General features: G+C 44.7%; 2 protein-coding genes, 1 long non-coding RNA gene and 1 pseudogene across 6 annotated transcripts in view; 1 reads left to right on the top strand and 3 right to left on the bottom strand.

The window, feature by feature from the left end:
• Window positions 1–18,471: 18,471 nt before the first annotated feature.
• On the bottom strand, window positions 18,472–19,069 carry LOC117706104 (small ribosomal subunit protein eS7 pseudogene; annotated as a pseudogene).
• Window positions 19,070–34,319: 15,250 nt separating this feature from the next.
• LOC143441605 (uncharacterized) lies at window positions 34,320–47,674 on the bottom strand. The gene is made up of 3 exons (XR_013109168.1): window positions 47,385–47,674; window positions 40,039–40,120; window positions 34,320–34,443 (listed from the first exon to the last, which is right to left on the bottom strand). It is a non-coding gene; the product is annotated as an uncharacterized LOC143441605 (long non-coding RNA).
• A 23,643-nt stretch (window positions 47,675–71,317) lies between these two features.
• Window positions 71,318–118,581, top strand: C3H10orf71 (chromosome 3 C10orf71 homolog). Of its 4 annotated transcripts, none has more exons than XM_076931441.1 (6): window positions 71,318–71,578; window positions 93,833–93,947; window positions 95,392–95,626; window positions 109,698–109,792; window positions 110,242–110,364; window positions 113,503–118,581. In XM_076931441.1, exon 6 carries the CDS (start codon window positions 113,674–113,676, stop codon window positions 117,931–117,933), a length of 4,260 nt encoding a protein of 1,419 aa, XP_076787556.1. In that variant the 5' UTR covers window positions 71,318–71,578; window positions 93,833–93,947; window positions 95,392–95,626; window positions 109,698–109,792; window positions 110,242–110,364; window positions 113,503–113,673; the 3' UTR covers window positions 117,934–118,581. The 4 variants fall into 4 exon arrangements, with proteins under 4 accessions (XP_076787556.1, XP_034354341.1, XP_076787557.1 ...); XM_076931442.1 differs by lacking the exon at window positions 71,318–71,578 and adding an exon at window positions 93,629–93,711; XM_034498450.3 differs by lacking the exon at window positions 95,392–95,626.
• Window positions 118,582–141,238: 22,657 nt separating this feature from the next.
• Drgx (dorsal root ganglia homeobox) overlaps window positions 141,239–144,179 on the bottom strand; it is a 30,000-nt gene continuing 27,059 nt past the window's right edge. The window contains exon 6 of the mRNA XM_034499065.2: window positions 141,239–142,145. Within this exon, the coding sequence (XP_034354956.1) occupies window positions 141,880–142,145 (266 nt within the window). The 3' untranslated portion in view covers window positions 141,239–141,879. The remainder of the gene's footprint in view (window positions 142,146–144,179) is intronic.

Raw genomic sequence — 144,179 nt, 5'->3', positions numbered from 1 at the left:
TGCCCCTAACCTGCAGGAAGCAGTCTAATGATAGATAGCATCACCCCTTTTCTCTCTGCCTTTTCTCTCTTTCACAGTGTTAGGGAGCTGAAGGGGTAGAAGGAGAGGGGTGGAAGAAAGAAGAACCCACAAAGCAGCTGAAAGCCCAGCTACAATAGCATAAAATACTTTCTAAAGAATACTCACTGAGTTATTTTCAGAAGCCAGCCTAACATCAGCAAAACCAAAGGAAAGAGTAGGAAAGGAAAAATGCCCGAGTGTTCTCTGAGCTCAGGACCAGGAGGGAAGGATAAGACCGCTTGGTCACTGAGCCACACAGTACAGTCTCACTAAAATGGCCGATACTATTATTTATGCCCAACATAACTTAGCATCCCGATTATAACAAATTTATTTCATTAAAAAATAAGTAAAATTTTGGAAAACAGAAAAAAACTGAACTTTAATTTGATATTGCTTGTTAAATAGAACAGTGACCACATATTAAAAATAATAATTTGGTTGACTACAAGGTCAATGTTGGAAAACCTAGTTGAATTTCTGTTCACCAGTAAAAAGAATGTATACTTTTTAAAATTTAAAGCATAAAGCCACTATTCCACAATGTATATATATTTCAAAACGCCATTTAATATCTGATAAATATATATTGCCAAATAAATAAAAACTAAAATGATATCATTATCACCAATAAATACACATATATGCATATATAAACACACACATATATGTGTGTGTGTATGTAGATAGATAAATAGATAGATAGATAGAACAGATTTATCAGATAGTCTTTATATGTATTGTGATCCAACAATGGTTACCCTAGATTCATGTCAAGAAAATTTTAGTGTGCAGCATTAAAGAAGACCTAAATAAATTAAAAGTATGTCCCTGTCAGAAGGAGAGAGACTTCAAAAAAAAAAAATTACAAAGACACTGACTGTGAAATCCAAACACTCACTGGATTGGGAGCTGGAGACACAAAACCCAGAAGGACAGTGAGGTGCTATTTTACAAAGTCTTTGATCACCAACCATAAAAACCTTAGGTAATGCTCACGTCAAGTGAGAGGGTAAGATGATATGCTACATGCCTTTGCAAACAATTTTTTAATTCTTTGGATAAAGCTGAATATCAGTATATTCTGTGGCACAGCCACCTTTCATGATATAGTTCAAGAAACTCTTACCTGGGTATGCAGAGCTATGGGAAAGGACACTGACAAAGTGACTTGTAAGGAAATGAAGACCTCACCTCAAAAGACTGACAAAGACCTAAAGCTGCAGAAGCATAGGGTAGAATGGCATGCATCTGTAACAGAAAACGGTGTTGGGAAACAAACTGAAAAGTTGAGAAGAGGATCTTTTTTTGTGAAGCACAGACATGAGTGAGACAGATGCTGCAGAGTACAGAAACACTTCTTTGATTCATCGAACTGTGTACATTTGGGCTGGGGGAGGGGTCGTTAACATAGGGACTGGCAGACTCAGAACTGGAAAGAGGAGCCTCTCTCACTGTGAGGAGTCTCTCTCTCAGAGAGAGGAGACAGAGGAGGGAAACAAGAACCCACCTACTGTAGAGACCTTTCACAGGCCACTATTTCCTGACCAGCCCTAGTCCGTGACCATGGATGGGGTGCTTGGTGCAACTTAGCACCCCACTTCATCTCCAAAAGTTTGACAAAAGTCTAGCTTTGGTTAAGAAGTTACTTGATGTAGCATATACATGGCAAGTTTGTGTTTATTAAAGACCACATGATTAAAATTAAATAATTAAAATAAAATTAGAACAAATATCGTCAAGATTGTGTGACAGAAATGTAAATGGTTTCGTCCATTCCAGCAAGAAATACTGGCTGTGTTGAAAGTGTCCAAAAGAGGTTGGGGCAGGACCTTAGGGATGGAACATGTGCTTACTAAGACTCAGGGGACCTTGGGTTGCTTCCTCAGAATCACAGAAAAGGAAGTTTCCACAAAATTTGATTCATAAATCCCCCCCTTGAAGAAAAACAGCTTAAAAAAGAAACTGAGCTGCTAGTTAGGAAGGTGTGTTGTGTAACTGTGCCCTAGAGATTGAAACAATCCATCCTACAGGAAAAACTCTTAAACAGGAAGATAAACATTTCAAAGCAGCTTTAGGAAGTCTCTGAAACTGACCAGACTCACTAGGTCCCTCCCTGCCAGAGTAAACAATACAAGCTGAGAGTCTTTCTAAGACTAATGAAGCTGAGCTACAAGAAAGACTCTAAGGCCAGACCCACTAGCTGCCTGGAAGAAGCAGAAACCAGCTGAGCTGCCTGGAAGAAGTTTAGACCAGAGTCACTTGGAAAGGACATTGCCCAACCTACTGAGCTGCCTGCAGGCTGTGAAGTGTGCTCCAGGTTTCACAACATTTTTAGCTGTCATCCTTGCTGGGGTGGACCTTGGTGATGCACCTGTCTGAGCCACTTTTGCTCCAATAAGTAACCCATCACTCTGTAAGTAACCCCATTAAAATACATCAGTTCACCCAGTTGGACTTTAGTGGTATCCGCACTTTGGTCTGTCATGGGATCCCTATCTGGGATCTGTCACACTGCAGTCACCAATAAGATGGTTCCCTTCTTCCCTCCAAGCTGGGAGAGACCTGCTTCCCAGGGAAGAAGGAAAGTGAAAATTGCAAGTGGAAGCAGCCAGTGGCTGTGCCCTGTACCCTTTGCATCAGAAGAGTCCGTGACCTTGAACTGTGCTTAGCAGTAGTAATAAGGTGAAATAAAGATGTGGGTGCACTTGGAAGCAGCCTCAAGGGAATCTTACACATAAATGTGCCCCCAATTTACTGTAAGTACATATATATGTGTTGTGGTTTTATTATTACTTCCTGATTATAAAAATTATATTTATGCCTTTACATATTCATGGCTTAATTTCTTTCCCTATCCCTCATGGCTATGCACACTTCTGTTGCTGACCCAAGAATAATATTGGGATTCTAAATTTTCTCAAATATGGCCAGGTCATGATTAAAAAGTATACAGTCCATTGAGGTATTAATGCAAGATTCATTATTAAAGTCATCAATCCTGAAATAATGAAAGCTCCAAAATCCAAAAGCTACTTTCACCCTCATTTTTTTTGCCAGTGACCAGTGAGAGCTAATGAGCTGGTCACCCACTAATGCTGCTTTGGGGAAGCTGTAGACCCAAACACATTCAGTGGTAGGAAGGGCTCCAGCCAAGAAGACAAGGGATGGACTCGAGGGCAAGACCTTTTATGAGCTGAACACAAAAGGGGTGACTAGAGAAAAAGAGAAAGAGAGAGACATCTATAGACACACACATATATACATATATGTGTGTATATAATATATGTACATAGATATTCATAAATATGTATATATAAGCATATAAAATTTTATGTGTACAAATATGTATATAAATATTATAGATACATAGATAAATAGATTCTATATGTATGACATATATATACATATATATATAGAGAGAGAGAGAGAAAGAGAAGAGGAAAAGAGGAAGGAAGGAAGGAAGGAAGGAAGGAAGGAAGGAAGGAAGAAAGGATGGGAGAAAGAGACTGTTTCAACCTAAACACTATTTTTCCATTTGTAAAAAGAGAAGAGAATTGTACTTGTAGAGGTAATATGAGGCAATTAATCACCAACAAACCTCCTAAGCAGTGATTAAGCACACTGTAAATCAAGGCATAAGCCATCCATGCTGTCTGCTATGTTTCTTGCAATGTTGACTTAAAGACATGAACTCGATGTTCATATATAAAATGGATGTTTCCAATCCACAGCAGGAGACATAGTAGGTGACTTCAATAAATGCAGGTGTAGCACAGCTCCTGGAGAGAATACAGTCCTTTGGTGAGCAGCACGGGGCTTCTAGCAGAGAAGAGGGAAGATCTGTGGATCCTACAATCTAAAGGTGCCCATCTCAGTGGTTTGGATGTGGTTTGTCCCCACAAACATCATGTTGAAATTTGGCTGCCAGTGCAGTGGTATTAGGAGGAATTGCCTTTCGGAGGGATTATTGTCTTTCTCATAAGAGTGGGTTAGACCTCACACAATAGCTTGGTCCTGTGAGAGTAGACCATTCGAGAGCAGAGCAGCACCACTGTCCCCTCACACAGGATTCCGCCATGAGCCCTCCACCACTCTCAGAGGCAGGATGAAGCCCTCACTGACGCGACCAACCATGGAACTTGACCTCACTATCTTCAAAACCATGAATTGTAACCTATTTTACTTCTAAATTACAAGTATATTTATAAGTTACAAGTATATACTCGTAAATTACAAAAATAAGTGCCCCCTCTCTATCAGGCACAAGTAGAGCTAGGAACCACAGCAAGTGTCTTTGCACTGTAAGTTCGCACAGGAAAATTGCAAGACATTGGAAAAGCAGAGTGCCAGTTGCAAAAACTGAGAAGCCAGATGATGAAAGGGGAACTGGAGGTCATAGAGCAGAAAAAAACTGTGGTCTCTCATGAATACACACACACAAACAGTTGATGAGACGAGACAGGAGACTGGAAACGGTATATGGGAACCAGCATTTAGGAAAACAACTAGAAACAGAGCCCCACCCACTCCACAGCAGAGACTCCACATATGGTATTGCAAACTCACTCACTAGCTCATGGCTGAGGAGGTCAGAAGATCTGGGGGGAGGGAGTTAACTCTGTTGTTTAGTTACATTAACATAGCATTAAACATCTTCATAAAGATATGTGTTTGTTCCCGTAGCACTCTCAGCCTTTACTGGAGAAGACTTTCTTTCCAGTGAGCTGTGGTGAATGCAGACCCCAGCTACACGGGGTGCTGAGACGAAGTTACCCCTGAGGCCTGCCCTAAACAAGACATTTATGCCATCTCCTTGAGGTTCAGAGAAGACGGCAGAAGAGAGGACCAGACGAGTCTATGAGCAGAGAAATAGGAAGGACAGCAAAAAACAAAACAAAACAAAACAAAACAACCCAAAAAACAAAAAACAAAAAAAACTTCTGGACAAATATACAACCATTGCAGCCACGAATGCTCAACCACTATAGGTGACTGACTGTATTTGGGCTGCACAAGAGTGGGCTTATACATAGCCACGCAAGGATAGAGGAAGGACTCAGGGGACCCTGCCTGAACTATTTCCTGCAGAAAGAGTCAGGGAAAGGGGGAATTACTGTTTTCACTGTGACCCTGCTGGTAGCCCCATCAGACTCCAGGGGACATTTCTAATCCAGTAGTCACACAGTAGCCCTAGTTTAACTAAATGGGTCACACAACAAAGTCAAGAGTCAGAAATCTGGAAATGAGGCAAAGGAGAGCTGGAGGCACTAGAAGGAGGGGAGGGAAGAGGGGAGGGAGGAGAGGGAGGGTGGAGAGGGAGGGGAGGAACAAAGCCATCAGAATGTGTTACATCTATGTATGAAATTGTCAAAGAACTAACTTAACCAAAAAATCGGGACTAAAAAGTGGAGCCTCTGGAAATGTAAACAAGGAGTGTTTCTGAGGAGAAAAGGAAGAGTGAACACGGCAGGAAAATTAATTAGCTTCAGAGAAACGAGTCTCTTGTTCTTCCAGGACTTATCAGCTAGAAGGAAGGGCTGTAGAAAGGAGAAATAAGTGTCAGAAAACGTGGGGTAGTGTCAGCGCTGACACATCTGGGCATTAGAGGAAGTTATGAGAAGAAAGAAGTGTTTGGAGAAATGGGATAGAACATTTCTCAACAATAAGGATACAAGACTGCAAACAAGATAGCTGAAGGACATGATGAGAGGACCAAGTTAATCCCACCACAGAAAAGGCTGATAAAAAACTTCGGTTGTATTCTGTATCTTACTGAAGCTATAACACAGTGGCTGGAGCAACTACTGAAGCCAGGGATTCACACCCAGGCAGTCACAGAAGCCAGGGCTTCACACCCAGGCAAATGCCCCTTGAGATAAAAATAAGCAGTTTCAGTAGTATGAAGCATCTAAAACCAATCAGAAAAAAAAAAAAGAAAAAAGAAAAAAAAAAAAAGCATTCCCACTAAAATGAAGTTCATGAAACCAAAGAAAGATAATGGAATTCAATGCTATTATTTTTAAACACAACTTTGAAAGGGAATCAATTACCAAAAGAATGAAGAAAATAAATATACATTTCTTTGTAAAAGTCCTTTGGAGGGATAAAGAGAATGGATATAGCAGGATTAATAACAAGGTATTTATATGTGACCCATACTATAAAGATAAAGAATTCTGGATTAGTTTAACAGACTTCAAACATGAAAAGAAACTAATTTTCAGTTCTATGGGGGATGCTTCCTACGAGCATCTGGTTGGATTTAACAGAACTCTTGGAAAAAGTTATGTCTCTGCACCTTTCTTAAAATATGTATTTCTTATTTTTAAAAATTCAATTTTACTTATTTAAATTCCTCCATTCTTATTATTTAAAAGATTATTACAAACACATGTGTTTTTCAGAATTAATATTCTCTGCGATACTAACACAAAATGGAAGAGAAGGCTAGGATGGTACCAGATGGGAGTTAGCACATGCCAAAGTGATTTCATTATTCTGAGAAAGACGTGGGTACTGATAGGCTCAAGAACTTAATGAAGACAAAGTCATAGGGGTAGGCTAGGGATAAACACCAGAATCACAAGGCAGAACTGCCTACCTAAGTCTACCAAAGAACTCCCACTCTCCCCCATAGAAGAGACAAAGACAAACAAAAATAGTAAAAGGAAAATGAACTGTAAAGAAATAACTACGAAGTAAGTACAATAAGTATATTTTAAAATAATATGTATTGTAAAAAAAGAAATAGATAAACTGTATTTCACTGAAATTATGAATATATGTGCATCAAAAGACATTTGTAAGAGAATACATAAAAATAGGGCTGGGGGTTGGAGAGGTTGTTCAGCTATCAAGAGCACTTGTTATTCTAGAGTGCTGGAATCCAGATTCTAACAACCATACTAGGCAGCTCAGAACTGCCTGTAACTCCAGCTCCAAGGGATCAGATGCCCCTGTCTGGCTTCAACGAGCCCCTGCACACAAGCACAGGAAGCCGTTGCGCCCTTGTTGATACCTCCTGCCTCTGCTCCTTTGCACTATTCAGTGGTCCTCCTTCTCTCTGGGAAGCCCTGATCTCTCTGGAACAGAGCATATCCCTCCTTACGGTGACTTTCTTCCTGCCCCAGGTCTCCAAGGGGCTGCTTCTAACCTGCCATTTACCCAAAGTCTTGTTACTGTTTATTTTAAACCCTGGCGTACTAGACAACTGAATTCTAACCAAAAATTTTTAAATGGTTTAAAAGTAGAAAAATGATTCGTAAGGACAATTCACTGTATTAGTTGATCATGGGAGAAAAATATACAGTGATTAAATAAAAGAACTATATGTCCTTAAAAGCAAAATAAAAAAAAAATTTTTTTCTTGAGGCTGAAAAGAAGATTCAGACTGTTATTATCTCCACATCAATTGATTTTCTGAATAGAAAACTCAACAAAATTAATATATAAAATCAAATATGGGGGATCTGGGCTGTGTAATTGAACACAAACACTGTATAAACACTGGTTTCACTTCATTGCAGTAAAAATCAAAACTATATTCAGGGTTTAATGTCCTTCATGGAAATAGCTCAGTGACACTCCCTGGTAGCTTAGCTGTCGGACTTAGTACTCTCCTGCTGTGCCAAGGGTTCGATTCCTGATTCTTTTTTCTAAGCTGAACATGGTGGTCCACACATGTAATCCCAGCACTCTGGAGGTGGGCATAGGAGGATCTGGGGTTCAAGGCTAGCTTTGGCCACATAAAGAGTTCCAGGACAGAGTGGGCTAAAAGGGATCCTATCATGGCTTGCTTATCAAAAGAAAAAAGAGAGAGAGAGGTCATTTATAGAGACACATACATCCCCGTGAAGGACCTAAATAAATGCAGTGGCCGGCTTATCTATAAACTGAATAGTTGACAGAGACAACCGTTTTCTGAAACTGCACAGAAGGGCTCAAACCACTGACAAGAGCAACTCATAAGGCCTTTGTGCCCTGGTTTCAGACTTTATGTAGAAGACAGAACTCATAAAGACCCAGGATAATGTTTTAAAGGAGGACTAAGGGGTGGGTAGGGATGAGCACTGCTGGTGAACGTGCCCTACCTGTGAGAAACATGGAGAATCTTCCTCTACCACAGTAACTGCTATACAAGGAACAATCACAGGTGCTTTCTCCGGGGTCTGTTTTTGATGAGTCTCTGACATTGGAGAAATGATAAATTTAAAGCCTAGGGCCACAGTGTCTTTCATTGGGTCCACGTGGCTTTTATACTCTTCTACATCTTCCTCAAAAGGCTCCGACATCAATTTCACAGAGAATGATAAACTAACTGGACTTTGTCCTTTTGAAGGACTTTATGGTCATCATTTCTTCTAGGGACTTTCCCTTTGGCATCTTGACCTGAAAGTGTGGCCAAACAAATTCTGAATGACAGCTCCTCACAGCTACTCATCCCTTTACCTCCCAGTCAGCCTTCTGGGACTGAGAGATGCCTATGCAAGAAAACCTACCCAATTTAAGACTCCGTCTAGATGGAATACCTAGCCTTCCTTGCTTTAGTAGGTCTCTGATATCGTCAAACAGATGGTTTGTGTCTGGTTCCTTTAATCATTCTTATCGAGTACAAAAGTACAAATGACATGGTGTGTGTTCCTAGAAAACCAAGTCAAATTTGTTGCAGTAGATGTCAAAATTCGCAACTGTGGCAGCATCTTCCAAGCTCCCTGTGTATGGAGAGAAAGATCATAACCAGAGACATTTATGAAGTTACTAAACAGCTGCAGAAACACTCCAAAAGTTTCATTGTTTATATGAGTCTGGATTAATCCAGTCATCAAATGCTTTCAAACTAGACATTTTAGCCACCAGCCCTCAGCAATCTTCTGATGATAATCTCTTCTGTAAAGTCTAGAAAAAATAAGCTAAGATTCTTGAAGTCCAACAATATGTGGGATGCACACTTAGCTCCTGAGTTTTGCCTAGACTTCTTGTAATCGTGGTGGGCACTGTTTCGGTATCAGGGGACCCCACCCTTGGAACACACTCAGCGACTCCATGCAAGCATCAGGAGACCTCAGCCCATATGTTTTCTTCCCTTGGAACTCCCTCCTCACCAATCCATTGCAGCCCAGGATATATACATTTAATTAATTCAGTTTTACCTCCAACCTGTAAAGAATGGGAGAAGCTTCAGATTTATATGGCGGATAAATAACAGTGGTTTCCCTGGAGACTCCATCCCGGTGAAAGAGGGTAACTGTAATTTTCAGCCGTGAGTAATTGTACATAATATCATCCTAAATGATTTTTCTTCTGTAATTTCATTAGAGTTTAGAAATTTAATTAGATTTTGAATCACTCTGAAATAAAGTAGCAAAATACCGAGAGACAGAGAGCAGTGGTTATTCTGTCCTTGGAGGCCACATTCTTGGTCTCAAATTGGCATGTCTTCATTAGGAGGAAGTTTGCAGAACTTCTTGATATATTATTGTCTTTCCGAATGGACTCTGAATAGGTCTTCAGAGAGCATTACAAGAGTACACAATTATTATGCACACTCTTCTTGAGGTTTAAGATCATCTGCCTTGCATATACTTAATAAAAATATGTCTCTGAAGTTGTTTAAGAAACTGTGGAGATAGGAAAGCGGCCCCTTGAATGCCCCAATGCTGTTCCCGGATTATTAGCAACTACCTGTACGTTATGATGCAGTGCGGAGCTGTTTGCTTAACTTTAATGATTATGTAAGGTTTATGGTTATTTTTATTGCTACAACATATGAACTGTCATGGTGGCTGTAATTAGAGGGAAGCTAAAGTGTTACTGTTACAGTCTTCTGGGAATGAGAAAATCTACTTCCTCCTTATCAACTTTGCCTCTGTGCAAGAGATGGGGGTGAGGGGGAGAGAATCCAGCTGGATGAATAGTCAATGCAAAACAGGTTATGACAGAGAAAAACCAAAACCTGTTAAAACTTTAGCCCAACAGCTCCCACTTAATAAAGCTGCAAGAAAACAGTCTTCTGTCCCCTGTGTGGTGGACTTTCTGACGGGCGCTGGCTGTTGCCTAAGACCATGTCAATCACAGAGCAATGGCTAGGTGATCTACAGGGACTCTACCTTCAGAGTGTTCTGTTGTTGCCTCAAGGCAGACATCCTCTGCATCCTTTGCTGGAGGCAAAAGACTGACTGAGACAGCTGTCCCTGAGCTGCAGACGAAATATAAAAAGAAAGAAAAAGACAGTTCTGAAAGAGATGGGGCAGGGCAGACAATGCAACCTCATTGCCAGCACTGAGAGGCTTGCAAGGCAAGGTAGGAACTGGGGGACACAATCTTGGACCCAGAAGAGCTGAACATCCTGTATAAGGCTTGCTCAGAAAACTTGTAACAACTTCTTTTCCACACACTTTGCCAAGTCATCTATCTTATTCAGAGGGGTCTGTGGATGTACAGAGGGACAGGGATGTACTTATACCACCTTCCTCCTCTTCCTCCTCCTCCTCCTCCTCCTCCTCTTCTTCCTCCTCCTCCTCCTCCTCCTCCTCCTCCTGTCCCTTCTCCTCCTCTTCTTCCTCTTCCTCTCCTCCTCCTTCTCCTCCTGTCCCTTCTCCTCCTCCTCTTCTTCCTCTTCCTCTCCTCCTCCTTCTCCTCCTGTCCCTTCTCCTCCTCCTCTTCTTCCTCTTCCTCTCCTCCTTCTCCTCCTGTCCCTTCTCCTCCTCCTCTTCTTCCTCTTCCTCTCCTCCTCCTCCTCCTCCTCCTGTCCCTTCTCCTCCTCCTCTTCTTCTCCTCCTCCTCCTTCTCCTCCTGTCCCTTCTCCTCCTCCTCTTCTTCCTCCTACTCTCCTCCTCCTCCTCTTCCTCCTCCTCCTCTTCCTCCTTCTCTCTCTGTCTCTCTTTTTCTCCCTAGTCTTCCTATATCTCTCCAGCTCACTCTGTAACCCACTCTAGCCTCAAACTCATGGTTATCCTCTGGTATCAATCCCCCCAGTGCTACTATTATAGGTGTGTACCCTCATAACCAACCCAATGTTCACTTTTGTTTCCACTGCACCCACAGCAATGCCTGGTATAAATAGGAGCACCAAAGGAGTTTGAATGAATAAGAGACACAGACAGACAGACAGACAGACAGACACGGGGAGACAGTCAGTTAGACAGAGAAAGGAGAGAAACAAAGACAGACACAGACATGCAGAGACAGGGAGATGGAGAGAGAGAGGCAGAGACACAGAGAAAGAGGAAGAGAGAGAGAGAAAGAGAGAGAGAGAGAGAGAGAGAGAGAGAGAGAGAGAGAGAGAACAACATTGGAAAATAGGATCTGTTTTAAGGCTTAATGCTGGTCAATAGACACTGTATTAGTTACCTTCTCGTTTCTATTTTTTTTTTTAAGTACCTAACAACAGCAATGTGAGGACACTTATTTTGACCCATGATTTGATTGCATAGCCATCATGATGAGAAGGCACAGTGGCAGGAGCATGAGGTACTGATCACATTGAATCCATCAGGGAGCAGAGAGGTGAGTGCTGATGCTCAGATCACTTTCTTTTAACTCAGTCTGGGACCTCAGCTCATATCCTCAATAGGGCTTCTCTCTTAGTTAACTAAGCCTTTTAGGAACTAATCTCAGAGAGCTACCCAAAGGGATGCGTCCATGGTACATCTAAATCCCATCAAGCTGACCACCTCAGTCGTTGTAGAGTGTACCACCGTAAGCAGACAGCTCTTTAGCCAGCCAGGCAGCCATTATTAACAAGTAGGTATGCTCTTTGGCATGCAAAATTTATGTCTGGAGGGATCTTTTCTAGCAAAATACCCCAATGTGCAAATACCTTTATAGTGGTGAAAAAATTAAGCTGGGCACAGTGGTGCATGCTTGCAAGACTGTAAGGTTGGTATGGGTTGCTTCAAGGTTCTTGGCTTCTTACTCAGGAATTGAAATGAAGTCTCACATTGATTTGCAAAACTTCCAAGTAAACTTTATGTAAAGCAAGACAAAAGAAAATATCAGAAGACACTGCAAAGGAGCAATGAGTCACGTGAGTGGAAATGTTGAAGGCCCTAGTTATTGTTTGGAGCTTTCTTTTAAGGGGTTTAGGAGAAGGAGGTTATTATTATGACATGGTGCTCTGGTTTGATTGACAGATTAGGTCATAAAATAATTTTTCTACTGTGCATGTCCCTTCCCATAATACATCTGATTTTAATTATATGCATGCCCAATTATGCATAGGCCTAACAAAGCAATAGAGGATTTTCCCAAAACACTTACTTGAGGACACATATTTTCCTTACTGTGAATGCCCAGAACAGTTTAGGCTGGATCCGCCTTTCTAATTTTTGTACCTGGGTACACTGAGAATATATTTGAAAGAAACTTTCTAAGTTTTATTTTTAGGAGTAGAAAAGCTTATCTCGATGTCCAGAGGGAGTTGTAAGTATAACCCAATACAAGTTGCAAGTCCAAGATACATTGAGAAAGAGATGTGTGTGCATAGTATCTGCAGGCAAAGGAACTAAACATCCATGTGTACTGTTGGAGGCAAGGGTATGCATAAACCAATTCAAGTTCCAGACTGCCAAACTATTCCTGATGTCTGCTTGCCTCAATCCAAGAAATAAGAAGACTGGGGCAAAAGGATTGAGAGAATTTAAGATGAGCCTGGAACACATAAGTAACTCAAGGCGAGCCTGAGTCTCAAAAACTAGAAAGATGAACAAATAGAAATAACCCAATTGTTCAAAGACTTGTAAACACACAGCATATACTACAACTAATCAAATAATTTTTACAAAACTATAACATGGAGAAAGACATTTTGTAGGTAAAATAATGTGTAACACTTGTTAACACAGCATTTCAAATATACATTTTTAAGAGACTCCTATGAAATAAAGCTATACCAATCACAGGATTCTGCTGTAAGCCCATGGAGACACTGACAACTCTTTCTTCCCCCAAACTGTCTATACTTTTCAAACTCTTACTATGAAACATTGGTCTTACTGGTCAAAGAGCTCTTGGCACAATCTTTCTCAGTGCACCCCAGTGGTGCTATTCATAGGTCCTGTTGTCCTGGGGAACAGCTGGTCTTAGTCCCTTTGTAATTTCTGCCTACAAGAAACACATCCCTTGAAAATGGAGGTGACTCTAAGGCATGGGGTGGAGCTAAGCTCTCTATAGTCGTCCCTGACTTTTGAGGAGGTAGCCTATTTTGCTAAATACAAGTTGCCAGGCTCCATTTGTGTCAAACCTCTGCCTTAGGTCCTCTCTGGTACCATTGTCTACCACCAATCTCCAGCCTCCTGGTACTGAATCCTTCCATCACCAGTCTGCTCTGAGTGTTGCCTGCTCTGAGAAGTTGGGAGCAGCTTTTATCTCTCCTGGCCTCATGACTCTGGGTGCAGAGTTATTTATCCCCCAGTATCCCCAAAGGTCCTCTGGCCAATTACTTGAGATCAACGCTGCAGGGCCCTCTTTGGTCATCTTTGCAAGAAGCTGAGAGACGAGCACCTGAGCCTAGGGAAGCTGTTGGCAGAATGAGCTCTTAAACTGATCATAAGCTCTAATTAAAGTTGGGGGTGGGGTTCTACAGAACACAGAGCCTGGAATCAAAAATAAATAGGCAGGAGAAAGTGAGCTGCACTGGCCTGAAGGGGCAGCCTCATGAAAAAATGAGAGCTAGGCCTAGCCGTAAACTTCTGGCTGACACTCTGGGGATCTGGGCTGTACTTGAGGCCTGAAGCAAGATCCTAAGTTTTGGAGTCCTAAAATGTGTCCTGAGAGTCCTGACTCCTTTCCTAGCCAGCTTTCCTATCTGCTCAGCTCCCTTCGAAGCAGGATAGGACAGGGGTATGACAGTACTGTCATCAGCTGTGTCTGTACACAAATGAGGCACATGGCTAGAAGCCAAGCTTCTTGGGCCCCCACATTGTTGATTGGCTTAAACCTTGTCATGAGAACTTCCTGGGCCTCACTTTCTGCAGGACAATGATAAGATTTGTTTGTCACCAACTAAGCAGACAAGCCTGCAAGGTGATTGGACCACTGAGTGCCACATATTACCATGTGACCTAGTGCAGTGCTTACAAATGTAACGGATACCCCACAGTGACGTTCCCTGGACTTAGACCTTACTGACTTCCCTGGCAGCTCAGAAGCAGCATACCTCTGTGCTTCTCTCATGGTTCCTCCTGGTCACAGTGCAGTTATCTTTGGTTTGACTCACTCCTGAGTCACCTCCTTCCAAGATGAGGCCTGTGGTTCATCTCCCATTTCTCTTTGCTTCATGGGGCAGAGATGGGGGTTCATGAACCTCTGCACCATGAAGCTGGCTGCAGCCTCAGCACTAGTGGGCTCCTCACCAGACACTGACAAATCCATACTAGCAACAAAAAGTGCTGGGTCCCAGTTCCTCCACACACACAGCTGCCCCACCTGAATCCTGTGGCTGCAGTTGTAGTGTCACATGGGGCTTACAGCTGACTCCACATGGCCATCCTAACCTCAGATGACAGAAGAGTATAGCTGCTTCCTAGTTCTTCCTCCACTTTGTCATCTAGGAAGAAGATGTTCTTTGCATCACCATGAGGCTGGCACACATCATTCTACCAAGTATGTAAGTGTTGAGCCATGTAAGGCATGGAATCCAAGAATACACAAACCCTGTCCCTAAGGTAAGCATAGAAAGGCCAAGACCTTTTCTATTAGGAGATACTGGAGCTTTCCTTGGGATCCCATACTTTCATGGGCTTTGTTATTGCCCCAAACATCATGTATAACATAATGAACATGTCAATCAAAGGTCCCAGAGACTGAAGCTCCTTCTTCAGATAAGGAATCTGGCTTCAAAATGTCTTAGTTAGATTGCTATTGCTATGATGAAACACCATGACCAAAAGCAATTTGGGGAGGAAATAATTTATTTGGTTTATGTTTCCATATCCATAGTCCATCACTGAAGGAAGTCAGAATAGGAACTCAACCAGGGCAGGAACCCTGCAAGAAATAATACAGAGGCCCTGGAGGGGTGCTGCTTACTAGCTTCCTCTTCATGCCATGCTCAGCCTGCTTTTAGAGCCCAGGACCATCAGTTTAGGGAAGATGCCACCCGCAGAGGGCTGGGCCCTCACAGATCAATCAGTAACAAAGAAAATGCTCTACGGGATTGTCTACAGCCCAATCTTACAGAGGCATTTTTGTCAGTTAGTGTTCCCTCTGCTCAGACGACTCTAGCCTGTGTCAAGTTGACATAAAATTGGCTGGTACACAAGGTGATAAGCAGGTCACCCAGGATCAACACACCTAAAACTGAGATTCTCTCATCCGTTTTCTTCTCATTAGAAATTATCATACAAGGGAGGTTTGAAGTTATTTAGAACCAGATCCAGGGAATGTAAAAACCTGCTAGTGCCATTTGGCCACTTTGGCTAGAGTTTGGTATAGAGTTTGGTAGAGTTTGGTAAATGCTGTTTAGGACATGGGAAATGTCCTTTGAAATTCACCCCACCACTTACCCCCCACTCCCATGACTAAGCTGACATAGCTAATAGTGTGTGGCTTTTCTGCCAGCTCTGCAGGCACGCCCATTCTCCTCTGCACAGAAACATCTGAGTTTCCCTAGTGTTGAATTATTTGCTCCACCCACTATACAAAACCTAGGTAACAGGTGTTTTCTCAGTGTTCTGATTGAAAACCTCGTTCACTTGTCTTTTGTGAAGCTCATTTATCTCAAGAAGTCTGATGGAAAGTCCCTGATGAGGCAGAGGGACCATATAATACATATGGAGACTCACAAAGGCATTGTGTGGCCATCATCAGTCAGAGTTACTGTCCTCATTGCTGTGACCTAATACCTGACAAACTTAAGGGAGGATGAGTTGATTGTGGCTTACAATTTGAGAATGAATTCTGACCACCATGATGAAGAAAGCATGGTGACAGGAATATGAGGTGTCTGGTCATAGCCCATTAGCAGTCAAGAGTCAGAGAACAGACAGGAAGTGGAGCCAGGCTATTAAATCTCCCAATTCCTCCCGACTTTCTCCAATGTGACTCTGTCTCCTTTATGTAAGAAGTGAACTTGGCCTTTGTTTGGGATGGCTGTCATACAGGACAAAGGCTTCATACATCACCAGTATGAAGACGGTAGTCACTGGCTTAGTTTAGCCCAGTCATCAGCAAGTGTGTTGCTTACTGGCCTTTGAGCCAAGTTTGTAGAAACTGACTTCTATTTCCAGGACAATTTGTTTTTGTTTTTGGTTGATTGATTGGTTTTGTTTGTTTGTTTGTTTTGGGAGGGTGTTTTTTGGATTTTTTGTTTTGGTTTGGTTTTTTGGTTTGGGGTTGTTTTTTTTGTTGTTGTTGTTATTGTTTGTTGTTGTTGTTATTATTTTTTTAAGACTGTGGCCAAGCAAGTAGTTGTCTGGGCAAAAAAACTAAAACCCTTAGTCCTCAATCAGAAGATTGGATGTTGAACATGACCTCATCACCTCTCATGAAAATCAATCTCTCCTGATACAAAGAAATTGATAACAGCTTCGGGATGATGCTAATGGAAGCTACCCAAGATGGCTTCCTTTGATCACAATTCCTTTCATAATATGGAAAAATTACACAAAGGGACAAAAGAAATTATCCAAAAAATAATTAAGCTTGGGCCAGTTCACTACCACTTTTGCCCAAAAGCTCATACGATTTAGACTAAAGATCAGAGAGCCCCGACCTTCCCAATTGCTTGAGGTTATAGGGATCAAACAGCTTTGGAGTCCAAATAGAAAGCTATTTAGCTTTTCAATACCCGTTCATAAAAGGACTAAGCACAGATCCACCATATTGATTTATGTGGGCTGTTAGAAATCTCTTTAGCCTCTTGTTTTGTTTGTGAAGAGCTACTACTCTCTGTGGCCCAGAAGCTGCCTATGTCTGCATCGGCAGTTAGGAACCAGTCTTCTGTGCTTGTTTCTGCAATTGCTACTTAGAACAAGGTCTCCAGGGTAGGAAAACATTTGAGGATCCAACCCATTCCCCTGAGGATAGAAATAATAGCTGTTCTGACTCTCAAAGCTTGAAAACAATTCTGACAGGCTCTCCATCAGTCAGGTCTGATGAACTGACTCCCAAACACTTAATGTTCATGAACAACCTCCCAGGGAAAGACATACACATCAACCAAACAGGAGATCTCAGTTGCTGGAGAGAATACCACCACCTAAAGCAGACAAGCTGTCCAGAGGTAGAAAGGACCCATCTATGACATATCACCTCTCACTGGTTCTGAACAAGTACAACTGTTATAAGTGTGGATCAGAGTCTGTACCTGCTGAAATTTAAAGATTTCTGTGTCCTGGAACAAAGAATTGGACCAGGAATACATTGATATTATAGAAATAGACACATTTCATTAGGGAAGAGAAAGGCACTCCTGAGAATAGAAGTAGGTTAGATGGTCAGGATAGGTCAAACACCCCTGGTCACAAGCATCCTTGTTCTTATAGGTCATTACAGAACTTCTGGTTTTCCTGAAGCAGAGATTTTGGGCATTTCTCACACATGCTGTTTTGTCATGTGTAGCCATCAGTTGGGAAAGTTTCCAGGCTTTCTCTGCCAACCAAACCAGCTTCCTTCATACCGTTTTTGTTACTTCCAGGCCTTGATGACTTCCATCTTAAAGGCTTTTCCTTTCTCCATGCTCTAATCTTCTGCCCCATCACAGCTCTTAGCCTATGTCTTATCAACCCTATGGCTCAGTGGGTTCCTCTGCTTTTGTTCAAAGAAAACCACATTTTTTTGTCCTCTTAAAGTGAATCATTTGTGTGTGTGTCAGGGTTGGAGGAACAAAATTTGCTTAGAGCAATACAAAAATTTAGGTGAGTGGTTACAGTAAAAGGCAAATCAATTAGCTAGGTGGTGGGTGGCTCACACCTATAATTCCAGCAGTTGGGAGGCAGAGGCAGAGGCAGAGGCAGAGGCAGAGGCAGAGGCAGAGGCAGAGGCAGAGGCAGAGGCAGAGGCAGAGGCAGAGGCAGAGGCAGAGGCAGAGGCAGAGGCAGAGGCAGAGGCAGAGGCAGAGGCAGAGGCAGAGGCAGAGGCAGAGGCAGAGGCAGAGGCAGAGGCAGAGGCAGAGGCAGAGGCAGAGGCAGAGGCAGAGGCAGAGGCAGAGGCAGAGGCAGACCAATTTAAAAACCTTTCCTACAATTTCCTTGTGATCAGCTTAGTGCCCTAAATTTCATTTCCACAAAAATCATACTCAGAAACCAGTGTTCATTGCACAAAAAGTGGTTTTCTGGTTTGCCCTTCATCTATCTGATCTACCTCTCAGGAGTCACTGGTGTCGAGCAGCTGAACTCTCCCCTTTCCATTGACAATCCTGACCTCACTTTTTTTGTTTACTATGAATGACACTTTAGTCAGTCATTTTCTTTACAGCTGAAACTCTGGGGATTCAACATTAACATCCTTGCCAGTGAGCTTCTTGTACACACCAGAAAAAGTTTCGACCTTGTGCTCCATGTTGTTCTGTTGTGCTTTGTCTGAGTGAACTTTTATGAGCCAGCTGCCATCCACTTTCACAGAGATCCTCTTACCTACAATTTCACTTGGGAAGACCAAGTGCTCAAGGATGGCATCGTGTGCTGTACTCAGGGTGTGGCTTCTGGGGTGCTTTTACTTATTTTTCATATAGTTTTTCTGGGTTGGCTTGGGCAGAATCCTCTGAGCAATGAAGACTACATGCTTCCCACTGAACTTCTCCAATTCACGAACTAGCCGGACTTGGGTTTTCTGGAAAGATTTAAGCTGAGGAACTGGTACAAAAATTATGGTAGCTTTCCGACCACCACCAACTTCAATTTCCTTCGCTGTAGTGATGTTGAGTTCCCGCAGCTGCGCCTTGAGAGCAGAGTTGCGCCTTGAGAGCAGAGTTCATCTCCAGCTCGAGCAGGGCCTGAGAGATGCCAGACTCGAACTCATCCAGCTTCTCGCCATTGGGCTTCACAATCACGGCGCTCGAGCTGAACATGGCTTCGTCCTTATGGAGTGCCGGCTTAAAAAGAGCCTGACTTCACTTTCTATTTGTTTTCTGACCTTAAATATCACAAGCTCAATTGGAGGGATGAGTGGGCTTGATTTTTTTTTCAAATAAATAAGTACTGTCTTGGTGGAACTTGGATCTTAAATCTTTCACCAGTGTGCATGTACCTAATTCCCGGACACAAAACCTAACAATACAAGAACTGAAACTGAATGTATTCAGCTTTTATGTTGGTCTAATACTAGCTGAAGCTGAGGGGTAAAGGCATTTAAATTTAGATGTTATCTGCTAGAATCTTGGCCCCACCAACATCTCAGGATGCATAGTCAGTCAGAAGAAAAGTAGAAAGATACAAAATGAAGTGGGGTGAAGGTGTGCACAGTTCATTCAATGTGCCAGGCTTTGCCTTGCCACATCATGGCAGATACTGTAAGTATCTCACTCCCTGTCCACTTGGACATCTCCAATTTTAACCACTATACAGAGACAGTTTTATGCATACAACCCAATGCATCCCAAGGAGTAAGTCTTGGGTGGCTTGGTTTCTTTGTTTCTGATATTTCCCTAAAGATATAGCATCAAGGTGAGTTTATATATAGTCTGAGGAGTTGGCTTTTTGGCAACTCGGACAAAGAGGGCTAGAATACAGTGAACCATCCAGCTCCTGAGGGAAATTCTATATAGCTCTTCTCAGAGGTTTCTGAGTTCCACCTCTCTATGGAGATCATTTCTTTAATAAACACGTGAGGGGCTTTTCCACCCTCTGCCCTACTTCTGTGTGGTTTCAGATCCCCAAAACCTTTTTTGCACCCAAGGGTGTCTTCTAATGAACTCCTGGGACATCAGAATCCAGATTTTCCTAGAAGGCAGCATAAGGAGTAAGCCATTATCCTTGAACTTGAGGGTCACTGACTGACCCTCATATGAGTCATATGAGAGTCATATGACTCATCTGAAGCTCTGCCCTGGTGCGTCAGGTGAACACAGATTTCAGGGCATGGCTGCACAGTACTAGCCCAGGTTAACACAAGGGGCCACTAAGATTGGAAAGGGGAAATATACAGCTTTAAAACCTGTGCTTTTCACAGTGTCCCAATGCTTACTTGGAGACGTTATAAAGGAAGTCTGTGAAAGAGTTAACCTGAGAACACTGTGTGCTTCTGAGTGTTTCGGGAAGGGCAGTTGGGATGGAACATTATTTCCATGTTGTATTTCCAAGCATGCTGCTAACAATTTGGCCACTTTAGCTCTTCATGGTTCCTAAAATAGCTCTTGATGCCTCCTCTATTAATTGCTGGTTGAGAAAATGAGAGCTGCAGTGTCTGGCAAATGCATAAATGAAGCCAAATGGCTGTTGAGACTCGATTAGTGACCAGCCATTGTAGAGCTTGTATCTCTGGTCCTGTGAACTTGCTTGAGCTAAATAGAACCCGCTTTTCTTTAAAGTGGGTCACCAACATACTGTGAGTTTGGTGGTCAGGCTCAGGGAGGGTCTGGGTCTGCATGTATGTTATGATTATATGCACGGATCTCTCTGTTAGCACTAGGCCACAGAACCTAAGGGGCTGAATCTGAGCCATCAATGCCAGGTTATTGACTCTTGCATCACCTGTCATTAGCATGTCATTGACACACCCTCAATGACCTAAGCACCATCCATTAGGTCCTACCTCTTAAAGGTACCAAAGCATCTCCCAATATCATCACCCTAGGGACCAAGCCTTTAACAAATGGACCTTAGAAAGACAAATATTCAAACCATAGCTCTATCTTCAGTGACACAGAAGAAAAGGATGGTGGTTATGGGCTATGGACCTAGGTGATCTGATCTAAATGCTTCATCTTTTTTTCAGCTAGCTTTAAATAAGGCTACCAATCAATGGTGGGTAGTTCCATGTCTGATGTCATTCTAACCAGCCTGAAAATGGTGAGTTTTTTTGAATAAAGATGAAGAGCATTTTTCCACCAAAAGGTTTTATTCACTTGGGCAGCTAGACAAGAATACCACAGACCATGTGGTGTAAACAACAGATACTGGGGATTTTATAGCTCTGGAGGTGGATGTGGAGCTACAGGAGATTGGAGGCCATCAGGGTCCTAAAGGCACATGTGATGCTGTTGTTGAGGACTGGAGAGTTCTTATCCAAAGTCTGTATGCCTAGGTCACCACTGGCCATTTTGATCTGTGCTGTGTGTTGACTTCTCAGCCTCTAGATTGGAGCAAGGACAGACCAAAAAGGATAATTTGATTAGGATGACTACCAAGAAAATGGCAGTCATACACATCTATGAATGCGTGTGGAAGAATCAAAGGTAAGTTAGAAACATTTCAAAGAAGCTAGAGAAAAAAAAAAAACCTATACCTTCAAGAGCACATCTGTTTAACTAAATGTGAACTTATTGTTAGAAATGATGGGAGGCAAAGGGTAATGGAATTACATCTTCAGGGTTCCAAGGGACAGCCAACTGCAGACCTAGGATTCCATGTCTAAAGAAAAAAATCCCACTAATTTGAAAGTCATAGAAAAATGAAGACATTGTCAAGCAAACAAAATCAAAGAGTATCACGAGGAAGAATGATTACCAAAGGGAATACCAGGTTTTCTGTTGATAAAGGAGCACAATTCCAAAAAGAAGTAGAGATACAGAAAGAATGATAAGCACCAGGAAGGGAAAGTGTGCACCAGGATAAATAATTTCTCAGTGTGTACAGCAGTGATAGTGATGCTACATGGATTTAAATAGGTATAGAATCAAAATGCATGATAATAAGAGTGCATAAGACAAAAGGGGTTGGTGCAACCAACAAAAAACATACTTATGTTGTACAGAAAGTGATTAAAAGATTAATCCACATTAGGCACTAATAAGTCAGTGATGAATGTTCTAATCTCTAGAGGATCCATCACAATTAGTATGATAATATGTGAGAATTTACTTGTAATAAAGAAAAAGATGGAGACACTTTTGAAAAACAAAATGCAAGAAAAGAGTAAGAAAGGACTAGCAAGTGGATAATTATAAACCTAAATAGATCTGTAACTTCGTACATAGTAAATATTTCTGCAAAAATCCAGATAATAAGACTAAAGGGTAAAAAAAAAAATCTGCCTATAGAAGATGTCTTCTGGGTGGCACAATACTGTTAAAGGTAACAGGGAGGATGGAAAGGCATGGGAGAACTCTAAATGAATTGTACCAAGTGAAAGAAACCAGTGTCAATTGGCTGCATACAGTCTGAATCCAAAGACAAGACATCCTGAAAAGGTCAAAACCATGAAGACAATAAGAAAAAGACCTATAGTTGCCAGGGTCTTGTGAGGTCTGAGAATAAACAGGGAGAGCCCAAAGGACTCTCGGGGCAGAGACACTGTTGTGTTATATATGCATCATTACAAATTTGTCAAAACCCACAGAGCAGCAATGACTGACTCCTATTGAAAACTATAGGCTAACATGGTGATAATGTTCAGTTTCTACCTAACCCATGAATATGGTCCCTATTCGTCCCATGGGTGTGATAACATCCTGAAACATGGATACATGCCTTACCGAACACATGCTATGATCTTTATCTAATGCATGATGTAACCACTCTCCTGATATTCTACACCTTATTCTGGCTCAAGTGCAGCAAATGTGGTACAAGCCTCTCCACAGCATATCCTTGGGCCAGTGCAAGGGGAGGTACATCTTCCACCTGGCTCTTTCCACCTCAAACTCTTCCTTGCCTCAAACTGGAGTCTTTGCAGGGTCTCAGGGAAGAAACCAGAAATGTAAGAAACTAGATTATATCTGTCTCTTTTGTTTGAACAGTAGCTCTCAGATCCAGAGACTGGCATCAAGGTTCTTTGGTTCCACTTATCAAGCCTTACATGTGCATGTGGCACATGTGGCTGAACAAAGTGTGACCCATGTGCTGCTGATGGGTCTATAAAACAGGGTGAACAGGGATACCAACTTGGGATTTCAATTTAGGTGGATCTGTGGTAGTATTCACATGATGAATTTTTGTTTTGTTTTGTTTTTTTTTTTGAGACAGGGTTTCTCTGTGTAGTCCTGGCTGATCCTGAAACTCACTTTGTAGACCAGGCTGGACATGATGAATTTTTAAGAAAGCAACAAAGAGTGAAGGGCAGGAGAGAAGTGGAGAAGGCAGAGAGGGAGCAGGAGATAGGAACCCAAGTAGAATTCTCTTTGAGAGACTCTGCTAATAAGAGGTGGAACAGTGGGACAATGAGACAGTAACCAGAAAGGAAGAAATTCAACAAAGTTTTTTGTTTGTTGTAACAAACAAAAGTAAACAAACAAGTAAATCTGAATATTTTCATACTGGATGTCAATTTTAAAATCTTCATTGGTAATGTTCTTTCAATTCTATTTTGTGGAACAGTTTGAAAATATTGGTATTAAATCTTCCCTAAAAGTTAGAGACTAGACTGGTAAGACAGCTCCATGACTTGCACACATGTAAGCACACACACACACACACACACACACACACACCATAAATATACAATAATAATAATTTTTAAGTTGGTAGAATTCAGTAGTCAGTCTGTCTGACTAGACAGACTAGGTTTTCTTTGTGGAGATTTTTTTAAAGTGGGAGATTTTAATACTTTATTATTTTTGCCTTTTAAAATCAGATATTTTATTTATTTACATTTCAGATGTCATCCACTTTCCCCATTTCCCCTCCCTAAAACCCCCTACCCTATTCCCCCTCCTCCTTTTTGCTTTTATACCATTTTAGTTACATGCATATATTAAGGTCAGTTCTAGGTTGAGGGTCTAGCAATACAATAGATGTAAATAGTCAAGGAACAAGCAAGACAATAAACAGAAAAAGTCAAAGAACAAGCAAGACACTTAAACACAATTCTGTGAACACTCCTGTGATCATTGTTTCTAAGGGCTTATCAGGATGTCCAAAATATCTGAGCCAACTTCCCTGTCCTAGACCAAAGTCATTTTCAAGTCTGAAGCCTACTTCCTTGTTTTAGCCTAAAATTCAGATTTCTGCCTGAAATTACTTCTTTGTTCTAGTCAAATGTCAGATTCCTGCCTGACGCCTACTTCCTTGTCCTTAGCCAATGTCATATTGCCACCAAGCATCCCACTTCCTTGTCCTTGGCCCATTTCAGATTCTTGCCAAGCAGCCCCAAAGGTTCTCCGCCTCTCCCTTTTTTATTTCATTAACAAGACTGAGCCTGTCTTAGGTCATTCTGACAAGAATGCCTTCCTTACCTGTCATGGAATATGCATTATCAAAAGCAATTCATTTCTATCTTAGGTTGGTAAGGCTCTGTGCAGAATCTTACCCATCCTTGGCTTGCCAGCCTGTTAATTTAATATTGTCAAGGGTCCATTTTCAGGTTCAAGCCATGTACTTTGGCTGTCAACATGTTGATGTTGTTAAAGACAAGTTTTAAAACCATGAGTAGGAATAAAATTACTCCCAGGACAAAAAAGGCTAGCATTATCAAGCTATATATGCCATTTTTGAAGTTTGATCAAAACAGAAATACTAACCTCAGGTCATGGGTAATTTTATCAGTGGTATCTACCGCATCAACACTCAGCAGAGCAGCATTCTTGAAAGTCATAAGCTCACTACATAAAGTTAAAACATCCAGAGAGATGTTAGAATTATGTCAAATACACTGCAAGTATCATTAAATTTTTTCCTAATTATAATGACTACCACTGTAAATTTTAGAACTAACAAGAATCCAATAGTATTTGGCATGACACTTGAGATGGCTCCTTACTCTTAAATTCTGAACCTCCTTCCAGTAATTTGAATAGGATAAAGAGCATCAATCCATTCTTACAAATGCCTATCTAAGTCCTCTTGCATATTCAACATATTAGTAACATTTTTTTGCTAAATAATTAACAAAAGTAGCTGTCTTAACTTCTTGTGTCAAAGCAATTGCAGAAGCAGTAGTGCTAGCAATTAATGTAATTAAAGCTGTTATACCAGCAATAATTAAGCCCACTACCCTCTTGCTTCTGCTTAAAGCCTGACTCATTTCTTGTAGTACTTGTAAGCTATTTTTAGAATACCGAGGTTCTATTATATTTAGGACACTAAAACAAAAGCTGGTTGATAGACTTCTGTAACTGACATGCCGGATTTCAAAACACAAACACACTTAGAAGGTGTACAATCAATGCAACTTATATTAAATACTGTAGAAGAAACAAAAGTAATTTAACTTGACAATTAAAAGAGCCTTAACACATGTGCTAATACCTGTTTGAAATCCAGATCCTGCCCCAACTTTATCTCTTGCTTACATAACATCATAGAGAACTGCAGATAACTTCCATATATGTCTCTGAAAATGTCCAGAACCAGACTTCCAAATGAAGACTGTTATTTCCAATACTGGATTGATTTCCATACCAGTCCATGATTGAGTCTGAATGACTGGTCACATTTAAGAACAATACAAGAGTTATTATAACTTCTCTTTTTGATTCTCTGTTCCACACGGTCTAAGAACTTGAGGCAAGGCAGCTTGTCCCATCGGGGGTATAGGTAAGCAATAGTGGGTCCGGAACATATGTCCAATACAGCTTCCCAGTCACCATTGTCAGGGCACTCAGCAAGCTCACAGGTCAGCATCATTTTTTGTCCTGGCATCAGCATGTCTCACCCATTGCTTTGGCAGCCACCATGCTCCTTCAGCGTCCTACACTCCTGGGCGTGCTAGAGCTCCTGGGAGTCCAGCCTCCTCTGTGTTTGAGTGATTGGGTGCAGAGCTGATGCATTAGGACTGCTCCAGGCAGCAGGCACAGACCTGAAGGGTCTGTGGAGATACTTTTAATTCTGTGGAGATACTTTTAATTACTACTTCAATATCATTGCCTGTTCTTTGGTCTAGATTTAATTGTGTTGGTGGGTAGTACAAATTTAGAAGTTTATCCATTTTTTTTTCTAGGTTTTCCAGTTTAGGAAAATATAATTTTTCAAAGTATTACTACTCCCTAATAACCGCCTTGCTAGTTTTATTCATTTGGTCTTTCTCTCATTATTTTTTGCATTTTGGATAGTGGTTTGTCAGTCTTGCTAATATTTTCAAAGAAACACTTTTTTGATTGATTCTATACAGTAAAAAATCCATTTTTTCTCCCAGTCACTTGGTTTCCGACATAACGACTCTGAGACTAATTATCTATTAATAATTGTTTAGGCCATAAGCTTTGGCTTGTTCTCTAACTTGCTTTTAATTTATTTTACTTTTTATTCTAACCTGGGTTCAGTGGCTAGTTTCCTTTTCTATTCTTTTTACATCCTTCTTCCCAGAGTTCCTGGGGTAAATCTCCCCTTTATTCTATCCTGAGTTCAGTTACCTGCTAGTTTATGTCTGTCTCTTCAGCATTCCAGTTGGAATTTCTCATGCCTCTGACTCTTTCCCAGAATTCTCTCTATCCCTTGTGGAAGTCCTGCCTCCTATTTCCTGCCTCAGCTTATTGGCCATAATCTTTTTAGTTGATAGATGATGCTTATAAGAGATTCTCTGTATACTATACTTGTTCCTGTAGTCTAGTTCATTAATTTATGTCCTGGTTTTCCTTGTTTTTATCATCTGCTGGTTTTGAGTTTGGCTTCTTCTTATTTTTCTAGAGTCTTAAGTTGTGTAAGATCTCCCTGATCTGTTTAAAATATAAGCACCAAGAGCTGCAAATTTGCCTCTTAGGAATGTCTGATCTATGATCCAGTTATGCTCATATTGATCATCGTTGTCATTTGTATTTTGTTAGTAAGCTACTGTGTGTTGCTCTGTCTCCAGGTGTTTGTGTCGTTTCTGAGCTTTCTCTTACTGTTAATTTCTACTTTTTTTCTGTTACTAGTCTAATAAGGAATAACCTCCTCTTTTTATTTGGTAAGGTTTGCTTGTAGCCCATGATGTGATCAATTTTAGATAAAGTTCTATGTGCTGCTGGAAAAGAAAAATGTGTATTCTCTATCTGATAAATGGAATGTTCCATAGATATTTGTTACTTATAGTTTATCTTTAGTATATTTGTCCTATGAAGCCAGTATTACCCTAATACCAAAACTGGTCAAAACTCTAACAGAACAGAAAATGACAGATAAATTCCCCTAATGAACATAGATTTTTTTTTCATCAAAATTCTTACAAACTGAATTCAAGATCACATTTTAAAAAATTATATCTGGGACTGGAGAAGTGCCTCAGCTGTTAAGAACACTGGCTGCTATTCCAGAGGTTCTGAGTTCAATTCCTGATTACTACATGATGGCTCACAAGCAACTATAATGAGGTCTGATCCCCTCTTCTGGCATGCAGGTATACATGCAGACAAAACATTTGTATACTTAAAATACATGAATAAATAAATATTAAAAAAAATCATATGTCATACCTGAATGGACTTCTTCCCAGGAATACAAGGTTGGTTCAACATACACAAATCAATAAATTTAATATGCCATTTAAATAAACTTAAGGACAGAAATCATATGATCTTCTTAATGTTTGCTGAAAAAAATTGACAAAGCTCAACATGATAAGCTCTCACAGATTAGAAAAATCCATAGCCAGCATCTTTAGAGCTCTGAGGGTCAGGGGGAGAGATGGAGTCTTCCCTTGATAGGTCAGTAAACTGGAGCTGGGCCACTGGTCAGATTAATAGTGGGCTGGCTTGAGTCCAAGCCCTCCCCACTGTGTGAGACTGAGCTGGGGTTACACTAATCTTGCCTGTGTTGATATGGTTTTAGTATAAAAACTGACAAAATAAGCCTTAGACACTCAGTATCTAGAGGATAATTTGCAGAGTGTTTAAGGTAAGACATACCATGTTAAAACACTCGTTTTCAAATAACAAGAGTTAAAATACACTCATCTATGTATTGTTGGTCCTCTTTCTTCTGGGACCTTCACACCTGTGGAATCATTCAAGCAAGCACTAAAAACAGCTGTACCACCCCCCTTATCTTTTTAATTATACATCATGTAAATCCCTCAACTGCTTCCACTCCAATGGGTTTCACTAAATTTGAGTGGAAACTATTTGGGGAAAATGCAATTGAACTGAGCACACTCAAACTGTTTCTCTTGTTATTATTCCCTCAATAATGCATCACAGCAACTATCAACTGCACAGGGTAGTATAAGGAAATCTTCTACAGATGGTTTGAAGTATATGGAAGGACGTAGTTTTTGTGTGGTATTGTGCTGTTTTATTGAAGGGACTTGAGCAGTCTCATGTTTTAGTATCCTTGGGAGATTCTGGAACCAGTCCTCTGTGGACAGCGAGAATAGCTGAAAGAAAGAGAAAACTACACCTGAGGAAGAGAGCAAGGTCTGTTGTCACGGTGATGAAAATATGCAACGTAGACAGGAGAGTGAGGCTTGACCTGTGGCGAGACTATGAGAAAACCAAGGGCAGGTTGCATGTGGGGCACAAAGAACTAAGCACTAACCCAGGAAAGTAAACAACGGTGAAGCCATTTATTTTAAACAGATACACAAGAAGAGAGTAGAGGAACATTTTATGTTAAATGTGGGCCTGTGCTCTGTGTACCAGTGAATCATGTAGGCTGAGTTCAAAGGAAGCTCTAAGCCCCTAACCAGAGTGTGGGTATTACTTCATCAGAATAAAAAAATGCCCAGTGAGTTTATGCAATGCAATGGACCATACCCACACCATGGGAGAAAGAACCCGATGTCTTTTTATCCTTCACAGTCTGGATCGTCCCTTACCTACTAGGCAGAGGTAAGGATATGAAGCTGGTCCTACATGTCATGCACAGAGCCACCCTTAAACTCAGATGCTCAGTGCTGCCCAGTGTATCTCAGTATGGCAAGTGGGATTGTCTCTACTCCAGAGATCAGCCTACATGCTGGACCACCAGGTCAGTGTTGAAAGCTGGATCCATCCAATGCTTCTCAGAGGCCCTGATTTAAAAAAAAAAAAAAAAAAAAAAAAAAAAGTGGAACCTAGTTCTGTAGCCTTGCCTAGGAATGGACTTGAGAAGGCCAGTCTGGAGCTGTGACCAAGACCTTGACGTGGTTTTAAGGTTTTGGTTCCTAGGAACTTGACTTTCCCCCCCCCAAAAAAGACTGGAGCTGTCAGTCTCAAGGTCACTGTTTGCTTGGTCTGTAACACCTTGAGATAACCTGTGTTGTCCTTGTGCAACATTGCTTCATTAGCTTCCTGCTGACTTCATCCCATTTTTCCCCTGGAAATAGTATTTAAGATGTTATACTTCTTAGTAGGCCCAGGACCTTGTGCTTCAGGAGAACCCATCTACTAAACATAGGATAAAACAAGACTATGCATCCATCTGCTCCCAGGGGAGACAGCCATTTGTAAAGGAAAAGGGCTTCCCTTAGGACTACTCCACATGAACATCAGGAGAGACCGCCTGTATCTGTATCCAGAGGATTGCTGGATCCCTTCTTCCCAGCTAAGACGCCCCACCCTCACCTCCACTGGGTCTTCCTATCTTTCTCACAAGAAGCATCTTTCTGTGTGGCAACGCAGTCACTTTGCAGTAGGTTTGGAGCACTAGGTAGCGTGAAATCAACCTGCTGGGCTGCTGGGGAGGAAGAGCAGCTTCCGCTCCATGAGCAAAGCCATTTGGTTTAAAATTCTCATAAAAGTAGCAATGTTCATTTCCTATATTAGGTTGTATTTCCTAATTACTGTCCCCAAGGAGAACCTAGGGAGACAGAGAGGAAAAGAAGCTCACCCTGCAGCCTTTGCTTGTACATTTAAATAAAGTGTAATTTAAAAGCACACCCTTTGCGTTTCCCGAAGTACTTACCTACCCGTTGCTCGTGAACGCAAAGTGGAATGGCTTGAAAAAAATTATTAGTTCAGCTTGAAAGTAATTGCCACTTATTTTGTTTATAAGACAGACTCTGCTGGTGACATCAGATTAGACTTAACTGCATCCTGTTTTGATGGTAACTAATATTTGCCCTAATACTAAGCATAAATAAGTAGGAATTTCTCCTGAGACACCACAGATAATACATCTTTAATGGGACCTAATAGTCAGAGGCAAGCCAATTGCCCTGCTGTGGGATTATAATTATGTGCGCTCTTTCCCCCCTTTTAAATTTCACGAAGAGAAAGGAGTACTCGATGCCATTAAGCTTTCTCCAGAAATATGGGGTAAAAATAAAACCGGCCGTGTGCAAACTCCACTGTCATCCGTCCCGGAAGGTGGAGGCAGACATTTGAATGTGCCCTCAAATGCATTGCCGGTTCCAAGGCTTCCCGGTACCAGACTGGTGCTACTGTCCCTGGAAGGAAGTGGCAGCTGGAAGCCTGTCCTCCCACTGAGGCTAGCAGTCCCAGCACCCTTTCAGGATGCCTTCTGTAATCTCTTTGGTGCCTCTGTCCTTGCCCCACTGGTGTGTAGGAAAGGTTTCTCCACTCTTATCAGAAATTGCACGTTTTAAATTTTATTTTATATTATATTTTATTTTATTGGTAGATGAGGGTGAAGGGTGCTGGTGGCGAGAACCCAGAAGTCCCACCTCAAAGACAGTCAAACCACTTGATAAGGAGCCCTAGCTGAGCGCATGGTCAGGTTTCTCACCCAGAGGCTGTCCTTCAGCCCGGCCCTACCAGCAACTAAGAGCTGGGGCCCGGAGACCAGAAACATTATGATCCCTAGGGAAATAGACACACACATAAAGCAGTGGCTCTAAACCTTCTTAACGCTGCGACCCTTTAATATAGCTCCTCATGTTGTGGTGACCCCCAATCAGAAAATTATTTTGCGGCTACTTCATAACCAACTGTCATTTTGCTACTGTTATGAATTGTAATGTAAATATCTGATAGGCAGGATAGTCTGACATGTGGCCCTGTCCCACAGGTTGAGAACCACTGTCATGAAGGCGGTCAAGAACTGGCAGATATCGCTCTAAGACAGCGGAAGCAAATGCTGTGATGTAAAGAAGTGCTGGACTCTCTACCCCAGAGGACTTCACTCACCTCAAGCCCGAGAAGCAGTGTACCTAGGGGACAGCATCTGCCAGCCTTACAAGTTGGAGCTGGGCCAGGAGGGCCATAGAAAGGCAACTACACCCTGAAACATCTTGCTTTTGGGCCTGTTCCACAGATGCAGTGTCTGGGAACAGTTTGCAATCCTGAGATAAGCCACAGAGCTGCCCAAACAGGAGCCTAGGGCCAACAGGGGGAGAGCAGAGAACGATGCTTGTGCCTGTTCCTTTCTTTCCATGGCTAGAGTCATTGGGTCAGCTTGAAAATGGCTCTGGAGGGGACTATTTTTTACAGCCAAGAGCAAGCTTCCATTTTGCCTTACTAAAGATTCCTGAAAATGACCTCTTGTCATCCCTACATTCCACTCTGCCTGAGGAGTGCAGGTAACCTGACTTCCCTCATGATTTCTGTCCATGGGAACCTACAAACTGGGCCTTATAGATAGGACCTGGCTAGCCATTTCCTGGTTCTCTTTTCTCCAGTCTCCATCAAACTAGGTTCTGGTTGATACATCAACTCAGTTTGTACCTGACATCAGGGAGTTTGGTAAACAGTAACTATAACTGAATTATCAATACTATGTATGAAAGGTGTGTGGACACTTGGAGAAGCATACATGACAGTGGCATTCATTCAGAAGGGAGACAGATTCCTAAGGTGGAGGCAGGCTCCAAGCATGGCATAGGGTGAAGGAGAAAGCATTCCAGATGAACAGTTTGTCGGGAACAAAGACCAGGGCTTCTAGTGGGGTCTTGGTGGTAAGGCAGAAGCCAGTGTACATGAGGTTCTGGGTTCCGTCTCCAGCATTGCAAAAAGCAAGCAAATAAAATCAGCAAAGGTGATAAGAACAAGATGGATTCAGAGAGGGAGGTAAGGGGAGGAAGAGAAAGGTGGAGAGATGGGTGGAGGACAAAGGAGGGTCAGGGAAGACACAAACGCTCTGCTCTCTGAAGTCTGGCCTAGACCTAGGAAGTGACCACAAAACACCTTTGCCCTGACAAGACCAGAGGTGGCTTGGTGTTTAGAAAGGCTGACTACAGTTGGTGTGGGTTGGAGAGGTGGAGAAAGGTGGCTGCTGAGTCCAGAGGCTGCTGCAGGGCTGGGGGTTTGCTGCCGAATAAAGAGCAGTTAAAACTGGTTCAGTCAGAAGACATGCTTACAGGATCACAGCCTGAGGCCACCAAAGCTGGTGAGGAGCCTGGTTAGCCACCTTCCTAGGGCTGTCCCTACCCAATGAGACCAGTGAGAACTTCCGGCCCCTAATAGGCTGCTACATACATCTTTCCCCACAGATGTCTTAATATTTTGCTGTAAGCAAAGCATAACCCCTATTTTTTTCAGTGTTTAGAATTTCAAAATACTGAAAATTACAAGGAATGGCGCTCACAGTTTAGACCCCGGAACCAACCTCTGTTGGCACATTTTCCCCGTCTGCTTTTATGCTTATCTATACTTTATATAATTTGTGCAAGCAATATCTTAAGTCAGTGATAAAAAGTTTCAGCTAAAATTAAGTTCCTTTAGCCTTACCCCAACTCACCGGTCATCTCTCTTATGAGGTCTGTCCTGCCATTACCTCGTATTTATATAGTTATGTAAGAACCAAGGGCTTCACATCCACTCAACCAAGCACAGATGGGAACTATCTGAACACATACAGATTTATTTTCTTGTTGCTATTCCCTGAACAGTACAGTAGAGCAATTATTTCCATAGTTGAGAATGTCCTGGGCATTACAGATCCTGCAGACAGTGCACTATTTTAGACAAGAAACTTAAACCATAAGGGAGGGATCTTGGAACCTGTCCCCCACCAATACTGCAGGATAATTGTATAGATAGGTACATACATATTCATGAGAAACCAAAGTATCAGTTAGGGCATTTACATATTTATAACTGGCCTGCAAATGAGTTTTCTGTATCCACATGTTTTTTTTCCACTTAACGTTAAACTGTTTATATTTATGCATTGACTCTGGCAGCCTCAGGTTCTTGCCTTTTGAAGGCTCTACAGTGTGCTTGTGTTCCCAAGGAGTAGGTTTCATCCTTCCCCACCCAGGCTGCCTGTAGGGTATTACAGTTTACTATCGCAGGAGTTGCTGCTATGCATGTCCTGGGCATCTCTTGCCTAATATGCCCAGTCAGTTCTGCTTTCAGGGCTATGAAAGCCACTACCCTGAGAGAGATAACTGTCCCACAGAAGCTGATACCTAAAGAGAAATTGTTGAGTGACGGGATACATGCGTCTTAAATCCCTCCTCTCCTGTGAAGAGATTAAACTGTCCACACACATTCCCAAAATAACACCCTTAGAGTTTAGAAACTTTAACTGTGCTCTCTAGAGGAGTTAGTCAAAGGGCTATCTGGGAAACTAGATTAAAAATCTGCTACAAGGATGAAGTCATTTGGCTGCTACTTACTGCTGGTGTGGGCATGAGAGTTCACTCTTATGCATTTATGCTTTTAATTGCAAGTACACTGTAATATGTTATCAAGTGTGGGAAGAGATAAAACTCCATCCACACAGACTGGAAAATCATAGTTTTGTTGTTTCAAGGCAAATGAGTCTTTAAAAAAAAAAACCTTGTTTTAAATTGGCACACAAATTATCCACATTTATGGGGTACAGTGCATTTTGATATATGTACATAATGTCCAATAATCAGGTTGGAATATCTGTCACTTCAGACATACATCATTTAAGTTGCCACATTGAAAATCCTCAGTAAGAGCAATATTCAAACAGTTAATTGTTGTCAGCCACAGTCAGTCTACAAAAGATAGAGGTGAAGAGTTGACAGGAAAAAAAAAAAAACATGAAAAATTTTGATGCCTGATTCAAACAAGTCAAGTGTATAAAAAACCTTGAGAGACTGAACGTGGAGTGTTCACAATGATTCTAAGAAATTCTTATACTAGTTGACATCATGCTTATGACTAAATCCAAACTTCAACACAATTTCAAGAACGGGAAAGGAAAGAAAACCCAGTTATCTGACTGATAGGTTGACATATGACTCAACAGGTTATTACCTACTAATGTCATTGTTTATTTGAATGCTTAATCATTTCAGATTATGACATCAGTGAGACAAAGTTACACAAGACTCATTCCCCTTAAAATTAAAAGACAAAAAATACCCCAAATTAAATGACTTTCTAAGACAACAAAACGAATGTATTATGAATAACAAAGCTATATATGTTATGACTAAAGAAGAAAAATGCTGCAAATAGGAAAGGGAGAGGTAGTTGGGACTTGACTCAAGATGGCGGCCTCTCGGAGGAGCCTGAGAGACCCAAAGAGGCTTCGAGCAGAGACTTGTGGGCGGATGAGCCTGAAGAGCGTGCAAAATCTGCAGAAAAACAAGAAAAAGATAGGAAGAAGATGCTTTTAGAATGTGGTTTTATAAAATTGGAGGGGAAAAAAAGATGGTGCAAAGGAGCAGCATGCACAACTCAGAGCAGTGGGACTAGAGAAGCAGGCTACTGCTGCTGCTCTCCCTGCTCGCCCTGATAGGGGAGGCAAGCCTGTGGCCAGGAGGTGTGCAGCAGCCTGGAGATCATTCAGGTACTGCCCCCAAATGCACTGCCAAACCGCATGATCACCATGACTGTAAGCAACATGGTATCTGAGATGAAGAACAGTTCATTTTTTGACTGCTCAAAAGAAACTCCGTGGTCTGTGCTGCTGCTGGAGGCCATATTAGTACCTGTGGTTCGTGCCGCTGCCACAGGCCTGCAGCCACAGACCATGCTGACGTTCATGATGTCCATGCTAACTACAGAAACCAAGTTGATGCCCACAGTCTGTGCTGCCACTGGAGTTTTATGATGTTGAGGTTCACGATCTACAATGCATCCAGAAGCCATGTTGACGTCCCTGGTCCATGATGCCACTAGAGGCTTTGTGGATGTCCGTGGTGTATGTTGGTGCTGGCTCTTATGGTCAAGGAAGCTTCTTTCGCAGTGGTAGAGATGACTGCAGACTCTTAACTGAGAATGAGAGACATTGGGGCTTCTGTGACACCCTCCCTCTCAAAAGAAAAAAGACGGTCCAGACAGGAAGGCCTTAAAAGGGAGACCTTAAAAATTGTGATGAAGATGCTGATGTAGCCTTTCACAGTTGATGGCTCCTGGCATGGGAATGGGGGTGAGCCTCAGTTTTCTTTAAAGAGTTGGCCACTGGGAGTTTGATCATGGTCCACTGAGTATATGGGCAACCCACGTTGGACTTGGTGGGATGCAGGGTAGGAGGGTGGACCTGGAAGGAATGGGAATTAAGTGTGATGGGGACACATTGTATGAAATTCACATAATAAAAAATTATGTTGGGGGGGGGAAACAAATATGGAAGGGGAAAAAGGAAACTGCACCTTGCAATGTGAACTAGAATGAATTAGAAGCATCGTGACCAGTGTATATGGTCACATATTTCCCATATAAATGAAACGGCTAAGTAAATATATAGACACACTCATCTGTGGGCGGGTATGTACGTAAGCATCCCAGCATATGATACAGAAGCAATGACATCCTCGTAGCAATGTGTATACCTGGACCCACACCCTAATATCTACATACCATCACTACTTACAGTACTAAGCAAGCATTGCTTAGTAAATGAGTTGATTCCAAGGCTGGTATGTGGAATGTCCATGATGAGACTGGAACACTGTAGGCTAGAAAGTGCATCAGACAAGTGTGGGGTGACATGTGTAAAAGACACTGGGTTAAGTGTGATGGGCTCTTACTGATGTCGTAATCAGAAATGATTAAACATCCCAGTCAATTGCACTAGTAGATAATAACCTGTTGAGTCACCTGTCAATGAGCCCATCTGTGGAAAGAGAAAGCCCTTAAAGTAGAAAGCCAGTGAATGCAATGATCGTAATAGCCGTGATGAAGTGAAAGACAACTGACAAAAGAACGAGACATTTTGAAATTAGAAAAGATATTACTTGTCAACCATCATAATTCATCAGGCAGAATTTATCGACTGATGGTAGAAACTGGTGTGTAAGGTGGAAAGAATTTAGATACTCAGTGTAACTAGAGGAGAAATAATATTTGGCAGATTTCTGGATGACCAAGAATATTGCTATTATTGATACAAGTTCAGATTGTATATTCCCTGATTTAAAAAAAAAATCCACTAATAAAAACACACACCACTTCCACAATAATCCTATAAAATCTGCTTCACTTAAATCTGGTAATGATCAATATGAGAAGCCCCAAATTGAGGAACATTCTCCTATGCTGTCCAAAATTGTCAACAGTTTCACAGAAGACATGGGGAGACTGAGAAATTGTTACTAACTAGCTGAATCAGTCTAATAATTGAATGTAACACGTGGTTTTGAATTTTTTTTCTAAAATAAGTGCAAACAGGGTCACAAGGTAATTGTCCGGCCACTTTAGCAGTTGGAAGGGAAAGTTGTCAAAAATTAAAAAACGAAGGCTGAGGAGAGAGCTCAGTTGGTAAAGTTGCTGCGTAAGCATAAGGACCTGAGTTCTCATCCCGGTCACCCACATAAAAAGCAGGGCACAGTGATATGCCTGGGCAGATGCAAGACATTCTCGGGAGCTTGCTGACTTGTTTATCCAGCCAATCAGTGAGCTCCATGTCCACTGAGATGCCATCTCTCAAAGATTAGGCTGTTAAGCAATTGAGGGACACAACTGATGTCAACCTCTGGCCTCCACCTTCATGCACATACATGAACTCCGGCTCACACACGCACCCATACAACATACACACACAGATAAGACATGGAACCTCTATGTTACCCAGCTTTATCACTTTTGGGTGATTCCTGAAGGATCCAAGTACAATATGGCAAGGCCTGCACACTTGTGTTTTTGTTCAGCTACTTAGAATACTCAAGATAAGGAACGGAATCATCCTAGATGTCCATCATCAACAGATGTACATATATATTGTGATGGCTAACCTTGATATAAACTGATGTCTCATAGAATCTCTTAGGAAACAAGCCTCTAGGTGAGAGCTTTTCCACAGGGGATGCACTGAAGAGAAAGCTCCATCATGAATATGGGGTGGCAAGATCCAGAAAGTGGGGGTGCTGTACTGGACAGAGAGGAGAAAGCAAGCGAGCACCTGCATCCATCTCTCTCTGCTTCTTGGCTACAGATGCAATGTGACTAACTCCCTCACTCTCCCACTGCCACAGCTAGAGCAGCCCTTCCTCACGCTCCTCTGCCTGACAGACTACACTTTCACACTGAGCCAAAATAGACACTTCCTTCTTTACACTGCCTTTGTCAGTCACTGTGCTACAAGCAACATGAAAATTATTTAATATGTGCTTGGTGCTTGTTCATATGCAAATATATGTGTGTGTGGTGTATATGTATATATACATATATAATGAATTTTTATTTAGCTATGAAAAAGAATACATTTTTAGGACTTTTTTTTTTTCAAGAAAGTAGAAAGCACTAGAGATCATTCTGTCAAATGAAATAAGCTAAGCTTACAAAGACAGATGTCAAATTTTGTTTTAATATGTGGAATGTAAGAGCAGGGAAGTACATATGTAAACTATTAGAGATATGGAAACGTGGGGATAAATAATAATAGAGGAAAATAGAGGGGATGGGTCTAACTAAAGTATGTTGTATCAATGTGTTCACATGTATAAAAATGTCAAAATGAGGCCCAGCAAGATGGCTCAGCAGATAAAGACTCTTGCTGCCAAGCCTGACAAACTGAGCTGGATTCCTGGAATATTATCCACACAATAGAAAGAAATAACTGACTCCTGAAGGTTGTCCTTTGACCTCCACATGCATACAACAGCACATGCATGACTATATACACACACGCACGCACACACACACATGCGCACACGATGTAAAGAAGAAGAAATGTCATTAATGAGACCCCTTTGTACAACATTTTTGTTTGCTTTAATTCTTTAGATTTATTAATTATATGTATATGAGTGTTTGCCTGCATATATATATATGTATATACATATATATATATATATATATATATATATATATATATATATGCACCACATATGTGCCTGGTACTCAGGGAGACCAGAAGAGGACTAGATCCCTTGGAATTGGCATTAAGGATGACCATAAGCAGCCATGTGGATTCTGGGAACCAAACCTGGGTCTTCTGAGAGAATAGCAAATATCTTACTACTTATCCCTCTTCCAAGACCCCCAGTTGTTTATACTTTGAGACAGGATCTCAATGGAAACCCTGGCTGGCCTAGAACTCAATCTGTAGCTCAGACGAGCATCCAAATTTGCAGCAATTCTCCTGTCTCAACTTCTCAAGTGCTGAGACTACAGGTATGCACCACTATGCCAGGTTTTATGTGTTATCAAACCCGGGGTTTTCTGTAGTCTAGGCAACCAAACTACACTCTCAGTGACCTTTTTTTTTTTTTTTTTTAATACAAAAAAGTCATCAAGTCTGATTAAAGACTATATATTAAATAATCGTGTCTAAACTAGCTATATAATTTGTAGGGCCTGGGGTAAAAATGTGAGGACCTTCTTCCAAAAATATTAAGAGTTTCAAAGTTTTAACAACAGAACATTAAGTCAGACATGGATTCCTTCTGAGAGCCAAGACATGTATGACTGTGCAGGTCACATGACCATGATTGTTATGGTGTTGACTTCCTGGTTGTAACCCATGGACAGAAGCTACACAAGAGAATGGTTTCATTCCATGGAGATATTTGATGTAGTATTTGGGGATTTAGAGAGAACATATCTGAAACTTATTTTCAAATGCTGTAGATAAAAGTGATCCGTATGAGGTGAATGAGGATGAACACAGCAATGGTGACTGTGTCAACTTCTGGGATCCTAGAACAGGAAGAAAAGGGAGTTCTTCTTGTTATTCTACAGCTTTCTATATATCTGGAATCACAGAAAATGGTTTTTGGATTTGGGGTTTTTTTTTAATATTTATTTATTTTGTATATATGAGTACACTGTTGCTGTCTTCAGACACCAGAAGAGGGCATCAGATCCCATTACATATGGTTATGAGCCACCTGTGGTTGCTGGAAATTGAACCCAAGACCTCTGGAAGAACATTCAGAGCCCTTAACCACTAAACCATCTCTCCAGCTCCAGAAAGACTTGTTTGTTTGTTTGTTTGTTTGTTTGTTTGTTTTTTAAAGATACAAGAAAAATTATTCATTTGGCTGATTGTGACTATGGCATGTTGGCTATGGGTGTTAAGGGTCAGTAGATCTTTTACATGCATGTGAAGCAAATGCTACAAAGGTTGCTGGTTCTGCACACTCATCAGTAGTTTGGAAGTAGAGGGTCACTTATCTTGTCTGTTTTTGTGTGAGTCTGTAATGTTCCATAATACAAATGTTTTAAGACATTCTTAGTTCCACCTGGCTGTCATTTAGTAGGTTCCTTTTCAGTCCTTGGAGTTATGTGCATATTTTATGTTGCATACACAATTTAAATCTGTGGTTCCGATTTTGATGTTGCCAGTCTTCATAATTGGCTCTTCAAAGCCAGATTAGTTCATCAGCCAGTGTCCCAAATCATCCTTTCGCTGTTGCAACTGTAGCTCTCTCATGTGGCTTGTACACACAGTGTTTTCCCCTCTGTACAATCTCCGCTTAGGAAAGATTACCAGGTATAAAATCTTCTGATCATAGACATGATCTTCTTTATGAAGCATTTTGCCAAATTGCTTTCCAGAAAGTAGTACCAATTCACACCGTATGGGACCAGGAGTTAGCACTGATTTTTCAACTGGAGCTTGGGTTTGCTTTGTGCATCCTCCTTTTTTCTCTTTTGTGCACTGTTCTATCTCTCCACCTCTGCTGCGGGACTGATGCACTTCCAAATCTGCACCAGCTCTTTGAGTAATAAAGATATTACACTGGGCACTCTGCTTGCCTCCCACATTTATCCTGAAAACTCACCTCCAGTGTAAGGACAATGCAGGGAAAATCCAGAATGTCCTTCTATATGCCACCTCTCACAGGCCAAAAGCAGCTTCTTAACCTGGTGAGGTAATCATTTGTTTAGAAACCATTGCATTTATCTAGAACATAAAATATTATAAAACAATCTCTTGAGATAATTTTCCAGAGACAAAAAAAAAAAAAAAAAAAAAAAAAAAAAAAAAAAAAAAAAAAAGACTAGAAACTCAGGCTAATTCTTTTTTTGTTGTTGTTGTTTTTATTTCTTTGTTTTGGGTTTTTTTTTTTTTTTTTTTTTTTTTTTTTTTTTTTTTTTTTTTTTTTTTGTTTGGTTGGTTTTTTTGTTGTTGCTGCTGTTTTTGTTTTTCAAGACAGGGTTTCTCTGTATAGCCCTAGCTGTCCTGAAACTCACTCTGTAGACCAAGCTGGCCTCAAACTCAGAAATCTGCCTGCCTCTGCCTCCCAAGTGCAGGGATTAAAGGCGTGCGCCACCACTGCCTGGCACGGGCTATGTCTTTATCACTGAAATCATCAGCTTTTTAAATGGCTAGACCTATCTTCCCACTGCTTTGTTTCAGTTAAGTCAGAAAGCTTCATTCATGACTAGAAAAAAAAATGTCATTATGGTAGCCTAATGAGGTTAATCCATAGAGGAAAATGACCTGTCTTCTATTTCTATGGGGGGAAAATTTGGCTGTGCTTCCCTGGGGTGGATGGATGTCTAAATCATCCAAACTGCAACAGACACACAGAGTGCAGACATAGTCTCTGGCAGGCATCCACGTGAGTCTCAATAAGTGGTGAGCATTGACTAAATATGGTATGTATGTCTAAGCCAAAGAACTTGATGGCTGTCCCCACCCCGGCACATAGGTCTCCACTCCAGAACCCCTCCTCATCCTCACTTTTTATCTTCATAATGCTTAGTAGATTAGCATGTATCCATGTGTGGCAAGTGAGTCCTGGTGGAAGAAGCAGAGCTTCTGTCTGTTGAAGCATTTGATGGCAAATGGCAGCCTTCTCAAGACCAGTAATTCCTATACTCTCTGCTCTATCCCAAACAGCAGTAAGACTTTCTGGAGACTACTCACCTTCTGCCACATGGAATGCAATGTTGCTTTTGCTTAGTCAGATGGATGCCATGTTAGGAGTTGCTTGAGTGCCAGTGAGGAGGCTAGGCACCACTCAGTGCTAGGAACTCTTTCACTGGCTTGGCTGCTCAAGGCACAGGGTCTCTTTGCCATGAGGAGCACAAAGCCAGTGTTCATACTCGTGAGAAAGAGTTCATTCATACTGGAAGTGTTTTTGTAAAGCACATGGAAGCAGCTCCTACATGATACTACCCAGTATGTGAAACCCTTGTCCCTCTGAGACAATCTACTTTTCTCACAATCCACATGGAATTCAACCATCCAGGGTCAGCAGGTATAGTCACCTGTTTTCCTGGGTACAGCCACATGTGTATGAGTATACATGTACATATTCTCTCAGGCTGCTGTTGAGCTACAACTTAGAGATGAATGGGAAGAATGCATAGCCTGATATTGTATTGCATACATGTATTGCCTGACCCCTTGAGATGATGTGTCCACCTTGGCTCCAAATGTCCTCCGATAGAAGTTCTACTTCTGAACTTTCATCTAGGCAACTCTACTTTCACATCTCTGTTACCGGGGAAAGACGTTTGCTGTTTTCTGACTTCTGACTTTAAACCAACACACTCAAAGACAGTCCTGTATCCAAACTTGTGGAGGAACTTCCATTGATAGGAAGACTGTGCATTCATCAAGCAAAGATCTGCACCAGCAAACCTATCCTTCTTTGAAGGTAGCACAGAGGGGGCAAATAATATAAAGAGACACTTTAGTTGGCTGTCACATGTAGTATTATATATCATCTGTTGAAGGAAGGGTTTTGACACCTTGGAGGACCTTTAAGGCCTGGTGAAAAGAGATTTAACCTCTGGACTCCCTCCCCTCAGCCTTCTTGATACCAGCAGAGTGGCTCTAGCTGCCCTCACTTGGAAATAGATATGAAGAGGCAAAGCTGGACTGCAAGAGAGGCAAAAAGCCCAGAACTTGAAGAAGTACTAACCTGAGATGTGAGTATCTCTGTAGCTCCTGCAAGCTCTGAGGAGTCGAACTATGTGAAGAAAGGTTCTACATATTCTAGATATGTGATATCTATAAGTAAATAGTGAAAGGAATCTAGACAATCACTAGCCATCTTGGACATGCAAGTCTACAGTAAGACACTGGTTCAAGCTCACTGGGATGGCTGAAAGTCAGATAAGGACAAATGCTGGTGTGAGTGTGGAGAATGGGGGAACCCTGGTACACTGCCCGTGAGAGTGTTAAGTAGTACAGCCACCTTGGAGGACAAACTAGAAGTTTCTCAAATAAGTACCCATGTAGTGGTGATGTGAATCAGCAATTCCACTCCAAACTATCTACCAAGGATAGATTTTGTTCACCCAAAAAAAGCTTTGCACACAAACATTCATAGAAACATTGTTCACTATAACCCATAGTAGAAAGAACTCAAATATCTAACAACTAATGAATGAACAAACAAGATCTGGTATGTCCATACAAAGGATTATTATTCAGCCATGAAATATTAAAACTTGTTGCTATGAGAGATGCTGGGGCCAATCTTGCAAACAAGCTCCTGGGTGACATTTCTTCTCACGTCTCCTGTTCTGGAGAGTCTCGTGGGCTAGAAACTATCTTTGAGGCTCCTTTGTAGATAAAGTTTCGTGTGTGACTTAGTATTCACCAAACTGACTCAATTCTTCAAGATTTATAAAATGAAGAGAACACAAAGTCCCTAGCTACACAGCAGCACATACTGTCCAGAAAGCCTATGGACTCTTCTAGGCAGCTGATGTGGCTTCTGAGTGCCTTGGGGACCTAGGTGTGGAGCAGTGGGTGGCCACAGCAATGGTATTTGGCTAAAAAGCTATGTGTTGCTTGAGCAAGTTTCCTGGCTGTGTAGCAGCCGAGGTTCATTCCCTGGCTTCCCTGGAGATCTTGGAAGCAAACAATATGATTTTAAAATCTGCTTTCTGATTAGACTAACTAGTATGGATCCTGTTGCCTGCTCATAAAAAGTCTATCCAAGCAGGTGGGGAGCCCAGGGCGTGAAGAGTTCCTGGAGATGAAAATACCTCAAAAATATTATCCTCTTAAAGCATGCTCTCTGAATCCAAGCCAAGTAAATTCATAGGCATCTTGCTGAGACTGTGAGAAAGAAATACCAAAAGTTTCCGGAGGAGACAGGATGGTAAATGAAATTAATTATATGCTTCCTGCTATCACAAATTTATATTGTATAAGAGGTCAATGATTTTTGTCTCTGTTTTACTATATTGAAGATTTACTGTATGGAAGATTTTTTTTAATGTATAAATAAGCAAGTGCCTTATAGGTTCATTTATAGTCTCAATCTTCACCCCAATTTTTCTTAAAAGCTTCTCAACAAGGGGGTTTCAAGAGAATAAGCATGAGAAGTGGGAACAGATTCCAAGCTATGTGTTACTAAGATAGCATGCCCAGCAGTTTAACTGCACATAGTACAATGGTTGCACAGTTGTCTGGAACCACAGTGAAAGGAAATCTGGAGATGAAAGAGTTCTTCCAGCCATGGCATTTGCAACTCTAGAAATATACATTATAAGTTTTTCATTGAAATGTTCCACCATCCAGGATGTCTCTCTTATATAGCTCCTAGATTCCCATGCACAGCCTATCATCCAAGCTCTTTTAAGAGCTGAGGACAGGGATCTAGGGACTGGGGTACCTTACTTAGCCCTAGGGTGATCTCATACAATATGAATGATTTCTTCAGAAATTAGGCAAATGAGAAAATGCCCTAGCCATCCACCACCACTCCACAAGCAAATTCCACACGAAAAATTAAAAAAGAAAGAAAGAAAGAAAGAAAGAAAGAAAGAAAGAAAGAAAGACCGGATCCATGGGGAGAAGCCCACAGTTCTGTCTACCTCACAGTCTCCAGAGGCAAAGCAGGTTACCAGCATTGATTCATGGCCATGGAAGCCTTCCCAGGAACTCCCTTTTACTGTACTGGGTTTTTATGCGAATAGCCAAGAAGAAAGAATGGAGCAGATGGCTAGTTCATTGTTACATAGGGCTGAGTGAGTAGCTGTCCATCTGGGGACTTCCCTGAGCATCCTTGCTGGTACTATATGCTACATACAACATACATACAGCCCCAATGAAAGGCACTTCGGGTTTTCTGGACTCAAGGCAAGAATATGCCAGCATAGCTAGAGCTCATTCTCAGCTGCTATGGTCATTGATGACTTACAGGGCAGCAGGCCTTCTTCCCAGCTCTCCTCTGCCTCTTATCTGATCAGCAGCTTCACATTTTAGGTTTCTGCCCAGGACAACCCAAATTTGTATGTCTTTTGTTCACTACCAAATCAGTTGCTCCTAAAGTTGTGTCTGTTGAATGGTAGTTACCAGGGAACACCTGTTAACTAAGAAAACCAAGAAACTGAAAGTGTGAAAAATACAACAGAGCAGAGTGGATTCTCACCAGTGTGGTTTGTTAACACATTTATTGGTTGCTTTGTGTCATTGGGAGCAAAATAACTAGACAAAACAACTTATGGGAACAAATATTTACTTATTCTGGCTCACAATTTTGTCACCTGATGGCTGGGTGAGACATGGCAGAATTTACAGGATGGAGAATGTGGAAGGCACCCACATCACCTACATCATAGCCAATCAGACACCAGCCAACCAGGCACCAGCCTGTAATATGCAAAGGGCCAGATCTCAGGCCCTATTGTACTAACTAGGTTCCATCAGTAAACTCCAAAGCTTCCCAAAATGGTGTCACCAATGCATAAAACTTGAGATTGTGGGGAATATTTCAAATTCAAGCTGTGACACCACTTAAGGGAAATTGCGGCGGGTTTAGGCCTTTTATTCTGCATTTCATCTTGCTGACCACAGGCATGCTTATGCCATCTTTGAAGCTAAAGTGGTTCAGGCCATTGCAGTAATCAGAGCTCAGGGTGTTGAGCCAAAGTGGTTCCTTTTGATTTCTTTCAAAGCCTTCATGGCAGCCTTGCTTACCCCTTCTTCTCAATTGATTGTGGAGGACCATGGCTTCAGGACATTAAGAAATATGCTTAGTGTCTCAGTTCCTGAAAACTGCACAGCTAGTTTGGACTCTAAAAGTAGTGCTGAGCCATTCATGTCCCAGCAGCGAATAACTCTAGAGTGCTCCCTGGAATGTCACCCAGGCTCTGGTGGTAGCAGTCCCTCATTGGGTGCTTTCCTGGAAGCCTGCATAGGTTTTGACAACAGGCCTGTAAGAAATGAACTGTGCAGCTAGTTTACAGACCCAGACAGAGCCAGTAACTCAGGCCTATAGGTCTGGCCCTGGCCCTGAACTACCAACACTGGGTCACTTTGGGATAGACCACTGGCCTCCCCTGGTCCCAGCAATTTCATTTCCAGAAGAGAGAGGATGGCAGCTGAAGTCTGCTGACAGCTCCAGAGTGCTGGGAGAATTAACTAATAAGTGATTGGGAAGCACTCAGCAATGTAAAGTGCTATATAAATGCTTAATAGTAACAACCACCCTGTCAGGAGTCCAGGGCTGCTTCTGAGCTCTGTGGTCCCTGTGTAATGATACTGAACCCTATAAAGTGCTTTACAAATAGTGAATAATTCATTCTCAGGGTACCCCAGGGAAGTGAGAAAGTACTTCTCTTACTTCAGAGGAGTTCAGATCCAATATTTCTTGGGGATATTCAGCTAGGAGGCCTTACTAAGCCAAGTTTGGATCCCTGTGGCCTCTGGGTTAGGCCAGACCGGGCCCAGCTGCTTCAAGCTAGGAGGGCCAAACTCAACCCTGCAAGCGAGCTGATGCTCCCTGGGGCTCTGGCCAGGCCCTTGAAGCTAATGGTTGTGGCTTGGAAGAATGAAAAGCATGAGAGATGAATGAGTATAGTCTGGAAACAGAACAGGCGCACTGGCCTCCTGATGGCCAGATATATAGTCTCTAGGCAAGATGGGAACACCTAGGGCCTTGCAGTAGATAGCAGTCAAGGTGAAGACTCAGAAGAATAAGGTGGCCAGAGGGAGAATACAAAGACTTTAGCCACCTCATTCAAGGTCAGGGGTCGGGGGCTTCCTCCGTATTAGACACAGGCCCACCATGTCCCTGGCCTAATGTACAGACTAACCTTGGTTATAGTGACAGACCTAGGAGCAATAGGAAAGGTTCATCCTCCCAGTGCCAGGGAAGAAACTCAGGCTACAAAGAGACTGCCAAACAGTAGCCAGATCCCATGGTCTGAGATCAACGGTGGCTTGGACAGAAAAGCTGAATAAAGGCATCCTAGATCCTGATCTGAGGGCCTGAGGAACTTGAGGCTCCAGGTCTCTTTGGTCAGAAAGGCCAAGAACCCGGCTTGGATTCTTTTTTCCTGAAACTTGGAGTCAAGAAACCCATCCACCACCATCCGCAGAGGTAGAAAACCACTTGTAGCTGCAGGGTCAATGTGACTGAAATCTTCCTACCATCTATGTTGCTGAAGATGCAACAAGGGATCTTAGGCAAGAAGACATTAAGAGTCTCTGAGGCAGTGCCCTGAGCTAACTGAAATATTAATAACTGTTTCCTTGCCAGCCCCCTGCAGCAGCACATGGACTTGGAGAACTTCTCAGCCTCCCCCTCAACAATAACACAAGGACAACCACCGCTGTCACATGGTCACCCCTGCAGAAGGCAGATGCACTGACACGCTGTGAGTAGCCCTGGTTCTAGGGCAACACTCATATCTCTCTTCCCAGGTCCAGCATCTGTCATATCTACTGGCCAACAATCCTAAGACCTCAGGCCCACCCATGGCCTGTTAACCATCTTCTAACAGGTGGTATTTGTATTGTTGTCCTTCCATATGGGGCAGGACTGGAAAGCAGCTAGGGGGATGGGGCACAGGCTCAGCCTCACATGCAGGACCTCACTTTTTCTCACAGATATGAGGAAGCAAGTGGAGGAGTGAGCTTCTAGCCCCAGAGCTGCTCAGCTGGCCAGACACTATTCAAACCAAGGCTGCTTCTGCTCTGCCTTGCATCTGCCAGGGCTGACAAGCAAAAAAAGAACAGGCCAGCCAGAAGTGAGCTCAACAGAAGGTGAACTGCCTCACCTAGAGTGGAAGGCAAGATGAAAACTGAGCTCTGTAGGCCCTTCCTCTTTTCCATCAGGAGCAAGAAATGGCAGAATTATCATTTGTTTTGTTTTGTTTTGTTTTGTATTTATACATCAAACGAAATTCAAAGTCAGGTAAGGTTGCACAATACCTGTAATCCCAGCCTTCCTGAGTTCAGGGCCAGTCTGGAATACGTAGCAAGTTCTTGTCTCAAAAGCATAAACAAGACAAAAAAGTTAGAAAAGTGTTTAGCCTGTCCAAGAATGTTGACGGCATTGACTGTATATTCAGCGAGTGCTATGTATGTGTCCAGGCTGGAGTGGATCCCAGGCTGGCTTCCAGAAGAGCATGGTGATCAAACAAACAGACCCTGCAGCAGACAGAGAAAGAATAACATGGAAAAACTAGATCAGAAGAGAGCACTCCAGCCAGGGACGTGGGTAGGCTAACTGCAGATCTTCACCTTTCCCTCCATGCCTCCCAGTCTGATCCCCAAGTCTCACCTCCCATCTCTATAGCAGACCACCTGCTGCAGCCTCCCCTTCCTCTCCACCCTTGCCTCCAGCAGATCACACAGATCTTCTGCAACCTTCCTCCCCACTCATCCTTTTATCCCAGCCCCCAGCTGCAGCAGGCTTTCTCTGGGAACCTGCTAGGCAAGCCTGCCAAAGAAGCAAGTAGGACAGCAAAGCAGGTAGGTGAGCTTCAGATCTTCACTCTCTCCCCTCCCCTCCACATCTAATCCCCTAGTCTCATCCCTAGCTCTGTAACAGACTACCTGTTGTGTGGCCTTTCCTTACTCTCTGGCCCCATCCCCAGGGAACTAAACAGATTCTGGTGGACTACTCTATTTTCTCCCTCCTGTGGACCCTCTCAGCCCCAACACCACCCCTAGCTTATCCCCATTCCTAGGCATTAGCTCCCAACACCTAAGAACACATTTTATCAGAATTTCCAGTGCCCATACTGTCAGAATCCCAGAAGAATTTCCTTCAGACACAACTCTCTCCTTAGAACCATTGAGGGCAACAGAAACCAAGGCACATAATACCCACCCAACAAAGACAAGACCAGATTACAACCTTCTCAAACCCAAATGTTTAGATACCATTATAAAAACACAATCAATAATAGACAGGACAACAGATCACCACTAGAGGCCAGCAACCCTACCAGAAGTAGGCACTAAGTATTGCAACATAGATGAAGCACAAGACAAAGATCTTAAAACAGCCTTAATGAATATGAAAGAGGTCCTTAAAGAGGAAGTGAATACATATCTTAAAGAAATTTATAAAAACTCAAACAATGGAAAGAAATTAATAAAACAGTTCAAGACTTGAAAATGAAAATAAAATCAATAAGAAAAAATCTAAACAAAGAAATATGGGAAAGAAAAATTTAGGAACTCAAACAGGAACCTCAGAGGCAAGCCTCACCAACAGAATACAAGAGATGGAAGAGAGAGGCTCAGGCACTGATGACATAATAGAAAAAAATGGATAGTTTGGTCAAAAAAAAATGTTAAATCTAAAAAATCCTGACACAAAGCATCCAGAAAATCTGAGGCGCCATGAAAAGACCAAATCTGAAAATAAAAGGAATAGTGGAAAGAGAAAAATCTCAGTTTAAAGGCTCAGAAAATTTTTCAACAACATCATAGAAGAAAATTTTCTTAACATAAAGAAGGTGGTACCTATCAAGCTACTTGCAGCACACAGAACACCAACTAGACTGGACAAGAAAAGAAATTCCCATAGGCACATAATAATCAAAACACTAAATGTACATAACAAAGAATATTTAAAGCTGCAAAGGAAAAGGTCAAGTAATATAGAAAGGAGACCTATTAGAACAATACCTGACTTCTCAATGAAGACTCTAAAAGCCAGAAGGGCCTGGACAGATATGCTTGACTCTGAGAAACCATAGATGCCAGCCCAGATTACTATACCCAGCAAAACTTTCAATCACCATAGATGGAGAAAACAAGACATTCCATGATAAAAATAATTTAAGCAATATCTATCTACAAATTCAGCACCACAAAAGGTGATAGAAGGAAAACTCCAAGCTATGGATTTTAACCATACCCAAGAAAACATACCCAAGAAATGAATAATCCAGAGCAGCAAATCAAAAAAGGACGCATACTACCACCACCTCCTCCTCCACCACCACCATAACTACCACCACCACCACCACAACAACAACAACAACAAAATAGCAGGCATTAACAAACACTGCTCATTGAGATCTCTCAACATCAATGATCTCAATTCCCCAATAAAAAGACACAGACTATGAGACTGTCATAGACTGTGAGACTTGCCACATCCAAGAAATACACCTTAACATCAAGGCTAGACATCACTTCAGGGAAAAGGGATGAAAAAAGATATTCCAAGAAAATGGACCTAAGAAACAAGCTGGTGCAGACATTTTAATATCTGGTAAAAATAAACTTTAAATCAAAGCTAATCATAAGAGATGAGAAAGGACACTACTTACTCATTGAAGGAAAAACCTACCAAGAAGACATTGCAATTCTTCACATCTCTGCACCAAGGACAAGGGTACCCAAATTCATAAAAGAAACATTACTATATCTTAAATCACAAATTGGCCCTCACACACTGATACAGGGAGACTTCGATAGCCAACTTCTGCCAACAGATGGGTTATCTGGGCAAAAGCTAAACAGAAAAATACTGAGGTAGCTGATGTTATAAGCCAAATGGCATAACAGATAATTACAAAAGACTTTATCCAAATGTAAACCAATATACCTTCTTCCCAGCATTTCCTGGAGCATTCTCCCAAATTGACCATATGCTCAAAGCAAGTCTCAACAGATACAGAGACACAAAGCAAATCTCAAAAGAAACAAGAACACTCAAACATTGCCTCCTATCTGACCATGACGAATTAATGCCAGATATCAACAACAACACAAAGCTTACAAACTCATAGAAAACGAACAACTCACTATTGAAAATGGATCAAGAAAGAGATTAAAGATTTTCTAGAATTCGATGAAAGAGAACACAAAACATATGCAAAGTTGGGGACACCATGAAAGCAGCTGGAACAGGCAAGTTCACAGCACTAAATCCCTGCATTAAAACTTCTGAGACATCTCATCCTAGTAACTTAACTGAACACCTGAAAGCTCTAGGACAAAAAATAAATTATACCCAAAAGGATAGACCCTAAGAAGCAATCAAACTCAGGCTGAAATCAATAAAACAGAAACAAACAAACAATACTAAGAATCAATGAAGGAGTGGGTTCTTTGAGAAAAGCAGTAAGATTGACAAGCCCTTGGCCAAATTAACTAAAAGGTGATGATGGAAGATCCAAACTAACAAAAGTAAAGATGAAAAGGAGACATAACAACAGACACCTAGGAAACATAGAGAATCATACTTTAAAACCTATACTCCACCAAACTGGAGAATCTAAAAGAAATGGATAATTTTCTCAATACATATCACTTACCAAAGTTAAAGCAAGATCAGATAATCAATTTAAACAGAATTATAACCCCTAGTGAAATAGAAGAAATAATTAAAAGTCTCCCCCTCTCAAAAAAGCCCAAGGCCAGATATTAAGGCAGAATTATATTCAGTGTAGCATTCTACCAAACTTTCAAAGAAGAGTCAATATTACTATTCCTCAAGTTATTCCTAGAAACAGAAGGAACATTGTCCAATTCATTTTATGAGACCACAGTTACCCTGCAACCCAAACCACATACAGACCCAACAAAGAAAGAGAAATACAGACCAATTTCCCTTATGAACACTGATGAAAAAATTCTCAATAAAATGCTTGTAAACCAAGCCCAAGGACACATGACAAAGATGACCCACCATGATCAAGTTGGTTACATCCCATAGATTCAGAGGTGGTCCAACACACATAAGTTAATAAATGTAATTCACCATATAAACAAACTTTAAGACAAAAACCACACGAGTATCTCGTTAGATGCAGAAAACACCTTTAACAAAATACAACACCCCTCACAATAAAAGTCCTGGAGAGATCAGGGATACGAGGGACTTACTCCAACATAATAAAGGCAGTCTATAGCAAGCTCATAGCCAACATCAACAGTAATAGAGATAAATTCAAAACAATTCCACTAAAATCAGAAACAAGACAAAGTTGTCCATTCTCCCTATATCTACCTAATATACTACTTGAATCCTGGTTAGAGCAATAAAACAACTGAAGGTGATCATGGGGGTACAAACTGGAAAGGAAGAAATCAAAGTATCTTTATTTGCAGTTGTTATGATAGTTTGCATTAAGTGAACCTAAAATTTCCACTGGGAAACTCCTATAGCTGATAAATACTTTGAACAAAGTAACTGGATTGAAAATAAATTCACAAAAGAAATCAGTAGCCCTCCTACATACAAATGACCAATGGACAGAGAAAGAAAAAAGGTAGAAAAACATCTTGACAATAACCTCAAATAATATAAAATATCTTGGTGAAATTCTAGCCAAGCAAGTGAAAGACCTGTGTGATTAAAAAAAAATAAAAATAAAAAAAATAAACTTAAGACATGTTGAAGAAAAAATTTGAAGAAGGTATCAGAAGTTGGAAAGATCCTCCATTTTCCAAGCTCATCGATTGGTAGGATTTATATAGTAAAAAATGGCCCTCTACCAAAAGCTATTTGTGGATTCAATTCACTTATTTTCTGTTCTGTGATAAAAATACCTTGACAAAAGCAACTAGGGATGAAAGGTTTGTTTTGGCTTCAGTTCCCAAGAACACCCCATCATGGGGGAAGACAGGCAGACAGGGAAGATGTGTTCATCGGAGCAGGAGGCTGGATGGTAACATTGCATCCATATTGAGGAAGCAGAGAATCAACAGGAAGCAAGGCCAGCTATACACCCTCAAGGGCCACCCCTATTGATGCCCTTCTTCTGGCAAGACTCCACCTATTGAAGGTTTTACAACCTTTCCAAGCAGCACCATCAGCTGGGGTCAAGTGTTGAACCACTTACCAATGGGGGCCTTTTATAGACAAATCACAATACCACTATAATCCTTTAATCCTTTTTCTAATTTTCCTCGTGAGCATGAGAAAGACAGAGATACACAGAGGCGGGGGGGGGGGGCATGCAGGACATGCATGGGACATTGTGTGTGTCTGTGTGTGTGTGTGTCTGTGTGTGTGTGTAGGTGGAAGTCAGAGAACAACTTTTGGGAGTGGGTTCTCTTAAGGCAGAGTCTCCCTTGTTATTTCTGCCACACTGCATACTCTAGGTTAGCTCACCTGTAAGCTTCCAGACAGTTCTTCTGGCTCCCATCTGCCTCGAGTTCCAGGGATTGAAATCAGGTCATCTGGCTTTTCCAGCAAGCACTTTTATCTCTGAGCCATCTACACAGGCTTTCAGCAATCCTTTGATATAAGTGCTTTAATTATATACTTTAAAAATGAAAGCTAGGGAGGCAGAGAGATGGCTGAGAGGCTAAAAGCTCTAGCAACTACCTGAGTTCAACTCTCAGGACACACCTAGATGGCTCACAAACACCTGTAACTGCAGCTCCAGGGGATTGGCACTCTAGCCTCCAGGAGCAGCCTGCACTCACATGCGCATACCCATACCCATGCACACAAGCGTTTTAAAGAAAAATCAAAGACCAATGTTAATCAAAAGCATGACTAACAAACAAAAAGCATACAAGGAGTTACGTAAACACTGTCAGAATAAAAGCAGACATCGATGCAACAAGCAAAACAAAAGAGCAGAAAAGAACCTTCAAGCAGGGAGAGGGTGACCAGTCTGCTTCCAGAAATTTCTAGAGTCTGGGGAAGAAAAGAGAGCTGCACACTTGAATCAGCTCCATGCAATAAGACCTAAGAGCCACTGCAGTTGTAAAACTTCACATGAAAACTAACTATGGCAAGCAAATCCATGCATATAAAACTAGCAATTAATTAATCTAATTATTAAAATCATTTTTAGAAAACTAGGAACCCCAGGTGGCAATGATATTCATGTCAAACCTTTTTTAAAATGTATTTATTTCTTTTTTTATTTAATATATGTGTGTACACTGTAGCTGTCCTCAGACACACCAGAAGAGGGCAGCAGATCCCATTACAGATAGTTGTGAGCCACCATGTGGTTGCTGGGAATTGAACTCAGGACCTCTGGAAGAACAGTCAGTGCTCTTAACCGCTGAGCCATCTCTCTAGCCCTTTGTGTCAAACTTTTTAGGATTTTTTTTTTTCAGAATAACTTTTCAAGAATGCCATCCTGAGATGGCTGTGCCTACATGCTCTTTGCGTTTCCCGGGCATGGTTAGTCCTCCTATCAAGTAAACTCTACTTGAGGATGGAGAAGGCGCTGTGCTTTTTTTTTTTTTTTTTTTTTTTTTTTTTTTTTTTTTTTTTTTTTTTTTTTTAGTTAACATAAACTTGGAATTAAAACCTGACCAATAGCACACATGGGATCACCTCAATGTTGTATATAAATTTAAAAAAAAAATAGCATAAACTTCCTTCTCCTAACCCTGTGCAGAAACACAGAAGGACTCTGTGCTTGGCTTAACCTCTGATGTGACCACCTTGAACTCCTTAATAATGTTTGAACAGGGCTCCCATCTTTGAATTTTGTATAGGGCCCTAAAACATTTGTAGCCAGTTCTGTTAGGTGCTAGAAAATCAGTATCATAATAAAATATAATAATCTCCACCTTAAAATGACTATGTAAGAAAAGAGATTAAATACAACAGTACATCAATGACTTGGAGTAGATGTGGGTATTTACAGATTCTAAAAAGGCATGTGGGTATTTACAGATTCTAAACACAAAGTTGGCTTTCTTGCATGAGGACTGGGGTTTGTTGCCTGCACACACATGAAAAGCTGGCTGTGATGGCACATGCATGGAATCCCAGCTACAAGGAGACAGAGATAACCAGGTTCCTAGAGCTTGCTGGTCAGCCAGTACAGCCTGATCAGTGAGCTCCCAATCCCAGCTAAAAACCCTGCCTCATATAACAAGGTGTGGCCAAGCGTGGTAGCTTTAATCCCAACATTCAATAGAAGCAGAGGCAGAATTTGAGACCACCCTATCTACAGAGTGAGTTTAGTACAGCTACCACTGTGTAGAGAAACTATATCTCAAAGAACAAAAACAACACAAAAGGTGGGTAACTTCTGAAGTTGAACTGAATCTGCTCTCTCTCTCTCTCTCTCTCTCTCTCTCTCTCTCTCTCTCTCTCTCTCTCTTTCCTATCTCTCTCATGGAACATTCTAGGTTGGTCATAAAAGAACCTTACTACAAAATTATTCATTAGTAGCTGGCTTTGTTACCTTGTAAATGACACATAAAAAGAACATACAAAATCTTCATTAGTAGAGAGCTTTGTTACATTGTAAATGAAACATAGAAAAAAAGTGGGAGGCGAGGGCAGCATGAACACTGAAGAGTGCACCTACGGTCCTAGCTATAGGAAGAGCATGAGAGTCTAAATGCTGAAATAAGCAACTTAAGCAACATAGCAAATTCAGCCTCTAAAATAATGAAATATGGGCAGGGAAAAATAGTTCACTTGGTAAAGATCCTGCCAAGCAAGCATGAGGACATAAGCTGAGGTCCCCTGAACCTACATACAAAGCTGGGTATCTGTAGCCCAAAGCTGGAGGGGGAAAAAGAAGCAGATACTTACAGCTGGTTGGCCAGTCAGTCTATCTAGAGCCGGGAACATCAGGTTAAGTGATAGACTGTCTCCAAAAATAAAAGAGGAATGCAAATGAGGGCAGACACTGGATGCTGACCTTCAGCCTCCGTGAGCAGGCATGCACATGTCTACACAGCCACACTAACAAATACGTATGTTACACACACATAAGAGAGAGGAAGGAAGGAAGGAAGGAAGGAAGGAAGGAAGGAAGGAAGGAAGGAAGGAAGGAAGGAAGGAAAGAAGGAAAGAATAAAGTCAGAAAAAGGTAAAAAGGAAAGAAAATGAAAAGAAGTCTTTGAGAGAACACAAGAGTGTGGTCCAGGCTGGCACAGTAAGGCCCAGGGAACAGAAACAGGATGCTTCTGGGCGACAAGCTAAACATTATATCATTACAGTCAACAGAATTATAAACTACCAAGACTCAACAAGACTGGCCAATAAACTATAAATCAATAAGATTGCTGAGTACAAGAAGAATAAACACAAATCAAGAATGTCATAAATACAATTATTTAAAAGACGCGTCTATTAGATTTTCGTAGCTGTGACAAAATTCATAAGGCAAGCTCTTGAAAGGGAGGACAGGTCTGTTTTAGGTCGGTGTCAGAGGTTTCCTGACTCCATTCATTCTGCACCATTGGTGACTAGCACCATGGGAGTGAATGACAGAGACTTAAGCCACATGGTGGATCAGAGCCATAAAAACAGCATAGTGTCAAAATGACCACCTTGAAATAGACTAATCAATTTCTGCTTTTTGTTTGTTTGATTTTTTGCTTCTTTGTGTGTTTTGGTTTTGTTTTATTATTGATAATGTTGTTTTGCTTTCAAGCCTTGCCGGAGCTGACCCTGAATCCTCTCTCCCAATCTTCCTGCCTCGCCCTCCCACTTGTTGAAATAGTGACATGTGCATGATAACTAGTTTCAGACGAAATATTTAAAGCAGGAAAAATCAGCACTGCGCATGTGTGTCAGCAACACAAATAACTGACAAAAGTCAGCAGAATCTATAAAATAATATTTTAATATATGAAGAAGAGACATTGCAAGTATATTGCTAAGTTGCCATAGAGTCTCGTTAATAGGCACTAATATATGAAAAGAGTAAGCCAGTGCCCACTGCTCTCCAATTACATAGTGAATAGAGTCCCTACCAAATACCAGTGGAATCATTTAATGAAACAAGTATTTATAAAATAATTCTAAACTTAAAAAAAAATAAACAAGTGAGAAAGGTTGGAAGCGGTTTTCAAAAAGCAGGGGGAGTCGCCTTGCCAAATTCTAAAGTGTGCTGCAAAGTTCCAACCATTAAGTGTTTCATTGGCAGGAGAATGTGCAAACAGATCAATAGAACCAGCTAAGCGTGCACAGAAGGGATGTCAAAGACGTGTAAGACTCAGAGGGTGGTAGAGGGAACATCACACCCAAGGGAGAAGGAGCGGGTGAATCAACAAGTAGTATTTTTATTTATGAAGGAAACCTCAGGGGTGGGAAAAATAAACACATGTCAATAATTACTGCAACTGAGGTGAGGCCATGCTTGCAAAATCAACAACAGAGACAGCACACAAGAAAACGCTGACATACTAAGCCATGGAACCTATATAGATTGTGTACATATCGTATCAAAGACTCCTCACTTCAAATAGAGGTGAGAATGTTGGTCCTAAGAAATGAATCGTTGGTATGGCAGGTGTTTTGTACCCAAACAGCCTTGGGTTCTATTTCTAACACCCAAACAAAGAAAACAAATGAAAATGAAAGTCCAGCTAGGACATGTTGGAAAGAGATTATTTTTAACAAGTACACAAAAAAGTAAATTGTCATATTATTTAAATAACTGTCCCAAGTCAGATAAGAACTAACCAAAAATCTAGACACTAGTAAAAGCACAGTCTAGACCTGAAGGCAGACGCCCAGTGCACGGTGAGTAGATTGCAAAGTTGGGTTGTTCCATCTGTGCTGCAGTGGCAATGGGATGGAGTTTCCTTCTTATTTTTAAGGTTGAATATGACAATTTAGTAACACAGGCTCTTGTGAAGTGTAGTGGCACATGCACTTAGCACCCAGATGGATCTCTTTGTGTTTAGGGCCGTAGAGCTTTCTAGGCCAGCCAGGAATACACAGTGAGACTCTTTCCAAAACAAAACAAACAAAAGATTTCTAATAAGTACACAAATTTTGGAGCCCCAAAACATGTTTCTGAAATTAATAATTCTATTTCTTCATATTTAAGCTTTAAAAATGTGAGCACAGCCCAAAAAGATGAGAATCTGGCCATAGCCAGCCCAGTATTGTCATGTTCCAAATAAATACCTCTACTGTTTACCAGCTTGATAAAGTCCTTTGGACAAAGGCTTGGGGTTTTTTTGTTATTTTGTATTTCAATGGGACCTTGGACGACACCCGACCCCAACTCCTAACTCTAGTAACACACTACAACCAGGCAAACTGTTTCAGGCCTGGAGGAGTTTAGGCATTTCACAAAAATGGTGGATTCACTTGCTGACAAAATTAACTTCTGACATTTTTAGTACTGTTCTGCAAGAGGTTTACTGGTTATACAAACATCTGGTAGATATTGCTGCTTGGGCCATTTCACCTGGCCATGAACCAGGAAGCAGCTACTCAGGACTACCCTGCCATAGAAGAGAGGCTCACCCCACACCACAGCCTCACAACCTCATGATCAGGCCCTTTAGCCAAACTATATAATGAAGTGTTGATCGACCCACAGGACCTAGAAGATCCACAGAGAACCAGGACAATGCCTTTCACGCACTGACTTTCTATAGGATTGAGTCTTTAAGTCTAAAGACATGATTACCACCGTTTAAAGCTCTAACTGTATTTTATTTATAATCCTTTACTAAAGTAGAATATATATATCTGGCTCAGCATGACAGGAAGAATGGTGAAGGCAAAAAAAATAATTTTAAACTTTAAAAATAGATTGGCTATTGCCAGGTTCCCAACAGACCATTTTCCTTGAGAAGGCTAAAACAGGTGGGGCTTTTCTTCTCAGGCTAAATCAGGAAGAACAAGATCTTTCTGAATTATAGTCAAGGACCTTGTGTTTTCAGGAAAAACTGGTGTGTGGAGGGATCTGACAGTTTCCTTGACATGTCAGCTCAGTTACATGGTACTTGGCATGAGGGACTCCATGTTGATCTGACCCAGCTCAGTTCACAGCAATGCTCACATAACTTGTTCAGCGCTAGTGTAAAGTAGCACTGAATCACCCATTCTCATCACATGCACCTTCCTGTTCTTGGTAAAGCTCTGAGCAGATACTTCTGCAGAAGGGGAAAGGATGCTGACAGTATTTCGTGACGCCTCGCTTCCTCAGTCTGAGGCAACTTTGATCCAAGGAGCCTGCCATGCTCACAGAGTAGGCAGTCCTGCTGGGGCTACTAGAGATCACTGTCCTAGCAGAACCTCAGCATGCCATGCTGGTCACCAATTTTCACAACAGTCCTTCAGGGGGAGTGCTGCTGTCTCCTCAACCCAACAGATGAAGAAATGGAGCTTATGTCTTTCAGGACCTGAAACCAGGACTCGACCAACCTGCCCCACGTGTGCTATATCTTCTTGCTTCTTCTAGGAGTCTCATCCCCAACCACAGCTTTCTCATGATGACAAACACCAGCTCTCAGCCACCCCAGGATCCAGCTGACCACATCAGGCCACACTTGGAAAGCCACAAAGCTCCTAGGTACCCACTTCCTCCTGGAGCATCCTCCTGGATGACCCCAACCATCACAATGTAAGGCCTCTGTAAGTAATGGCTCCTTGACCAAGAACTCAGCTGCTGCCAGGAATATTGTGGGCAAGGCTGGGTGTGGCTTATTCTATACCGGAAACAGTGGCTGTCTCCACCCACCATCATTCTCCCTTTCTCCCTTATCACAGAGCCTTGGCTTATTCAACTAAGAGAAAAGGCAGTGTTAAATGTCAGGGACCCTCTCCTTGCACTTAAATGGTAACCACATAACTGAGTCTGACAGACTGAACTCAAGTGAACTGTGTGTGGGAATGCCTGAAAGCCTGTACCCATCCAGAAGAGCATCCATGGTTCCTCCATCTACCTCCTCTCTTCTGACAAACTTGAAACTCAAGCTTGATGGCTGGAGCTCTGTCACCCAACTTGAACCATAGTGTGACCTTGAAGAAAGTTACTTGAGGGTGCAAAGAATAAATGGGCTTCTCTATGATGCCACCATCAGATTTTCTATTGCTGAGCTGCCTGACCCAGAGGTGTTTAATTCAGTAAAATGTTTGTTTTCTTCCTTCTGTTGTAGAGGATGCTAACCCTAAACGATCTGACCTTCCTGATGGTCACTCAGGAAGTGCTGGTAAGTTGTATAACTTCCTACTCCCCTGTGACTTTGGGGGACTTTGGTAAGTAGGGTGAATCTTTTTCAGGCACTGTAAACCATCCCCCAAATGCCCTGAGCATATGGCCTTTCCTCGGGCAGTAAGAATGAAGCCTGGTGTTTGAGAACACTAAGTGATCTAAGTGATGCTTATGAACCTGTTCTTCACCTCTCTCCACCTCTTCCCATGGGAATAAAAAGGTAAGTGTGTGCACCTATGTGTGTATGTGATATGTCTGTGTGTTTGCATTTGTGTGTGTGCCTGTGTGTATATCTGTGTATGTATGCCTGTGTTGGGTGTGTATCTGTGTCTGTGTGTATCTGTCTGGGCATGTGTGTCTGTGTATATCTGTCTGGGCATGTGTCTGTGTGTGTCTGTGTGAATCTGTCTGTATCTCTGTCTCTCTCTGTCTCTCTCTGTCTCTCTCTGTCTCTCTCTCTCTCTCTCTCTCTCTCTCTCTCTCTGTCTGTGTGTGTGTGTGTGTGTGTGTGTGTGTGTGCATGTGTGTGTCTGTGTGTGTCTGTGTTGGGTGTGTATCTGTGCCTGTGTCCATGTGTATGTGTATATGTATGTGTATCTGTCTGTGTGTGTGTGTGTGTCTGTATATGTCTCTGACTGTGTCTGTGTTTGTGTCTGTGTGTGTATCTTTGTGTGTGTGTGTCTGTGTGTGTCTCTGGTTGTATCTGTGTGTGTCCATGAGTCCATGTATCTATGTGTCTGTGTTCGTGTGTTTCTGTGTCTGTGTGTCTGTGTCTCTATGTGTGCCTGATACATACAATGCCAGTGCTCTCCTACTGAACTCCATTTCCAGCCTCTGAACTGAGTCTTGAAGTAAAATAGAAAAGATCTTTATGTAGTCCTTCTGCTACTGCTTTCCATTACAGAAGAATTAGCCACTGTTAATTATGATAGTGATAATTATACAATACATAAAATATACTGTGTAGATCAAATATGCAATTAAATAATTACCATTTTATAAGCTTTTATGGGATAATGAGCAAGGTTAACTGCAGAGGGAGATGGAAGCTTCTGTTTCATTTGTTCTCCTTTTTATTCAGGTCAGGACCCCAGCCTATGGGCCAGTGTTACCCACAGTCATGTTGTGTCTCCCACCTCAGCTAAACCTCAGTTAACCATCTGTGTTATTTAGTTTTTTTGTAGGGAACCTCAACTGAGAAAATGTCTCTATCAGATTGGACTGTAGGCGAGTAGTGGAACATTGTCTTGATTGACATTGGTGTGGGAGGGCACAGTTCACAATGGATGGGTGGTTCTGGATTGTATGCAAAAGCAGGCTGAGCAAGCCATGAGAAGCAAACACTCCAGTTCTTGCCTCCATGTTCCTACCTTAAGTTCCTCCCCTGATTTCCCTTCATTGTGAGCTGTGACCAGGACATAAAAGCCAACCTTTTTCTCCCCAAGTTTTTTATCATAGTCTTTAGAAAGTAAACTAAGACACTATAACATTCAGCTTTCCATTACTATAACAAACACCTAAGATGGATCAATTTATAAAGAGGAAAGAAATCACCATGATAGGGCAGATTCATTGTTTCCAGGCCTCCAATAAGGATGTGGGATTCATACTTCATGATGGGTTTGTATGCTGTTGTAAAACTGTTCACCTTGTGGGTAAGAGAGAAGGAAGGAGAAAGGGAGGAGAGGAGAGAGAGAAAGAGAGAGAGAGAGAGAGAGAGAGAGAGAGAGAGAGAGAGAGAGAGAGAGAATATGAAGACTAAGGTAAAACACACTCCAAAGACTAGAAATTCTCCCACTGGATTCCATATCTTTTGAGTTCTTACTCACATACCCGAAACAGTGCCAAACTAGAGACCCAGCTTGTAACACCCAGGGAGTATTCCATCCTTAAACTGAACATGGACTCCACTGAGGGAGTCTCCAGAGCCTCAGCTTCTGAAATCCTAGAGTGCTGTTCTGGTAGAAATGAAACCATTTCTTCTAGAACATGGGATGTGACTTGAATGTCTGAGATGATTGCTTCAGGACAAGAGGATTCCTTTTTTTTTCCTGCCTGGAGCTCTTTTCTTCCATCATTCAGACAGGCTTCTAAGAGCAAAAAACCTTAAGCTGTATGTTCAGTCTTCCATAGGCCATGGCTCACATATGGCATACCACTAAAACAGGGTTTACCTATAGTTGGAGGTGACAGCTGCCCTTTCTTTTCCTCTGCTAACTCTCAGGAGAGATATGTACATAGCAAACCAATGGAGCACATGCCTTTAATCCCAGCACTGGGAGACAGGGTGGATCTCTATGAATTCAAGGCCAGCCTGATCTACACAGTGAGTTCTAGGCCAGCCAAGGCTACATAGTGATAACCTGTCAAAGAAGAAGGAGGAGGGGGAAAGGAGGAGAAGGAGGAAAGAGGGAGTAAGAGGAAGAAGAACAAAAAAAGAATAAGAAGAAATATTTGTCTAGTTATCTTTCCTCCATCACAGGGAGACATCAAAGGCCTCAGGGCAATTGTTCTGAGACACTAGATTTGGGTGTCTGAAGACTCACAGCCAAAGTCTGAAGTGAACAGCAGGCCATCCTTCACCTGTGATATCCTGAAACTCAGGGCCAAGCATAGTCAACCTGATGGGAAGTCTAGTATTTCCTCTTGAGACTGGTGACAATTTCCTACCAACTACATGAGTTGGTGATAGAGGAAGGGCTTGAAAGAAACCAACTCGCTGATGTGTGGGGGTATGGATGGACCAGATGTGGTTTGTGGCCGGGACTGCATGGCTGTCATCCAGATGTGCTTCTTCATATCCTACAGAAAGAGAGGAGGGTGAGGGTAAGGGCAGAGTTACCTTCCACTTCTAACTATGCTATTTATTTCACATTCCAAACCTCAATAAATGTCCCCTTGTCAAATGAGAACATGCTGTCACCATTAGCAAGCATCTATCACCATTAACAAATAGATTATAAGCCAACACTAAAGAGTCAACTGCCAACGCCATGACAATGTGTGACAACCTGGCCCTGATACTACACAGCATTACCTACCCAAGGACCTCTGGGCTGGGTTTGCCCCAGACAGTAGAACACAGACCAAAGCCATACCTGGCAATGTCTTTGCTAGGCCAACACATAGGAACTTGAAGAACCCTAAGGTGTCAGATACAGATTTGTACCAGCTCATCCCTCGAGGCCAGTATCTAGTGGTCCTCATGGTCTCAACTCCATTTTCTGGGTGTTTGTACTAGGGTGGTCTTTGTCATTGCCCTGGAGTTGTTTGCCCTCCGAGCCTATGAGAACTATAAGAAGAAAGACTGTAGGTAGAGGCCTTGCCTAGGGCATGTACACAGGTTCAGAGATATGAGGGCCTCTCGGGAATCCCTGGGGGGGGGAGGTCTCATGAGGTCAGCCCTCTCCACAGCCTTTCACATCATATCTGAGGCCAGAACAAGTACTTCCAAATCCTTTGGCTGTAGTTCTGGGGTTATTCCATGTGCTTAGACACATTTAGTCATTGTCAGTTCATCCCTACAACCATGAAAGCATTGCTAATTTCCCATAGTCATTTATCATGTATGCAAGAGCAGCTAGGGCCCTGGCCTGCTTGACTCTTTCAATCCTGACCAGAATTAAAGAATGACTTCTCACAAAAACAAATGAACAAAAAATCCAAGCACTTTGTTAGAGTCAAGGAAGACTATGATGAGCAAAATGTCAAGAGATAGATAGTACGGTGTCTCACCAAAAGTTCCCTGTGAAGGAGAACTGATAACCAGGTATTTGGGATGCTACTGGTGAGCTGCCCTTTTGAAGGCATCTCCCATCCACAACTGATGAAAGCCCAAGGATGAAGAACTGGCCACTCCCACCCAGCCCAAGACATTCTGCAGTCCTCTCTACCACAACTCTCAGGGGTGTTGGCTGAGTCTCCCCCAATTAAGATCGGAGCTCATTTCTCCCTCTGTCCTCATCCTGCCACAGGGTAGAAGTGTGGTTCCAAGGACCTTCCTTACTTGTCTTCTACATCCATGTCAGCATCTGAAGTCAGGGAGAGATAATACAACACTTTTTAAATTTTTTTCCATAGAAGTAGAGGATTCTTGAAGTATATTTTTTTAACTGACTGGGAATTGTATATATGCATGTAATATATTTTGATCAATTCTACTCCCTATTTCCTCTCCAACTCCTCCCCTATACCAACTACCACCATTCCATCCCAACTTTGTGTGTTCTCAAGACCACTGAGAAATCAAACAAGACTAAGCACATGGCAGTATGTCAGTGACAAGAACACAGTCAAAGTGATGGGTCACCTCCACTGCAAGTGGTATGGAGTGAATCACATTGCTTGGAAAGGAGCCTGCTGGCCCCCTTCCTTCCCCAGCCACAAAGTGTATTCTCAGCAGCCTGCAAGGGGTGCCCACCCCAGGTGAAAGTCTAGGCCTCTTTGGGGAGAAAGAGTAAGAGACCTTCAGTCCTCAAAGGATCTCCCAGCTCCTGTCTACCAGTGTCTGCCACTGGTGCAAATGTGGGGAGCCTCAGGATCCCCAGGCCCAGCTGACAATGTTCCAAGTTACACTGAGCTCTCATAGACTTTGCAGAAGAACCCTTCGCTCCAAACCACTAATGAACTCCTTCCAGCTCCAGCTTTAATTAGTTTTCATTGCAATATTAATGATCCCAACAAACCATTTCAACTTTGCTAGTGCACAGCTGGAATTCCTTTATTTGGCATTTGGTCTCTTTATAAGAGAATCCCAGGCGCCTCCTCCTCTCCACTTGCCCCATCGAGGGGGAATAAGATCACACTCTTACTTTGCTTATCCCTTGGCCAGCCCAGGGACAGTAGCTTTAATAATTCTGAAGCTGGGAGCAGTAAACACATCACAAACTGCCATACAAATAACATATAATATAACTCCAGGATTTTAATTACAGTGACTAATATATGTACCAACTCTGAAATCTCTACGGTGCCATTAGGCCACATGCATGGACATTATTGGGAGGCTTAAAATGTGCACAAGGTGTGCCATTAGTTGATCCAAGACCTTCCAGGTCTAGAGTTCTCACCTGAGACTCGAAATTCATTTCTTGGGCAGTTTGAATCACCCAGTCAAAGGCACTGTTTTCTTTCATTAGTGGTGATGAAAAATGATTAAACTTTGTCTCCAGCTCAGGTCAGCTTGTGTTGAACATGTCTGGGCTGCATGGCAGAGCAGTGAGGAGTTCTTGGTGAGTTCCTCTGGCTCCTTATTTTTCTCTGGGGGAGAAAAGCAGAAGCAAACTGATATGGAACTGTGGACCTCCTAAAACTTGCCAGCTTGACCTTACTGGAAAGTAACCTGGACTTCTATGGGAATTTACCCAGTGTTCAGTGTGGCATCCTTCCACACTTATGGCAGAGAGCTGAATTCGTCCTTGAATTAGTCCATTTACTGTTGCTGAAACACAATGCCTGAGGCTGAGTATTTTGTAAAGCAAAGGAGTTTATTCAGCTCACATTTTAGAAACTGAAAGTCCAAGATAGAGTGTCTCCATGTTTGGACTATGGTGAGAGCCACTCTGCGTATTGTAGCATGGCAGAAAATAGGAAGAGAAGCAACAGTATCCAGAAGGGGCAAAGAATGCAGGTGACCTCACTAGTAACAATGAACTCTAATGAGAGCTGACTCATTCCTTCAAACTAGAACCAATCTTTCCGAGGCTGGAGCCCTGTGACCTAGTGACCTCCCACCAGACCCACTTCTTAAGGTACTCCACCACTTCTCAACACTACCATCCTGGGGACCAAGTGTCCAGCACAGATGCTGTATTCAAACCATAACAACTGTTGGTATCTAGAGCCAGCTTGGCAAACAGGCTCCAAACTCAGGAATGTCTCACATAGGTGACATTTGTTGCCTTGACAACCCTGCATACCTTCCAAGAGCCCACTTCTCACACTTGCCTTTGAACAGCCTACATCACAGCCTAGATAAAAAGCAAACTTTCCCTACCTTTGATCCCTTTTTCCCTTGTCTTTCTCTCCCCTCTTTCTCCCCATTCTTTTCTAATAAAACCTCTGCCACGTGGAACTGCTTTGGCCTGGTGTGATCCACAAGCAGCCATTCAACACAACGACCCCCACTGGGCCTTTCCAGTGAAAGGCCAGCAGCCTCAACTCACAGTCTAAAGAGCTTAGACATGGTTTGGCATGGCTGCCATCACACACAGCAGCCATACTGTGGGGTCAGCAGTAAGAAGCTTACAGTGATGGTACAGAAGTGTAATCAATGTAAGTAGGTCCCAAACAGTGCCTGAAAAGGGATCAGAGCAAGGAAGGCAAATTGGCCACACATAGGAGGGCATAGAAAAGGAGTGCTCACAGAAGCTCGCACTGGGGAGTAGAGTAGACCTCTCCAGAGTCCATGCCAGCAATGACAGAGCTTGTCCCACTCTCCCAGCAGTAGAAAAGGTTGTTGCCCACAGCTTGGGACACAGCCTCCATCAGGACCATTGACATGGCCTCTATAGTAAGAAGCTTCCATGACAAGTCATCTGGACAGGCGCTACAATGGAGACAAGTCTCCAGCCCAGTGTGTCTACATCCCCATCCTCAGAGGAGCACGCACTCACTGTGGCCAGGTTATTCCTTATACATATATATATACACCCTTCTCTGCAGCCTCTCGAGACCCACTAGAAGGGGCATCCTGGCTCCTGAAACCATCATAAGAACTGTTTTTCCTCACTTCCCAGGTCTTGGAAATGGGCCTATAGCTCCTGGCAAGCTCCCTATAACAGATCATAAAATGGAAGAGGATTAAGGGACCTATGTACAAAATGTTATAAAATATTTGTAAATAAAATACCATATAATGTACAAGACCTACTTTATTAAATTATTATTTGATGATAAAATTATTAAACTATTATTTATCTATTTTATGTGTGTGGCTTTTTTGCTCATATATATATGTCTATGCATACATATATGTGGTGCATGCCTGGTGCCTGTGGAGGCCAGAAGAGGGTGTTTGATTCTCCGGAACTAGAGTTACAAATAATTGTGAGTCTCCATGTGGATGGTGGGAATTAAACCTAGGTCATCTGGAAGAGCAGTCATTGCTCTTAACCACTGACCTCCAAGGAAAGAGGAACACATGTGACATCTTGGAAAAATAAGCCAAAGTTAATTAGAATTACATAATGAACCAAAGCCATAAGCATCCTGAGAATGGAACTAAATCACCCCGATCTAAAGCTAGGCAGACAATGTTTGACTTGATACCCATAGTACCACCCGTAAGTAGAAAAAAAAAGATACCATAAGCAATTATCAAAAGTAAAAGCTGCCCATACAGAGCCTTGTAAAGAATAAAGGGGCCTACAGAAAGCATCCATATGTGTAAGAAAGAACTTAAAACTAATTAAAGAGAGTTCTATACTCATGGCAGAAGCAAGTAACTGTGTCAAAGATAAACAGAGGTGAATACAGTTATTTTGTCAAGAAGAGTGCACCCCTACAACTGCAAATAAGGTCATGTGAAGATATATGATTTCAAAATCACAGGGGATCTGCAAAGGAAGACACTGCACACTATGTATAAGACCAAGACAATGTGGTCTGTAGAAAGCGATGAAGAGAATAGGGTACCTCACGTGCTGCCAGAGGTCACAGGAAGTGGTATGGTTGCTTTAAAGCTTCTTCAAAAACTGTCCTCCATGGATATTTGTATAGAAACATCTTCATACAGAACCCTGTACAAAACAGCATGATGCAAGGCTTGGGAAGGGTGGAGGTAAGTGGAAACTGACCAGCCCAAAGGAGAGTGACAGTGGAGAGGCACTGCAGAGCTCTGTTGAGGAGGGTACAAGCTTGACACCTGCCACATCCATTTCTTGGACTCATCTAGGTCCATGCCCCCAAACACCTTTTTAAGTGCTGCTGACAGTTTGTGTGTACGTTTCTGTTGCTCACTCCACTGCTGCCTCAGTCTCTGACAGTTACGTTCCACTTGCTTCAGGGGCTGTGAGTCCTCCTGTTGGCCCCCTCCTATGTGCCTCTCGCTCCCATCTGAGACATTTTCTGGTTCCAGGGCACCTGGACACACCTGTGGGGACCTAATGAACACCCATACAGCAAAGTGCCAAAGTACATGGGTGTTTCTATCTAGGGTCACTCTTGACTTAGGGAAGGTTAGGATTCAAATGATGAAGGAGCCTCATATAAGCACATCTGGGGTGGGGGGGGGGGATTTTATGCTAGTTCAAGAAGCTATTAGGAGAGTTGTGCCAGATAGCATATTATTCCTACATATTTGCTACAGAAGAACCCCAACTGCAACCTTGAACTGACTTTCACTGTTTCTCAGCCCACTTCTCATTGTAAACGCTACCTCCCTGGACTTTGTCCCAAGTGCACCACCTGTCTTGGGCCTTTATCTTAGGCTTTGATGGAGGTACCCAAAATGAGATGACTCAAAAGACTTAACAAGTACTAAAAAGGTTGTCCTGTTCCCTGCTGCCTTGTGGTGGAATTGGTCTCCTTGAAGCTACTGGTACAAATGTGAGGAGATAATGATGAAGCAGGTATGGTGGGAAGATGAGGTCTGAGCTCTGAGCCTGGCCAAGGTAAATACAAAATCTAAGTGAGAGATCAGAGACATAAAATCTGGACGGCAAGTGATCTCCCAGGATCCAAGTCAAGGCTAGACCTCACATGCATGGCAGGTAAAATAACAGAATAAGGGAACTTGCTCAAACACTGCTCGGGAAGGCAGGGTATGACTAGGTTTTTATCAAAGGTCTCTAGACAAGCTGGCCCACCCTGGAGCTCCACTTGTCTTAAGTGACTGGCATTAGACAGGCTGGCACCTAGCATCCAGGAGTCTCATGTAGCCCGTAGGAGAAGTAAGATCTTGAGAAAGCAGTGACATTTTTGCTTTGAGAGTAAGACAAGTCTCTGCCACGATAGCCGATTTTGTAAGTGAGGCTTTGAGCTAGCCTGAAGGCTTTATGCTACTGGTAGTCACTCCAGAGCCAGAGGGATCCCTCACAAGAACAGGGGATTTAGAAGGCCATGGCCTTCCTGATTCAACAGGTTGGAAATTTGTATTTGTTTCTTTCATTAGAAAAAAACTTTTCATTAGAAACTTCTAGAAACATCATATATCCAGTTGAGCAAGGTAAAAGAACGTGTGGAAAACATAAGTGCTAGCAAACATTAAAAAACAAACGGAAAAAAAAAAAAGCACTAGCCCAGGAGCATGAAGCAGAACAAGAACCACTACCACATTTTATGAGCAACAGAGAGTCTGAATAAAGCCCAATAGCCACTAGTCCATCCAGCCTTCCATCTACCTTTTCACCTGTCTAGTCCTTCATCTACCCACTCCCAGGTCTGACCACCACTTGCCTCCATCCATCCACCCACCTATCCATCTGTTCATTTACACATCCTTTCATTCACTAGGCCCTTGCAGAGTTCCCCATCCACCCATTCCTCATCCATCTATCTACCATCCATCCATTCCTCCATTCATCCATCCGCCCACCCATCCATTCACCCACCCGCCCCTCCATCCATCTATCAGTCAATCCATCCATTCTTTCTATGATTCATTTACCCATTCCTTAATTCCATAGTCATCTTCAGTGCTCCCCATCCATCCAGCCTATCCACCCATCCATTTATCTATCTGTCCATCCATCCTTTTATTTCTTCATTCAGCAGGCCTCTGCAAAGTTCCAGGAACCCACATGGTACTAGACCTTGCTAGATATCTATGACTGACACATCCTCATCCTCACAAAACTCTTGGCCTCTGAGGCAATAGGCTGTCATACCCAGGATCCCTAGACAATAAAGTGATCCCATTGCCCTCTCAGGGCACCCCATATTTGCCTTATGGAACAGTATTGCAACTGTTTATTCTGGAACCTACAAAACTCCATGACAGGTTAACATACATTGTATCATGTCAGAACTCCCTGCATGGATGAATGCGCAGCCACCTGGATAAGCAGGAAGTACAAAGCACGGGGGAAGAAGACCCAGAGAGGTGAGTCAGTTTACCTAAGGTCACACAGGAAGCTCAACCTACATACTTATGTACTCAGTCATGATCTTTGTTGTCTAGTAGGAGAGCAGGCTGGAGCTCTGTTTACTGAGAAGTAAAGATCTCAGAACCTACAGTAGTATCAGGCCATCCAGACCCTCAGCAATGTGATTCTGGGAAGCCAGTCAAGTCTTACAAATGAGTACAAGGTACAACAGAAGAGGCCATATTCACAGTCTGGCATCAGAGCAGAGGAAGACAGGGGATGGAAGGTGGTGAGAAGGGAAGAAGAGGGAAGGGAAGGGAAGGGTCAAAGGAAGGAGGGCCTGAAGCCTGTGGTCTGGGGTGCATGGCTTTAAAGAGAACCAGGGAGGCCCAGGCTCCTGGAGCAGGACTAAATCAGAGGGCCCAAAAGGAGTGTAGAATCACAGTCAGGCTGGGGAGGTGACAGACTCGGGGCTCCGAGCTGCTACAGGGCCTGGGTGTGGCCACAGGTGAGGAAAAGCCAACACATAAGACTTAAAGAGGGAGGGAAAGATGAGGAAGTGAGCCAGTACCAGCCAGTGTGATGAGTAAAGGATGCTGTCCCCACCTGAAGCCAGAGCAGCCACTGCATAAGTGCCTCTTGCATGTCACACCACTCTAGGGGATCCAGCCAGGAACCCCCAAACACTACTGTCGGGTATGTCTGCATCTCCTCATTTAACTGGGAAGGAAACTGAGCCTTTCCAAGTGTCCACAGACAACAGTGATGGGGGAGAGATTGCAAGCTCCAGGCATCATAGGAGAACATCAGGGTCACCTGCACTCAGCAAAGAACAGGGCACAGTGACAGCTGATCAACTCTGTAAGCATCGTGGTGGCAGAGTGCCAAGCTACAAATCATATCACATCATCAAGAGAGCCAGAGTAACCAGCAGGCGTCTCCACGTGGCCTGCTGACTCCAGCTGTCTTAGCTCAACCGGATCTATTGACCATTCACTAATCCAGCCGATAGCTGGGCAGCTGACCCAGGAGCTCCACTACTGCCCAGCCCAAGATGACACCCAGCCTTCTCCCTAGCCCCGGGATTAGATGGTGTTAGTCACCATTAAAGAGCTGTCTTCAGAATCAGCACTACCTAGGCAGCCTGAGTTACCCCAGACACCAGGACAGAGGAGACAACAGGACAGAGGCACCATGCATTCTCACTCTGGATGGATCTATGTCTTGTGCTGGTTTCCTCAAACTTCCTGGTTTGACTCACCTGTCAGTGACCACCACAATAAATTTCATTTCTGACCCGCTGCAGTGAATTGAATGGTGACCCCACCCCCTTCAAAAACATATCCACAGCCTAGGGCCCAGACTCAGGGACTGTAACCTTATTTGGAAAAAGAGTCCCTGCAGGTGCGATTACTTTACTGAGACTGGCCCTCACCCCAGTGGCACGTGTGCTTTCATAAGCAGGAGTGTGGGGGCATTTGAGGGAAACAGAAAAGAAGAGGCACCCTCATAAGGGAGCCAGAGATTGAGAGGACAGCGGGACCACCAGCATTTGGAAAGGTAAGGAGGAGTTCTTACATGGAGTCATGTGACCTTGCTTGATTTCCAGCTGCCAGTCTCCATAATGTAAGGAAATATAGCCTTTGAGGTGGCTGCGTGTGGTCATTTATGGTAGGCACTGTGTGGTTATCACACGTGGCTGGCAGCATCTGACCAAGTGAGCTGCTATTTGTAGGAGGACCTACAGGAGTTGGCTGGGCCCTGCTCTGTCTGTTCTTGGCGGGGAAGGGAATCCTGAGGTTACATCTGCCAGGGTGTGGAGCCCGGGGCAGGGGCAGATGAGAAATGGGCCTATTTATAAACAAATGGAGCCAGAGGGCGGGCACAGGGTCAAGAGAGGGCTTCACCAAGGTCAGAGGCCTGGTCCCAGGAGACAGGGACTATGCAGAGAAGAGACAACACCAGAGGAAGGCAGGGGCGGAGTCAGGTACTCTGTGCCTCTCAGAGTGCTGGGCCATGGTCCCTTTCTGAGCAAGAATGTACAGCCAGCTTCCAAGTCATATCTGGTGTTGGGCAAAAGGCAAGCTCCACGGGGCTGGGCGTGAGCAGATTCTTTCCTGCTGTCTCATTGCTTCTCCGGGTAAGGAAGCAAGAGTGCCCTGGAGGGTGCCCTCTGTGCCCAGTCTGTGGATCCTTGTGCCTGACCTGCTTCTGCCATTTTGAGGGGATCACCATCACGGTAAGTGAACCATTGTGTCCTTAAGGTAGAGGCATTTAATGAGAGCAGTGATGTTCAATCTTGGGTCACTGCACAAAGGACCCAGTGCCAGGCAGCTTTGCCTAGCACTGGGTAGATGTGGGTGGGGAGACGCTCTGCTCTAAGGCCCCAGGGTTCCTAAGAGCCAGCTGCAACTTTTCTCCACAGCACCAGCAGCCTCTGGTCAGCTAAGTCTGGATTGGCTTTCAACCAGAACCTTCTATCCTAGAAGCTCTTTTCCCTATAGCAGCCCAGGCAGGAAGAATTGTGGTACAGACTTACCTGCTCAGATGCAGGGATGAGAGGGTTAATCAAGGAATCTCCAGCTCTAACTCGATCCACTTCTTGGCTGTGTTTCCCACAGCAAGTCACTTAATCTCTCTGTGTCTAGTTTCCTTGTCTGCACAGTGGGGCTAACGGGCCTGCTTCCCTGAGCTTGTGGGGGGCATTAGAGGGGACTGCAAGGGTAAGCAACGTTCCAATGTCATTAGAGGATATCTGTGGACAATGTATTTTCTGTTTAATCTTTCTTGCCGAGAAAGTGTGCTAGGGCTGGTGAGGTCCACCCCACTGAGCCCTCAGCAATGCCTGGTGTGACTCAGTAGGTGGAGGAGGTTGGGAGGGGCACTCATCCCCCTCATGACTCTGGACCCACCATAGCTGGTCATAGTCAAGAGACCTGAATTCTGGACATGAAACAAAATTGCACCTTCATCTACCAGTAGCCACCGTGTCCCCTGTAGAAGCTCCTGCTGAAGTAGACACTGAGTGTGAGTGTGGCAGGGGTCACTGATAGAAAGGACTGTCACAGGGAGATACAGGGTGCTGCTTCTAGCCTCTGGCCTAGTCGTGGACAGGACCAAGAGCTGTCATGTCATCACACACCCATTCAACACTGAGCCAGCAACAGGTCCCTTCCCAGAGTACACACAAACAGGCACAGCCACATGGACAGACTCACATACACTCACAGACATCCACACAGGGACTCGGACACACTAACACACAGGGCACACCTCCCCGGCAATCAGAGATGAAAGCAGAAGGGAGAGTCTCTGTTGTCCAGATGTTCAAGCCTAGAGGTTCTTAACCACTGAACTGACTGAAGTGTTCTCTCTCTCTCTCTCTCTCTCTCTCTCTCTCTCTCTCTCTCTCTCTCTCTCCTCTTTCTCCATGTATCTATATGCTCCACACCACAACCCCACCAGGCTGCCCAACCTATGGGAGGGGTTCAGCGTGATCACCTACATACAGTGTGTGGGACTGAGTAGGGTGACCGTTGTATATTGAGAGGGGCAGAGTGGAGTAGCCTATGCATATTGGGAGGGGCTGAGTGGGATAGCCTGTGCACATTAGAAGCTGAGAAAGGAAGCCTGTGTGGGTGGTTCCATCTTCAACTGTTGTACCCAGCACCTGAGTGTGTGTCTGGGGCCCATGCAAGGTAGGGAAGACAGAGGAAAGGATCTGCTGCTCAAGTTAACCTGCAAATGTTGCCTGAGTTCTACTCACCCTGGAGATAAGGCATCCCATGAAAGCTCACAAAATCTTGCCACTAAGGAGGCCTTGGAATAGGAATGGCACTGGACCAAAAGGACAACTACCCAGTCTACCCTGTCTGAGCCCTGTCCATACATCCCACTCTTTGGACCAACAGTGAAAGGACCCCACAGAAAGCCAATTCTTAGGACTTACTCCATTCCAGCCTATCACCAACTCTGACCATGTCTGCAAGCCTCTCTTCCTCACAGCCGATGCTATTCAAGGTGACTGCCCCTGCCTGCCTGCCACCATCACACTTGCCCATCAGGCAACATGCTGTCATCAGACATTGAAAAAAGGGTCCTGCAGTGCTGCTGCCACGGAGACAAAGCTTGGAGTCCAGTCTCACTGTTACCCGCCTGGCCTCTGTATTTCTGACTCTGACACCGACATTGCAGGATCGGAACCTGGACCTTGATGAAAACACACACGGCCATGAACCACAGTGAGCTGGGAATAACTGGGAACTGTCAGGGGGAACCCTCAGCTCTACAGTCAGAACTGTGGCTGCAGCAGTCAGCCAGGCTTTCCCACATCTGCCTCCAGGAAAAGCAACAGCTATCCTGAGCTCTTCAGACCTGCAGAGCAGTGGGAGAAGCATGGTCACTCGGAATACACAGAGCTGTACCTCTCAGAAGCTCTGGTCACAGTGGGAGTCCATGTACTGTAAGAACCAGGAAGGTGACATTCCATGGACCATGGTGGGTAAGGAGGCAGGTAGCCCTTTCTAGGAGCTCAGGAACCTTCTCTAGCAAAGAGAAGCCTGAAGCAGGCAGGGCAAGACTAAGGGAGGTGGTGGCCTGGGCACAAGTAAAACATCCCCAAGGGTTGATGGTGGTCAGAGATGGCAGGAATCAGAGAGGCTGGAAGTATCAGCATCCCATTATAATTGAGCCTTGTGGTAGAGTGTTAGGACTTCAGGACCAGCCTCCAATGGTGACCAGGCTTGAAAGAAAAGGCAAGAAGCCAGTGTCCTCCAATGGGGTATCAAAGCCAGTCATGAACCAGTGAGGTGCATTAGCATGTAAGTTTTTTGGACAAATTAGACACATAGAGGCTAGCTGGATTGTGCTTCACCACCTACATCCTTTTGAACTTGATCAAAAGGCTCAATTTTCTAGTTGATGTGAGCTAAATTATGGCTAAAGGAGAAACCCCAATTCTTCCCTGGGATCCTCGGTGGACACTTATGTGGGAAAGGAAATGTTCAGGTGTTCTTGCATCAGGACACTTGAAAAAAGTAACATAATTGCCAGGGATGTGGGGTATGGTAGGCATTAAATCCAGTGGTAATGACCTTATGAAAGACACACAAAGGAAGAAAATACCAGGAAGAAGCTGCCTGCAGCTAGAGATCCAAGTGGTATGATCTGGATGCTTCCTGCCTCAGAGCCTTTACTGAGGACACGGCCCTGCTGACAACTTGGTTTCAGATTTCTGGCCTTGTGTGGGAATTAACTGTTGTTGCTTTCAGCCCCCTAGTTTTGACGACTGTTACAGCAGCCACCAGAGACTCATACATCATCAACAATGAAGAACCAAACATTTATCACCTTCCTTATTCTATTTCCAAGTTCTTCTCAATGAGTATATTACTTTTATTGAGGGAAGGGAATAGGAAAAAGAGCTGTCCTAAAAAAAAAAAAAAAAAAAAAAAAAAAAAAAAAAAAAAGACATCTTCCTGTGGCTTTCACAAGTGTAAAAGTCAAAGCAGCCCCATTTCCTCCCATCTGGGATCGACATCCTTCAGTAAACCGCTTGGGGAGGCTGCGCTCCTGTCTCATAGGTGAAATCAGAGGGCTCCATGAGGCATCTCATCTGAGGACAGGCCTGGACATGCAGCATAGCCTGTCTGCCATGGAGCCCAGAGGAGGAGGCCATGTCCTCCAACCAGCAGACAGGCTTCCCTGCAGATGCTGCCACCACCCTCCTCTCCTGACCACGCCCAGTGACTGGCAATGTCCTTCAAGTCAGATGGTGGGTAAATGTCTCAAGTGCCCTCCAGGCAGAGATAAATATCAAAGAGCAGGATCCTGGAATCTGGTTTCCTATTTTTAAATGGAATTAAAGATAAATCATTTCTGCTGTCTGTTTTTACCTGGCTGCAGGAAATGATGCATCGCCATTTTTTAAAAGAAAATTAAGCCTTTAATTCCATGACATGTGTAATAAAATGGCACTTCAGCTCTCTGCACTGAATATATGGCCCATTGTGTCCTAATTTACTATTCTGACACTACCTAAAATGTGCTGAAGTTATTAATGTGGCAATATATTCAAGCACAAAACCCAGCCTTCATACGCTATTGAAGCACTTAATTAACGCAATGGATGGCTGTGCAGGAGCAGAACAGGGTAACAGCAAGAGGTGCTGGGTACCTTCTCGCCCTGCCATTGATGCCGAGGTCAGCTGGAGCACAAGATTCTTATTCTGGAAAGCAGTGGTGACAGCACCTGATGGACCTGGCTATCCTCTGACCCAAGGCACCATTATCTCTTTTTCTCCACTAAGATCGCCCTATGCCATCTTCGGATGCAGAATGCAACTCTCTTCTCTTGCTTGTCTATAACACTGACTAATGTGGCCAGAGCCAATATCAACTGACTTCACAACACCCCCTGCCCCTTAGCAATGAGAACATCCACTGCATGGACACCTCTAGACATATCCACGGGATTACTTGGAGTGACAGCTCTTCTGTTCTGGCAAACCATTTGAATGAGCTCACACGTACCTCTGGAATCTCCAACTCAGCCCCAAACAAAGCAAAAATCCCATCTCATCCTTTTCAAGGGTCAAGTGATTTGAATGGTTGATTTAGCTTTTTGAAGACTCACAGAGATTTGAAACCTCACATACTTTATATTCTTAGAAACAGGCATGAGCAAGGTTCCCGCTGGTGACCAGAGTCGGTGGCCCAGGAACAAGATAATAGCTACTGCTGAGACTAAGTTTCTGAAGGAGACATGATGCCTGCATTATTAGCCAAATGACCTTAAGCAAATTATGCAGCTGGCAATAGTACTTCCTCATAAGGATGCTATGATCATTCAAATTCTCCCATAGATTTAGACCCACACCTGACAGATATACACAGTCACCACGTGTTAGCCGTGAACTAGCCCCACACCTTACACATAGGCTTGCAGAATTCCCAGCACTAGAGTGACCTCCCATGTTCTGTGGTTAAGTGCGTGTCCAGCACTATAAGGCTCATGTGTTCCTGCACCTCCTTGTCTCTCACATTCAAGCATTCAGCAAGCACACTCTTGCCGAGAACAGTTCCACTCCCAGTGCCCTTCAGTCCCTTCTTCTTTCTCACCCAGCTTCTCGATAGCCTTTAGAGCTTTTAATTCAATGACTGGAGTTTCCATGTGTATGTGCGTGTGTGTGTGAGCTTGTGTTAATGCACAGTGGGTTGTATGGACCCTTGTTTGAATCCACCATCTGCTTCCTGTGAAACTGAGTAATTGCCTTGAGATCTAATCCTATCTGCCACCAAACTCTCCTCTCAAATCAGTTTCAGACCCCACATTTAAAGTTCCGTGAAATCAGGGACTCTGGCTGTCGCCTTGGCTGCCTGTGGTAGTTAGAAAACAAGCACATTTTAGAAATAATGAATGATCAGATGCCTGCAGTCTATACACACACCTTATACACTACTGAACAGCAGGAAAGCATGCTAACAACGTGTTCATTTAACTAACTTATAACAATCCCTGCACCGAGGCAGAGAACAAGTGGGAATCAGAAAGGGAAGTACTTGGTACAAGCCCAGGCTCCATCTCTAAAAGCCAGAATGACCCTAGAAAGACAACTGCACTCAGCTACCACAGGCTCTAGACTGCATACATGCAGGGGCATCCTTAATATAGAACACTATCAAGCTTTTGGATAGGGAAGTGCACAGGTCTGGGTCCCCAGCCTGCTCTCCATCAGAGTGAGCCCCCACCAAGCCTCCTTCCTGGGTCCTGCCCAGACTCAGTTATGTTTCTCTACCTTCAACTGGTGCCTTCCTTAAGAATGCCCAGAGCAATAACCAGAAAGCATAACTTGGCTGTCACGTGAAGTGGAAGGCACCTGGAATACAGACAGGAAGAAGGGACACTTTGGAGCCACCAAATTGAGTGCAGCTTTAAGTCCTGCCCCTGCTGTTTACTAGAGCCACCATGCTTTAGAGTCCTAAGCTTTCAGCACCTAGAGACCCTAGAACATTTGGCCTTAATCCAACTAGATATCTGCACAAGCGACTGATAGGGCGGTCCTTAAGCAGGTCCTTGTGCTGACTGTGTGTGTGTGTGGATTCTGGCTGCAGGAGGCTCTTCTCTTCACCAACAGCAGCATGTCCTGGCTTCCCTTTCTTTACCATGGTGGGAAGCATAAAACACCATTATTCCTCCCTGCAGATGGGGCCAAAGAGGATCAGTGGATTCCCATAGTCCTTTGCTGGTGTGTGGGAGTGAGGAGGTGGATAGACACCAGCCTAGGCCTTACTGACAAGTCTTGCAGCTCCCATTCAACCAGGCTGCTGCCTGAGACTGGTTGAGGCACAAAAGCTGTTGCTTGCCTCTTCAAGGCAGCCACAAGATTGTGGCCTGTCTCCAAGCCAGTGTTCCACTCCCTCATCTTGGACTCTCTCCCTAGTCTCACCTGCCTTTGTGGGGTCTGAAGAGAGATGACTCTTAAACACAAATCCTTACCCCATGGCTGGGCTTGGCTGTTAAGCCAAAGGCTGCCATAACATTAAGACCAAAACCTGGGGACAGTGCTGCTGACAGCCCCATGACAGCCCAGCTGGGAGGACAGCTATATTTAGCACATGCTTGACCTAAGATGCTATCTACCAGGAGCAGAAGCACAGTGAGGGAGCAGAGGGGAGTAGGGGAGAGGCCCTCATACACCCCCCCAGGGCCCCAGCCATGGAGCCTCAATTAGCTACTCGGCCAAACACAATTTTATTTGCAGCTTTGGAGAGGCCTTACGACTAGACTGTCAGGAGGCCTGATTGAAGTCACCGAGTATGGTGACCTTGTTAGGAGTGAAAGCTAAAAGCAGCTGGCTTTGTTTGCAGGATGGGGAAATTTCACAAGGAGGTTGATCAATGTGCTGGCTCTAGTTCACCAAATCAGTTTCCTTCAGCACCTGGGAGATTGCGGTGGAGGTTCCAGATGAGCTGTGTTCTTTGGAAGAAAATTAAGATCTTCCGATTCTTCAAGTGGGTGGTTCTGATCCATCCCCATTCCACAGACAAAGAGACAGAAGGCATTTTACAGAAATTCCACCAAAGGCCTCATCAAAACATGTGCTGCAGACATATTAATGTCTCCCACCTCTGGAGGTTACCCAAGAAAATCAGGGCTGAGTTAGGGGCCTGGTTTCCCAGAAGCAATCTTACCTCTGCCCTTTGAAGTGCCTGAAGTTGACCTGAGACTGCCCCTGTCAGCACCCTGCAGGAGGCTGCTGAAAGCACTGTTGGCACCTGATTAAAAAGAGGCTTGCCTTCCAGCCTGCATCTCAGGCTCTCATCCCAAAGACGAGGAGTCATGGGTTGCTCACCCTGGACACTCAACCCAGAAAGAGCCTAGTGGCTTCTCCTCACCTGAATGTGGGTTCCCCAGACTAGGCCAGCGAGGGTCACTTAGAGCTGCCCTGAGACAAACTGTGTTGCCATTGGGGCTCTGAGCCTTACTGCACTACTTCACTTTTCTCTGTGTGACTACTTGCCCAAGAAAAGCATCTTAAAGAAGGAAGGACTTTTTTTTTCTGGCTGACAGTTTCAGACAATTGAGTCCATAGCCACCTGGACAAGACAGTTGACATTCGAGTGGCCCATGGGCCTATGGGTAGAGACTTTATTTTTATCAGGCTGTGAAGATGGCTTAGTTGATAAAGTGCTTGCTGTCAAGCTTGAGGACCTGAGATCAGTTCCCCAGCACACATGCAAAAGCCGCCGTATGAAGGTGCATCTGTATCCCTGTGCTGGGGAGGCAGAGATGGATGGATCTCTAGAGCTCACCGGCAGCTAACTTAGTTGGTGAGCCCCAGGTTCAGTGTGTGTGTGTGTGTGTGTGTGTGTGTGTGTGTGTGTGTGTGTGTGTATACACATAACATACACACACACACACACACACACACACACACACATATATATATATACATACACATATATATACACACACACTGAGGAAGATAGGTGCTGACCTCTGGCCTACACTCACACATACAAATGTGCCCATGTGCACACACACACATCCAGGTGCACATATACAAAGGATTTTTATTTATCTTCTTCTAAGATCATGGTTTAGTGTAGTTTTATGCTTGTATGAAAACTGAGCAAAAGGTTTACAGCTGCCCCTATAAATATGTATCCCATACATGCACAATCTTCCTTCTTCTACATCCCAGAGTGGGAGTTTCCTCACCTTCTTTTCCCTCCCCCAACAATTTTCTATAATGAGAAAGTATATTTTACCAAAGATGAAAGGATAAACAGAAAGAGAGAGATGGGGGAGAAAGGACAGGCAATAACAGATCCTTGGCCCAGAGTAAGAAGCCAGGCAGGCTCTTGGTCCTTCAGGGATGCTTTTTAGTTTCTCCAGCTGTAGTAACATTCACCCATTTAAGTGTGTAAGTTTATTTGCCTGTCCATATACCACCATGGAGAAGAGACTATTTCAAGGTTTTCTTAATCCCATAAGAATGCTTCCTGTCTATCTGCTTTGGTAGCTAAAGTCATACATAGAAGAGCCTGCCCCACCCAGCTGTGCTGCTGAGAGAAATGTCAGGATTAGAGCCTCCCTTATGCACATCAGACAACCTAGGAAGGAATAGAATTGATGGGTTGAGGTGGTCTGTCTAGACCAATCTACAGTGCTCTCCTATGACCTGAATAAATAAGACTCCCAACACCAAACACTTCCAAAACAAAAGACATTTCAAGGGTTTCACTTTATACCTCATAACATTTATAATAAAATACACAAGTAATTCAAGGTAAGATTCTTAGTGGATTAGTCTCTCCACAAAACCAAAATTTCCTTCTCTTTTTAGTGTGATAATGCAATGTCTGTATCTCACAAACCTATCACCTCTCCCTCTCTCTCTGTCACACACACACACTCACACATATTCATACACTTTCATCCCTCGTGCATGTACTCTCAGACACACACACACACACACTCACATATTCATACACTTTCATCCCTCGTGCATGTACTCTCAGACACACACACACACACACACACGCCTGTGCACATTTCCACTCACCCCAGCACTATAGATGCATATGGGCAGTGTCCAGGAATGGGATCACTTTTCAAACCTTAAAAGTGGAACCATAAAGCCTGGATCAGAATTGATAGAAAATGGCATTGTGGGAAGGGGCGAACAGCTCTAAGTTGAGGTTTAAAATAGACCATAGAGGGCTCGGTGTGGTGGCACATGCAGTCACAACACTTGATCTGTGGGGCAGGAGGATCAAGAATTCAACATCATTTTTGGCTATGTAGGAAGCTTGAGATGAGCCACTCTGTACCTCAAAACAAAACAAATCAGAGACTGCTGTTTTAGGCAGCTTGAATGATGGTGGCTTATGCATTTGAGGCAAAAAGACTCCGTTTCTTGTTGCTAAAACTACCAACCTACCCTCAAATAGGCAATATCTGACAAACAAAACGCCTTGTTTCAGGTAGTACAGCAATCTCTAATGCAGGCTGCTTTCCCCTGAATCACCCCCATATTGTTAGGAAAACTAAGCACTTCACACACTGTCTTGGTCTGTGCCAAGGAGCAGGGCTGACATAATGATGCTGACTGTATACATGAGCCAAGACCAAGGATGGAGAAAGGGCTTCATCATACCCACAGGCTAGAAAGAGTCGAAGCTGGAAGCCAGACACAGGCTTTGCTCTTCTCTGCATGCCTGTCAGTGGGTGCTGGTCAGTGTCACCATCACAGAGGTTAGAAAGGGTGTGGAAGAGGTACCTAATAGTCCCTAAAGTCACCACTCTGTGTCAGTCTGAGGCCAATTTCTTGCTCTATTCAAAAGGTCTCCTACCTACTCTGGACTGACCCAGCATTTCGACAGCAATAGCTATTAAAATTGTTTCCTAGGGTGTGCCCTGGACTCTGTGGCTTTATTTTGCTCCAAATAAAACTATGGTCACTGGCAGTCTGTTTCCTCATGGACATCGCTCTCACTGCTGCCCTTGGCACTGGTGACATCAGATCTATATCTGACTTGTCTTCTTATGCAATCCTTCTTCCTCCGTACTATCTTTGTGAACTCGGAACCCCAGCGGGTGAAGGTCTTCCTGGAGGAGGGTGTCATTAGGTGGAGATTGTCTACGAATTCTGCATAGGGTGCATTCCTTGGCTCTCCCTAGCTCTCCACATGTCTTGCAACAAAGTCACAACCAAGGGTCAAGACTCTAATGAACATCCTCACCCAAAGCCTTTGCATACAGTGTCGCATTCATTGGAAAGGGGGTCTTGGGAGTGTTCTTTCTGGACTTCCAGTTCTGTCCCCATTTGCTCTCTAGCTTTGACATGTCACAGTGTTATGGACCTCAGTTTCCCTTCTATGTTTCATGAGCCCGGAAGTAGATAATCTATGGAAATGTTTGGTTCACTTCAGTGGTTGCAGGATGATCAGTCCCCTGCGGGGCTTACTGAAGGAGGGGATCTCTGACACACTGAGCCTAAGAACCCACATTTCCAGCCAGCACTGAGCTGCTATAAAGAGATGCTTGAGTGTGCTCTGTGTGCCCTGGGCTGAGAGGCATCAGTCCTGTGATACAGGGAAGTGGGCAGACAGCCACCAAAGGGAAGCCACCCAAACATGCCCACTTCACCCAGGTAGTGTTTCCTGACCCGAGAGGAGCACCAGACCCAGTGTTTAAAAACAAGCTGGAGCAGATGATTAGGCCTCTATCCAGACTCAGGCAACTGGACATCCCAAGGGAAATAGCTGGTAATCCTTGTGGTGATGGGCCTCCCGGAGAGAGAGCTCATCAGCCACTCGGGGGAACACTGCAGACACACGTCCCATTCTGTTGGTAATAACTGCATGTGGAAGGAAGTCGCCCATGTCCTTTTCACACAGGAGCAGGACTAAGGAGCCGCAGCGTGGTTTACCGATGAAAAGGAGCCCTGCCACCTTTTAATGAAGACCTCCTAAGGCTGGAAACAAGACTTCTTTGGGATGTTTACAGTGACATCCAGGAAACTAAGAAAGAGGCAGGCCTAGGTGGGCTTCCTCGTGGAACCTACTGCCAGCACAGGATAAACTGCCCAAAGCAAGGCTTATTCACAGTATCCCACACAAAAGAAACCAGAGCCATCCATACACCAAACTCACCTGGGAGACTTCATCGCTCCTCTACCTAGAAATACAAGGGGTGGACGTCACATCTGCAGGGCTTAAATGTTCCTCATACCATTAATATGCACAGCACTAGCTAAGAACCCAGGCGCCAGACTAAAGGAGGGGACCCGTTCCCAGGACCCTGGCTCACCTGATGCCTCCCCACAGCACAAAGCAAGACAAGCCCTATTTCCACAAGAAATCCCTATTGGTTTCATGACTATTAAGTCATGTTTGCCTGCTTCTTTAAAGCCTATTTTTGAAAAGATGCTCAACACCACTAAAGACTAGGAAGATGCAAATCAAAACCACAGTGAGATTCTACCTCACACCCATTAGGACCACTACAATCAAATGAATAAAAAAAAAAAAAAAGTGGGAAATAACAGGTGGAAAAACAGAAGCCCCAGGCAGTGCTGGTGGGAGGGATGGTGAGGTCATGCCTGTGGGAAAGAGTTTGACAGTACCTGGAAAAGTTAGACAGAATTGTCATATGATCTATCAATTTCATCCTCTCTCTCTCTCTCTCTCTCTCTCTCTCTCTCTCTCTCTCTCTCTCTCTCTGTGTGTGTGTGTGTGTGGTGTGTGTGGTGTGTGTATGTGTGTGGTGTGTGGTATGTATGCGTGGCATATGTGTGGTGTGTGTGTGGTGTGTGTGGTATGTGGTGTGTGTGTAAGCAGGCACTCAGATATTTGTAGCAACATTATTCCCAGAAGCCTAAAGGTAGCTCATCCATAGATGTGTGGACGAAGTGTGTGGTAGAGACAGCCAATGAAACACTCTTCTGCTTGTAGGAAAAAAAAAATCTGACACACGATACGAAGAGAACAAATCCTAAGAACATTCTGTATGTGAGATATGCTTACCGCAAAAAGACACTGTATAACAACACATGTATAAGAAAATAAAATGTAGGAGACAAATCCATACAGACAAGAAGAATGGAGATTCCCCAAGTGTTGAAGCCTGAAGTGAAGAAATGGGAAGTTATTATGTAACGGATACAAAGTTCAGTTTCACAGAATGAGAAAACTCTGGAAACTGGCTTCACGACCTTGAGGATGTGTGTGACACTGCCCCATGCGTGGAGTGTGCCGTCGATGGTACATTTTATGTTGTGTGTACTTTGTCAGAATTCATAAGGAGAAGTGCAGCACTAAAATGCAAACTCGATGTGGTGTGGAAAGGATTAGATCTCACAATGCAGTGGCTTTTCTGTTGTTCTCTTTTGTTTTTGTGAACCAAATGTTTATAAGCCAGGGCTGGTGATGAGAGACATGAGTCCTTTGTGTATCTGTTTCAAAGCATCTACCAAAGGTGCAGAACACCCAGGGGACATCTGACTCTCTTCCCAAACACAAAAATTACTTACCAGGGTAAGTGCTGAAAGTGAGTCACAGAGCTTCCAGGTGACCACCAGACACTGCCTGCATGACGCTTCCTTCATTGATTCCTGTATGTGTCATTCGTTTCCCTCCAGATAGTGGCCCAGCTCTCAGCTGTGGAAGGGCAGAGCAGGCAGGGGCCCAGGAGACAGAAGAAGCAAGACCAGCAAGAGAAAACTAGGGGCAGGAATGGCTGCAGTTCCCAGTGCTGGTAAAGGAGATGTCAGATGGACAAAGGTCTCTTTGAACCTGACACTGAGAGCTGTTTTCAGGAGATCTTGGCTGCAACGGATTCTCTATAGTCCTGGCTCTGACACACAGTAGGGAACAAGCAAATGGCAGTTTGCAACATACCACAGTGGGGCTATGCAGATGTTTGCCCAGCTGGCCTCCAGAGAAGTCTAGCTCCCCACCTAAGACCACTTTGGAGGATAAGGTCTTCCAGTTCTTATGGCTCTTCTAAGTCAACTATGAACCCTTTTCATTCTGCAAAAACTAAACCAGACCCAATTTCTGATAGAGTTCATTTTTCAGGCTCATTCAGGAAAAACAAAACCCATTAAAGCCTCCTGATCCCCTGTGAGAGGCACTGAACCCCCATACTAGTGAAATGGGAGCTCTTGAGGGGATAGACTTGTTTTATGTAGATCAGTGTCTGGCTTATTGGAGGTACTTAATAAATATTCGATCATAACAATCTTAATTACTGGATTACATCATGTCTGTCTTAGGGTAGGATATAAATAAATAATGCCACTATATTAATGAGCCTTTCGTGGAGGACTGCTCAGCCTGAGCTCCCACCACACAGGAGGTTTTAATAACTTTGGGCAGCTTTCATATTTCACAGGGAGATATCTGCTCACCACAGGTGAGCGTCGCTGAAGATAACAGTTAGCATCAGTACATTCAGAATACTTCCTGGTTGCCTGCTTTGCATACTCATGTTCAACTCAACTTAGAGGTGTTCATGGTCAGTATCAAGTATGGTGACCAGAGTGGTGCTACAGTGCCTGGGGGGGGTGGGGGGGATGTAAGCTCAGCAGGAAGGGCAGACCCTGTCTGAAGGCATGGCTCCATAAAACATCAGCCACTGCTCTATGCGGGAATAATACCCAGAGGTTTTCCATTGCCCAGTTAAAAGCTGAGTACCATACAGCTGTAGCAGCACAGATCTCTTCATCTGTAAATGCTCTGCATGGATTCATACTCCTCTACAGACCATCGTCTGTGACTTCATGGGCCCAGTCTGACCCTGGGCTAGAGGTTAGAGCTGAAAGCCAGTGCTGTTCCTTCTGTGGACACCAAGAGCAGACGAGGGCAGGAAAGATTTTGGCCTAGGTGATCACCCATGCCAGAGTGGAATGGCACCAACCCTTACCCACTACGCTCACTATTTAAAGCTACCGGCATGCCTGCCAGAGTCACCATACATGTGAAATCCTCACATTGTGAAAGGAACATACTTCAAAGTTATATAGAAGTCTCTGGAAGCTTCCAGAAGCAAAGCTAGTCTTCAGGAGATTGAGCCTGAAAGCCACATGGCAACTCTGGGAGCGAGAGGGTGACCTGTAAGGCCGTTTGTTCTAAGAACACAGGTTCTAACTTTGCCCAGCTTCATATGGCAGCTGATCCAGATCTGGTCTCCTGTGCTCTGGAACCAGACAGGAGAGTGGGAAGGAAGCTTCTCTAGTGGACTTCAGGGTGGGGAGGGCAGCCTTGACAACCTCCATGTTCCTAAAGGCAGCCCCACATCTCTGACAGCAAGGTGGATTCTCTGAGCAGCTGTCTGTGGACTCGCTGCCCTCCTGAAGTTCCAGGACCCCTAACGCAAAGTTCATCCTACACTGGAGGAACCCTTGACTGGCCCTTGAGAACAAGTAGAAAGCACATTGCTCGCTCATGACACCCATCATGCTACCCCTCTGTTCTAAGAGCAGGCGCTCCTCTTCCCAGTGAAGTTAGCCATTAGCCCTGTGTGGTTTCAGCTCAGGGAGCCACATGGGGTAAAGACAGCAAAGAACCTCTTGTCAGTAGTAGGGCCTGTCTTAATTACCCTGCTTCACATCTCCTGCATGATATACACAGCATTATTAAACACACACATGTATGCACACACATATGCCCAGCTTACAGAACAATATCCACTGCTTCTGGTTTCAGTGCACTTTTTATTTAATATAAGACAGCAGAATACTTGAGGCAGATTTGGAGGAGGAGGAGGAGGAGGTGGTAGTGGTGGTGGTTTTGGTTTTTGTATGTGTAACACACACACTTTGTTTTCTTTTTTTACATGCATATGTAGAGTTTTGTATTGGTGTAGTAGTCCATTTTTTCCCGGTTATGTAACAATCCACACTAATGATTTTCTCCCATTTCAGTTTTCTAATTTGGAAGGACAGCCTCAGACAGTTACACTCTCTGCTTGGACATTTAACTGTTTCTGATGCTTTGTGAGCTTGCCAATATTTGTAGACACGTTGGCTTCCCTGAAGCCAATTAGGTGTCAGATAACCCCAAGTGAGGTTACCAGACAGCCTGGAGTCTGTGTGCCGGGCCAGGCTGGCCCAGGTGCCACCCTCCCAGCCACATGGCGAGAAGAACAGACTCAACTCTGCCCCATCGTGGTCTGCCTGTGTTTCTGGTTGCCTGATTGTCTCTCCTTCCCTGAGCCCTCAGCCCCCACCTATTCACTCAGATTACCTCTTCTGTGTCCTCCCTACTTTGGGGGTTTCCTTCTCTTCCTAATTCAGGGCATTTCAAACGAATGTATAAAAATCTCAGAGCAGGCAAACAAATGACCACATTCTGATCTTCTCCTGGTCCCCAGGCCCTGTGTAACTTTGAAGTCCAAACACAACACAGTTCTACTCACAGGTGTTTCTGCAGCCCTTCCCACCCCCCACCCCCGCAGGCTTCCTGTGACTTTATGCTATCATCTCGCCTAAGGATCTGCAGCAAGTCTTTAAAACCAAATCTCCAAATACAGTCATTAGTCTTCCAACTGTTTTAGAGAAGCTTCTGGGAGTCTGAGGTAGAGTGGTCTATGTGTGGTGTGTGATTAGTGATCTTCTAGCAGCCTTTAGCCCATCATACACCTGTCTGCTTTGCTTTAATACTTTGTTATGTGAGTCTGATGCCTTTTCTTACTCCTGCTGTCATTTCTTTGGGGGAGTTAGGTATTAATTTTTATCATCAAGCCAAGTCGTGGGTTCTGTTAGAGCATTTTCATACATATAGGAAATCTGCCTCTTTATAGATCTTTCCACCAGGTCTCTTGCTTTTCTGGGTACATCTTGCTGGCTGTGGCCTTGGCACTACTTAGCTTTAGTACTTTTCTCTGCCTGTGCCCTTCTTTTATACTGGGGGTTAACTAGATTTGGGGATCTCCTCTAATGAAAACCAGATGCCTCAGTATGTGTGCATAGGCAGCCTCTGGCTGGCAGCCTCCTGAGAAGAGGTTTCACCTGTGTGTGACAGCTTATAATGCTCTATTTCCCCTCCTTTCATGTCTGCTGCCTTGTCCTATTTTCTAGAAGGGTAAACTACTTCCCGTGTTTGCCAAAGAGAACATGGAGGACTGTATGCTTAACCTTTTTTTCCCCCAGAGTCATTATGAACTGATCACTTTAAGCAGATTTGATGTGCTTCTTGCTGATGGTTTCATTGTGAACCGTACACCCACTACCATTTCCTTCCCCGGTGAGAACCTCTTTAAGCCAATGCCTCAGCACATGTCCTGGAGGGGTTTTGATGACCTGCCTATCTTTCTGATGTGACAATGTGTTCCAGGACCTGCTTAGATGTTTTCTGGTTTGTTTCTTATTTGCCTATTTTTCTCTTTTTAAATAAGACAGGGTGATTGAGGCAAAACTCTAAGCACAAATGGTGAACATCGCCATTCTGTGAGCTATACGATACTTCCCTTTCTTAAAGGCGGTAATCAAGAGTAATTGCCAATATGCCAGGGCAAGAAGGCGGGGCTTCACTCAATGTCATTTCTTATCATGTTTTTATCCCCTTTCTTTACTACAAAAAAAAAAAAAAAAAGCAACCTTACGTTCTAATGGCATCAGCACGTCTTGGTGGATTTTACATTTATGTACATGCATGTTTCTAAGAACAGCTTAGAATTTTATTTCATATATGATTTGCTAGATAGAGACAAGGTCAAATCACTGTATTTTAAAGCCATTTGGAGCATTTTCTCCAATGTGGTACCTACACATTAAGCTTACTTATTTCAGATTTGGTGTGTTTGCTCATTTGATTCTTGGGGCTAGGAACAGAATGTGGGACCTCTTCATGCTAGGGAAACACCCTGCATCTAAGCCAAATCCTGGACGATCCCATTTGTCTCCCTTCATTGAAACAAGTTGTTCCTTAAGTTTCCAGGATCTGGTGTGTGTGTGTGTGTGTGTGTGTGTGTGTGTGTGTTGGATTAGAATTCCATAAAGTATTTTCATGGCTTCAAGACAAAGGTACCCAAGAAAGGGCAGATTCAGAGAAGTTTAACTTCAGTCTTCTCCCTGCATCCTGTGCCCTTTCTTCCCCACAAACAACTCAGTTCCTAGTTCTTGTCTATTTATGACTTCCTTTTAGAACAAAAATAAAGTGCATTCATTTGCAGCCCTTCCTTGAATAGATAATAAATACACTGTGCCTACAGTTCTCTCCCGTATCCTCAGAATACAAGCTACAGGACAGAGAAGGGGTCTTTTTCCCTTTTCCCGGCTGTGTAGTACTCCACAGCAAGGAAGCATGCAGCTTCTTGATAATTTCTCAGCACGAAGTCCTAAGGGTACCAATGGCTGCAGATTTCCTGTCACCATAGCTGAAGCAGTCTTATTATGACAAAATAATATCATGATCTGACATGCCAAGCCATGATTCTATTCCATGTAAGCATGTTCCATCTTGTTAGATACTTGCAGAGTTCTGGAGGTACCAAGTTGAGGAAAAATCAGGATATGTGCCTGGGCTTGTCAGTTGTTGGCATTCTGGGAAGAAATTCCTTAAATCTCTAAAGCCAGACCTACAATGCTGGTAGCTTGGCTTCGGACACTCCTGGTGCTTCCCAGGCACTCTGCAGAGATTGCATGGGGATAGGTGGAGACCTGTGACCCAGAAATGAGCTGGTCCAGCACTGGGCAATGCAAATACAGTGCAAGTCGCACGGGTCATGTCACATCTCCTAAGAGCTTAACAAGTGGAAAGAAATGCACACAAACAAAATTTTAAGAACTCATTAAATTTGTTGTTTGATAGTTTCATACGTGACAACAGTGCATTCTGGCTATGGTTACCATAGTTATGGTGACCATCCTGGTCATGGTTAGCATGACCCCTCTCATCTCTCTCCCACCCTTACTACTTATTGTCCACTTCCTCTTCCTTATGGGTCCCTTTCCCTCATCTTTTTCTTTCTGTTTTAAACTCACTGAATTTAACCAGGGCCATCTGTGTGGCCCTGGAGTTGGAGCTACCCACTAGAGCCTGGCTCAGCCATGGGTATACAGCTGAAGACAGGGGCTGCCCCTCTGCAAAAATCTATCAGTAGCCAGTAGTTCAGCAAAGAGGAATAGAGTCCCATAAACCCTCCATCCCATTTCCATAATGGACAGTTGTCAGGACCAATTTTGTATGGGCCTGTAAGCTCAGGTTTTCACCAGCTACGTGGAAACAAAGTCTAATAATATGTTTTGTTAAACCCAAAATATCCAAAGTATCATGTTCCCCGATTTACAATGAGGTTATAATCCAACAAGCACATGGGAAGTTGAAATTCTTAGTTGAAGATTCATCAGATACAAAACAGCCACCTTAGCGGAGCACACAGTCAGGTGAGTTGCTCTCTTGGTGGACAGCTGAGAGGTACAGCTTCTAGTCTCTGCCCAGCACCACCAGAATTATAAGACCAGATACAGCCAGCCTAGAACCAATTAACATTTGAACTGTGAGGCTGACCACAAGACACATGCCATTTTATTATAGACATAAAATGGGAAATCTCAGTTAGGACCATTGTAAGTTGTGGGTCATCTATACTATCACCTCAATATGTGATCCATACAGGACATGATTGAAGTGTTTGTGTGTTATGGAGTTACTAAGTCTCACACACACACACACACACACACACACACACACACACACACACACATTTCACAGTCTTCCATTGTGAAGTCCTTACCAAGGAACCCTGGAGGTTAAGCCTCAGGGGGCTATCTCACCCTTAAGCCAAGATTTTCCTCCATCAACTGTGACATGCCCCAACTGTATCCAGACAGGACGAGCAGCAGCCCCATGGAAGTGTCCTCAGCCACCTGGGTCTGTAAGCTGTACCCAGACTGTAAGCCACTAATAGAGCACTTCTTTTAAGTTCAGCCCTCAGTGCCAGGCACTGAACCAGCATAAGCAGTCAGCATCCCTCTGTGTGCACACAGATCTCATATTCCTGAAAGAACATTATGGTTTGGATCTTAAACGTGCCACGTAGGCTCATGTTTTGAGCATTCTACCCCAGCTGTTCGGTATGTCTCAACCCTGCCCCTACTCCTGTGCTAGGGATTAAGCCTAGAGCCTCATACGTGCTAGCATGTTCAGTAAACTAAATCACCAGCCTTCCTTTAATTTATTCTTTGTTTTAATTTTGAGACAGTATCTCACTAAGTTGCCCAGGCTAGCCTTGTATTCGTAGCACAGGCAGACTTTAAACCTATGAACCTGTTACCTAAACCTTACTGGCTTATACCAGCAAACTCAGCTATGGAATGGCTGTGAAAACTATGGAACCCTTCATGGCCCAGCTAGTAGAAATAGTTCACTAAGGGCAGTGGAAGTGTATGTTTCTCTCCCCTCTTCCTCCCAATGCTCTTGGATAGCAGACAGGTTACGGTGTGGAGCAAAAGGCTTGGATCAAGGGTGTGTAGTGTGTGGCTCACTAGTGTAAGGACGTTGAATGGTAGGAGGTACAGTGTAAGTGTTCTGTGCACTGGCTAGCTTTTTCATTTTATTATCAAACCAGGAAGATGCACCAGGCTCCCAAAGACACTGACAGAAATGATTCCCAAAGAAATCTTGATGCTGACACACACACACACACACACACACACACACACACACACACACACACACACACACAAAGTCATCCATGTCCAGGTCACAAGAGTAGAAGAATCAGGTGAATTACCTCATAATCTTTGCAGTGATGTGAGCTTCAAATAACCAGAGCCCAGCTATAGAAGCCATTGTGCACTGTCTTTGTTCCTAGCTTGTAACCATGTCTAGTTAACACAGACGCAGCACAGATTGAAGTCACTGTAAGATGAAGCTAGTGATCATCACGTGCATTGAGGCCACAGCCCGGCCATTTTTGCTCCCACCATTAAGCAGACACTCTGCCCCTGCTATGAGCTGACATTGCAGGGATGGGACATGGTCATACACTGCCTGAGGACAACTTTATTTACGATCCTGTTGAACGGACAAGCAAGCCTTGTTTTTCTAGACCATTCACAGCACCGTGGCTCACATAGCACCCATGAGTCTACATTTAGAATGGTGTCTTCATTCACATTCTTTCCACGCCGCTCATGGCTCCTGGGCTGGAAGACAGTGGTCACTTCTTCTTGGCCAGACCCCAGGAACCCTGCCAGCTCTGGGCTATGCAGACCCTGTGTTCTTGATCCAAAGCCCAACTGTTGTCTTTGCGGGGGGTGCTGTGTGTCAGTGTGCCCACGGTAACCAATGCAGATGTGGGGGTCCATGGCTTGGGGAAGATGGAAGCTTTTCCTGGGGCCGGTGGATTCTGAGGTGGTCAGCTGTGGTCTGGTTAGTATGCTCAGAAGTTCTTGTTAGATAGATGCCATTTTTTCTCTCCCAGAGTTGTTGACAAAGCTGCCTGTCACTCCTGCCCCCCCCCCCACCGAAGGTTCCCCTTGTCTCTTGTCAGTCACCCACTTCTAGCAAACAGTATCAGCTCTTGCCTAGGAGCACAGGTCACCGTTTCTGTGATCCCAAACCAGACATGAGGTCATGCCTGCCACCTGTGAGGCATTAAGAGTGACACTGAAGAGGGCAGGAAAGAGAGCTGGGGAGTCAGAGGCTTCACTGAACGATTCAGCTCTTGTTGCTCACTCAAGGCAAATTCCACGGGTAATGGGATTTAGCAGTCACTGTCGTCTAATGTTGGGATCGAGTGACTCTGGCCGTGCACAGATGACAAACGACTGATTATGAGTTGATTTATATGTGAAATGGGGAAAAACAATCACTAAAATATCAAATCTATGGTTGCCTTTGGTATTGCTTAATAGAACGCTCTGTTGTTTTTTTTTTTTTTAATTTAAAAAAGTAAGTTGGCTTCAGTTTTATTTAAAGGAAACTAATAAATGATAACCTAGATGGCTTAGGATGTCACAAAACTCATGGAAAAAAAAAAAGTAAATACACTACTAATACTTGGGTATCTCAACACTATATAGTCATGTATATATCTTAATTCCTTTGACATTTAACCCCACAGAGTAACAGGTATTCTTTCCAGTTTAAACATAGGTTAAACTGAGGTTTAAGGAAGAGTGTTTGGCTGTTGTTAGCTCATGGAATTAAAGTTCCGTGAGCCTCTGTATTGTTTTCACTCCCATTTCAAGTTGGTACCTGTCACAGGTGGATGGATAATACTGAAAGGTTCACATTGAGTCTTCTTCAAACCATCTCTGTGTGCTGAGCCAGGTAAGCACAGCCGAGCTCACCTTGAGGGCCTGATGTTCACAGACTAAGGTTCAAGGCTAGGACAGAGGTGGCTGTCCTTGAGGTGCCCACAAAGTCAGGACAGGCAGTTCACAAATAGATCCAGAGTATAGTACTCTGTGGGACTCCCCTAGGGCATTGAGCTCTGTATGGAGCCATGTGTTTGGCAGGACTGGACAGCTTGAGTCACTCGGACCACAGACCAAGGGAGCATAAAAGGGGACTTTAGTCAAAAGAGAAGACACTCTTGCATTGGATCCTGACAGTATGGGAGCTTTCACGGGACCAGCTTGAGGCGATGAGGAAAAGAAGGTGATGGAGGGCCATTTAGGGGTAGGGAGAATGACCCCAGGCATCTATAGAGAGGGCAGGTGTGAACTTATCTTGGGACTTTGGGGATGGACTAGGAGTCCTTCCCAGAGAAGAAGAGGGAAGCCCTGGGCTGATAGAAAAGATTTGTCATTGGTACTGAGGTTTTGCAAACACTGGGGTCAAGTCGTCGAGTGGACACTTACCTTGCATCTTTCCTGATAATTTCACATCCTTCTGCACCTCTCTCTTTGAAAGGACCAGCCTTCCCCCAGCCTGTGGCTGGCCAGATTATCTTGCTCCAAAAGCATGGCAGAGTATAGCTCCTTACTCGAGGAATGCAGGCTATGGTTGTCCAGAGCCGATGATGAAACAGGCTATTTCTGCCCTGGGACATCAGCAGGCCTCCAGCACTGGTTCCAAGGCGTACACTATCATGTTCCTAGCGTTTCTTAAGACAAATGTGTTTCTTCTCATCTTGAGATATTTTTATTCAAATCTAGGTTCTGGGATAGCCTTAGAAATCATTCTGAGCTGAGGCTGGAATCGTGGTGAGGGTCCAGCTAATCAGCAAACAATTTCCACTCCCCAAGTTATCTATTACTCGTGGCTGATCTGGATTTAAAAATAGCCTGTAGGGCTGTTTGTTTAATCTGACTGTTACTTGACACCACGCGGGTGTTGCTGCAGAGCTGACTGTTTGCCTCTTCCCCACCAAGAGCACTGTTTGGTTTCCCGGGGCCAGTCTCTGCTTGGGTAAGCTTCTGAGACTTCCATGTCTAGCAGCTTCTGGCCACTGAGTTTTGCCCAAGTGGGTAGCCTGGAGAGACTCGGGCAGTCTGAGTGCTGAATCCTCTTTCCTCTCCTCTCTGGGCAGCCCAGCTAAGGGGGAAGAAGTTTGGGCAACTGAGCAGAGCCGTGAACCCTCCAGATCCCAGGAAGGCCTGTGGAGCCAGCAGCTGGGACGCTCGCTCGCACGGGGAGAACGGAAGGTACAGTCTGCAAGGTTGAGGGAGTCTCAAGCCGACAGCAGAAGGGTGTCGGCTCTGGGAGGGGTCTAAGTGTGAAGGTGTGCCGCATGGTGTCTGTGGGGTAAGGACATACTGAGTGCTTGGGGTTTTAGAGGCCGAGTGTGTCTTATGAGCCATGAACAGAAGATTTAGAGCCTATATCTGTAACTTTGTCTTCCTATGGACCTGTTCGGGTGCTCGGCTCCTACACGGCAGAGTGAGCACATGCTTGTCGATACGTCTGATCCTTTCATTGCCAAGTGGGATCACCAGGGTCCCAGGTTTTACAGCGGAGTTGAAGGGGGTGACTCCTTTGTCACTCTCAGCTGTAACAGAGAGAGGCACTGGCTGTAGGGACACTTTCTGCCATTCTGACTTCTGGGCTTTGAAAACACGTGGGTTTCCAACACAAAGCCCTCAGCAGTCCTTAAGAAGCCCAGGGAGCCCAGCCAGAACCCACAAGTCAGACTGGCCCAATCAAAAGCCATCCTGCTTGCTTGCTTGCTTGCTTGCTTGCTTGCTTTCTTTCTTTCTTTCTTTCTTTCTTTCTTTCTTTCTCTCTTTTTTCCCTGATGGAGAAGAATTGGTAAGTGATGAGAACACTTTTAAATATGAATATATGAAAATTTAATAGTATCAAGAAATATTATTTAACACTTTAAAATACCTCTGTAAATACAGGAATCAGATGTGCAGGTTAAACAACATCTCCATTTCCAACATTTGAAAACAGTGGTGCCCTGTGCCTGGGAGCCTGGATTTGTAAATAAAGCTTTGCTGGCACACAGCCCAGCACATTCGTTTGCATACAGCCAGGCTGCCTTTACACACCTGCCCAGACCGTGCAGCGCGAAAAACTGAAATCAACTGTGTGATCTTTTTACAGAACAAGGTTGTTGACTGCTTGTGGGGCACGTGCTCTCAGAGCCGAGTAGAGTTTTAATCCACATACATCCGAAACAGCAATACAGTTCGTGCAAGGGAGTCTAAATAAATTCAAAACAAACACACAAAAAGACATGAAAGTAAGAAGTTTGAAGCATGAAGTTGATGAAAAGGGTCACAGGATGGAAAAGGAATGAGCCAGTGTAGTGGGGGAGGAACTAAGAAAATATATATTGTCAAAGGATTAAAAAAAAAAAAAACAAATTTAGAAAGAAAGAAAAAAGATAATCCTGGGACAGGCCTATCATGGCCAGCAGCATCCGGGCTCTGAAGTTTCCTCCCCGTAGACCTGCTTGTCAGTTCTGGATCACACCGGAAGTGTTCAGTTTTGCCCTGTGGGGTTGAGAGTTACCTTAGCCTTAGAGGCACCAGTCCTGTGGGGCATCCTTGTGGCCAGCGGAGCAGAGTAGATTGTGCTTATTTTGGAGTTTATAAATAGCCATCTCCGGGTGACCTGAGTCCAACCTGTGTCTGCCTCTAGGTCTCAGGGCTGAAAGCAAGTGTGCCTGCTTTTTTGGATGGCCAGAGGCTGGTAGAGATGGGAGCAAATGCTCACATTTAAAGAGGAAGTGCCCTGATAAAATGCTGGGTCGCTGAAGCAGAAAGACCAGAGTCTACAGGACACCAGGCAGCGGGAGCTATGAGGAGGCAGCAAGAAAGGCAGCCTCGTGGCCTCTGAGGAAGAGCCCATCTCCTTGGCCAGCAGCCTTTTCTCAGTGAGTGTCTGTGCTTCCTGCCTCTCTGCTCTTGACCGGACTAGCAGGGGGAAGCCCCATGTTCTGAAATAGCTTACTCCTCTAGTCTCGGCCTGTCTCGGTAACTGAGCCCTGCTGGTGATACCAAGGTTAGGCTGCTTTGCTTGCTGCCTTTTGGGGTTTTTAGTCTGCCCAGGATTACTGCAGAGGAGTGAGGGACTTTAAGGGAATATCCCTGAGGGCTGGTGTACAGGGCTGGTGTTCTCTTACCAAATCTAGCCAGTTCATAGCCCTAGTAATCCCATGGATTTTTATTTGTTTGTTGTTCTCACTTGTTGTTCTTAAAACATAAAACAGCCTTGAACTCCGAATCCTCTGTCTTTACTTCCAAAGTTCCAAGTTCAGAGGGTACAGAAGTGTGCCACCATGCCCTGCCCATTTTGCGTTTCATTTAGTTAGCTGAGAAAACTCCAAGGGCCTCTTGGCCTCTGGTTGATTCCCAGGGGCTTGCATGACAGGAGCTGATGGGAGTGGCTAGAGGGGAAGCCAAGGGATCGATGGAGGACAGAGATCAGGACCCAATAGGGAACTTGTGGAGTACATGCCAATGCTGAGTATATCACATAATGTAAGCCACAGTGTCCATGTGACCATAGCTGTATATGGGACTAGTACAATATGGGGAATATACAGCCTCCTGCAGTCAGGGGAAGGCAGAGCATGTTCTTGGCTTGAGGACCAGCCTCAGGTGATGGATGGATCTAAGGTGAAGCAAAATATATTCTTATCGGGGCCTGAGTAAGCTGACCTTAGAGGAATCTGACAGCTAGAGTCTGAAGAGCTCAACAAGTATCAGTGCTTCTCTCAGGACTTGGGAGAGTGTTCTCACCCCGCTCTCCAAGGCCCAGCTCAGACAAGATGTGAGCCAAGGGCAGCATCCAGGAAGGACTCCCAGAAATGGTTCCCAGTGTTCACACCCAGCTTCTGGTTCTTGGCAGTGTACTGCAGTCCATTGTTGTTGTGATTACTGTTGTTTTAATCTTTGGTTTTGGAGGTTTGGGAGGGCAGTTGTTTTTTGTTTTGTTTTGTTTTGTTTTGTTTTTCTTTGAGAGGTCCCTTTTTTCTGGAACTGCCTGGCTAGGTGGAAAGACAGATATTACCTCAGCCATTTCTCATCTTAAAGCTTTTGCCCAAAGGAAGGAGAGAGTTCTGGGCTTCAGTCAGTACATCTGGAGGCAGTTTTTCCAGATCATTCCCTAGCCTCTGTGCCATGAAAGGAAGCTGCTCTCACACCTGGTACTGTGAACGTCACTTTTGAGGAGCGGGTGATGTTGTAGCAGCCCCTTAACTGGCTGTCCTAAGACTACCAGGCCATATAGAGCATTGTGTTGGGGGTGGGGGTGTCAAAACCTGGTTATTTGTAGCTCTAATAAGCTAGGCTTGGTCACTTGTCCTCAATGGGCCAACTAGTTCTGGTGATTAGAAGAGATTTAGTCAATGTGGCCACATTGGAAAGAGGAACAAAGAGGCCTGGTGATCCCCCAAGTTATATTTAGAAGTCCTGATATGAAGTTTTAAGTTTAACTATTATGTGCATGCCCAGCTATCTCTGTCAATAGAACAAGAGACTCCTAAGTTTTAAGATAAGGTTTAAAATCATTGACTGGTCATTGTCTAGCTCTGTCCTCTACGGCAGTCTAAGTTGTCATAGCTGTATGAAATCTCCCTGAGAGATCAGATTTTTCTCCAGCCCAAGTGCTGCAGAAGACAATACACAAGGCCACACCCAGTCCTCAGTTTCCACACCACAGCCTCCATTCAGTGGCTAGTGGCTAACTACATGTGCCCAGCAGACGAGGCCTTAGTATGTCTGGGTTCATTGTTGAGGTCACCCAGCATCGTAAGTCTTGGGCTCCCCTTCATAGAAGCAGACATTGAGGTTTAGAGAGGTTAAATAACTTGCCCAAGGATGCACAAGGGGTGAGGAAGACCACCAGAAGAGGTCTATCCAAGACCAAGAGAAGCCTCTGGAATTTTGCTCAGCCCCAGGTCAGTGGAGAAGCTTTCTGTCACTGCTGTCCTGATCCATCATAGTCAGGGTTAAGGGTAGACATGAACTTGAGATAGATAGATAGATAGATAGATAGATAGATAGATAGATAGATGGATATCTCCAGGCCACATTGTATCCTGTGGTGAGATACAATGTGGTGAGGCCACATTGTATCCCTTGTACTGAATCCTGACTCCACATGAATCTACTGGTACTCTTTGCTCTCCACCTGTTCTTTTCACAACCTCCCAGGGAGGTGAGGATCACTGCAGCTGATTGGGCAGAGGCTCAGAGTGGTGAGGTGGACTGTCCAGGTAACTCAACCAGTGCTCACAGGGCTGGGAGGCAGAAGCACTGCTCAGACAGAGCTGTGTAGCGCAGAGCCATGGGTCTGAGTCTTGACCTCTACTTCCTGGCCATAACCTTAAGGGAGTTCTTCAACCTCTCTGAGTTACAATTTCTCTGTCTAAAAACTTTCAGCACCAAGCCTACCTAACCTGCCAATTGGAACTCCAAACAAGATCATATATATGAAGTGTGTGGTAAAGATCAAGAGTTAGACAAGTGCAAGGGCAGATGGCCAGGAGCCCCCTTAGAGTGCTGGTACCATCCTTTTCCCAGGGGAGGCAATTGTCCTCCAAGAGGGTAGAGAAGACTCTCTGGTTCCCCCTCTGCTTTGCTGAAGAGGTATTGTTTGGGCCAACCTTTCTATCCAACCTGGCAGACTTTCAGGGGTCCCGCTCTTCCTTGTCTGGATACCTTCTGGGGGCTGGAGAAAGGATGGTTGCTGGGCAGTAAATTATTCCCAACATAACCACATCCTGTCCTAAGGAAGCATCCCCATCTGCGTCAGCATATGAGTGTGCTGGGAAATGGCACCAGGGTAACCAAGGTCTGTGGCATGGGACCCCCTCTGCACAGACTCTACAGAGTTAAAAGTGGTTCCCATGGATGCCAGGGGGCTGGGAGGACCAGCATGCCAGCATACCAGCACCAATGGAGGCTCAGACAAACAAAAGTTTGTCCAAAATCTGTTGTGTTCTGAAACTATAATCCCTCAAGGCAGTGTTTCCATCTATACAAGATGCTAGAGAGTTCCAGAGTCCTTGAGTCTCATGTTTTGGTGGGCAGATGCAGGGAAGAGGACATTCTGTGGTCAGAGGTCCTAAAATCAGCTCCTGGGAGACTCAAACGTGAAACCATAGCACGGGGCTATGAGTTTCACTACAGTGCTGAGAAGATGCTCAGCCTATGCAAGCATCCTAGAAGGTGCTGGAGACTTTCACATGCATGATACATGTGGTGGGAGCCCCTCCCCCTCAGCAGTGCCAGGTCTAAACCCCACACCACCAGGTACTAAGCATCTCTAGGTTTCACATTCCTTCTCCATAAATAAAGTTCCCAGTGCAGTCATTGTATTAAATGACAATAAATATTGATGGTATTGGTGCCATGTAATGTTGACCTTGTGTTAGGTGCACAGCAAATGAAAATGTCTCTCATCCCTCCATTTGGTCCTTTGACAGGTAAATGCCTTGGCCTTGTGCTAGGCACATTCTCTGTGGGGACTGTGAGCACACAAGCACACAACCCTGCCCATAGTCTACCATCAGGGGAAGTCTGCCTTTCCCCAGGGAAGCTTATTTGACCTTGTCAGTTATAGGGTTGGGACTTCGGGTTTCCAGTCTCCACTCAGATGAAAATAGGTATAAACGGGGGTGGTTTGTACTGTCCCTATTTTACAATGACAGATACGAGACATGTGCAGAATGATACTGTCATAGAACCAAGCTTCTGGCTCTTCCCAATAGCCCAGAACTGCCTCTGCAGCTCCTTTCTGACACTGATTTCTGCATTTTGAGTCCAGGGCAGGATGTCCATGGAGAAGGTGGAAGGGAAGTATAGATAAATGTGGAGTCTATACATGAACAGAGCCAGATGTCACCCCTAGGGGACTTTGGTCTACAGTGGTCAATTCCCGAAGCCCTGCTAAGAATGCCTCCACAAGGCACCCAGCATTAGCTCCACAACTTCAGAAAAGACTGAGGCTCTAAGACAGTGGTTCTTACCTTCCTAATACTACAGCCCTTTAATACGGTTTCTCATGTTGTGGTGACCCCCCCCCCCCCCCACCAACCAAAATCACTTTTGCTGCTACTTCATAACTGTAATTTTGCTACTACAAGTCCTAATAAGAACATCTGTGTTTTCTGGTGATTTTAGGTAGCCCCTGTGAAAGGGTCATTTATTTGAATCCCCAAAGGGGTTGGGACCCACAGATTGAGAACCTTGGTCTAAGGCGTGTAGTCATTCAGTCATAGTTATAGTGTTAAGTAGCCTTGCTAGACTGACACCAAGACCCCATGTAGAAGCCTGTACTGGTGGACCCCTCATGTCTTAGAAGCAGTGTGGCCCTCTTCTGGTGACATCCTTGGCATCAAGCATGCAGTTTGGATGAATGGCAAGGTGATCAGATCCTCTTTGGAAAGTACAGGTTGATCAAGACTCATCCCCATTCTGACAAAAGCACAAAGAAGAGAATCACAGATGGTCCAGAGGCCTCCAGTTCTGCCTCTGATGCTAGCTCCATCACTCCTGTAAAGGTAGATGGACATCTCTGACTCTGAAGGGAATGGAGGCCCCTGCCGCTTGGCATCTGCACCTTCAGAGATGTGGAGGGGGGAGCACCGTCAAAAGGAGGGTGATGCCATGAACTCCTCCTCCCTAATGCAGCAGAAATACAGAAACTCAGCTCTGGCCAAGTCTACCAGGCACTCAGAGGACTGACATCTCGTGCTGCCCTGTCTGAGGTGGGCAAGAGCACTGTGAGCGAGTGCAGCTGCTCGCTGGAGGGCAAGCTTATGCAAGTGAGACACCACTCAAAAGCACTCACAGCTGGAGCCTGCTGGGACTCAGAAGTATTCCAGATTCCCTTGCACCTTGCAATGCCTGCTGTGCACACCTGGGCCCAACTCTGCTTTGGGGACATCAGGCTGCCATCAGGAAATAAGCCAGTCAACAAATCAGCACATAGAACCCAGAGAGCAAAGCCATAAACCTGCTTGGCCTGCCATGGTCATAGGGGATCCAGAGTAGAAGCTGAAAGGAGACAGGCTGCAGGAGACCCCTCCATCCCAGACTAGCCCTCCCTTCCTTCCCCCTGACTTCTCATTTCTCTTGTGACTGGATCCTCCCTTGCTTGGGTCTGTGATGCCTGGAATCAGTAGCTTCAAGTCCTGGTTACACTAGCTACAGACTCAGCTCCAGGTCTAGGCAATGATCCTACATTTCTGGAAAACTGGTCCCTCTAGAAATTGTAGTCTGGCAACCCAGACAGAATGAACTTCATGTTCATGCAGGCTGAGCTGTATGATGGAAATGACCCTGCCCCCCCCCCCCCCCCCCCCCCCCCCCCCCGGCTATCTCCATCAACAACAGGCCTGAGGCAGTAGTAGAGATTACACAAGTATAGCCAGTGCCCAGTGTCTGGCAAGTTCTAGTCAGCTTCTGTCTTCATCCAAGATCCCGGCAGTGTGTTGGGTGTTTTCCTGCTGCAGGGCCGAGAGACCCATTTATGTGTGATTGCAGTTAGTGAATGATGCAAACTTAAGCCAAGCCAGTGCTGCCATTGGGACCTGGTGCCAACACTGTGAGGAGCCTATACTCCACTAGATCACTGGGTCAGTCTGAGAGTTCCTGGCTTTCACCACTTATCTCCTAGCTTGAGAGTTACTCAAATCAGGCCAGGCCTTGAATACTATAGTGAGTTTGCTTTCTACTGTTATGATAAACACCATAATCAGAGGTGACTTGGGGAGGGAAGTGTTTATGTCATCTTACAGTTCTCAGATCATTCTCCACCACTGGGAGATGCCAGGGCAGGAACTCACGGAACTCAGGAACCTAGAGGCAGGAACTGAAGCACTGCTCCTTGTAGCTTGCTCACAACTTTTTTATACAACTCAAGACCGCCTGCTGGGGGTGGCACTGCCACCCTCCCACATAACTCGTTATTCGAGCTAATCTGATGAACTGAAGTTCTCTCTTCCCAGATGACTCTAACTTGTATCTAGTTGACAAAACACCAACCAGCCAGGTTTAAAAATAAAATGTCAGATGCAATAACTCTTCTACAAATCAATGCTGTGTGTTTTCACACATGCTTGACAACCTCAGAGAGAGAGAGAGAGAGAGAGAGAGAGAGAGAGAGAGAGAGAGACAGACTAATGCCACTAATGCCACCCAAAATACAAAGCAACCTTTACCAAGATTCCCAGTTCCATGGGAAAAGGACTCTGGTCTCAGATCGGCCCTGTCCAGACTGTATCTCCAGCACCAGATATGGAGCATATAGTAAGTACACTAACCAGCACTAAGTGGATAAATGCCTCAAAAGGCTTGAGGTGCCACTCACAAGAGCCTTTTCTCAGCAGAGTTTACATCTCTGAGTTTTAAAGTTGAAAGGGATTACAAGGACACATCCATTTAGACTTCAGGCTGATAGTGGAAGACAATCACCATAGCACCAGAGAGAAAGCCCCTGAGGCTAAAGTTAAGGTATTATTCAGATCCAGGTCTCCAGAGCCTTAAACAAGGGACAAGCAAGGACCCTGGAAGCTTTCCCCAGTGTAAGATGGAAAGAAAATCCACTGAGTTCTATCAGTGACTCGGCCAATATAGGTTTATACAAGGGTGCCCCAGGCCTCCCACCCTGTGGACACCCTGCTTCTCTCCACCTTCTCTCCACTCCTGAAGGAGCCCACCTATTTGGCCATTTTATCATTCTCTGATATAGACTGGATGTTTGTGTCACCCAAAATGGATATGGTGAAACCCTAATTCCTTATGGGCTAGTGTTTAGAGGCAGGCCTGTGAAGGATAATTTAGTTAGGTGGTTGGAGTCCTTATGAATACCTTTAAAAGAGAAGACCAGAAAGACACCATCACCATGTATAGATAGATTAAGAGGATATCCATTCACAACCAGGAATAGAACCTCACCAGATAACATGTCTTCCATCACCTTGAGCCTGAACTTCCCAGACATAAGAGCTTCAGTGTTGGTACTTAAACCACCCATATAGTATTTCTCCTCTAAAAGCCAAGCCAACTAGGACCGTCCCCTTCAGAAGTATAAAACATAGACAAGGGCCTCTGAAGCCACAGGGCTGTCTGGATTTGCACATAGAATGCAAGAGCCTGGCCAGTGGATGAGCAGCAAGTCATGGCCTACAGTGAGGGGCTGGGCTGGGCTGGGCTGGCAGAGACTCTGTATTCACTTAGGTTGGGATGAGGCTTCCTAGCCGGGGACAAATGAGTGAACTGTCATGACTCACTCCTCTAAATGGCTCCTTGTGGTATGCATGAGCTGATTCCTCCAAATAGCACCCCAAAAGCCCAGCAAGAGGAATCAATTCCAATTTCCCAGGACCTTCTGGGTGTGATAAAGTTAACCTGTCATGTCTTCTGTCTTCCTGCTTCCCCTTACTAAGAACGGAAAATACCATTCAATTAAGGCGATTACATCCTCCCAAAGATGTTGGACTTGGAAACCACACCACAGGCAAGTGGTCAAACCAGTGGTAGAACAAACCCCAGAGGCCTCCTGTGGCAAGCAGCAAGCCTGGGGAACAGAAGACATCCGTACCATACCAGGCAGCAGAGAACGGGCTCTGGGCCAACGGAGCCAGCCCCAGCCCCAGCCCCAGCCCCAGCCCCAGCCCCAGCCCCAGCCCCAGCCCCAGCCCCAGCCCCAGCCCCAGCCCCAGCCCCAGCCCCAGCTGGACAGAAGTCAGCCCCGTGTCCCCGTGGCCCAGTAGCATGGAACCTTTTCCAAACAGAGGGACCCATGTTCCCAGCCATATCAGCTCTTGTGGCTCCCAGGAAGAAAGCTGAGATGGCCAGGAATGTGAAATGAGCAGCCTCCTTTTCTCCTACACTGTCAGTTCTTCCCCGAGTCTCACCCAGGAGCCAAAAGTAGCAAGGAATCCCCCCTCCCCCACCATACTGCCCCGGGATGCAGCCCCTAGAACCTGAGCCCCATCTTCTCAGTTTCTTGCTGTAGAAAACACAAAGGAATCCAGTAGTAACTGGAGCTGAATGGGAGCCCCAATTCTTCCTTTTCTTTACATGCTGTGTTATATTAGGCAGCATTCTGTACCTCTCTGTGCCTTCTGTCTCCACCTATAAAATGCTGACGAGGCTCTGCTCAACTCTTATCAAAACAGTTATGAGAATCAAGTGAGATACAGGGTGCCAAAAAGAGCCAAGAGCCACAAAGTGTGTTCAGGAGTGTGCTGTGCTCTGTCATCTTAGGACTGATACAATGCTGGCTTCCTCTGACTGTAATCTGCTTTGGGGTCTATGAGCTGTAAGACTCCAAGTGCCAGACTGAAATACCAAGAGGGCAATGGCATTTGAATTTCAGAATAACTTTTGGTATAAACATTTTCCACCTGAATATATGTGAAATTTAAAGGGTGTTTACTAACTGTCTGAAATTTGCATTTCACCAGTCATCTCAGACTTTAGTCTGCTCGTTCTGCCCAGCCTAGAAAAGTCAGGTCTCCTACTATGTCCCCTGGTCTGTGTGGATCTGAGAGTCATGTGGCCTGGGTGCCCAGCCCACCTCTATCTCCCACTACCTGGAAGGCACAGAATGTCCGTGTTGCCTCTCTGAGGCGCTGCTGTCTCATCCCAGAAGTGACACTGACAGTATATATGAATGATGACATGCAAGCTGGGACCCCCACCCTGGAGTCACCCATCAGGGCTCTGTACTCGTGGGTGGGACAATTGTACTCGTCATTGTGTGGAGTGAAAGAGTGGCTGGCTATAGGTGGAGCTTCTGGAACTAAAGGTAGACACACACAAGTCTCCACACCTGGCCACCTCTTGTGTTCTCCATCTGGGATATAGGGAGGTCAGGGCACTTCAGCAGAGGCTGGACTGTGTGGCACTCTCAGGCCTGGGTTAGCAGCTGGCCTGATCCCTGAGGGAGATGTGGAGAGCATGAGGTATCTGAGCTCTCAGCCTGCCCCCTATCTGTGTATCACACACACCAGGATGCTTGTCAACACAGACATGCTCCCCACCACATCCCCAGACATACTCCCCACCACAGCAGCTGACAGCTTTTGCACAAGGCAAGCAAGGCACTGGGCCCAGGGTAGAGGAAACATAGCAAATTGGCCTCACTCCAAAGATCTCCAAATGTTAGAGAGGCAGATTCATACAGAAAATATGGGATGGAACAGAAAATGTAACATAAAAGAAATGGATTCTACAAGGAGTACACCAGATGGGGACATGGCAAGAGGTTGTTCAGGGACAAAGAGAGACATTCTCTGTAGAGGGACAACTGCTCAGACGAACCTTGCTAGGACATGTGTCTGCAGATCCCCCAGCCAGTGGGTGGCAGGCCAGGGCAGTCAGAGACACAGATTGGGAAAGACACACTGGTCCTTCTGAGTGTGCAAGAGGTCTGGCAGGATATAGCGGTGCAATGACAGGTCACCTTGAGACAAGGTGAGAGCATCCCATACTTAAATGGCACCATGAGTACAGAGTGAATGTTAGTGCTCAGCTGGTCCAGTGTGCACCGTCACACTGGCTTCTTTGATATGTTCTTACTCAAAGAGACAAACTTTCATAAAGAAAAGGCACAATATCCCGAGTGTGCTTCTCCCCATCTGGTTTAGTGCATCAGTCACCAGTCTCACGTTGGTGTCTGGCAGGGGTGTGTCTGCAGTGTGCCATTGTCTGCCTGGGAACCCTGACTCCCCAGTGTTCTCTGGAGCTCTTCAGGGTTGACTGTGGCATTCAGGGCAGATGGCCCACTGTGCGTTCTGATACCCACCATTATATTGGTATCATTCGATGACCATCAGCAGTGTGGCTGTCAAATGGATTCAGAAGGAGTTGCCAAACACTGGCCACTCCAAGGACATCAAAGCTACCCCAGCTTGGAGCACTAAAAGAAGAGAGTTGGTGAGATTGTAGGGTTCCTCTGAGTTCTCCCTGAACGTAATTCTGACCTATACAATGTGAATGGGTGCCTGGAACCCAGCTGTCCTGTGAATGAGCTCTAAGGATAACCCAGTTAACTGTCCTTTGACCAAAAGGAAACTTTGTATGCTTGGAGGATTGGAATTAAATAAATAAATAAATAAATAAATAAATCCCACTTGGATATAAAAATTGTCTAGTTTGGAATTCATGAGACTTTTGTGATTCTCAGCTTATCAATGAGTCACAGAAAGAAATCTATCCAAGTCCATTGGATAAACAGAGTCGTGGCAGGAGTGTGACATTTGCTCATGTGTGTAAGACAGCTTGTGCTGTGGATGTGAGGGAGACAGTTTGGGAAGCAAGAGAGATGCAGTAGTGGTGAAGCACACAGACTAACAGGACAGACACATGTTAAATATCAAGTCATGAGAGCCAACAGTTGCAGATAGAACAGCACTGTAACAGAGATAATCAGAGCCTGTCACAGGAGTATGTGATGCAGTGGTTCTCAACCTTCCCAATGCTTTGACCCTTTAATACAGTTCCTCGTGCTGTGGTGTATTATTTTCATTGCTATTTCAACCATAGCATTATTTTCATTGCTATTTCATAACTATAATTTTGCTACTGTTATGAATTATTATGTAAATATCTGATATGCAGGATATCTGATATGTGACCGCTGTGAAAGGGTTCTTCAACCTCAAAGGGGTGAAGACTCACAGGTTGAAAACGCTGATATAATGGGAGGCATGAAGTGGCCTCAAGAAGCTGACTTTTTGATGGGACACATAATCCAGGGCTCTGAAGCATGTGCATGAGCTAACCAGTTAGCAGGCACAAGAGGGAAGAAAATAATTCCAGGTTCAGAAAATAAAGACCTCATGGTTAGAGCTTCACATGGGATGTTGAAGAAGCTGAGAAAAATCCATGGGAGATGAATAGTCCAACATGAGTATTCTTGGAAACTTGAAAGCCACTGAGGCTTCTAAACAAGAGGCTGACATATCAGACTTTATTTCTAGAAGCTGGATGGAGGGTAGGAATATCTCTCCTGCAGTAGCCCACAAGAACCATGATAGGACCCAGTGCGGCGACTAACATGGAAATAGATAGTAGAAAATGGGGTAAAGAGATCTTTAAAATGAGTCTCAGATGTTGAGAATCTAGAACAGTGGGTAAAGAGGATCTGAGTTCAAGTCTCCAGAACCCATGTAAAAAAAAAAAAAAGGTAGCGAGCACGTGTCTGTAATTCCTACAGTAAGATGGGAGGCAGAAATACGATAATCCCCAGAAATTCCCAGGCCAGCCAGTCTGGCACACACAGTACAAGTAGTTAACAAGAGACCCGACCCTTCAAACAAAGTACAGAGTAAGAAGTGACTCCTGGGATTGTCCTCTGATCACCACATGAGCTCTGCAGCAAGCACACAACTGCACTCAAATCTACACACACAGAGAGAGACACACACAATGAATCTCAGGGCTAAGAAATGGAGAAAATGGGGGACTCAGGAAGAAGAAGAGAAGGGAGTTGCTTGTGTTTCTGAGGTTAGTGGAATTCCCAGAGACAGCACCTGGGTGCTTCTTGAAACGTGTGAGTTTGGAGGGAGAGAGCCACAGGCTTGGAGCTGGCTGGCTGGAGCTTTGGGCTGGAGCCAGCCACTCAGCTGGGTCTGGATACAGCCTGGTATATAGATGCTCAGATGTGAGCAGAGTCACAGTTACCAAATTTCAGGGGTCATACCCTATGTCCCAATGAGTCAAGTTCAGTCATCCATCCCCAATAAGCCAACCAAAGGTACCACATTAAGAGTGAAACACAGAAAAGGTACTTTTATTCCATGTGGCATGTTGGGAAGGGGGACAAAGATATCCAGCAACTTCCCCAACTCCATCTTAGGGAGTTCTGACATGAGGATAGTTTCAACAGAAAGCAAGAGCTATGCATAACTGAACAGTGTGTTGAGGTGTGGTCCCCGCCCACTGTCACCTCAGCTCCAAGTCTCTTCTGCAAGACCATTTGATAAGTCATAAAATCTTTCTCCAGGAGACAAGCTCCTCCTCAGGATGACCACAGGCCTTCAGCCTTTTCCTCTTCCCACATAAGACTCCTTGAAAAAACTTGAGGTCCATTCTTTTGATAGTCTGATAGCCAAAGAGGGGAGCAGGTATCTCTTTAGAATTTATTCTAAATAAAGGTGGGGTTACGCCCATGTTACACAGTAAGGACAGAACCCTTAGCTAGATGCAGAAGAAATAATACAGAGAGGGAGGGAAGGCAAGAAGCTGATCAGAGCATGACAAGGAGGAGCCAAGGGAACTTGCTGGAAGCCAACCATCTTAATTGTAGCTAGAAATTCAGTCAGACCAGCAGTCTGAAGCCCTTGGAAGATTCACCCTGGAGCAACAGACAAAAGCCAAAGGCAAAGCATGTAAGCTAAGGTACTCTTCAGGGAAAGCATGCACAGGAAGTGTGGAGGGAAACAGCTGCTTTGAAGGTGGAGCCACATGGAGGAATTCACCCCACCCTAGGTACAGTTCGCTTTGTCCCCTATGCACTCACCAGCTCCTATTCTAAGGCCTGACTTCTAACCTGGCTCAGCACTGCACAGTATGTCCTGTCACGCCAATCCTGTGCCAGAGGACTCATGAGCCTAGGTGGGCTTCTTTTAAATGGCTCCTAGGAGTGAGCAAGGTGGTGCCATGGTGACCAGTGGAAACCATCCCAGCAGCCATGACAATGAGCCTATGAGGCAGGTGAGTAGAGGAAGGGTCTGAGCACAGAATGACAAGTCCTCAACAAACTGGCAATAAATGCCACCATGTCATTCTCATCTAGGCCACGTCTACGTGTGGCGGCAGCTGGCTTGAACTCCCCTCCCTGCCATGCTTTGGGGGACCTGCTGGCCATGGGATGCATTTTATTTGGTGGTGCAAACTAGTCAATCCAATCTTTTCAGATGGTCTTGGGGCCTAAAGTCAGGTTCCTTTGTCACTAAATGTCCTATCATCTTGCTCCTTCAACCATTTGCATGTGTGTGTGCCTTGCTTTGCCTTGGATGGGGTATAAGTCATGATACTCAATTGAAAGCATTGCCACATCTGTGTTGACATGTTCAACTTGCAGACACATAAGACCCTCTTTCCAGGTTCAAGGAACCTTCTAGTTTGTGAAGAAAGAATCAATCATCAATTTCTAGAACATATGGGTCCTGATATCTGATCTGTCACAGCACAGTGTGCTCTAGGAAAAATAATGGCAGCATGCTGTGGGGACAGGAAGGAGACCCATCAAAGCCAGCTAGGGAGTCAGGATGGGCCTCGCCGTATGGCAGTGCACACAAAGTGCCTCTTTGATTCTCTAAAGAAATATGCTCCCCAAATTTGAGTTATTATGATTATTAATATTATTAATAAACTAGCTTAGGCTAGATTAATATCCAGGAGCTACAATCTGGAGAAGGTCTGGAGGAAGCCCCAAGGGTCTGCCTTTAAGATTTGCATAGTAGCTTTATTTTAATTAGTTTACCTTCATCCTGAGTGCTCTGGAAACCCTCCTGGGCAGCTTTGGGGTTCTTTGAGCTGTCAGAATAGATACATCTCCTGCCAACAATAAATCGAACACTGCAGCTGTCTTCTGAGTGGACTTGAATTGGCTGTTCTACATCCCTTTACTGCAAAAATTAAGTTACTGACTTAGTTGGGAAGGAGTCTTTGCCCAGATTCTACTAGGAAAAAAGAGTTTCAGAACTGGTCCACTCCTGTCAGAAATCCCTCTCAGGCTTACTAGAGGCTCCTGGAGATTCCTTAGACCACCAGCAAATTCATGAATATTAGGAAGAATATACCCTTAACTTTATATTGGTTTTTACCAAAAAGTGTCTATATTTAAATTTCAATGCATTTAAATATGAATATAAAAGATTGCCAGCCTTATAAGCTGTGTTATTGACACTTTAAGACAGTTTCTCTATGGAAGACTCTGCCTCTTGTTTCACTGGAAACATATTTTCCTCTTCCTTCCAGATGGGCAGTGATGACAGCAAATCACAGCACGCAAACATGTTTGAAAAACACAGATCCTAAAAGCCAGGCACCTGCAGCCCCCACTGCCTTAACAGGTAGGTGTGTGGGTCAGCTTTCCTCTGCCACAGCAAACACCTGAGAGGACTGACTCAAGAAGAAAAACGTCTGTTTGGACTCGTTTAGATGTTGGTTCCATTGATTTAGCACTGTAGAGGAGTAGATCACGGAGAAGTAGGTGGAGGAGGTAGAGGCTCACGACACAGCAGCCTGTAAACCGTGTGAGGTGAGCCAGGCTCTCAGCCTACTGGCTTCCCACCAGACCCCACCTCCTCGGTTCTTAACATCTCCCAATACTTCCAAACTGGAAAGTATGTCTTACACATGAAGAGTCAGGGGAGCATTCCAGGTCCAAATCAGAGCCCAGGGGGGACCAACCCAAAAGTCAGCATCAGGAAATACCTTCTGTAGTTTACAAATGGGCCAAAGGTACTACTGGAGAGGGCAGGAGTGCAGCCAGCATTGTGACTGTTCCGTTTGACTCCAGGGATCATACAGAATTGAAGAAATTCTCTGAATGAAGCTGGTGGGCAGAAGTCATGTGGTTATTTTCTGAGCATCAGTGAGCATCTTCCCTGTCTGTGTGGAACCACACTGAACCCAAGATCAGGTAAGGCCATGTGCAAGCAACAGAAACAGAACCTGAACATACACACGAAAACAGTTCAGTGTGAGAAGGAGACTCATGCCATCTGTGATAGTACATGCCTGTGACCCCAGCACTTGGTGGGTATGGACAGGAGATTCAAGGTCATTCTGGGCTATATGAGAAGTTGTCTCAAAAAAACAGAATACGGTGCTCAGAGTAGAGGCTGAAGTTCATGGAGAGCACCTTGAGTGTTCGCCTGCTGAGAACATATGTGAGCATTCCAGCATTCCATATGAGCATGTGTCAGCACCTGAGCATCTACAGGACAAACTGCAATGGATGCTCGTCCCTACTCATACACAGTCTGAGGAGCTCACCTGGACTATAACATAACCTCAAGGGCATTACGATAAACGGGTAATCTAGAAACAAAAGGACAAAATACTGTGAGATACAAAGTAGAACTGAGGGCTGGGAGACTAGGTAGGTGGCAGAGCACTTGCCTGGCAGCATTAAAGCCCCTGGCTTTGAACTCCCAGCACCATAAAAATATGAAGGTGTATCCCTGCCATCCCAGCACTGGGCAGCAATGGCAGGAGGATCACCGGTCATAAGCTTACACAGCCTTCTCATCTCAAAGAAACAAATCAGAAACAAACCAAGCAAAATAGAGAATGTGGGAAATAGGAGAGAGATGGCCAGAAAGATGGCGTTTAATAGACAGAGTGTCACTTTTATGAGGTTGAACCATGCTGGTCATAGGATTGTACCACAAGTGTGTGCTCAATGTAGTTTAAACTTTATGTTGTGTATATTTCACAGCAGCTTTTAAAGAAGAGAACGTGAAGAGTGGTATAGTTCAGGAACAGGCAGGATGAGGGAGGGCCAGGGAATGTGAAATCACTCAGAAAGAATGGAAGCCAGTCTCCTGACAGACAGCAGTGGGCAGCGATGCTTCTGTTGCCTAGGGAGTTGCAGGGAAGAGGCAGGAGGGAGGAGCATCTTCTGGGCTGGGTTCTGAGATGAGTGGCCACCTGTGAACAGACTGCCCTGTGCTCCTAAGCTCCAGGTGCACACCGTATGTATGAGATGTGCACATGGAACGAGGAAGTAACAAGACTAAGGAGGCACAGCCCAGTGGAAGGTCATACCCATAAAACATTAGGCTCTGCAGAACAAAAGCAAGAAGATGCCAAATGATAGAAATACAACCTAGGAACTAGCTAGCCCCAGCACATTTCTAAATTCAGCATTGTTAACTGCCGGCCCCATGCTCTACAGGACAACTCTGGGCCTTATTCTCATGAAAAGAATCAAAACTTTGAGGGCTGACCAGATGGCTAAGTAGGTAAAGGTGCTTGCCATAAAGCCTGACTGACAGCCTGAATTTGATGCCCTGCACTCATGAGACTGAAGGAGAGAACAGACTCCTGAAGGCTTGTCTTCTAGTCCCCATGCATACATGGTGGCACCTACGTGCTTACACACAAAGAGTTTTAAAAAGTGAAGAAAGAAACAATTAAAACTTTGCTTTCCATTCTGTCTTGTTTCTACGAGTTCGATTTTTAGATTCCTCACATAAACAGTATAATATCCCACTTCTTCATTCTTCTGTGCCTGGTTTAGTGCACTTAGCACAACGTCTTCTAACTTCAGCCACATGATCGCTAACATCAGACCTTCCTTTGTTTTTAAGCATGAACAGTATGCTAGCGTGTGTGCCATGTTTCCCTATTCATTCACGTGTCCATGAACATTGAGGCTGCTTCCATGTTTGGCCTGTTGATAGTAGTGCTGCCCCAAGGGGGCAGTGCCTCTGTAGGCCCTAGGTGCATCAAACTGGCTGTACTCACTTGGCTGTGTTGAGAAACTCTTATAACAGTGATTGTAATGGTTATGGTGCTTGTAAAGACTAATTCACATCTTAATGTACTTATTTTATGTCTATGAGTGTTTTGCCTGTATGTGCATCATGTGTATGTCCAGTGCCTGAAGAAGTCAGAAATGGGCATCAGATCCTTGGAACAGACAGAGTTACAGACAGTTGTGAGCTGCCCTGTGGGTACTGGAAACCCAGGCTCCTCTCTCCTGGTAGAACAACCTATACTCCTAACCACTGAGCCATCGCTGAAGCTCCTAATTTACACTGCTAACAACAGTGGGAAGTGGCTTTCTTTTCCTTCAGTGCTCTATTTTTTTCATTTTATTTATTTTATGTACTGTGTGTATAGGTATGCACATGCCATGGCTTGAGTATGGAGGTCAGAGGCTAACTAGGGAGAGTTGGTTCTCTTCTTTCACCGTGTGCATCCTGGGGACCAAGCTCAGGTTGTCAGCCTTGCCAGCATGTACTTAACCTGCTGAGCCGTCTTCCCACACACCCTTACTGTTCATTGTTGGTTGGTTTCTCACTAGCTAATCTAACAAGCATCAATTCTCACAATGACTTTAACTTGTTCTTCCCAGACAGTTAGTGCCATTGAGCACGGGTTGCTGCTATACCTGTTCACCATTAAATATCTTCTCCAGAGAAACACCCAAATATCTATGTAATTAACTTTTTTAGAGGCATAGTCTCTCTACATAGCCCTGGCTGTCCTGGAAATTAAAAGCACGTACCACCATGTCCAGCTTCCTTACCCAAAATGTTTAATTTAGTTCTTTGGTTTGGTTTTTAGGGTTTTGTTGGTTTTGTTGTTTTGGGGTTTGGGGGTTTTTTGATATCTAGCTATAGGCTATCCTTACATGCTTTAGATGCTAATTCTTTACAAGATACAAAGTTGCCTTTTTATTTCATTAATGATTTCTTTTGCCACACAGAAGTGTTTTGGTTTAATGTAGTCACACTCAGCCTTTTGGGCCTTGCTTGCTTGTCACCTCAATCATTTTTCCTCCCAAGGCCTTGAACTGATTACATGGTGTTCACCGCATGACACACGATAATCTGCTTTACCTAAAGTCTACTAATTTTAATGCTAATCACATCCAAGAAATACTGTCATGACAATGGACTAGTGACCAGAAATTGTGCACTTGGTTAGCCAAGTTGACACATGAAGTTCACTACACGTAGATATGTTCATCCATTTAAGACTGACAGTTGTATAGATTAATTAAGCTGGGTATCCTATTCACACCACGTACTTCTTCCATTTACAGAGAGAAAGAAAATCCAGTTGCTATTGTAACTAACTGGTCATCTCAAAGCTCCACCTTGTGACAGGTGGGTTTCTCCTAACTCTTGCTCGAATCTCACCAAACGGCATCTGACAGCTGACAGACACTCTAAACGGAAGCTGACGGAGACAGTCCTCCGGGAGCTGACAGACTATGCAGGGAAACAAAAAATGCACAGACGGGTTCAGTGATACCTCCAGCATTGGCAGCGTGCTGGATGACGCAGACAGGGAGGTGAGTAACCTCACAGACCGGGCCTTCCGGAGTTTGTGCATCTCAGAGGACACATCCTTCCATGACTCTGACCTGGCTCTGTCCCCAGATATCACCAGCCAGGTATCAGGGACTTTTCATCAAGAAACAGTGAGCCATGCCAACAGAAAAAGTGGGATTTGGAGCCAGCTTCCATCTCAAGGCACAGAGCATTCTGGCTGGGCAGCCACCTTACAACAGCAACCCAAGTACGTTCAGGGGGAGGAAAAGTACCCCAAAAACAGTCCTCTGCCAATACCAGTCCAGAGGAGACTGGAGGTGCCCATTTCTGGCCTGAGGAGCAACAACAAGCCCATCTCCAAAGTCTCATCACTTATCAGATCTTTTGACAGGACAGAGACTCAACCTTGTGACAGCCGGCCTCCTCCAAGCAAGCCCCCAGCTCTCAAAAATCCTCCCAAGTTTACACATCCCCCAGAAAGTGGTGTCAACTTCTGCTTTGATTCGGCCTTTCTGACTGTCAGGAGGGTGCCTGCTGAAGTCTCCAACACCCATCAGAGCAGCCACCAGCCTGGCAGGGCTCCTGGAGAACAAGAGTCTCCCAAGAACCCAGAAATAGCATCTCATGGCTCAGAAAGCCTCCTCCGGACACCTGACCATGTGGCTAGCTCATTTGAGCCAAAGTTTCCCTCTCCACCTCTCAAGCCAGCCAAAGCTGAGCCAGGAAGAGGGAAGGAGTGGATTCCCAGGAGGACTTTTCTGCACAGTGAAAACAGTGCCTTTGAGTCATGGGATACCCACCAACCAAAGCTCCGGGAGAGAAAGGACATTGCTGAAACCACCCCAGAAAGCAAAGTCCCTAAACATTATGAGGACATGCCCTTGCTAAAGGAGCCCTACCCTGCAGAGTCCAAAGTCTCCCCCTGCCAGGGTAGAGCTAACTGTGCTCAGGAAGAGGACAGGTCACCATCGGGAATCCAGTCCACATCTGGAGCCAGGGGTGCCAGGGATCCAAGATTTCTATTCCCTGTAGAGGGAAATGCTTCACAGATTGACTCTCAAGTGAAGCGGAGTCAGGCTCCATGGAGGAAGCCAAAGACTAGCAAAGGAGGGACAGATGGTCCACATGATGCTTTGGAAGACAAGAAACAGCCCAATAGGAGAGTTCTGCCTCTGTATTCAAAGCTCAACCCTCAGGGTCAACTTCCAGAAAATGGTGTTCTAGACATGCCAGAGGAGCCCAATGACCATTACAGTCCCCCTTTTAACATCAGTAAACTTCTCACCCCAATTATATCTACAAAGCATGTCCTGGAAACTTCAGACACCCAACCAGTGGAAATAAGCCCATCCCCTCCAGGACAGCTAAATGGATACCAGGAGAAGGAGTCCAATGACGCTCAGTCTCGAGATAGCTATAAATCCAAAGCGCCCAGTCTGCTGTTCAACCTCAAGGATGTTCGGAAGCGCGTCAAGAGCACATACAGCCCCCTACCTCTCTTAAAAGGCTTGGATGAGAAAGCCAGAGGTAAGCTTGATAGCAAGCAAGAACTTCTGAGCAATGGAGTCACCCTTCCCAATGGGCTTGAAGAAAACCCTCCCGCTGAGCTCTTGAAGGAGACGACAGATGATGCCCCTAGCGTTTTACACAGCAGTACCCAGAAGGATCCTGCTATCAACTCTAGAGAATCATTTGCAGACAGCCACCCGACCCTCATTTCACCTTCAGCTAGCTCCAAAACCCACTTCTGCATCAATGGGGAAGCTGCAGACAGGAATAGTAATGAGAAGAAGGAAGCCAATGGAGAGTCAGAGCAGGATTCCTCTGAGGGTGGCTGGCATCCAGACGCCAAGGAAAGCCTTCCCCGGAAACATCTCTCCCTGAAACTCTTTAACAGGGAGTCTGAAACAGGACAGACTATAGAGAAAATGAAGCCCCACCAGGTGGAGAATGGGCTCTCGAGATCCATCTCCCAAGAGACAGAGCCTGAGCGAGAAACAGGGTTCCAGAATCTACCCTTGAACCAAAAGTTCTCCCCAGGACCCCTTTCCCCTGAGGAGGAGGATGTGTTTTACAGTGACAGCCAGTCTGATTTTACTCCATGCCTGCAAACAAAGGCTAAATTCAGCACCAGCTCTTCAGACCAATCCTTTGCTTCTTTTGAAGATCAGCAGAAGATGTGGTTTACGGAAGGCCCCCGGGAAGACAGGAAAAGTCATGTGAGTGCAGGTGATAATCAGAAGGAAGAGAAGGAGACCGAGGTGGAGAAAGAAGAGCCGCAGCAATGTGCCTTACGTAATGAACATAGAGATGTGGATGAGCACAGACGGGAGGAAATACAAAGAAAAGCACAAAGTGTTTCGGGAGGAAGACCCAGGAAGGCATCTGTGGAGGAAGTCAATGCCAGAGGCTCTTGGATGGGCTCGGATAAGGATACAGCTCTTTCATATGCCAAGGACTCAACCCCCTTGCCAGCTTCTACCAACAAGCACAGACTGTTCCCAATTAAAGATAACACACTCAGGGCCACCCCGGTGATAAAACCTATTATTCTGCCTCTCCTGAGGACAGTCTCCTCAGAGGACTCACTTAGTGGTGGACACAAAGAGAATGAATTGCCAAGGCAACAGTGGGGCGAAGATGCTGGCGGCCACTGTGCCCCAGAAAGCCAGGAAATGTCTAACACTCTACTATCCCTTAACGTGCCAGGCACACAGCAGAAATGTGTGGTGTATGAGGGAGTGGAGGAGGACCCAGTACACACTGCAGCCCAGGATGAGACTTCTCAGCAAACCTGGAAGGGGAGTCTCTCTTTTCTACCACTGGTGGAAGAGGGGGGCAGAATGAAACCACCCCCAGATACAGCCAGCGAAGCGCTAGCACAGGAAAAAAGCAGATCTGCAGACTCAGGGAAACTGGAGGCTCCACAGAATATCCCCACCATCGCTCTACCCCCAGATGATTTAGAAGACTCTCCCCACTCCTTGCCACAACATGCCTGTTGGGAAGAACAAGGTTTCAAAGGCCACTTTTTGGCTGCACCCAGAGCAGGACCTTCAGGAAGAAGGCTGGTTCCCAGTGAGGCAGGGACTTCTCCCAACCCCAGCTCTCTAGGAGAGAGCAGCACATGCTCCCCTGCAGCCAGCAGTATTTGGGAAGAAGCTTCCCAGGCTGCTGGGGAACACTGGCAGCGCCAAGAGCCTCCTGGCCCCCGCCCCTGGGCCAGCCCGGGTCCTACAGGGCTCACTAGGAGGGAGGACATGACACATGGCCTCACGTGGGAAGCTGAAGGTTCAGATCCCCAACTGGAGAGGTTGGCAGATTTCAGGACCCTCTCTCCGAGAGGCATTTTGCTAGCTGACGCTGCTGAGAAACCTGAGCCCCCTTCTCTGCTGGAGAGGGCCACAGGCAAGCCCCCTGCAGTCCCACCCAAGACGGAGAAGGCCCTGCGCAGGGCAAAGAAGCTGGCAAGCAAGAGGAGAAAGAGTGATCAGATAGTGGAGAAGCATGCCGAGGCCTGGGAGGGCAAGTCCTTCACGGAGGACACCCAGGGGACAGAGCAAAGGCCTGTATCTCCTGGAAAGGGGCCTCGGCCCAGGTTCCCAGCCATCCGCTCCCTGCCCCCACCCACACACCGCCACTCGGTGTCCTGTGGCTGGGAGCCCGCAGGGAGGCGGCCTTGGGGACCCCAGTCCCTCACACCTCTTCCCCCTTACCCTGCCACCCAGAAGGTGCTCCAGGATCCCCAGTCAGGACAATACTTTGTCTTTGATGTGCCTCTCCAAGTGAAAATCAAGACTTTCTATGACCCCGAGACTGGCAAGTATGTCAAGGTCTCTGTCCCTTCCTCTGAGGAAACTTCCTCAGAGCCACCTCTGCAGGATGCCCTGGTTGCTCCCTACCTACTGTACCCCGGTTTCAGGCCAGTGCCTGTGACTTCCTTGATGCCTCTGCGCTGTTCCTCCCAGCTTGCAGCTCCCACCTTTCTCAGGCAGGGTTCTGGCCACAGGCCCCAGAGTTCCCAGGGCGCTAGACTGCAGCCTCCTCCTGAACAGCTGGGTGAACCCACCCATCATGCCTCAGCCCAGCGCCCCCGTGGGCCTCCCCATAGTCCAGAGGAAGAGGGTGCAGAAGCTCCAAGCTTAAGTATCATCTCCACAGATGACCTAGAGGACTTTGCCACAGAGGGTGTTTCTTGAGAACTGCAGCAAACTGACTTCCCCACTCTAGAAAGCAACAAAAGCTTACAGTCACAGACCCTCTCCAACAATGTCTCTATCTATCTATCTATCTATCTATCTATCTATCTATCTATCTATCTATCTACACACACACACACACACACACACACACACACACACACACACACACACTTCAACTCATAGTTAGCCATTTGGGATCCCTATAGTCCAAAAAGAAGTGGGGACCCCTGTGGGCTCCCTAGGGCCAAGATTCATTCCCCTCTTTCCAGCTGTCTCTCTGCCCTTCTCTGATCCTGAAGTGGGGGGACATGCCCTGGGACACCAGATGTTCTAAGAGTAATTAGGCTCAGGGCACCCCAAGAGTCTCCTTCTGGAGGGTGGGCCTCTTTAGCAAAGTTCCCAGAAATGCTGAACCCTACATTGGGTGGTAAGCACCCCACCACACCCAATCTTGGGTCAAGCATAACACATAGCAGCAAAGTTTTAGGTCCCCTCAGGTGGCACTGGCTAAAAACAGACCCAAGGGAATCTTGCAGAACTGATGGGGTTTCCTCATGGTGGGAACTTTGTCTCTAAAGAAGTTCTTCTGATAAAGCAAAAGTTATCATTTAAAATGTGAAACAAGTTTGCCAATGTGGTCCTGTCCCTGGACTCTTGTCTTTCTTCTGTGTGGGTTCTCAGCTAGAAAGTAAAAAGGGTCATGAACCCTGCAGCCCCCTCCCCCAGAGCTGCCAAGACTTTCTTCCTCCTCTAACCCCAACCCTGTACTTTCTGAGTCCAGACCTGCTGCTCCTACAGGGGATATAAATGATGGTTTCAGCCCAGCAAATGAGACAAACTGAGGAAACTGAGTCAGACATTAGTAACTGGTTCCTGCATCCTGAACTCAAATGGGAGGATGGGAGAACCAGGTACAACCCTTCAGTTCACAGGGACGGCATCCACACTGGGAATGGGGGGGCTTCAGTATAGCTCACCGTGTCTAAAGAAAACAGCATTTGAAACAATATTCTGAATCAGGATTTGAATTCAGGATTTTCTAATTATTTTCCTAGCAAGTGAAGCCACCCCCAAATTTCATGATGAAAATGCCCCCCCAGAGATGCCCACCTATCCATGCCTTTTGATTCGACTACACTTGTCAGACAAGAACTCCCATTCAGAGGTTCAAGTCACTTGCCCCACAAAAATGACTCCTCCAAGTCACTAACGAGAGACAAGACAGAAGATGTGCTTAGATGATGCCACCAAGTCACCTCCAGAGTCCTCTCTGCTACATTTTCATCTGACTAGAGTATAAAAAAATTATCTCATCTTGAAAGTCTCAAATCCTCTAGGAAAGAAATACCTAACCAAAGAATCCTGAGGCTCAATACTCACCATTGTTAGGAAAAATAATGGTGTTCCCCCAGGGAAAATTGGCTGGGGCAATTAGTTTGGGGAAAACTGACTTGGAAGCACTATTTGCAGAAAAATAAACAGAAGCCAAGGTCAGGAGGATGTCTGGAAGTCAGGGAGAGGAGGGGGGCTCAGGCAGACAGTGGGGTCTACTCACACTGGAAAGAGGGTCATGTCATGAACTCCTGGAGCCCAGCAAGCCTGTCCTCACTCACAGCAAAGCATCCATGCTCCTACATTCAGAGGATAGCTTGGAGAATAGAAGGTAAGTCTCCACCAACTCACTGGCCAGTGAGCTCGTTCAGTCTCTCCCTGTCAGGGGGGAATGATAGTGCTCACATTTCCTCACTTCCTTCATTCCCTCCCTTCCTTCCTTTCTTTCCTTCTTCCTTCTTCCCTTCCTTCTTTCTGAATGTCTGTCTCTCTTTCCCTCCTCTATCCTTCCTTTTCTCTTGCCTTCTTTCCTTTCTTTTTTCCTCTCTCCCTTCTTCCTTTTTACAAATCTTTGCACTATGACAGACACTTCAAGTGGACATTGAAATTAGCATGGTAAAATTTTGTCTCTGCACGCTTGGAGTTCCAGTATAAGAGACAAGGAAGACAATTACCATCCCATATGTTCAGGAGTTTGGAGGTAGCTCTGAGGAGGAGCACCTAACTCAGCACAGGAGGAAAGGGGCCTTCCTTGGGCAGATGGCATCTGAGCCAAGTCAAGACATGCAAGGTGTGCCTGGGCCCATGAAGACAGAAGGCATCTCCCAGGGTTTGTTTATCAATGATGACATTGATCAAGTACCAAGAGATGTGTCATACCATATCAAAGTACATTGACTTAGCTAATTATTCATTATTATTTCTAATAAGAGTGAGAACTGAAACTATAGCCTCACGAGATAGACTTATTGATATATCGGTCAGCATTTGAACTGATATTTTACTCATTTGGTTGCTCCACCCAAAATTCCTCCTTTTGCCACTACCTCGAATAAGAAAGTAGTGAGGAATATGAATGGGTGTAGTTTGTGGGGACTCCAGATGTTGCCAACATCTCCTGTTTAGAAGACTGGCCATTTTTCTACTAGCTGGAGCTCCTGTAAGTGTCTTCTGAGAGGGGACCTAATGAAGAGCACTCAAGGGCACCACTAAAAATTCCAAAACTGTTAAGCTACAATAGCCAAGAGCTTGCATGGGGTGCTGTGTTCTCATCTCTAAGACTGATTTCAGTCCCCCAAGAGGTACCTCTGTTGGCCTTTACTACAGTGGAAATGGTCTCACGACCACTAGGAAGAGCCTATGCCAAGGGTTTGTGCCTCTCTCATCTTTAGATGGATATCCTTAGCACCTAATTGACACTGCAGTAAATGCAGTCCCTATACTTGCCAGCACTACCTCACCAGAGAGCTGACTTGAACCCTAGAATTCCAGTGTGCCTAGAATATCCCTTGCCTAGGTGGCAATGGATTATCTGCACAATGAGTTCTAAGAAGCTGATCCCAGACAGAGTCAAGGTGGGGACCTGCCTTCCAGTCTGCTGCATTTTCTGGTGCATAGAAGGGCAGCGTGTTTGCCTCCTACTTGGTGTTAGAGTGAGTGGCAGTAAGGCTGGTTTATACTCTGTGGGAGAGCATCATCTCCAACAGCCTGAGCTGCTTCCACTTACCACGAGCAGTTGGGATCATTGGCTCCTTATGACTGGAGCAAACCACAGAAGCCAAGGACCTCTTTCCTAAGGCAAGAGTGGATCCAGATATCAGAAGGGAACTGACTTACGGCTTTTCATAACCCAAACTATGTGTAAGGGATAAGAAGCTGAAGTCTAAACATGGTGCCTTATGCAAATACTGTGGGGATCATTTGCATATAAAGAGGACATCTCAAGGAAAATCTGAATTGCTTATGTGTAAAACGTATTCCAGCCCAGACAGTACCATGCAGTTGGCCACAACTGTTGTGTAGGTCCTCATCAACATGCAGGTATAAGGCCAAGCTGAGCAGACAATGCAGGGCCATATTATAAGAGCTTGTCACCATTAAACTCCATTTAGGCTTCCTAGGTGTCTTATCTACAGAGTTCTCACAGAAGAGTGCTTCTCCCTTTGTTCTTCCAGTGTCTTGAAGCATTGTTAAGGAAGGAGGTCTTTCCTTCCCAGGATTCTAGATCAACACAAGTAGAAACTTGAAGAAGAAAGAATTCTGCTGACCTTCATGTCCAAGTAGGGGTGTGTATTATTCTGATTTTGTGAGTTCTTAAGAAAAGCCTGAGGCTGTATGCCTTACAAAGAAAGAGTTTTCTCTGACTCAGAGTTCAGGTGGCTAGGTGGTCCAGAAAGGATTGTGGTGAGGGTCCCTGACTCACATCATGGTGGAAAAACCAGGAAAGGGACTGAAAGCAGGCTACAGGCAGAAGGGGCATTGCACAAGAGACAATCGGTATGACCTACTTCTTTGTTGTTATGATAAAAGCAACTTAAGGAAGGAAAGTTTTATTTTGGCTGGCAATTTGAAGGTACAGTTCAGGTGAAGTGTCAGAGAAGGCATGATGACAAGAGCCTGAGGCAGGTGGTCCTGTTGCATCTGCAGTCAGGAAGCAAGGAGAGATGTGAGCTGGTACCCATCTCTCATTTTTTCTTTTTATTCAATCCAGGACTCAAGCACTGCTTGAATTCCAGGTGGGTCTTCAGTTAAACCTTTCTGGAAACACTCTCACCCAGAAATGTCTCCATGGTAATTTAAGTCCCGCTAAGTCAACAGTCAAGATGAACCATCACACAAGAGAACAAGGGGCCAGATCTACTCTTCTATAACAGTCCTTCTAGACAAAACTAGCATGCCCTGCAGGACCAGCATTCCCTAAGCCTTTAGGCTTTTAGCCCTGGTGACCTCACTGTGTCCTATTAAGACCATTCCTTAAAGCTCCCATCATGTGAATACCACAATAATGAGGACCAAACATCAAGCTTAAGAGTCTATGGGGACAAACCACACCAAGCACTGTTTCTCTTTGGCTAAACTGTAGTTCACTTTATTTGTTTTAGCTACATCAGCACATTTCTCAGCTTAGGTGGCACTGCCCACATGGCCCTGGTTTTTATGCCATTGGTCTTCTTGGATCTAAGCCCTGACTCCCATCCCTCCTTTGGGTTACAGTCTTTCTATCCCCTTCAGGGGACTGTCTCTGGAATGGCTTTGTTGATCCCTGCCCACCTGCCTTTCTGCCTCCATACTCATGGCTCTATTTTCCTCTGAATCTGGAAACTTTAAGCCCAACCTCTTCTTTCTCATTTGTAAACCCCTGAGTGTTTTGGGTGACTATGGATTGGATCTCTATGCTTTTAACAGCCCTCTGTTTCTCCATGAATAAAACTGAGAGCATCAGCAAGACAGTCAAGGGTCACCCCAAAGGTTAGAGCCCTGACAGGACTCTAGCCGAGGTTGCTCAAGTAGAAGCCATGGCTGCTCTTATTTGTACACATCTGGCCCACTGTGTAGTTTCAGTAGGAAGGAGTCACTTCACAGGGCAATATGGTCTCGATGGAACCCCATCCCACCCACAGTTAGCATAATGGCATCGTCTAACATGCTGCTTTTATAGAAGATGCATATTTTCTTTTGACCAATGTTCATCATCACTAACATCAGGAAATGTAAGTCAAAACCACAAGGAAATAGTACCTCATGCCCACCATCTAAGCTACCACCAAGACAGCAACGAGAAAAGAGGGGAAACCGAAATGGTGCTGTGGCCTGAGTCAGAAAATCCCCCAAGGCCACCTGATAAAAGCCTTTGGTTTCTAGCCTGGGGTAACATTGAGAGGTCTTTAGGATGGGAGATCTAGTCAGTTGATCTTTGGGAGATCTTTGGCCTTGAGGGGACTATTGAGACCCAATCCTTCTCCCATCTCTTTCTCTCCCCAACCTGGTTTTCATGAGATATGCGTTTCTCTTGTCAGATAATCCTACTGTCATAATCCTACTGTCATAATCCGTTTTACCACAGTTTTTAAAGCAATGGGATTGATTGATCATGGACAGACACCTCTAAAGCCATGAGCAGAAATAAACTTTTCTTCCTTTAGTCTTATTTATCTGAAGTATTTTGTCACAGCAACACAAAGCTGATGAATACAAATGATGAGACCATTAGAGCAAAACAGGGGCTCAAACAGATGTTTGGCCACTCATGTTCATTGCAGCACTGCTGACAATAGCTGAAAGATGGAAGCAACTCAAGCGTTCACTGGTCAATAAATAAACTCAAAAATATGGCACTCCATACAGTAGAATAGTGTTTTTACCATTAATTTATTTATTCACTTTACATCCTGATCACAACCCTCTCCTCCCAGTCCCCCCTTTCACACAGCCCCTCCCCCATACTACCTCCCTTTTTCCTCTGAGAAGGAGGAGAACCCCTGGATATCCCCCAACTCTGACACCTCAGGTCACTGCAGGGTTAGGCACATCCTCTCCCATTGAGGTCAGACAAGACATCCCAGTTAGGGAAACAGGATCCACAGGAAGGCAACAGAGTCAGGGACCGTCCCCACTCCAGTTGTTAGGAAACCTGTATGAAGCACATCTGCTACATATGTGCCCAGGGGAGGGGCTAGGTCCAGTTTATGTATGCTTTGGCTAGTGACTCAGTCTCTGAGAGCCCCATAGGGTCCAGGTTAATTGATTCTGTTGGTCTTCCTGTGGAATTGTTGTCCCCTCCTGGTCCCTCACTGCTTCCCCCAACTCTTCTACAAGACCCCCTGACCTCTGTCCAAAGTTAGGCTATGGGTCTCTACATCTGTTTCTATCAGCTATTGGGTAGAGCCTCTCAGAGGACAACATACTCATGTCTGCAAGCATAGCAGAGTGTCAGGGATTGGTTCTTGCCCATGGGATGACTCTCAAGTAGGACTAGTCATTGGTTGGCCATTCCCTCAGTCTCTGCTCCATCTTTGTCCCTGGACTTCTTGTACACAGGACTAATTTTGGCTCGAACATTTTGGGCATGGGTTGGTGTTCTTATCCCTCCACTGAGAGTCCTGCCTGGCTATAGGAGGTGGCCACTTCAGGCTCCATATCCCCCACTGCTAAGAGTCTCAGCTAGAGTCACCCTCATAGACTCCCTGGAGCCTTCCCCATCCTAGATCTCTGGCATGTCCTAAAGATCCCCCACCTCCCATACCTCACCTTATTACCCACCCCACTGCCTCCCCACCCCATCCCCCCCCCCCACCAATTTCTGCCTTGGCTCTCTCTCCCAGGCTCTCCTTACACCTGATTCCCCCACACACACCCTACCCCCACCCTGTGCCCCTCTCCATTCCCTCTCCCACAAAATCCCTCCCTCTATCCATGCCCAATGTCTATTTCCCCTTCTAAATGAGATTCAAGCATCCTCCCTTGGACCCTCCTAGTTATGTATCTTCTTTGAACCTTCCGATTATAGCATGATTATTCTTCATGGCTAATATCCACTTATAAGTGACTACCAACCATGCATGTGCTTTTGTGTCTGAGTTACCTCACTCAGGATGGTATTTTCTAGTTCCATCCATTTGCCTGCAACTTTCATGATGTCCTTGTTTCTAATAACTGAAAAGGATTCCATAGTGTAGACGGACCACATTTTCTTTATCCATTCTTTGGTTGAGGGTTGTTTCCAGTTTCTGGCTATTACAAATAAACACAGTTGAGCAAGTGTCCTCATGGTACAGTGGAGCATCTTTTGAGTATATGCTCAAGATTGGTATAGATGGGTCTTGAGGTAGAGCTATTCCAATTTTCTGAAAAAAAAAAAATGCCAAGTTAGTTTCCAGAGTGCTTGGACAAGTTTGCACTCCACCAGCAATGGAGGAGTGTTCCCCAGTAGAATAGAATTTAAGCTGCAGAGTAGAAATAGCCATGGTGCATGCTGTAGTGCACACCAACCTCAAGAATCCTATGGTTGTGAAATGAATCAGCCACGAGGGGACAAATGTGAGTGATTCCACTTACACAAGAGACCAAAAACAGTGACATGCACAGATAGAGAGAGCAGAATGATGTTGCCAGGGACCAGGAGAGAGAGTAGATGGAAGTTGCCAGATGGTCAGATAACTTCATTAGGGAAAATGAGAAAGGTGTGAAGAGGATGGCTATACTTGATAATATCTAATTGGCACCAAAATATGGTAAAAATAGTAACTTTTAGTGTATATAGAGTTAACATAATTTTAAGTACAATAACAACAATAACACACATGCACACACACATGCACATGTACATGCACATATACACGCAGTCTTTTGCCCACCATGATGCTGTCCAGTCATTCACTCAAATAAAACATGCCAGCACAGGCTAGAGCCTCAAGCAAACAGCCTTCTCCTCCCCAGTTCTTCTCTAACTCTCCTCCAGATGAAGGTACAAGTTACCAGAGCAATCCTAGATCCAGGTTTCTGAGCTAAAGATAAGGTGGGAGAGCCTGCTCACTGACATACTCCATGACAGTGGGGAGGGATGACAGGCGACTGGCCTGACTCCACAGAGCATTGTGTAGGAAGAAGCCCATCCTCCATCCCAGGTCTTCTTCTTCCTGGCTCCCACATTCAGCAGCTGCACTTCTCAGTGGTCCAGTTCCCTCCAGGCGCCCCTCCCATCACTCTAAACTCAGTCCAGCCCCACATCTATCGGTTCTGCCTATAGAGACCTTCACTCATCTGTACTTTACCATCGCTCATTCATCACTCCAACTGCTAGGACTCCTCCCTGTTCCTATTTGCAATTTTTCCCCTTCTAAAATGTTCCACAGGATAGCCCAAGGTCCCAACTAACACAGTACTATGCTCTGAGCTGCTGAGCCTTCTCTCTAGCCCCAAGTGATGTCACTTTTAAGCCACTGGGGTTTGGAATGTTGTTACGCAGCAACAGGTAAGCAGGTGCTCTCTTCCACTCCACCTTCTCTTTGTACCTTCGCCCTCTCCCTGACAGTCTTTTGTCTATTTCCTACAAGTCTGAACCTCACATCCCCCTGCTACTTCCTGTGAGTCCAACCTACACCCTTTCCCTGTCTGCTTCCTCTGGCTCCTATCCTTACAAACACACACCCGTCGTTTGTTTTTGTGGGTCCTGATCTCAGCCTCCTCCTATCTGTTTTCTATGTATCCTGTCCTCAGAGCTTTCCCCTGTCTGTTTCTTGTGTGTCTTTCCCTCATAGCCTCCTCCTGTCAACAAAATGGGCATAAAACCCTTTTCTTACATATTTCTTATGGATTTTACCTTATACTTTTTGCTTTTCAGATTCCTACAGACCCTGATTTTACCACCTTTTCCTTATGAGTCCTAAGCTTGTTATGAGTCCTGAGTTCACAGCTTTTTCTTACCTTCTTCCTATGTACCCTAAAGCGCCTGTAAGATACCCTAATTTCTAGTCATACCTAATTTTCTGAGTCTGCAGACACTACGTACTTCACACAAGCTGCACACATTATAATAATGTATGCAACATGTGTTTACATAGCCTGCTTGGTGGTCAGTTTGGAAGGGAGCAATCTGTCTGCATTACTGCTTCATCGTCCAGTGTCTCACAGGGTTGCAAGGAGGACTGTCAGAAAACCTCACTAAATATGGTGGAATTCTTCTTTAAATCCTGGGTTAAAGCTAGGATAAAGAGTCTTTTGGAAAAGTAGCCATGGGCACTCCATGCTATCGCTTTTCCAGTGGAAGGACATCGGGTAGATAAGCCCTAGGCCCAGGACAAAGCAAGCATTCTGCTGCTGCTCTGATCCATATGTTGGATCATCCTGTATCCTGTACTCCAGAAATTGGGTCATGACCCAAAAACTATGAACAGATGTCCCACAATGTAACCTGTAAGCACTCACACTTTACTAATGTCTTTGATGGAAAAATCTATACCTGCCAACAAGAGGAGGCCAAGAAGCCTGCCCAGATGATATCCAAAACCCAAATTAGAACCAAATGATTATTTGGCATCACAATGGTGGACTGATGAGGACATTAGGCAAATTGTGTTATGTGAAAGTGTTAAATGTGCCTGCGATTTGTGTTTTTCACCATGGGAGGCCTCAGCATTAGAATCTAGTCTTCTAAAGCATTTCTCATACCCAGTTGCCAAGTCAGGAGGCCAGGTTAATGCAGGTGAGTTTCAACTTTTATGTATCAGAATCAGGAAAATGGGTAGAGCTTTCTTTTCATTCTCCTCACCCCATTCAAATGAGTCTGTCTAGTTTTAGTTCTGTAGGAGGTGGGTAGAGGTTGTCTCAGATGTAAATGATGTTAAAAGGTGAGTCTCATCCTCCCCGCACATTCAGGTTTAAATCTGGAGGAGTGCTTGAGCATTATCGGGTACAGCAGAGTTTCGGGAGCATCATGAAAGTGCTGGCCATCTTCACATATGAGGCCATTTTCTAAGTTGTTGAAATGTGTGCTTCTGAAGGTTGCTGGGAAATCAAATCAGCCAGAGGGATATTATCTGAATGCTTCCAAAGGTCCAGAAGTTCCTTAGAGCATGCTGCTTTGTGTCTGTCAGTCTGTCTGTCTGTCTGTCTGTCTGTCTGTCTGTCTGGATCAAGGCTTCACTCTGTATCCCAGGTTGGTCTTGTACTTCCATCTTTTCACCTTAGCTTCCTAAGGGCTAGGTTACAAGTGTGTACCAAAATACCTAGAGCCTGGTCTCAGGGTTCCAACAACTTGAAACCAGATGACATAGTTGGGCACATTTGTCAAAGGGACCCTGACTATGCTGTCACCCCACTGCATATTATCTTCCCTGATGGCCCCAGGAAAGTCCTTTGCTCCTTATAATCCTCACATAAGAAGGTAAAAGCCACCAAGAGCAGAAAAAAAAGAAGGGAAGGAGAGAAGAAAGGAGTAAAAGAATGAAAGAAAGAAGAGAGGGAAAGAGGAAATGAATCTTCAAAAATACATCATTACATTTTAATCTAATCTAATTTCTGGAGGCTATTGGCAGAATATATATGCTAAATGCACAACTTCTGCATAGACCTGGTGCTATGCAGATGGCTCTGGAGAAGAATTATGAGGTCCAATGGGGCTGAGTGGGACTCTTCCTTTCTGTCACCCAGGTAGGAATTCCAGCAAAGCAGATGAAATGTGACTATGCAAACGGCGTCTGTAAGTCCATCTATTCACTCCATTCTGGGTAAACCAACGCTTTCTGGACCTTTAGGGGAAACTCAGTATCAAAAGAAAAGTGCTTGGCAATAATTTTACTATGGCCCATGAACAAACTCTTAATTGAGTTTGCCAGTAATTTAAATTAGTTACCATCACCATCAAAACTACATGCTATAGAAAGCCTTCTTATAGCCTTCATCTTAACAACCAGCATTCTGCCTGAAGCCATAGCCTCTAGTCTCTGAATAGCAGGCAGCTCTGAGGTCCTGAAGAGAAAGAACCAACTCATTATCTGGAAGCAGTTTCCAGATAGAAGTGCAGAGGAAATCTGGATCAGTGGTCACAGAGGTCACTATGAGCATTACCAGGGTGACATTCTGGACAGAAGGGGACTTTACAAAAAAAAAAAAAAAAGCACTAGAAAGCTGCAGAGTGGTCCCCTCCAGTCTTGACTAAGCTGTAATATGCACACATACATATGAGAAGAATCTACCAAGGCCAGAAAAAGAGTTACTGCAGGTGCAAGAAGAATAAGTTTCACTGGATCCATCCTTAAAAATCTGTAAAGCAATGTTCTGTTAAGCCGCAGTGTCATGTATGGTGGACACAGAGCATATGCAGCCATTTAGAGATAAATAAAATGAAAAGATTAGTCCTTTGGTTAACTAGCCCAATAAAAAGTGCTCGCTCTCTATGTGAGGAGTGCTCACTACATAGACCATGCAGATGGTAGACCATTTTGTTATAAAGTCGGTTATAAGGGGTTGGGGATATGGCTCAGGAGTAAATTGCTTGCTGTGTAGCATGAGGGCCTGACTTCAGATCAACTGCACCCATATAAAAGCTAAGCATGGCAGCACATGTCTTGAACCACAAGGCCAGGGGACAGAGAAAGAAAGTCCCCAGGGGTTTTCTGGCCAAACAAAACGGCATGCAGCAGGTTGGGAGAGAGAGTCTATCTCAAAAACATAAAGTGAAAAACAGGTGTCAACCTTTAGCCTCCACGTCTGGTCTCGTGGTTGAGTGTATTCACACACGTGTGACCCACCACCCACCGGTCAATGTGTGGAGAATAGACTAGAGTGCTCCACTCTAAATGGAACATCCACATCACACTCCCTTCCCCAAGACTCAGAGGTCATCACAGATGCAGGAGCAGAAAGATTAAGAGCCCGGGAAAGGACATCTACAGTAAAACATTGTGTGCTGGACCTGGCAGTGCTCTTGCACACACGAATTCACAAAGGTCAGTACCACCAGCAGAAGATCAAGCCAAGAAAATCCCAGCATGAGTGGGGGAGGGGCTAGTGAGTCTCACCTCAGTCTGAGGTGCTATTGGAAACTGATAGACGCTGGGGGGAAAAAAGCCAGTTTTCTTCAAGAATGTAGTCTCTGAGAGGCAATCTATGTTCCAGTAAATGGTCCACACCCATACACATACAGGCAACACTATGTGAATTCGGTGCATTTAAAAAAAAATATATGGCACATAAAGTTTGGTGGGAGAGAGGGCAAGAAGGGGAGGGCTGGAGGGGAGAGAAAGGGATTATTTGATCCTATTATATGAATATATGAAATTCTCTATTAAAAACTCTAGAGCTAGAAGCACTAAGCAATCCATTTCTAACTCACAGGCTCAGGAGATCAAAAAAAAGAATCCACCCTTTTCCCTGAATGGCTTTGGACACTATTGTCTTAAGCTACCAGTTTGTGGTGTAACTTGTCAATCAGCAATAGATAACTAGATCATTCCAGCTAATTTCCACTAGGCCATACCGTGCTATTGGGAGTTAGGAAAATGTGGGGTCTCTGTGCTGGGGTTAAAAGGAGAAGCATCCTTCATTTCATAGGTCACCATTGGAAAAGGCTGCTTGTTAGTAAGAGAACAGCTCAAGAGCACTGGAGTTGATGCTACTACATAAGCTGTAGCCAGCCAAACTGCCTTCCATTCAAGTCTGACTTCACCTTCTAGAGCACTGGTTCTCACCCTTCCAAATGTCATGACCCTTTAATACAGTCCCTCATGTTGCAGTTAGCCCCTAAGCATAAAATTGTTTTCTTTGCTACCTCATAACTGTAATTTGGCTGCTTTTATGAATACTAATATAAATATCTAATATGCAGGATATCTGATATGTGACCCCTGTGAAAGGGGTTGTTCAAGCCCCAAGGGGCTGTGACCCACAGGTTGAGAACCACTGCTCTAGAAGTATATCAAACCCCTTATCAATGGATAATTAGGGTGTCCATTGTCCTGAAGGACAATCAACAGTCTAAGGTCTAAATAATTCTTGGCATGCCAAAGTTATTGTATTTAGCCAGAGAGGAAGTGGGAGCCTCAAAAGCAGGCAGATCCAACTACAAATGTCGAGGTACACCCTTACACCTAGGATCCTTGTCATCTGTGCAGACTGCGCCAGGGTGAGAGGACCTGGGGATCCTTGTCATCTGTGCAGACTACACCAGGGTGAGGACCTGGGGAGGAGTTCTGAAAGAAGGAATTTTAGAATGCCCTAGATGTGGCTGGGTTGGCATCCTACATGGTTGGCTGAACTCCCACTGCCGTCAGCTAACTTCCTTCCCAAGCAAAGTCCATCTGCTTGCCTTACACACAAACCCACACAAACCCACACTCAGCCTGCCTCTCTCTCTCTCTGAAACTCTCCACACACTAGCCTCATGTGAACGCCTCAGCAATGGGTCAGACGTCCCATGTCTAGGTCAGTTGGAATGCAGATAAAACCTCAGACCTAGCTTTGTCTCCTGTAAGCTTTGTTTGATATCACCGAGGACCACTTCAAGTGAAGAAAAACCATAGTCACTGGAAGTGAGAAAGGTCCATCCTTGGTTCATGAGTACGACCACAGCAATGGGTATTCTCAGATGCTTAGGTGACAATGACAAACTTCTTACGCCAGATCTGTTTTCAGGAGTGACTCCACAGATTAACACTCCTAGGAGCTTGATATTAAGAGATAGTGCTGGGGAGAGCAAGGATGGAAACTCAGGGTGTCAGGCATTCAGGTCCTAAGAGGTTATAAGAGAAAGAAAAAGTGAAGTCATCTCATACCAGCTAGCTACTGAGACTTCCTGATGGATATGAGACAGAGTCCAGCCTGAGGGATATCTGTGCCCAGCTAGAAGGGTGGAGCTGAGGCTTGACATGGGCAGCCCCTAGTTTGGGAAGCACTGGGGGTACATGCCATTGCTGGATGAGGGAAGCTAGTGAGGGGCCAAATCTACCCCAGCAGGCTCCCTCACTCCAAAAGCATCCCACTGAGTAAACAGAGATGAATCTTCCCATAAAGAGGGACTCCGACTGATGCCATTACTAATTGCTTGCAATAAAACTGCTAAATAAAGAACGAAGACGGGATGATACATCTACAGGAGGCACACCGACAGAACAATTAGACTTGAGAGATGAACCCATGCTCACAGGCTGCACAGCCACGCATGTATTATTAATAAAACAGACGGTGGGCTCTAGTCCATAGCAAAGGAAAGTGGACCCCCAGCCTCTCCACCCCAAGGAAGCCATGGAAATCTCTTAACCCTGGCATACAGCTGATCTGAAAGGCCATTGATGGGCAATGGAGTACCAGACCCCTGTCTCATGCCTGAACCCTGATGATCCCACTTGCTCCTTCTCGGATTCAGCTCTTCTACTCTGAAAATTTGGTGCAAGAAGATGGTGCTAGAGAAAGCTGGGAGGGGAGCTAGCACCTCTCCACAGCAGGGTATTACCAGCGACCATTTTCAGTTAACTCTGTACCAGGGTTAAGATGGTGGATGGAAGTGCCTCCCACCTAAAGCTCTAAGCTTAGGCTGCTGTGTGGCCTGAAAACCACCAGGAAAGGGGACACTTCCAGGCTCATCTGTTGAAGCAGAGGAGAGAGAGAAAGAGAGAGAATCTGCCTGAGGCATGGAAAAATAAGAGGAGGTGCGCCTGAAGCTCAAGGCTAGGGGCTGAAGAGTCTATTGACTTTGGTGGAAAGAACAGAGAGAGGTTTGGGGAATGAGAACAAATGTCTTGTGTATATTTTAGCAAAGTTGTTTCTGTTGGCTTGTGGCTTTGCTTCCTACAGTACTATAGTATAAGAAGGCTGGCTGGGTGGTGGTGGCGCACACCTTTAATCCCAGCACTTGGGAGGCAGAGGCAGGCAGATTTGTGAGTTCGAGGCCAGCCTGGTCTACAGAGTGAGTTCCAGGATAAGGATAGCCAGGACTACACAGAGAAGCCCTGTCTCGGGAAAAAAAAAAAAAGGCTGTGACCTGCAGCCCTCTCATACCTGTCTCTTGCATCTTCTTTCTATCTTTCTTATAATCATCCGCACTCTCCCTCAGAGGATTGTTTGACTTCGTACCAGCCAAGCGGGCACACTCACCTAAATGGGCTTTCATTCTCCTAGGGCTGCGGGTCTGAGGCCCCTCAGTTCTTGCCTGGAACATGCAGCTGCTTCTCTCCTCTATCCCTACAGAGCTATCCAAGATGAGGCAAGAGCCCACATCCAGTAGGGGAGCTACCATTCTCCTACAGTCCACATTGGAAGCAGGATCCCAGAATTTTGAATCACTCAATCCAGTGTACACCTAAGAGGAAAGGATTGTGTAAGAGGCTAGGGTCACTGGGGCTGATTTAGATGCCACATCTCTATACATGCTGCTGGAGAGGTAGGATGATAAGATGAGACAAGTGGACCCACCACTCAAAAGGAAGCCAAGAGTCCCTTACTGTGTGTTATTAGCCAACTTTACATGACTACAAAAAAAAAAAATTACCTGGCACAGGCTGCTTATAAAGTAAAGAGGTTTATTTTGACTCGTGGTCCTGGAGAATCAAGTCCAAAATGCAGAATCCTCATTGTTCTGGCAAAGGCCATATATCTTTGCAGACACGTGTGTCAGAGAGTAAGCAGGTTTATCAGGAGCCAGGTGGCAGAAATTCTGGGGTCCCATAATCTCCTTTAAAGAGACACGTTCAGTGACCTACTGGCATCTCACCAGGACCCACTTTAAAGGGCCTAATCATGCCATCATTGGCACCAAGGCTTTAGCAAATGAACCATAGCATCCTGGCTCCCACCTGTCCTTCCAGGTCCATCACTATTCTGCAGATCCTGAGATGTACAGAGTTGGTACAAATGCACACTTTACTTCTAGCTCCATCTGACTAGTGCCCTCAGCAGGCCTGGACTGGGTACTCTCAGCACCACAGAGCCCTCTGTACTGTTCTTTAAAACAACCTGCTTTTGCATGCAAAAAAAAAATCAAATATTCTATAGGGAAACTACTTCTAAGGGCTGCAGTACAGTCACCTTTTTCTTACTTGTTTGGCTGATACACATCTACATGGCAAGTATAACGCCACACCAATGGCCGGGTACTTATTAGGCAAGTGATGCACTACAGCCTATAATCCAGGGAGTTCTGCCCCAGCTCCGTGCAGGGGACAGTCAGTCAGCTGTCGGTGAGCTCATGAGCTCAGGAGGATCCCTGGGGAAGTGAGAAGTAGGATGCACAGGATGACAGCCACCTGCTTTGGAATGGGCAAGAATGAGGGTCCCTGTACTCCAAGGCCCTGGAAATGGAGTAAACTCTACTCCAGGCTGCATTACAGATAGCAGAAACTCTCCACCCCCAAGGAACCCTCCTATCAAGACCCTTTCACTGGCTGTCTTTCCTGTGGGCCAGTGACAACAGATAGGTGTGGATCTGGAGTTTGGATACTACATGCCCCAAGTGGGAATTCTGCCTGTTGGACTCTAGATAAGTCACTCAAACCTGTAAGCCCATCTTCTCCAATGAAAAGAGAATAAGATAAAATAATAGAATAAAATATGTCCCTCTGAGCTGGATGTCTGTCACGATTCTCCTGTGTTGGTAACTTAATCTCCCTTGAAAAGAGAAGGGGTTTGGGGGCCTTAAGAGTTGATGAGGGGAACCTCATGGGTCAATTAATGTCTTTATCACAGGAGTGAGCATGTTAGGAAATAACCTTGACTCACTCACATGCAGAGCAACCAGCCTGTCTCACATGCACCGTGTGATGCTTTCTGCCTAGATGAAAGCACAGTAGATAATCTCAATATTTTATTAAATTAAAAAGCTTCTGCACAGCAAGTTGAACAATCGTCATGTTGAAGAGACAGTCTGAAGAACAGAAAAATAACTTTCCCAAATACATAGCAGACAGGATGAGCTGTTTTACAAAAACTAAATACATACACAGAAGAAATAAAAATAAACAAACCAGCTCGTCCACTCCATATTCAGGTTAATGAACTGAAAAGATGGCTCTCGAAAAGAAAGCCTTCAGTGGCTTTCTTCATTTCTTGGCTAAGAAATGAAAATGGCCAGTAAATATTTGAAAAAGTGTCCACTGACCTTCATTGCCAGGGAAATGCAATGTAAAATGGCTTTCAGATTCTTGCTCACTTCCAGCCAATAGAAAACAAGTGACAAGAAAACAAGTGACAGAACTGGAGAGACAGCTTGGTCATTAAAGTTTGGTTCACAACCAAAACTACAGCAAATGCTAGTGAAGTTGTGAGAAAGAGGAACATTTACTCCCTGCTGGTATGAGTGTCAACTTGTGTAGTCACTATGGAAGTCGGTGTAGGGATTCCTCAAGAGGCTAAAAATAAAACTAACAGATGATCCAGTTTTGCCACTCTTGGGCAGGTAGCTGAAGTGACTCTAAATCAAGATACCACACACCTGTACATTCATGTTCAGAATGGTCAGGAACTAGAGGTAGCCTGCATGTCCATCAACACATGAATAAAGAAAATGTAGCATGTGACCCAGTGTGGCCATAAGGAAAGAGGAAATTGTGACATTCTCAGGAGGATGGGAACAACTGAAAAGCATTATGTCAAACAAAATAAGCCAGGCTTGGAAGGACAAATACCATACTTTATTGGTTGGTTGGTTGGTTGAAAGAAACTTGATTTTAAATTATTGGACAGGAAAGATGTCGCAGAGGTTAAGAGTGTGTACAGCATGTTCTTACAGAGGACCCGAGTTCAGTTCCTATCACCCATGCTAGGCAGCTCACAACAGATTGTAATTCCAGTACCACAGGATTTAATCTTCTGGCCTCCAAGAACACCAGCACTCACACGCTCATATCTACACACATATATACATAATTAAAAATAAAATAAAAGTATGTGTGTGTTTGTGGAGGGATTGAATGTGTGTGAATGTGCATGAATGCATGTATGATTGAGTGTGTATGAGTGTGTGTGATTGTGTGAATGTGCATGAGTGTGTGTATGTGATTAAATATGTCAGCTAGTGTGTGTGGTTGAGTGTGTGTGTGTGTGTTTTAGGGAGTGTGGGTGTATGTAAGTGAGTGTGTGTATGTATGAGTGTGTGTGTGTGTGCATGAGATTGGATATGTAAGTTAGTGTATGCGTGTGATTGAGTATGTGCATGATTAAGGGAGTGTGGGTGTGTATGTGAGTTGGGTGTGTAGTATGAGTGATTGAGTGTGTGTGAGTGTACAAATCATTAAAGTAGAACGTGAATTGTGAGATGGGGAGGAAGAGATCTTAAAGGCATTCAGAATGCATGTGTTAGAAGAAAGGAAGGGGAAGAATAGAGCTGAGTGGAGAAGGAGCCAGCTGGAGAGGAGAAGGCACGTGGAGGAGGGCAGTGAGGAGGAGAAGGGAAGAAAACAAAGTATACTGACCTGTGTATGGAGATGCCGTGACGGCGCCCAACTGTTTGTATGATAATGTAAAAAATTGATTTTAGAAAGAAAAATGAAATCATGACATTCATAGGAAAATAGATGCAACTGGAAATCATGGTGTTAGATAAGCCATGCTCAGAAGGACAAATAACACATTGTTTCTCAGTACAGAACTTGGATTTAAAATTATGTGGTCTGTGCTCCGTTCTTGTGCGTGCGTGTGGTCGTGCGTGTAGGTCCTAAGGCTAGAAAGGGGCGATCATGAGAAGAGAGGAAGTGTTCTTAGGGGAGTGGGCAATTGAGCCAGTGGTGGAATATACTGAATATAAGAAAAAAGCAGAATGAGGCACCATAGGGAAGGGGGGGTGAAGCTGGTTGGGGGAGGGGCATGGGGGACAACAGAGGGGATGACTAAGGAAAAGTGTAATGATACATGTATATGAAAAATGCCTTAATGAATCCAGTTTCTTCACATGCTCACCCAAAAAGCTATTAAATGTTGGGTCACTGAGGTAGCTCAGCAGGTAAAGGCATCTCTTGCCAAACCTGGTGACCTGAGTTCCATCCCCAGAATTCCTGCACTTTGTCCTTTGCCCTCACACTTGATGTTCGAAAAACTATGAAATAAAAAGGGGTTGTTTTGTTTTGTTTTGTTTTGTTTTAGTGTATCCAGTCATCGGAGAGGTAGCAGGTTTTTTTTAACCCTTGAAGACAGAACCCATGGCATAGTGTGTAGGCACACTGTTTCCATGCACAGGGTTTGCATAGCTCCAGATGCACTCCAGGAGACCACTCAGTGCATCCATCTTACAGATGTGAAAACTGAGGCTTGGAAAGGTCAAAGAACTTGCCACAGGACACAGGGCCAAGGGATGGTGTGGAACTCTTGATTCCTGGGGAGAGCTCAGGCCATCTTTTTTCCTAACCTCCCCCTATTAGCAACCTTGCCTGCCACCTGCAGGCTGGCCCCTGGCAGCAGGTGTGGGACAAGCTGATAGGAACAGAGAGCTAATTCAAGGCTGTGGGCAGAGCAGCTGTTCACAGCAGCCTGGGGCCACGCTGCTGTAACGTCCTTGTAGATAAAGTGCCCCACTTAGGAGAAGCGATCACCCACTCTCCTGCTGCAGTCATTAGCTCACTGACTCCTGGGGAAAAAAAAAAAACCATTTGGCCCTTGCTGACAGATGCAGCCATTACGAGATCACTTAGCCCCTCTCCTTGCCCCTCCCGACCTGGGGGGGTGGGGGCGGGGGTGGCGAACAAGTCAGGCAAAACCCAAGGGACAGTTGGGCCATTCACTTCCTGGCTCTGCCTCTGCTCCAGTCCTAGGCTGCACTTAATCGGGCCACACTGAAGCAGCAGGAGACAGTTTCAGATGGTGTCATAAGCCGTCAATGACCTTGTCCTCCTGAGACCCATTCCAAAGTGGCCTGCACCTTCATTGTATCCTTGACTCCTCACAACTGTATATGCTGGAAGTGAGGATTGCAACAGTCGTCACCCCACAGGGATAGGAGAGGAGCTGAGCTGCTCAAAGCCACACAGATAATAATGTCAATCTTCAGATCCCCAGACCTGTCCTACTTCGCCAGCTCCAAGCTGCCACAGTCCTGTAGAAATGCTAGCGTCTATGCGGACTTCAGTGGAGGAGTCCAGGACTAGCTAGCTAGGATGAGTCTGAAGTCATCTGGCATCCTTTTGACTTACTGGTTTCACTTAATGCAAAACTAAGAGACTGTACTCAGGTATCCTCACTGCCCCCGAACACTGTTTCTGCCCTGTCAGTGCTGGGGGTAGGTGCCAGCCTAGTCATAAGCTTCCTTCTGGAAGTCCTACCCTTCCATGAATTCTGCTGGAAAAGGAGTCTGGTGAGCTCTTTGGTCCCCTTTCTCCCTCTTCCTTCTTGCCAAAAGACACAGGGCCAAGGTGTCTTGAGCACCTGAAGTTTCCAACCAAGAAATGTTTTCCAGCCCCAATACCTACAAGGCATTGTGGGAAGAGAACCAGCCTTCACTGTGTGCCTCTTCTATACCAGGCACCATTTAGAAATGGATTCAACCATTGCCTTCAAAGAACTCCACGAGCCTGTTGTCGTGGTTACATGTGAACTAAAGCACAGAGAGGTTAGATGACTGGCCAGAGCCACACGGCCAAAAAGAGCTGGGATTTAAAACATGCAAAATGTAAGGCCTTTTACACTTTCTAGTGAAGCCAGAAGGTTTCATCATGTACATTGGTTGAGTTCCAGCCTGTTTTGTGGTAAACTCCCTGGAAGAACCATCTGAGGAGCCCAGAAGTTCTCACACCATCAGGGCTGGAAATCCCCAAATAGACACGCACACACCAGGAGGCCAGTGTACTGGCCCAGAGGTAGACCAAGAGAGAACAGGTTGGCCTCTGCTCTGCTAGGCTGAACCCAGGGAGGTCTCCTCCCTTCCCACAAGCCTTCAGGCCAGAGTCCATAGACAGCAAGTAAAGCAGCAAAGTCGCCCTACTTACTATCTGTCAAACTTCTGCCACTCACCTGCTCTCTCAAGCCACTGGTGCCCTGTGCTAGCAGCAGGACCATTAAGCACTGCTGTGCGCTCAGTGATGAGCTCCTGTTCCTCTACTGAATGTCACCAGGCAATGTCACCTTAGAGATTCTGTCTAAGCTTGATGCCCACAGTTTTCATATCTATCAAATGGGAATAGACATAGACTCTCTCAGATGTTTGTGGCCAGAAGCATTTGAGATTTGCAACATTTTCAGATATTGGAACTTTTTCCATAAGCATAATATGTTTCATAAACACTTCACGTAGCCTTTACACAGTTGCTTCAGTGATTCTGTGCATGAAGTACGGAATGGAATTTTCCACTTCTGTAATGTCAGCACTCAGGAGCTTTAGGGTTTGGGAACATTTCAGACTATGAATTTTCAGATATGGATGTACTCAAGCTGTATTTTCCTTGTGGGTGGGGTGTTGTGGTGTGATGCTCTAACCCTGTCAAATTTCTAGACAATGGGACGATGGTGTGTAACAAAGCTCTCTCTACCCAGCTGAGAGGCTCCTGCACTGGATATTCCTAAATAAAATGCAGACTAAAGGAGGAAAGAAGTCTCCTGGGAATGGCCTGGCGTCTTGTGCCCAGGTCACCCACAATGATTCCATGTGGCCCAGCTGTTGCTCCCCTTCCCAGGACCATCACCCTGACCAAGGCTGGCCACTGTCTCTATCATGGCTTCTAAGCTCTGTTACCATAACCTGCAGTGCATTAAGACATGTTCTTGGGAATGTTTCAACTAATAAATTAATAATAGTTATTAATCAATCATCCATCAATCCCTCGGGCCTGAACCTCCTTCCCAGACCAAAGCTGGCTGTCTTTTTATAGTCCTGTTATGAATTTCTGCAGACTGGACAGCCCACAGGGGCTCCAGCTATAACTGCCCCAAAGATGCACTTCACCAATGATGGCCCTGATGAGGACAAGGTAGGGCATGTGGCCTGAGCCCTGAAGACCTAGGGGAGATATCTGGCTTGCACTGGGGCCTCCAGCTTGCCCCAGCATCTGCTAAAAGGTTTTTGTGCCGGAGGCTTCCAAGTCCTCCTGCAAGCTTCAAGAGCACTTCCATTTGCGAGCTGGTCAAATGGAGTATTAGAGGGTGCAGACTCCACCCAGCCCGGAAGCTTAGGGATCGGGACCAGGAAAGAAAAGGAGGAGTCAGGGAGGTCTTTAAAGTCTAAATTTATTCAGGTGTTTAAACGAACAGAAACGACATCATGCATCGGTTACTTTTTGCCCTTTGTACATCAGAACTAAGTGCTCAGATATCTCTGCAGAGGTTTGGCTCTCGCTTTTTTTTTTCTTTTCCTTTCTTTCCAGAACGTCAGGCAGACTTTTCAATGTTATCCAGTTTTGCACAGTCACTGGAGTGTCGCGTCATGAATTATTAAATCAGTGCTTCGTGGTAATACATAATTTCTTATCAATTATTCATGCTAATGTGTGTGTAGTTTACTTAATTGTGTTATTGACGATCAAAAGTAATTTCCTGAAAGTCCTCAAGGACACAAAATTTAATCAGCATAACTACTTTTCGGATGCAATGCTGTTAAGTATTCTTAATTTGCCCAACAGTTCACTTATTTATGTACCTTTCTGGAGGAAATACGAGTTTAATCAAACAATTAGATTGAAGAGTTAGTGTGCATAAGGGCTGGCGCGTACATGGCCCAACCAAACCTTCGTAATTACAGGGAAATGGAAGCAACTTGGCTGCTTTTTGGCAAATCGCTTCATCTTTGTACTCAACAAGCAAAATACAGCAAGAACAAGAACCTGGCTTTTTTTTTTCCTTTTTTTTTTTTTTTTTTTTTTAAGGAGACAGTGTGTTCCATCAAATGTATTGCAGTAACCGTACGTAAGTGAGGCACGATACACTTAGGAGTATTACAGGGAGGGGGTGATCCTGAAGAGTTAAGGGGGGGCAGAGAGCCTGAAAGCACAACCTCTCAATGATCAGAACTGAAATGATAGCAGCCTTCATGAAAGCAATAACCGTTTGCGTGGAAACATCAGCAGCAGAAGCCACCAACGACCACAACTCTTCCAAGACCGGACCAGGAACGGGGTTCATGCTATTGCACATCTCCCTCTGATCTCTCCGAGGTCGCCATCCACATGAAAGAACACAGCCACACTAGACTGAGGCAGAAATCTCTATGAAATTTGGCCCTTTGGACTCCGTTCTCTTCCACCACAGGGAGTCATCTTCCTGGGTGTCCTGTCTCATCGCCCTCTCTACATATGGGGGAAATGAAGAAGGGCAGTTCATCTGGACATAATTATTTTAGAAATCTTCTTAGGGATTTCCTCCCACTTCAGGGACTCTTGTTCTTTCATTGGCCACAAAGCTACGTTCTGATTGGTGAACTTCCCATCACTCTTCTGGAGAGAGGCGGGGCCTGCAAGTGGACACTCTAATTGCAGGGAACCCACATTTGCTCCACACACACAGTATCAGGATAGCAGCCCCCTGGGGCGGGGTGGGGGGGGGGGGTGGGGGGGCGGGCACAGAACTGACAATCTGTCTGACTGGACCAGATCAGATGTGCCCAGGGAAATCTGTTAGGGTCAGGACCGTTGTGTCTTCAGCTCATATCTTGTCACTTCCTAACCAAAACCTCAGCTAATTCCTTTAAACAAGAGAAAAGGGATTGTTGCCAGTCTTGGCTGAAGGGAATGAGAACTGGTTGATAGTCCACCAGTTCTGTGGTTCTCAAGCAATATGGGAGTGACTGTCTCATTTCCTGTCATGAGATGTCACTTCTTGGCATCTTTCCAGAACAATCCATGCCATAGTCCTTGAAATTGACAAGACCTTCCCAGATAGTTCAACAAGGTTGGTGGGAAGAACTAATCTGCTTTGCTCCAAGGCTGCTTGGCCTGGAAAACAAACAAAACAAAGCAAAACAAGACCAAAGAGGGGGGTGGGGAGGCTCATCACAGAGCAGTGTCCAGAGCCACTAAGAGCCATCGGAAAATGTCACCAAAGAAAAAGCCAGAACAACACAGCCTACCAGCAGAATTCTAGAGGGACTCTCCAGGTCTCAACCAGCTGCAGGGCTCCCTTTCCCTGCCAGATCCATGAGGAGGCGGCTACTCCTTGTGGTTCAGAGGATGGCAGGTGTTGAGGCTGCTCCCAGCTGGGTACTCTGGACCCTCATACGCTCTTCTCTCCCTCACTCTGTTCCTTGGTTGGAGAGGTCTTGTCCTGGCTGCTTTCTGGAGGCACCTGCTTGGAGGCAGGGCCCGGGCTGCTGCTGGTGGATGGCAGAAGGTTGGCAGACTGCAGGACAGCTTCTGAATGCTCGCGGGCCTTCATGCGCAGGGCAGCCACACTGGCCGTGCGGTTACTCTGGCAGCCATACGTGGGGAGGAAGGAGAGCCCCATAGGGTCTGGGACACAGCAAGAGCACAGTGGGCCCCCTAGAGGAAGAAAAACAACAAGCTCTATCAATGTCCATACCCTTTTTCTTAGGGCTGGGGATGGGGGTGGGCCCCAAAAGAGGGACACTGATATTCTTTGGTTTCAGATAATAGACAGAAGACAAAGTCATGGCTTCAGGCATCCAGTTAGTAATCCAAAGGACAGTCATAGCATCAGGGAGACTTGGTCAGCCATGGCCCTCTCGACAGCCATCCATGTTGTCTTAGTCCAACATACTGACTTCTCTGAATGTTGGCTTCTACTTGGGTAAAATGGAATGGTGTGTATACATCACAAGATTGCTATGATGGTCTGATGAAATTATCCCACACCCCCGAACTGTGTGCTAAGGCATCCTTAACCGTGAGGTGCTGCTGAGTACCCAGCCACTCTGCCAGGTGCCAAGCAATGTGCTAGCTCAAAACCACTCCTAGATTCACTGTGAGACCAGAACACATTCCATTCAAGAATAGCAAATCTTTGTGAAGCATGACCGTGCAGGAACCACATGTGGGCGAGGGAAGGGAGACCACATGGGATATAAAATAAGAGTAGTGGTGTGCTCTGCCTAGTGTGTGGGAGATGCTGAGCAAGGCTCGCCATGTGCAGCAGCTCATTACAAAGGGGTGCTAGCTGTTTAAGCCGATCATCTCTCCTGTTGTAAGAATCCTTTCCAAATGCCTGTGATGTTTCTGAGAAAATACAATGCTTACGCAGGTCATTTGGATCCGGCCATTCTATGGAAAGAACTTGCTCTTGCTTGTGGCCCTCTGGCTCAAAGGCCTGAGGTGTGGGGCTCTGAAGCAGTTGTTGGAAATACACTGAGCACAGACCTGTGACCTGGATTCTTATTCTTACTCAAGTGTTGCCTCTTGACTAACGAAGATGAGACACAAGGTGCAGCAGAATTCCTGAAGAGGCCCAAGCCACGGCAGAGAACCACAGAAAATATAGAGTCCCCTGTGTTCCTGAATCACCTGCCATCTTGGACATACCCACAAGTGCCTGTAACATGCTTTTCTCCTGTCTGAGCATGGCTTGGAAGCACCCCCCCCCCCCACTTCAGACCACCTCAGAGCACCAATCCTGATACAATGCCAGTGCCCTCTTTGCCTTCAAAGCCCTGCAAACTCGAGTCTCAGAGACCAGCCTCTTGGGGGTGGGGGTGGGGGACAGAGATAAGTAGTGTCAGTTCTACATACAGTGGGAGGCCTCCACCCTCCCTTCCCAAGGACAAGTTTGGCCTCCCACTGCTAGGGCCAGGCAACCCTCCTCCTCCTCTTCAGCATATTCAACCAGTTCGCCCTTGATTGCCCATCCTGCTCAAAAGCAGCAAGAAGGTCTCCTCGGCCCCACTCACCATCCCCTCTCATCACCGATATGGCCCTGAGAGGGTTGATTATTCCTCTTTGCCCTCGCCAGCTAAGAAGTCAGAGGCTCCATGCCTTACAGAGGTGGGAGCAGGCCTTTCTGATGCCTCAACACAATGGCTGAAATGCAGCCATGGATTCCTGCCTTGATTTTTTCAATGAGGACCTGATACACAGGTAGCAACTACCAAGATGAGGGGGAGAGATATCACCAAGGTCAAGTACATAAGGGAATCCAAAGAACAGTTTTTCTAACCCTGACTGCCTGGCTGGCATCAAACCTGAGGTGCATTTGATCAAGCCCTGAGTCCTGGGTGTTTCCTGTTCTCGATGGTTTCACACAGACAAAGAGGTGTGCTGACCCAGAGTCATAATGAGACGTCACAGCAGAGGCTCTGCTTCTGCTGGAAAGGGTGTGTGTGTACGTGTGTGTGCGTGCGTGCGTGCGTGCATGCATGTGTGTGTGTGTGTGTGTGTGTGTGTGCACTCAGGTATGTGTATGTGTGTATGTATGTGTGTGTATGTATACATTTGAGTGTGTACATGTGTGTGCATGTGTGTGTATGTGTGCATATGTGTGTGCACTCAAATATGTGTGTGCATGTGTATGTGTGTATGTGCACTTGCGTGTGTTTGTGTGTGCACACACACATGTGCCTGTGC

This window comes from Arvicanthis niloticus, chromosome 3 (genome assembly GCF_011762505.2).
Source record: "Arvicanthis niloticus isolate mArvNil1 chromosome 3, mArvNil1.pat.X, whole genome shotgun sequence".
Lineage (NCBI taxonomy): Eukaryota > Metazoa > Chordata > Mammalia > Rodentia > Muridae > Arvicanthis > Arvicanthis niloticus.
This window is presented reverse-complemented; position numbering and strand designations above follow the sequence as displayed.

What these genes read in the sequence shown, in the direction of transcription:
- C3H10orf71 (XM_034498450.3), top strand. Translation starts at nt 113,674, where the DNA reads ATGCAGGGAAACAAAAAATGCACAGACGGGTTCAGTGATACCTCCAGC.